This window comes from Engystomops pustulosus, chromosome 4, assembly GCF_040894005.1.
Source record: "Engystomops pustulosus chromosome 4, aEngPut4.maternal, whole genome shotgun sequence".
Classification (NCBI taxonomy): domain Eukaryota; kingdom Metazoa; phylum Chordata; class Amphibia; order Anura; family Leptodactylidae; genus Engystomops; species Engystomops pustulosus.
The window spans coordinates 2338063-2482241 of record NC_092414.1 but is presented as its reverse complement, the minus strand read 5'-3'; the positions used below and the strand labels follow the sequence as shown (position 1 = coordinate 2482241).

General features: G+C 48.4%; 2 protein-coding genes across 12 annotated transcripts; both read right to left on the bottom strand.

Annotated features, from left to right (window-relative positions):
- Positions 1-23034: 23034 nt before the first annotated feature.
- On the bottom strand, positions 23035-133615 carry LOC140125902 (epidermal growth factor receptor kinase substrate 8-like). 11 transcript variants are annotated; one of them, XM_072144794.1, is made up of 24 exons: positions 133520-133614; positions 121594-121692; positions 99097-99168; positions 98542-98606; positions 94447-94514; positions 94097-94258; positions 92738-92887; positions 90370-90452; positions 87765-87886; positions 76051-76124; positions 75727-75847; positions 73542-73630; positions 71054-71128; positions 60495-60643; positions 60240-60417; positions 58992-59026; positions 50430-50532; positions 47619-47765; positions 41235-41270; positions 40206-40229; positions 37096-37306; positions 35638-35818; positions 23731-23860; positions 23035-23434 (listed from the first exon to the last, which is right to left on the bottom strand). In XM_072144794.1, exons 3-24 carry the CDS (start codon positions 99156-99158, stop codon positions 23321-23323), a joined length of 2379 nt encoding a protein of 792 aa, XP_072000895.1. In that variant the 5' UTR covers positions 99159-99168; positions 121594-121692; positions 133520-133614; the 3' UTR covers positions 23035-23320. The 11 variants fall into 11 exon arrangements, with proteins under 11 accessions (XP_072000895.1, XP_072000896.1, XP_072000890.1 ...); XM_072144795.1 differs by lacking the exon at positions 133520-133614 and adding an exon at positions 128503-128529; XM_072144789.1 differs by lacking the exon at positions 121594-121692 and having other exon boundaries at positions 133520-133615.
- On the bottom strand, positions 37313-38816 carry LOC140125834 (uncharacterized; the record flags this gene model as incomplete). Its single annotated transcript, XM_072144709.1, has 1 exon — positions 37313-38816. A coding segment is annotated over one exon (1362 nt), but the record flags the coding sequence as incomplete, so codon positions are not given.
- Positions 133616-144179: the final 10564 nt, after the last annotated feature.

The window sequence follows — 144179 nt, the reverse complement described above, 5'->3', positions numbered from 1 at the left end:
ACTGTGAGATGGAAGGGGCATGACTGAGGGAGGAAAGTATTTTATATTATATTGAGCTGTACACTGTGAGATGGAAGGGGCACGGCTGAGGAAGGAAAGTATTTTATATTACACCGAGCTGTATACTGTGAGATGGAAGGAGGCACGGCTGAGGGAGGAAAGTATTTTATGTTATTCTGAGCTGTATACTGTGAGATGAAAGGGGCACGGCTGAGGGAGGAAAGTATTTTATATTATACTGAGCTGTATACTGTGAGATGGAAGGGGCACAGCTGAGGGAGGAAAGTATTTTATATTATACTGAGCTGTATACTGTGAGATGGAAGGGGCACGACTGACTGAGGAAAGTATTTTATATTACACCGAGCTGTATACTGTGAGATGGAAGTAGCACGGCTGACTGAGGAAAGTATTTCCATATTACACGGAGCTGTATACTGTGAGATGAAAGGGGCACGGCTGATGTAGGAAAGTATTTCTATATTACACGGAGCTGTATACTGTGAGATGGAAGGGGCATGGCTGAAGGAGGAAAGTATTTCTATATTACACTGAGCTGTATACTGTGAGATGGAAGGGGCACAGCTGAGGGAGGAAAGTATTTTATATTACACCACGCTGTATACTGTGAGATGGAAGGGGCACGGCTGAGGGAGGAAAGTATTTTATATTATACGGAGCTGTACACTATGAGATGGAAGGGGCACGGCTGAGGGAGGAAAGTATTTCTATATTACACTGAGCTGTATACTGTGAGATGGAAGGGGCACAGCTGAGGGAAGAAAGTATTTTATATTACAGCGCGCTGTATACTGTGAGATGGAAGTAGCACGGCTGAAGGAGGAAAGTATTTTATATTACACGCAGCTGTATACTGTGAGATGGAAGGGGCACGGCTGATGGATGAAAGTATTTCTATATTACACTTAGTTATATACTGTGAGATGATAGGGGCACGACTGAGGAAGGAAAATATTTCTATATTACATTAAGCTGTATCCTGTGAGATGGAAGTAGCACGGCTGATGGAGGAAAGTATTCTATATTACACTGAGATTATACTGTAAGATGGAAGGAGGCACGGCTAAGAGAGGAAAGTATTTTATATTACTCTGAGCTGTATACTGTGAGATGGAAGTAGCACGGCTGAAGGAGGAAAGTATTTTATATTACACTGAGCTGTATACTGTGAGATGGAAGGGGCACAGCTGATGGATGAAAGTATTTCTATATTACACTGAGCTGTATACTGTGAGATGCAAGGGGCACGGCTGATGGATGGAAGTATTTCTATATTACACTTAGTTATATACTGTGAGATGAAAAGGGCATGACTGAGGAAGGAAAATAATTCTATATTACATTGAGTTGTATACTGTGAGATGGAAGTAGCACAGCTGATGGAGGAAAGTATTTCTATATTACATGGAGCTGTATATTGTGAGATGGAAGGGGCACGGCTGAAGGAGGAAAGTATTTTATATTACACGGAGCTGTATACTGTGAGATGGAAGGGGCACGGCTGAGGAAGGAAATATTTCTATATTACACTGAGCTGTTTACTGTGAGATGGAAGGAGGCACAGCTGAGGGAGGAAAGTATTTTATATTACACGCAGCTGTATACTGTGAGATGGAAGGGGCACGGCTGAGGAAGGAAAGTATTTTATATTACACCGAGCTGTATACTGTGAGATGGAAGGAGGCACGGCTGAGGGAGGAAAGTATTTTATGTTATACTGAGCTGTACACTGTGAGATGAAAGGGGCACGGCTGAGGGAGGAAAGTATTTTATATTATACTGAGCTGTATACTGTGAGATGGAAGGGGCACGGCTGAGGGAGGAAAGTATTTTATGTTATACTGAGCTGTATACTGTGAGATGAAAGGGGCACGGCTATGGGAGGAAAGTATTTTATATTATACTGAGCTGTATACTGTGAGATGGAAGGGGCACGACTGAGGGAGGAAAGTATTTCTATATTACACGGAACTGTATACTGTGAGATGGAAGTAGCACGGCTGAAGGAGGAATGTATTTTATATTACACTGAGCTGTATACTGTGAGATGGAAGGGGGGACGGCTGAAGGAGTAAAGTATTTTATATCACACAGAGCTGTATACGGTGAGATGGAAGGGGCACGGCTGAGGGAGGAAAGTATTTTATATTACACCGAGCTGTATACTGTGAGATAGAAGTGGCACAGCTGAGGGAGGAAAGTATTACTATATTACACTAAACTGTATACTGTGAGATGAAAGTAGCACGGCTGACTGAGGAAAGTATTTCCATATTACATGGAGCTGTATACTGTGAGATGGAAGGGGCACGGCTGAGGAAGGAAAGTATTTTATATTACACCGTGCTGTATACTGTGAGATGAAAGGGGCACGGCTGAGGGAGGAATGTATTTTATATTATACTGAGTTGTATACTGTGAGATGGAAAGGGCACAGCTGAGGGAGGAAAGTATTTTATATTACACTGAGCTGTATACTGTGAGATGGAAGGGGCACAGCTGAGGGAGGAAAGTATTTCTATATTACACTTAGTTATATACTGTGAGATGAAAGGGGCACGAATGAGGAAGGAAAATCTTTCTATATTACATTGAACTGTATACTGTGAGATGGAAGGGGCATGACTGAGGGAGGAAAGTATTTTATATTATACTGAGCTGTACACTGTGAGATGGAAGGGGCACGGCTGAGGAAGGAAAGTATTTTATATTACACCGAGCTGTATACTGTGAGATGGAAGGAGGCACGGCTGAGGGAGGAAAGTATTTTATATTATACTGAGCTGTATACTGTGAGATGGAAGGGGCACAGCTGAGGGAGGAAAGTATTTTATATTACACCGAGCTGTATACTGTGAGATGGAAGTAGCACGGCTGACTGAGGAAAGTATTTCCATATTACACGGAGCTGTATACTGTGAGATCGAAGGGGCACGGCTGAGGAAGGAAAGTATTTTATATTACACCGTGCTGTGTACTGTGAGATGGAAGGGGCACGGCTGAGGGAGGAATGTATTTTATATTATACTGAGCTGTATACTGTGAGATGGAAGGGGCACGACTGAGGAAGGAAAATATTTCTATATTACACGGAGCTGTATACTGTGAGATAGAAGGGGCACGTCTGAGGGAGGAAAGTATTTCTATATTACACGGAACTGTATACTGTGAGATGGAAGTAGCACAGCTGACTGAGGAAAGTATTTCCATATTACACGGAGCTGTATACTGTGAGATGGAAGGGGCATGGCTGAGGAAGGAAAGTATTTTATATTACACCGTGCTGTATACTGTGAGATGAAAGGGGCACGACTGAGGAAGGAAAATCTTTCTATATTACATTGAGCTGTATACTGTGAGATGGAAGGGGGGACGGCTGAAGGAGGAAAGTATTTCTATATTACACGGAGCTGTATACTGTGAGATGGAAGGGGCACGGCTGATGGAGGAAAGTATTCTATATTACACTGAGCTGTATACTGTGAGATGGAAGGAGGCACGGCTATAGGAGGAAAGTATTTTATATTACACTGCGCTGTATACTGTGAGATGGAAGGGGCACAGCTGAGGGAGGAAAGTATTTCCATATTACACTAAGCTGTATACTGTGAGATGGAAGGGGCATGGCTGAAGGAGGAAAGTATTTCTATATTACACTGAGCTGTATACTGTGAGATGGAAGGGGGCATAGCTGAGGGAGGAAAGTATTTTATATTACACCGAGCTGTATACTGTGAGATGGAAGGGGCACAGCTGAGGGAGGAAAGTATTTTATAATGCACCTCGCTGTATACTGTGAGATGGAAGGGGCACGGCTGAGGGAGGAATGTATTTTATATTATACTGAGCTGTACACTATGAGATGGAAGGAGGCACGGCTGAGGGAGGAAAGTATTTTATATTACACTGAGCTGTATACTGTGAGATGGAAGGGGCACGGCTGAGGGAGGAAAGTATTTCTATATTACACTTAGTTATATACTGTGAGATGAAAGGGGCATGACTGAGGAAGGAAAATCTTTCTATATTACATTGATTTGTATACTGTGAGATGGAAGGGGCACGACTGAGGGAGGAAAGTATTTTATGTTATACTGAGTTGTACACTGTGAGATGGAAGGGGCACGGCTGAGGGAGGAAAGTATTTCTATATTACACTGAGCTGTATACTGTGAGATGGAAGGGGCACGGCTGAGGAAGGAAAGTATTTTATATTACACCTTGCTGTATAGTGTGAGATGGAAGGAGGCACGGCTGAGGGAGGAAAGTATTTTATGTTATACTGAGCTGTATACTGTGAGATGAAAGGGGCACGCTGAGGGCGGAAAGTATTTTATATTATACTGAGCTGTATACTGTGAGATGGAAGGGGCACAGCTGAGGGAGGAAAGTATTTTATATTACACCGAGCTGTATACTGTGAGATGGAAGTAGCACGGCTGACTGAGGAAAGTATTTCCATATTACACGGAGCTGTATACTGTGAGATGGAAGGGGCACGGCTGAGGAAGGAAAGTATTTTATATTACACCGTGCTGTGTACTGTGAGATGGAAGGGGCACGGCTGAGGGAGGAATGTATTTTATATTATACTGAGCTGTATATTGTGAGATGAAAGGGGCACGACTTAGGAAGGAAAATCTTTCCATATTACATTGAGCTGTATACTGTGAGATGGAAGGGGGGACGGCTGAAGGAGGAAAGTATTTCTATATTACACAGAGCTGTATACTGTGAGATGGAAGGGGCACGGCTGATGGAGGAAAGTATTCTATATTACACTGAGCTGTATACTGTGAGATGGAAGGAGGCACGGCTATGGGAGGAAAGTATTTTATATTACACTGCGCTGTATACTGTGAGATGGAAGGGGCACAGCTGAGGGAGGAAAGTATTTCCATATTACACTAAGCTGTATACTGTGAGATGGAAGGGGCATGGCTGAAGGAGGAAAGTATTTCTATATTACACTGAGCTGTATACTGTGAGATGGAAGGGGGCATAGCTGAGGGAGGAAAGTATTTTATATTACACCGAGCTGTATACTGTGAGATGGAAGGGGCACAGCTGAGGGAGGAAAGTATTTTATATTGCACCGCGCTGTATACTGTGAGATGGAAGGGGCACGGCTGAGGGAGGAATGTATTTTTTATTATACTGAGCTGTACACTATGAGATGGAATGAGGCACGGCTGAGGGAGGAAAGTACTTTATATTACACTGAGCTGTATACTGTGAGATGGAAGGGGCACAGCTGAGGGAGGAAAGTATTTCTATATTACACTTAGTTATATACTGTGAGATGAAAGGGGCATGACTGAGGAAGGAAAATCTTTCTATATTACATTGAACTGTATACTGTGAGATGGAAGGGGCACGACTGAGGGAGGAAAGTATTTTATGTTATACTGAGTTGTACACTGTGAGATGGAAGGGGCACGGCTGAGGGAGGAAAGTATTTCTATATTACACTGAGCTGTATACTGTGAGATGGAAGGGGCACGGCTGAGGAAGGAAAGTATTTTATATTACACCTTGCTGTATACTGTGAGATGGAAGGAGGCACGGCTGAGGGAGGAAAGTATTTTATGTTATACTGAGCTGTATACTGTGAGATGAAAGGGGCACGCTGAGGGAGGAAAGTATTTTATATTATACTGAGCTGTATACTGTGAGATGGAAGGGGCACAGCTGAGGGAGGAAAGTTTTTTATATTACACCGAGCTGTATACTGTGAGATGGAAGTAGCACGGCTGACTGAGGAAAGTATTTCCATATTACACGGAGCTGTATACTGTGAGATGGAAGGGGCACGGCTGAGGAAGGAAAGTATTTTATATTACACCGTGCTGTGTACTGTGAGATGGAAGGGGCACGGCTGAGGGAGGAATGTATTTTATATTATACTAAGCTGTATACTGTGAGATGGAAGGGGCACGACTGAGGAAGGAAAATATTTCTATATTACACGGAGCTGTATACTGTGAGATGGAAGGGGCACGTTTGACTGAGGAAAGTATTTCTATATTACACGGAACTGTATACTGTGAGATGGAAGTAGCACGGCTGACTGAGGAAAGTATTTCCATATTACACGGAGCTGTATACTGTGAGATGGAAGGGGCATGGCTGAGGAAGGAAAGTATTTTATATTACACCGTGCTGTATACTGTGAGATGGAAGCGCCATGGCTGAGGGAGGAATGTATTTTATATTATACTGAGCTGTATATTGTGAGATGAAAGGGGCACGACTTAGGAAGGAAAATCTTTCTATATTACATTGAGCTGTATACTGTGAGATGGAAGGGGGGACGGCTGAAGGAGGAAAGTATTTCTATATTACACAGAGCTGTATACTGTGAGATGGAAGGGGCACGGCTGATGGAGGAAAGTATTCTATATTACACTGAGCTGTATACTGTAAGATGGAAGGAGGCACAGCTAAGGGAGGAAAGTATTTAATATTACTCTGAGCTGTATATTGTGAGATGGAAGGGGCACAGCTGATGGAGGAAAGTAATCTATATTACACTGAGCTGTATACTGTGAGATGGAAGGAGGCACGGCTATGGGAGGAAAGTATTTTATATTACACCGAGCTGTATACTGTGAGATGGAAGGGGCACAGCTGAGGGAGGAAAGTATTTCCATATTACACTGAGCTGTATACTGTGAGATGGAAGCGGCATGGCTGAAGGAGGAAAGTATTTCTATATTACACTGAGCTGTATACTGTGAGATGGAAGGGGGCATAGCTGAGGGAGGAAAGTATTTTATATTGCACCCAGCTGTATACTGTGAGATGAAAGGGGCACGGCTGAGGGAGGAATGTATTTTATATTATACTGAGCTGTATACTGTGAGATGGAAGGGGCACAGCTGAGGGAGGAAAGTATTTTATATTACACTGAGCTGTATACTGTGAGATGGAAGGGGCACAGCTGAGGGAATAAAGTATTTCTATATTACACTTAGTTATATACTGTGAGATGAAAGGGGCACGACTGAGGAAGGAACATCTTTCTATATTACATTGAACTGTATACTGTGTGATGGAAGGGGCACGACTGAGGGAGGAAAGTATTTTATATTATACTGAGCTGTACACTGTGAGATGGAAGGGGCACGACTGAGGGAGGAAAGTATTTCTATATTACACTGAGCTGTATACTGTGAGATGGAAGGGGCACGGCTGAGGAAGGAATGTATTTTATATTACACCTTGCTGTATACTGTGAGATGGAAGGAGGCACGGCTGAGGGAGGAAAGTATTTTATGTTATACTGAGCTGTATACTGTGAGATGAAAGGGGCACGGCTGAGGGAGGAAAGTATTTTATATTATACTGAGCTGTATACTGTGAGATGGAAGGGGCACAGCTGATGGAGGAAAGTAATTTATATTACACTGAGCTGTATACTGTGAGATGGAAGGAGGCACGGCTGAAGGAGGAAAGTATTTTATATTACACCGAGCTGTATACTGTGAGATGGAAGGGGCACAGCTGAGGGAGGAAAGTATTTCCATATTACACTGAGCTGTATACTGTGAGATGGAAGGGGCATGGCTGAAGGAGGAAAGTATTTCTATATTACACTGAGCTGTATACTGTGAGATGGAAGGGGCACGGCTGAGGGAGGAATGTATTTTATATTATACTGAGCTGTATACTGTGAGATGGAAGGGGCACAACTGAGGGAGGAAAGTATTTTATATTACACTGAGCTGTATACTGTGAGATGGAAGGGGCACGGCTGATGGAGGAAAGTATTCTATATTACACTGAGCTGTATACTGTGAGATGAAAGGGGCACGACTGAGGAAGAAAAATCTTTCTATATTATATTGAGCTGTATACTGTGAGATGGAAGGGGCACGGCTGAGGGAGGAAAGTATTTTATATTATACTAAACTGTACACTGTGAGATGGAAGGGGCACGGCTGAGGGAGGAAAGTATTTCTATATTACACTGAGCTGTATACTGTGAGATGGAAGGTGCACGGCTGAGGAAGGAAAGTATTTTATATTACACTGAGCTGTATACTGTGAGATGGAAGGAGGCACCGCTGAGGGAGGAAAGTATTTTATGTTATACTGAGCTGTATACTGTGAGATAAAAGGGGCACGGCTGAGGGAGGAAAGTATTTTATATTACTCTGAGCTGTATACTGTGAGATGGAAGGGGCACGTCTGAGGGAGGAAAGTATTTCTATATTACACGGAACTGTATACTGTGAGATGGAAGTAGCACGGCTGAGGGAGGAAAGTATTTTATATTACACGGAGCTGTATACTGTGAGATGGAAGGGGCACGGCTGAGGAAGGAAAGTATTTTATATTACACCGTGCTGTATACTGTGAGATGGGAGGGGCACGGCTGAGGGAGAAATGTATTTTATATTACACGGAGCTGTATACTGTGAGATGAAAGGGGCATGACTGAGGAAGAAAAATCTTTCTATATTACATTGAGCTGTATACTGTGAGATAGAAGGGGGGACGGCTGAAGGAGGAAAGTATTTCTATATTACACAGAGCTGTATACTGTAAGATTGAAGGAGGCACGGCTAAGGGAGGAAAGTATTTAATATTACTCTGAGCTGTATACTGTGAGATGGAAGGGGCACAGCTGATGGAGGAAAGTAATCTATATTACACTGAGCTGTATGCTGTGAGATGGAAGGAGGCACGGCTATGGGAGGAAAGTATTTTATATTACACCGAGCTGTATACTGTGAGATGGAAGGGGCACAGCTGAGGGAGGAAAGCATTTCCATATTACACTGAGCTGTATACTGTGAGATGGAAGGGGCATGGCTGAAGGAGGAAAGTATTTCTATATTACACCGAGCTGTATACTGTGAGACGGAAGGGGGCATAGCTGAGGGAGGAAAGTATTTTAGATTACACCGAGCTGTATACTGTTAGATGCAAGGGGCACAGCTGAGGGAGGAAAGTATTTTATATTATTCTGAGCTGTACACTGTGAGATGGAAGGGGCACGGCTGAGGGAGGAAAGAAATTTCTATATTACACGGAGCTGTATACTGTGAGATGGAAGTAGCACGGCTGAAGGAGGAAAGTCTTTTATATTACACCAAGCTGTATACTGTGAGGTGGAAGGGGCACAGCTGAGGCAGGAAAGTATTTTATATTACAATGAGCTGTATACTGTGAGATGAAAGGGGCACGACTGAGGAAGGAAAATATTTCTATATTACAGGGAGCTATATACTGTGAGATGGAAGGGGCACGTCTGAGGGAGGAAAGTATTTCTATATTACACGGAACTGTATACTGTGAGATGGAAGTAGCACGGCTGAAGGAGTTATGTATTTTATATTACACTGAGCTGTATACTGTGAGATGGAAGGGGGGACGGCTGAAGGAGGAAAGTATTTTATATCACACGGAGCTGTATACGGTGAGATGGAAGGGGCACGGCTGAGGGAGGAAAGTATTTTATATTACACCGAGCTGTATACTGTGAGATAGAAGTGGCACAGCTGAGGGAGGAAAGCATTACTATTTTACACTAAACTGTATACTGTGAGATGAAAGTAGCACGGCTGACTGAGGAAAGTATTTCCATATTACACTGAGCTGTATACTGTGAGATGGAAGGGGCATGGCTGAGGGAGGAATGTATTTTATATTATACTGAGCTGTATACTGTGAGATGGAAGGGGCACGACTGAGGAAGGAAAATATTTCTATATTACAGGGAGCTGTATACTGTGAGATGGAAGTAGCACGGCTGAAGAAGGAATGTATTTTATATTACTATGAGCTGTATACTGTGAGATGGAAGGAACACAGCTCAGGGAGGAATGTATTTCTATATTACACTGAGCTGTATACTGTGAGATGGAAGGGGCAAGGCTGAGGGAGGAATGTATTTTATATTATACTGAGCTGTATACTGTGAGATGAAAGGGGCACGACTGAGGAAGGAAAATCTTTCTATATTACATTGAGCTGTATACTGTGAGATGGAAGGGGGGGTGGCTGAAGGAGGAAAGTATTTCTATATTACACAGAGCTGTATACTGTGAGATGGAAGGGGCAAGGCTGAGGGAGGAATGTATTTTATATTATACTGAGCTGTATACTGTGAGATGAAAGGGGCACGACTGAGGAAGGAAAATCTTTCTATATTACATTGAGCTGTATACTGTGAGATGGAAGGGGCACGGCTGATGGAGGAAAGTATTCTATATTACACTGAGCTGTATACTGTAAGATGGAAGGAGGCACGGCTAAGGGAGGAGAGTATTTAATATTACTCTGAGCTGTATTCTGTGAGATGGAAGGGGCACAGCTGATGGAGGAAAGTAATCTATATTACACTGAGCTGTATACTGTGAGATGGAAGGAGGCACGGCTATGGGAGGAAAGTATTTCCATATTACACTGAGCTGTATACTGTGAGATTTTAGGGGCATGGCTGAAGGAGGAAAGTATTTCTATATTACACCGAGCTGTATACTGTGAGATGGAAGGGGCACAGCTGAGGGAGGAAAGTATTTTATTTTGCACCGCGCTGTATACTGTGAGATGGAAGGGACACGCCTGAGGGAGGAAAGTATTTTATATTATACTGAGATGTACACTGTGAGATGGAAGGGGCACGGCTGAGGGAGGAAAGCATTTCTATATTACACTGAGCTGTATACTGTGAGATGGAAGTAGCACGGCTGAAGGAGGAAAGTATTTTATATTACACGCAGCTGTATACTGTGAGATGGAAGGGGCACAGCTGAGGGAGGAAAGTATTTTATATTACACCGAGCTGTATACTGTGAGATGGAAGGGGCACAGCTGAGGGAGGAAAGTATTTTATATTACACCGAGCTGTATACTGTGAGATGGAAGGGGCACAGCTGTGGGAGGAAAGTATTTTATATTACACCGAGCTGTATACTGTGAGATGGAAGTAGCACGGCTGAAGGAGGAAAGTATTTTATATTACACTGAGCTTTATACTGTGAGATGGAAGGGGGGAAAGCTGAAGGAGGAAAGTATTTTATATTACACGGAGTTGTATACTGTGAGATGGAAGGGGAACGGCTGAGGGAGGAAAGTATTTCTATATTACACTGAGCTGTATACTGTGAGATGAAAGGAGGCATGGCTGAGGAAGGAAAGTATTTTATATTACACCGAGCTGTATACTGTGAGATGGAAGGGGGCATGGCTGAGGAAGGAAAGTATTTTATATTACACTGAGCTGTATTCTGTGAGATGGAAGGGGCATGTCTGATAGAGGAAAGTATTTCTATATTACACTTAGTTATATACTGTGAGATGAAAGGGGCACGGCTGAGGAAGGAAAGTATTTTATATTACACCGAGCTGTATACTGTGAGATGGAAGGGGCACGGCTGAGAAACGAAAGTATTTTATATTATACTGAGCTGTATACTGTGAGATGGAAGGGGCACGTCTGAGGGAGGAAAGTATTTCTATATTACACGGAGCTGTATACCGTGAGATAGAAGGGGCACGGCTGAAGGAGGAAAGTATTTTGTATTACATGGAGCTGTATACTGTGAGATGGAAGGGGCATGGCTGATGGATGAAAGTATTGTATATTACTCTGAGCTGTATACTGTGAGATGGAAGGGGCACAGCTGACTGAGGAAAGTATTTTATATTATACTGAGCTGCATACTGTGAGATGAAAGGGGCACGACTGAGGAAGGAAAATCTTTCTATATTACATTGAGCTGTATACTGTGAGATGAAAGGGGGGTGACGGCTGAAGGAGGAAAGTATTTCTATATTGCACGGAGCTGTATACTGTGAGATGGAAGGGGCACGGCTGATGGAGGAAAGTATTCTATATTACACTAAGCTGTATACTGTAAGATGGAAGGATGCACGGCTAAGGGAGGAAAGTATTTAATATTACTCTGAGCTGTATACTGTGAGATGAAAGGGGCACGGCTGATGGAGGAAAGTAATCTATATTACACTGAGCTGTATACTGTGAGATGGAAGGAGGCACGGCTATGGGAGGAAAGTATTTTATATTACACCGAGCTGTATACTGTGAGATGGAAGGGGCACGGCTGAGGGAGGAAAGTATTTCCACATTACACTGAGCTGTATACTGTGAGATGGAAGGGGCATGGCTGAAGTAGGAAAGTATTTCCATATTACACTGAGCTGTATACTGTGAGATGGAAGGGGCACGGCTGACTGAGGAAAGTATTTTATATTACACCGAGCTGTATACTGAGAGATGGAAGGGGCACAGCTGAGGGAGAAAAGTATTTTATATTACACCGAGCTGAATACTGTGAGATGGAAGGGGCACGGCTGAGGAAGGAAAGTATTTTATATTACACCGAGCTGTATACTGTGAGATGGAAGGGGCACGGCTGAGGGAGGAATATATTTTATATTATACTGAGCTGTATACTGTGAGATGGAAAGGGCACAGCTGAGGGAGGAAAGTATTTTATAATACACCGAGCTGTATAATGTGAGATGGAAGGAGGCACAGCTGAGGGAGGAAAGTATTTTATATTACACCGAGCTTTATACTGTGAGATGGAAGGAGGCACAGCTGAGGGAGGAAAGTATTTCCATATTACACTGAGCTGTATACTGTGAGATGGAAGGGGCACGACTGAGGAAGAAAAATATTTCTATATTACACTGAGCTGTATACTGTGAGATGGAAGGAGGCACAGCTGAGGGAGGAAAGTATTTCTATATTACACAGAGCTGTATACTGTGAGATGGAAGGGGGGACGGCTGAAGGAGGAAAGTATTTTATATTACACGGAGCTGTATATGGTGAGATGGAAGGGGCATGGCTGAGGGAGGAAAGTATTTCTATATTACACCGAGCTGTATACTGTGAGATGGAAGTTGCACGGCTGAAGGAGGAATGTATTTTATATTACACTGAGCTATATACCGTGAGATGGAAGGGGGGACGGCTGAGGGAGGAAAGTATTTTATATTATACTGAGCTATATACTATGAGATGGAAGGGGCATGGCTGAGGGAGGAAAGTATTTCTATGTTACACCGAGCTGTATACTGTGAGATGGAAGGGGGGACGGCTGAAGGAGGAAAGTATTTTATATTACACGGAGCTGTATTCTGTGAGATGGAAGGGGGCACAGCTGAGGGAGGAAAGTATTTCTATATTACACGGAGCTGTATACTGTGAGGTGGAAGTAGCACGGCTGAAGGAGGAAAGTATTTTATATTACACAGAGCTGTATACTGTGAGATGGAAGGGGCACGGCTGAAGAAGGAAAATATTTCTATATTACATTGAGCTGTATACTGTGAGATGGAAGGAGGCACAGCTGAAGGAGGAAAGTATTCTATATTACACGGAGCTGTATACTGTGAGATAGAAGTATCATGGCTGAAGGAGGAAAGTATTTCTATATTACACGGAGCTGTATACTGTGAGATGAAAGGGGCATGGCTGAGGGAGGAAAGTATTTTATATTACACTGAGCTGTATACTGTGAGATGAAAGGGGCACGACTGAGGAAGGAAAATAATTCTATATTACACGGAGCTGTATACTGTGAGATGGAAGTAGCATGGCTGAAGGAGGAAAGTATTTCCATATTACACTGAGCTGTATACTGTGAGATGGAAGGGGCACGGCTGAGGAAGGAAAATATTTCTATATTACATTGAGCTATATACTGTGAGATGGAAGTAGCACAACTGATGGAGGAAAGTATTCTATATTACACTGAGCTGTATACTGTGAGATGGGAGGAGGTACAGCTGAAGGAGGAAAGTATTCTATATTACACGGAGCTGTATACTGTGAGATGGAAGTAGCATGGCTGAGGGAGGAAAGTATTTTATTTTACACTGAGCTGTATACTGTGAGATGGAAGGGGCACGGCTGAGGAAGTAAAGTATTTTATATTACACCGTGCTGTATACTGTGAGATGGAAGGGGCATGGCTTAGGAAGGAAAATATTTCTATATTACATTGAGCTGTATACTGTAAGATGGAAGGGGGCACAGCTGAAGGAGGAAAATATTTCTATATTACACAGAGCTGTATACTGTGAGATGGAAGGGGCATGGCTGATGGAGGAAAGTATTCTATATTACACTGAGCTGTATACTCTACGATGGAAGGAGGCACGGCTAAGGGAGGAAAGTATTTTATATTACACCGAGCTGTATACTGTGAGATGGAAGGGGGCACGTCTGAGGGAGGAAAGTATTCTATATTACACTGAGCTGTATACTGTGAGGTGGAAGTAGCACGGCTGAAGGAGGAAAGTATTTTATATTACACAGAGCTGTATACTGTGAGATGGAAGGGGCACGGCTGAAGAAGGAAAATATTTCTATATTCCATTGAGCTGTATACTGTGAGATGGAAGGAGGCACAGCTGAAGGAGGAAAGTATTCTATATTACACGGAGCTGTATACTGTGAGATAGAAGTATCATGGCTGAAGGAGGAAAGTATTTCTATATTACACGGAGCTGTATACTGTGAGATGAAAGGGGCATGGCTGAGGGAGGAAAGTATTTTATATTACACGGAGCTGTATACTGTGAGATGGAAGTAGCACGGCTGAAGGAGGAAAGTATTTCTATATTACACTTAGTTATATACTGTGAGATGAAAGGGGCACGACTGAGGAAGGAAAATAATTCTATATTACACGGAGCTGTATACTGTGAGATGGAAGTAGCATGGCTGAAGGAGGAAAGTATTTCCATATTGCACTGAGCTGTATACTGTGAGATGGAAGGGGCACGGCTGAGGAAGGAAAATATTTCTATATTACATTGAGCTGTATACTGTGAGATGGAAGTAGCACAACTGATGGAGGAAAGTATTCTATATTACACTGAGCTGTATACTGTGAGATGGAAGGAGGTACAGCTGAAGGAGGAAAGTATTCTATATTACACGGAGCTGTATACTGTGAGATGGAAGTAGCATGGCTGAGGGAGGAAAGTATTTTATTTTACACTGAGCTGTATACTGTGAGATGGAAGGGGCACGGCTGAGGAAGTAAAGTATTTTATATTACACCGTGCTGTATACTGTGAGATGGAAGGGGCATGGCTGAGGAAGGAAAATATTTCTATATTACATTGAGCTGTATACTGTGAGATGGAAGGGGCACGGCTGAGGAAGTAAAGTATTTTATATTACACCGTGCTGTATACTGTGAGATGGAAGGGGCATGGCTGAGGGAGGAAAGTATTTCTATATTACATTGAGCTGTATACTGTAAGATGGAAGGGGGCACAGCTGAAGGAGGAAAGTATTTCTATATTACACAGAGCTGTATACTGTGAGATGGAAGGGGCACGGCTGATGGAGGAAAGTATTCTATATTACACTGAGCTGTATACTCTACGATGGAAGGAGGCACGGCTAAGGGAGGAAAGTATTTTATATTACACCGAGCTGTATACTGTGAGATGGAAGGGGGCACGTCTGAGGGAGGAAAGTATTCTATATTACACTGAGCTGTATACTGTGAGATGGAAGGAGCCACGGCTATGGGAGGAAAGTATTTTATATTACACCGAGCTGTATACTATGAGATGGAAGGGGGCACGTCTGAGGGAGGAAAGTATTTCTATATTACACAGAGCAGTATACTGTGAGATGGAAGGGGCATGGCTGATGGAGGAAAGTATTTTATATTACACTGAGCTATATACTGTGAAATGGAAGGGGCACGGCTGAGGGGGGAAAGTATTTCTATATTACACAGAGCTGTATACTGTGAGATGGAAGGGGCACGGCTGAAGGAGGAAAGTATTTTATATTACTCTGAGCTGTATACTGTGAGATGGAAGTTGCACGGCTATGGGAGGAAAGTATTTTATATTACACCGAGCTGTATACTGTGAGATGGAAGGGGCACGGCTGAGGGAGGAAAGTATTTCCATATTACACCGAGCTAAATACTGTGAGATGGAAGGGGCACGGCTGAGGAGGGAAAGTATTTTATATTACACTGAGCTGTATACTGTGAGATGGAAGGGCAACGGCTGAGGAAGGAAAGTATTTTATATTACACCGAGCTGCATACTGTGAGATGGAAGGGGCACAGCTGAGGGAGGAAAGTATTTAATATTACACCGAGCTGTATACTGTGAGATGGAAGGGGCACAGCTGAGGGAGGAAAGTATTTGATAATACACCGAGCTGTATACTGTGAGATGGAAGGGGGGACGGCTGAAGGAGGAAAGTATTTTATATTACACGGAGCTGTATTCTGTGAGATGGAAGGGGGCACAGCTGAGGGAGGAAAGTATTTCTATATTACACGCAGCTGTATACTGTGAGGTGGAAGTAGCACGGCTGAAGGAGGAAAGTATTTTATATTACACAGAGCTGTATACTGTGAGATGGAAGGGGCACAGCTGAGGGAGGAAAGTATTCTATATTACACGGAGCTGTATACTGTGAGATAGAAGTATCATGGCTGAAGGAGGAAAGTATTTCTATATTACACGGAGCTGTATACTGTGAGATGAAAGGGGCATGGCTGAGGGAGGAAAGTATTTTATATTACACGGAGCTGTATACTATGAGATGGAAGTAGCACGGCTGAAGGAGGAAAGTATTTCTATATTACACTTAGTTATATACTGTTAGATGAAAGGGGCACGACTGAGGAAGGAAAATAATTCTGTATTACACTGAGCTGTATACTGTGAGATGGAAGGAGGCACAGCTGAAGGAGGAAAGTATTCTATATTACACGGAGCTGTATACTGTGAGATGGAAGTAGCATGGCTGAAGGAGGAAAGTATTTCCATATTACACTGAGCTGTATACTGTGAGATGGAAGGGGTACGGCTGAGGAAGGAAAATATTTCTATATTACATTGAGCTGTATACTGTGAGATGGAAGTAGCACAACTGATGGAGGAAAGTATTCTATATTACACTGAGCTGTATACTGTGAGATGGAAGGAGGTACAGCTGAAGGAGGAAAGTATTCTATATTACACGGAGCTGTATACTGTGAGATGGAAGGGGACAGCTGAAGGAGGAAAGTATTTTATATTACACCGAGCTGTATACTGTGAGATGGAAGGGGCACGGCTGAGGAAGTAAAGTATTTTATATTACACCGTGCTGTATACTGTGAGATGGAAGGGGCATGGCTTAAGAAGGAAAATATTTCTATATTACATTGAGCTGTATACTGTAAGATGGAAGGGGGCACAGCTGAAGGAGGAAAGTATTTCTATATTACACAGAGCTGTATACTGTGAGATGGAAGGGGCACGGCTGATGGAGGAAAGTATTCTATATTACACTGAGCTGTATACTCTACGATGGAAGGGGCATGGCTGAGGAAGGAAAGTATTTTATATTACACCGAGCTGTATACTGTGAGATGGAAGGGGGCACGTCTGAGGGAGGAAAGTATTCTATATTACACTGAGCTGTATACTGTGAGATGGAAGGAGCCACGGCTATGGGAGGAAAGTATTTTATATTACACCGAGCTGTATACTATGAGATGGAAGGGGGCAAGTCTGAGGGAGGAAAGTATTTCTATATTACACAGAGCAGTATACTGTGAGATGTAAGGGGCACAGCTGATGGAGGAAAGTATTTTATATTACACTGAGCTATATACTGTGAAATGGAAGGGGCACGGCTGAGGGGGGAAAGTATTTCTATATTACACAGAGCTGTATACTGTGAGATGGAAGGGGCACGGCTGAAGGAGGAAAGTATTTTATATTACTCTGAGCTGTATACTGTGAGATGGAAGTAGTACGGCTGGAGGAGGAAAGTATTTTATATTACACTGGACTGTATACTGTGAGATGGAAGTAGCACGGCTATGGGAGGAAAGTATTTTATATTACACCGAGCTGTATACTGTGAGATGGAAGGAAGCACAGCCAAGGGAGGAAAGTATTTTATATTATACTGAGCTGTATACTGTGAGATGGAAGGGGCACGGCTGAGGGAGGAAAGTATTTTATATTACACCGAGCTGTACACTGTGAGATGGAAGGGGCACGGCTGAGGGAGGAAAGCATTTCCATATTACACCGAGCTAAATACTGTGAGATGGAAGGGGCACGGCTGAGGAGGGAAAGTATTTTATATTACACTGAGCTGTATACTGTGAGATGGAAGGGGCACAGCTGAGGGAGGAAAGTATTTGATAATACACCGAGCTGTATACTGTGAGATGGAAGGGGCACAGCTGAGGGAGGAAAGTATTTTATATTACACCGAGCTTTATACTGTGAGATGGAAGGTGGCACGTCTGAGGGAGGAAAGTATTTCTATATTACACAGAGCTGTATACTGTGAGATGGAAGGGGCACGGCTGATGGAGGAAAGTATTTTATATTACACTGTGCTGTATACTGTGAGATGGAAGGAGCCACGGCTATGGGAGGAAAGTATTTTATATTACACCGAGCTGTATACTGTGAGATGGAAGGGGGCACGTCTGAGGGAGGAAAGTATTTCTATATTACACAGAGCTGTATACTGTGAGATGGAAGGGGCACGGCTGATGGAGGAAAGTATTTTATATTACACTGAGCTATATACTGTGAAATGGAAGGGGCACGGCTGAAGGAGGAAAGTATTTTATATTACTCTGAGCTGTATACTGTGAGATGGAAGTAGTACGGCTGGAGGAGGAAAGTATTTTATATTACACGGAGCTGTATACTGTGAGATGGAAGTAGCACGGCTATGGGAGGAAAGTATTTTATAATACACCGAGCTGTATACTGTGAGATGGAAGGAAGCACAGCTAAGGGAGGAAAGTATTTTATATTATACTGAGCTGTATACTGTGAGATGGAAGGGGCACGGCTGAGGGAGGAAAGTATTTTATATTACACCGAGCTGTATACTGTGAGATGGAAGGGGCACGGCTGAGGGAGGAAAGTATTTCTATATTACACCGAGCTAAATACTGTGAGATGGAAGGGGCACGGCTGAGGAAGGAAAGTATTTTATATTACACTGAGCTGTATACTGTGAGATGGAAGGGGCACGGCTGAGGAAGGAAAGTATTTTATATTACACCGAGCTGTATACTGTGAGATGGAAGGGGCACAGCTGAGGGAGGAAAGTATTTGATAATACACCGAGCTGTATACTGTGAGATGGAAGGAGGCACAGCTGAGGGAGGAAAGTATTTTATATTATACCGAGCTTTATACTGTGAGATTGAAGGAGGCACGGCTGAGGGAGGAAAGTATTTCCATATAACACTGAGCTGTATACTATGAGATGGAAGGAGGCACGGCTGAGGGAGGAAAGTATTTTATATTATACTGAGCTGTATACTGTGAGATGGAAGGGCAACGGCTGAGGGAGGAAAGTATTTTATATTATACCGAGCTGTATACTGTGAGATGGAAGGGGGCACATCTGAGGGAGGAAAGTGTTTTATATTACCCCGAGCTGTATACTGTGAGATGGAAGGGGCACGACTGAGGAAGGAAAATATTTCTATATTACATTGAGCTGTATACTGTGAGATGGAAGTAGCACGTCTGAGGGAGGAAAGTATTTCTATATTACACGGAGCTGTATACTGTGAGGTAGAAGTAGCACGGCTGAAGGAGGAAAGTATTTTAAATTACTCTGAGCTGTATACTGTAAGATTGAAGGGGGGACGGCTGAAGGAGGAAAGTATTTTGTATTACACGGAGCTGTATACGGTGAGATGGAAGGGGCATGGCTGAGGGAGGAAAGTATTTCTATATTACACCGAGCTGTATACTGTGAGATGGAAGTTGCACGGCTGAAGGAGGAATGTATTTTATAATACACTGAGCTGTATACTGTGAGATGGAAGGGGGGACGGCTGAGGGAGGAAAGTATTTTATATTATACTGAGCTGTATACTGTGAGATGGAAGGGGCATGGCTGAGGGAGGAAAGTATTTTATATTACACGGAGCTGTATACTGTGAGATGGAAGGGGGCACAGCTGAGGGAGGAAAGTATTTCTATTTTACACGGAGCTGTATACTGTTAGATGGAAGTAGCACGTCTGAGGGAGGAAAGTATTTCCATATTACACTGTGCTGTATACTGTGAGATGGAAGTAGCACGGCTGAAGGAGGAAAGTATTTTATATTACACAGAGCTGTATACTGTGAGATGGAAGGGGCACGACTGAAGGAGGAATGTATTTTATATTACACTGAGCTGTATACTGTGAGAAGGAAGGAAGCACAGCTAAGGGAGGAAAGTATTTTATATTATACTGAGCTGTATACTGTGAGATGGAAGGGGCACGGCTGAGGGAGGAAAGTATTTTATATTACACCGAGCTGTATACTGTGAGATGGAAGGGGCACGGCTGAGGAAGGAAAGTATTTTATATTACACCGAGCTGTATACTGTGAGGTGGAAGGGGCACAGCTGAGGGAGGAAAGTTTTTTATATTACACCGAGCTGTATACTGTGAGATGGAAGGGGCACAGCTGAGGGAGGAAAGTATTTGATAATACACCGAGCTGTATACTGTGAGATGGAAGGAGGCACAGCTGAGGGAGGAAAGTATTTTATATTACACCGAGCTTTATACTTTGAGATGGAAGGAGGCACGGCTGAGGGAGGAAAGTATTTCCATATTACACTGAGCTGTATACTATGAGATGGAAGGAGGCACGGCTGAGGGAGGAAAGTATTTTATATTATACTGAGCTGTATACTGTGAGATGGAAGGGCAACGGCTGAGGGAGGAAAGTATTTTATATTATACCGAGCTGTATACTGTGAGATGGAAGGGGGCACATCTGAGGAAGGAAAGTTTTTTATATTACCCCGAGCTGTATACTGTGAGATGGAAGGGGCACGACTGAGGAAGGAAAATATTTCTATATTACATTGAGCTGTATACTGTGAGATGGAAGTAGCACGTCTGAGGGAGGAAAGTATTTCTATATTACACGGAGCTGTATACTGTGAGGTGGAAGTTGCACGGCTGAAGGAGGAAAGTATTTTATATTACTCTGAGCTGTATACTGTGAGATGGAAGTAGCACGGCTGAGGGAGGAAAGTATTCTATATTACACGGAACTGTATACTGTGAGATCGAAGTTGCACGGCTGAAGGAGGAATGTATTTTATATTACACTGAGCTGTATACTGTAAGATTGAAGGGGGGACGGCTGAAGGAGGAAAGTATTTTATATTACACGGAGCTGTATACGGTGAGATGGAAGGGGCATTGCTGAGGGAGGAAACTATTCCTATATTACACCGAGCTGTATACTGTGAGATGGAAGTTGCACGGCTGAAGGAGGAATGTATTTTATAATACACTGAGCTGTATACTGTGAGATGGAAGGGGGGACGGCTGAGGGAGGAAAGTATTTTATATTACACTGAGCTGTATACTGTGAGATGGAAGTAGCACGGCTGAGGGAGGAAAGTATTTTATATTACACTGAGCTTTATACTGTGAGATGGAAGGGGCACGGTTGAGGGAGGAAAGTATTTTTATATTACACTGAGCTGTATACTGTGAGATGGAAGGGGCACGGCTATGGGTGGAAAGTATTTTATATTATACTGAGCTGTATACTGTAAGATGGAAGGAGGCACGGCTAAGGGAGGAAAGTATTTTATATTACACTGAGCTGTATACTGTAAGATGGAAGGAGGCACGGCTAAGGGAGGAAAGTATTTTATATTACACCGAGCTGTATACTGTGAGATGGAAGGGGCACGGCTGAGGGCGGAAAGTATTTTATATTACACGGAGCTGTATACTGTGAGATGGAAGGGGCACGGCTGATGGAGGAAAGTATTTTATATTACACTGTGCTGTATACTGTGAGATAAAAGGGGCACGGTTGATGGATGAAAGTATTTCTATATTACACTGAGTTGTATACTGTAAGATGGAAGGAGGCACGGCTAAGGGAGGAAAGTATTTTATATTACACCGAGCTGTATACTGTGAGATGGAAGGGGGCACAGCTGAGGGAGGAAAGTATTTTATATTACACTGAGCTGTATACTGTGAGATAAAAGGGGCACGGTTGATGGATGAAAGTATTTCTATATTACACCGAGCTGTATACTGTAAGATGGAAGGGGCATGTCAGAGGGAGGAAAGTATTTTATATAACACTGAGCTGTATACTGTGAGATAAAATGGGCACGACTGAGGAAGGAAAATATTTCTATATTGCACTGAGCTGTATACTGTGAGATGGAAGGGGGGACGGCTGAGGGAGGAAAGTATTTTGTATAACACTGAGCTGTATACTGTGAGATGGAAGGGGCACGGCTAATAAAGCCAAGGAGTAAGATCACTTACCAACCCTTTATACCCCTCTGTGACCATCGCCTCTCCTCTATACCCCCCCCCCCCGCCAGCTCCCACATCTTCACCTCACGTTTTGTCTGGTGATTTAACATAAAACACACAAAGATCAGTTCAGTAAAAACACTTTACTCATCAAAAACTTCAGAAAAATAATTTATATATTTATCATTTACTCAATATCCATCTAAACTTTCATTCATATGAGACAAATATACAAGAAATACAAACAAGGCTCCAGCTTTCCAGACTTTCCCCCTTTTCAACCAAGGATGATGGGAGAGCAACTAATACTGCGGCAGACACAGGAGAGGAAGGAACTGCAGAGATGGGTCATCGCTAAAGGGGCAGTGATTTCACAGGGCAAGATATGAGTTCAACAGAATGCCCCCCTTGTAAGACAGGATGTGCCCCCCTAAACACCCCCTATCCCCCTCAGAGGTCTGAACGCACCCACTCCCCCCCCATATAGGGTAGAACGCACCCACATCCCCCCATATAGGGCAGAACTCACCCACTCCCCCCATCTATAGGGCAGAACGCACCCAGTTCCCCATATAGGGCAGAACGCACCCACTTCCCCATATAGGGCAGAACGCACCCACTTCCCCATATAGGGCAGAACGCACCCACTCCCCCCCCATATAGGGCAGAATGCACCCACTTCCCCCCCATATAGGGCAGAACGCACCCACTCCCCCCCCCCCATATAGGGCAGAATGCACCCAGTTTGCCCCTATAGGGCAGAACGCACCCAGTTCCCCATATAGGGCAGAACGTAATCACTTCCCCCCTATAGGGCACAATGCACCAAGTTCCGCCATATAGGGCAGAACGTAATAATTTCACCCCTATGGGGCAGGTGCGTCACTTTGCTGTTATAGATCTTCCTCCTGGAGTCACACAAGGAAACGTGACCAAGAAACAAGCCCAGGAAATAAATTGGCAAAATGACGGAAATCAGAGAACACAAAGTCAGTGATTGTTTCCTTCATCAAAAGACTCGACCCCGGAATCGCTGGCGGCGGCGCTGATCTTCTCCTGCCGCTTCCTCATGATCTCCTGCAGCTCCGAGCTCCCACTCATCTTCTGAAAGAGAAGGGATCGGTATTATCCACAACCCCAGGCATAGGGGAAGTAGGTAAGTGGTCACCTACAGACTGGGAGAACGGGGGAGGGTCACCCTCTTATCTCATCATTTGTAAACATGAGGTGAAGTTTATGGCCCAACACTGAGGCAACTCCCTGCAGCCACATCCCCACCTTCCACGGCCATGGCGGCCAATCACCTCGGGGATGACCACGAGGCCCGACCACATCCCTGCCTAATTACCAGACGCAACTTCTGTAGTAACGAGGCAACACCTCCCAGACACGGAAATTACCTCCAGAGCCGCCTTCTGCACCGCGACCTGATTGTAGACTCTCGGCCCCTCCGGACAGACCGTCCTTAACTCGTCCTTTGTGAGGGAGAAGAGCTGCGCCCCGGTTAAGACCCCCAGACAATCGATGGTTCTGGAGAGGAATGATGGGGGATACAGTCACTAAAGGCACTAAGCACCAGGTCCCTGCGGGTCCATCCATATAAGACCAGCTGCAGTACTGGACTCGGCCACTACACATAGAATGGAGTTGTGACTTCCATCGTCAGAGCCAGCACTAAGCGTAGGGGCCCATAAGCTGCTAATAAATTCTTTCAAAATCAGACAATGAGATTTTCTGGATTTGTTTTCACATTTTGTCTCTTTTAGTTGAGGTTCTACCAATTACAGGAATCTCTCAGCTTTCTAAGAGGGACAATTTGTACAATTGGGGGCTGACTAAATATTTTTTTGCCCCACTATATATGATATATGTGGGAGCACAGTGTGGTCAGTTGTGGTGTGAGGGGTATATATGATATATGTGGGGGCACAGTGTGGTCAGTTGTGGTGTGAGGGGCATATATGATATATGTGGGGGTACAGTGTGGTCAGTTGTGGTGTGAGGGGTATATCTGATATATGTAGGGGTACAGTGTGGTCAGTTGTGGTGTGAGGGGTATATATGATATATGTGTGGGGCACAGTGTGGTCAGTTGTAGTGTGAGTGGTATATATGATATATGTGGGGGTACAGTGGGGTTAGTTGTGGTGCGAGGGGTATATATGATATATGTGGGGGTACAGTGTGGTCAGTTGTGGTGCGAGGGGTATATATGATATATGTGGGGGTATAGTGTGGTCAGTTGTGGTGTGAGGGGTATATATGATGTATGTGGGGGCACAGTGTGGTCAGTTGTGGTGTGAGGGGTATATATGATGTATGTGGGGGCACAGTGTGGTCAGTTGTGGTGTGACGGATATATATGATATATGAGGGGTACAGTGTGGTCAGTTGTGGTGTGACGGATATATATGATGTATGTGGGGGTACAGTGTGGTCAGTTGTGGTGTGAGGGGCATATATGATATATGTGGGGGCACAGTGTGGTCAGTTGTGGTGTGAGGAGTATATATGATATATGTGGGGGCACAGTGTGGTCAGTTGTGGTGTGAGGGGTATATATGATATATGTGGGGGCACAGTGTGGTCAGTTGTGGTGTGAGGAGTATATATGATATATTTGGGGGCACAGTGTGGTCAGTTGTGGTGCAAGCTGTATATATGCTATATGTGGGGGTAAAGGGTGGTCAGTTGTGGTGCGAGGGGTATATATGATATATGTGGGTGTACAGTGTGGTCAGTTGTAGTGTGAGGGGTATATATGATATATGTGGGGGCACAGTGTGGTTAGTTTTGGTGTGAGTGGTATATATGATATATGTGGGGTTACAGTGTGGTCAGTTGTGTGAGGGGTATATATGATATATGTGGGGGGCACAGTGTGGTCAGTTGTGGTGTGAGGGGTATATATGATATATGTGGGAGCGCAGTGTCATCAGTTGTGGTGTGAGGGGTATATATGATATATGTGGGAGCACAGTGTGGTCAGTTGTGGTGTGAGGGGTATATATGATATATGTGGGGGCACAGTGTGGTCAGTTGTGGTGTGAGGGGTAAATATGATATATGTGGGGGCACAGTGTGGTCAGTTGTGGTGTGAGGGGTATATATGATATATGTGGGGGTACAGTGTGGTCAGTTGTGGTGTGAGGGGTATATATGATATATGTGTTGTGCACAGTGTGGTCAGTTGTGGTGTGAGGGGTATATGTGATATATGTGTTGTGCACAGTGTGGTCAGTTGTGATGTGAGGGGTATATATGATATATGTGTGGGCACAGTGTAGTCAGTTGTGGTGTGAGGGGTATATGTGATATATGTGGGGGCACAGTGTGGTCAGTTGTGGTGTGAGGGGTATATATGATATATGTGGGAGTACAGTGTGGTCAGTTGTGGTGTGAGGGGTATATATGATATATGTGGGGTTACAGTGTGGTCAGTTGTGGTGTGAGGGATATATATGATATATGTGGCGGTACAGTGTGGTCAGTTGTGATGTGAGGGGTATATATGATATATGTGGGGGCACAGTGTGGTCAGTTGTGGTGTGGGGGGTATATATGATATATATTGGGGCACAGTGCAGTTAGTTGTGGTGTGAGGGGTATATATAATATATGTGGGTGCACAGTGTGGTCAGTTGTGGTGTGAGGGTTATATATGATATATGTGGGGGCACAGTGTGGTCAGTTGTGGTGTGAGGGGTATATATGATATATGTGGGAGTACAGTGTGGTCAGTTATGGTGTGAGGGGTATATATGATATATGTGGGGGTACAGTGATGTCAGTTGTGGTGTGAGGGGTATATATGATATATGTGGGGGCACAGTGTGTACAGTTGTGGTGTGAGGGGTATATATGATATATGTGGGGCACAGTGTGGTTAGTTGTGGTGTGAGGGGTATATATGATATATGTGGGGTACAGTGTGGTCAGTTATGGTGTGAGGGGCATATACGATATATGTCGGGGTACAGTGTGGTCAGTTGTGGTGTGAGGGGCATATATGATATATGTCGGGGTACAGTGTGGTCAGTTGTGGTGTGGGGGGTATATATGATATATGTGGGGTTACAGTGTGGACAGTTGTGGTGTGAGGGGTATATATGATATATGTGGGGGTACAGTGTGGTCAGTTGTGGTGTGAGGGTATATATGATATATGTGGGGGTACAGTGTGGTCAGTTGTGGTGTGAGGGGTATATATGATATATGTGGGGGTACAGTGTGGTCAGTTGTGGTGTGAGGGGTATATATGATACATGTGGAGGCACAGTGTGGTCAGTTGTGGTGTGAGGGTTATATATAATATATGTGGGGTACAGTGTGGTCAGTTGTGGTGTGAGGGGTATATATGATATATGTGGGGCACAGTGTGGTTAGTTGTGGTGTGAGGGGTATATATGATATATGTGGGGGTACAGTGTGGTCAGTTGTGGTGTGATGTGTATATACTTACATTATAATGTTGCCTTGATAACAACCTATGTCACACAATATGCTCCTAAGTAATAGGTACCCTCAAATCACATTTGACCACACAGCTTCCCCATATTTCATATATGCTCTTCACACAACTGACCATATATGATATATGGTATATATGATATGTGTGGGGACACAGTGTGGTCAGTTGTGGTGTGAGGGGTATATATGATATATGTGGGGATACAGTGTGGTCACTTGTGGTGTTAGGGATATATATGATATATGTGGGGGTACCGTGTGGTCAGTTGTGGTGTGGGGGGTATATATGATATATGTGGGGTACAGTGTGGTCAATTGTGGTGTGAGGGGTATATATGATATATGTAGGGGTACAGTGTGGTCAGTTGTGGTGTGAGGGGTATATATGATATATGTAGGGGTACAGTGTGGTCAGTTAATAATAAAAATATGATATATGTGGGGGTACAGTGTGATCAGTTGTGGTGTGAAAGGTATATATGATATGTGGGGGCACAGTGTGGTCAGTTGTGGTGTGAGGGATATATATGATATATGTGGGGGCACAGTTTGGTCAGTTGTGGTGTCAGGGGCATATATGATTTATGTGGGGGTACAGTGTGGTCAGTTGTGGTGTGAGGGATATATATGATATGTGTGGGGGTACAGTGTGGTCAGTTGTGGTGTGGGGAGTATATATGATATATGTGGGGGTACAGTGTGGTCAGTTGTGGTGTGAGGGGTATATATGATATATGTGGGTGGCACAGTGTGGTCAGTTGTGGTGTGAAAGGTATATATGATATGTGTGGGGGCACAGTGTGGTCAGTTGTGGTGTGAAAGGTATATATGATATGTGTGGGGGGTACAGTGTGGTCAGTTGTGGTGTGAGGGATATATATGATATATGTGTGGGTACAGTGTGGTCACTTGTGTTAGGGATATATATGATATATGTGGGGGCACAGTGTGGTCAGTTGTGGTGTGGGGGGTATATATGATATATGTGGGGTACAGTGTGGTCAATTGTGGTGTGAGGGGTATATATGATATATGTAGGGGCACAGTGTGGTCAGTTAATAATAATAATATGATATATGTGGGGGTACAGTGTGATCAGTTGTGGTGTGAAAGGTATATATGATATGTGGGGGCACAGTGTGGTCAGTTGTGGTGTGAAAGGTATATATGATATGTGGGGGCACAGTGTGGTCAGTTGTGGTGTGAGGGATATATATGATATATGTGGGGGTACAGTGTGATCAGTTGTGGTGTGAGGGATATATATGATATATGTGGGGGGCACAGTGTGGTCAGTTGTGGTGTGAGGGATATATATGATATATGTCGGGGTACAGTGTGATCAGTTGTGGTGTGAGGGGTATATATGATATATGTGGGGGGCACAGTGTGGTCAGTTGTGGTGCAAGCTGTATATATGATATACACTCACCGGCCACTTTATTAGGTCCACCATGCTAGTCACGGGTTGGACCCCCTTTTGCCTTCAGAACTGCCTCAATTCTTCGTGGCATAGATACAACAAGGTGCTGGAAGCTCCTCAGAGACTTTGCTCCATATTGACATGATGGCATCACACAGTTGCCGCAGATTTGTCGGCTGCACATCCATGATGCGAATCTCCCGTTCCACCACATCCCAAAGATGCTCTATTGGATTGAGATCTGGTGACTGTGGAGCCATTTGTGTCCAGTGACCTCATTGTCATGTTCAAGAAACCAGTCTGAGATGATTCCAGCTTTATGACATGGCGCATTATCCTGCTGAAAGTAGCCATCAGATGTTACAGGGTACATTGTGCTCATAAAGGGATGGACATGGGCAGCAACAACACCATGACACCAGCACCACCAGCCTGACCCGCTGATACAAGGCAGGATGGTTCCATGACACCACCACCACCAGCCTGACCCGCTGATACAAGGCAGGATGGATCCATGACACCAGCACCACCAGCCTGAGCCGCTGATACAAGGCAGGATGGATCCATGACACCAGCACCACCAGCCTGAGCCGCTGATACAAGGCAGGATGGATCCATGACACCAGCACCACCAGCCTGACCCGCTGATACAAGGCAGGATGGATCCATGACACCACCACCACCAGCCTGAGCCGCTGATACAAGGCAGGATGGTTCCATGACACCAGCACCACCAGCCTGACCCGCTGATACAAGGCAGGATGGTTCCATGACACCAGCACCACCAGCCTGACCCGCTGATACAAGGCAGGATGGTTCCATGACACCACCACCACCAGCCTGACCCGCTGATACAAGGCAGGATGGATCCATGACACCAGCACCACCAGCCTGACCCGCTGATACAAGGCAGGATGGATCCATGACACCACCACCACCAGCCTGAGCCGCTGATACAAGGCAGGATGGATCCATGACACCACCACCACCAGCCTGACCCGCTGATACAAGGCAGGATGGATCCATGACACCACCACCACCAGCCTGACCCGCTGATACAAGGCAGGATGGATCCATGACACCACCACCACCAGCCTGACCCGCTGATACAAGGCAGGATGGATCCATGACACCACCACCACCAGCCTGACCCGCTGATACAAGGCAGGATGGATCCATGACACCAGCACCACCAGCCTGAGCCGCTGATACAAGGCAGGATGGATCCATGACACCAGCACCACCAGCCTGACCCGCTGATACAAGGCAGGATGGATCCATGACACCAGCACCAGCCTGAGCCGCTGATACAAGGCAGGATGGATCCATGACACCAGCACCAGCCTGACCCGCTGATACAAGGCAGGATGGATCCATGACACCACCACCACCAGCCTGACCCGCTGATACAAGGCAGGATGGATCCATGACACCACCACCACCAGCCTGACCCGCTGATACAAGGCAGGATGGATCCATGACACCAGCACCACCAGCCTGACCCGCTGATACAAGGCAGGATGGATCCATGACACCAGCACCACCAGCCTGAGCCGCTGATACAAGGCAGGATGGATCCATGACACCACCAGCACCAGCCTGACCCGCTGATACAAGGCAGGATGGATCCATGACACCAGCACCACCAGCCTGAGCCGCTGATACAAGGCAGGATGGATCCATGACACCACCAGCACCAGCCTGACCCGCTGATACAAGGCAGGATGGATCCATGACACCAGCACCACCAGCCTGACCCGCTGATACAAGGCAGGATGGATCCATGACACCACCACCACCAGCCTGAGCCGCTGATACAAGGCAGGATGGATCCATGACACCCCCACCACCAGCCTGAGCCGCTGATACAAGGCAGGATGGATCCATGACACCAGCACCACCAGCCTGAACCGCTGATACAAGGCAGGATGGATCCATGACACCAGCACCACCAGCCTGAGCCGCTGATACAAGGCAGGATGGATCCATGACACCACCACCACCAGCCTGAGCCACTGATACAAGGCAGGATGGATCCATGACACCACCACCACCAGCCTGAGCCGCTGATACAAGGCAGGATGGATCCATGACACCAGCACCACCAGCCTGAGCCGCTGATACAAGGCAGGATGGATCCATGACACCACCACCACCAGCCTGAGCCGCTGATACAAGGCAGGATGGATCCATGACACCACCACCACCAGCCTGAGCCGCTGATACAAGGCAGGATGGATCCATGACACCACCAGCCTGAGCCGCTGATACAAGGCAGGATGGATCCATGACACCAGCACCACCAGCCTGACCCGCTGATACAAGGCAGGATGGATCCATGACACCACCACCACGAGCCTGAGCCGCTGATACAAGGCAGGATGGATCCATGACACCACCACCACCAGCCTGAGCCGCTGATACAAGGCAGGATGGATCCATGACACCACCACCACCAGCCTGAGCCGCTGATACAAGGCAGGATGGATCCATGACACCACCACCACCAGCCTGAGCCGCTGATACAAGGCAGGATGGATCCATGACACCACCACCACCAGCCTGAGCCGCTGATACAAGGCAGGATGGATCCATGACACCACCACCACCAGCCTGAGCCGCTGATACAAGGCAGGATGGATCCATGACACCACCACCACCAGCCTGACCCGCTGATACAAGGCAGGATGGATCCATGACACCACCAGCCTGACCCGCTGATACAAGGCAGGATGGATCCATGACACCACCAGCCTGAGCCGCTGATACAAGGCAGGATGGATCCATGACACCACCACCAGCCTGACCCGCTGATACAAGGCAGGATGGATCCATGACACCACCACCAGCCTGACCCGCTGATACAAGGCAGGATGGATCCATGACACCACCACCACCAGCCTGAGCCACTGATACAAGGCAGGATGGATCCATGACACCACCACCACCAGCCTGACCCGCTGATACAAGGCAGGATGGATCCATGACACCACCACCACCAGCCTGACCCGCTGATACAAGGCAGGATGGATCCATGACACCACCACTATCAGCCTGAGCCGCTGATACAAGGCAGGATGGATCCATGACACCACCACCACCAGCCTGACCCGCTGATACAAGGCAGGATGGATCCATGACACCACCACCACCAGTCTGACCCGCTGATACAAGGCAGGATGGATCCATGCTTTCATGTTGTTGTACCATATTCTGACCCTACCATCCGAATGTCGCAGCAGAAATCGAGACTCATCAGCCCAGGCAACGTTTTTCCAATCTTCTACTGTCCAATTTCGATGAGCTTGTGCAAATTGTAGCCTCAGTTTCCTGTTCTTAGCTGAAAGGAGTGGCACCCGGTGTGGTCTTCTGCTGCTGTAGCCCATCTGCCTCAAAGTTCGACGTACTGTGTGTTCAGAGATGCTCTTCTGCGTACCTTGGTTGTAACGGGTGGCGATTTGAATCACTGTTGCCTTTCTATCAGCTCGAACCAGTCTGCCCATTCTCCTCTGACCTCTGGCATCAACAAGGCATTTCCGCCCACAGAACTGCCGCTTACTGGATGTTTTTTCTTTTTCGGACCATTCTCTGTAAACCCTAGAGATGGTTGTGCGTGAAAATCCCAGTAGATCAGCAGTTTCTGAAATACTCAGACCAGCCCTTCTGGCACCAACAACCATGCCACGTTCACAGGCCACAAATCACCTTTCTTCCCCATACTGATGCTCGGGAGAACTGCAGGAGATTGTCTTGACCATGTCTACATGCCTAAATGCACTGCCGCCATGTGATTGGCTGATTAGAAATTAAGTGTTAACGAGCAGTTGGACAGGTGTACCTAATAATGTGGCCGGTGAGTGTATGTGGGGGTACAGGGTGGTCAGTTGTGGTGTTAGGGATATATATGATATATGTGGGGGTACAGTGTGGTCAGTTGTGGTGTCAGGGGCATATATGATGTATGTGGGGGTACAGTGTGGTCAGTTGTGGTGTGAGGGGCATATATGATATATGTCGGGGTACAGTGTGGTCAGTTGTGGTGTGAGGGGTATATATGATATATGTGGGGGCACAGTGTGGTTAGTTGTGGTGTGAGAGGTATATATGATATATGTGGGGGTACAGTGTTGTCACTTGTGGTGTTAGGGATATATATGATATGTGTGGGGGTACAGTGTGGTCAGTTGTGGTGTGGGGAGTATATATGATATATGTGGGGTACAGTGTGGTCAGTTGTGGTGTGAGGGGTATATCTGATATATGTAGGGGTACAGTGTGGTCAGTTGTGGTGTCAGGGGCATATATGATATATGTGGGGGTACAGTGTGGTCAGTTGTGGTGTGAGGGGTATATATTATATATGTGGGGGTACAGTGTGGTCAGTTGTGGTGTGAGGGATATATATGATATATGTGGGGGTACAGTGTGGTCAGTTGTGGTGTGAGGGGTATATATGATATATGAAGGGGCACAGTGTGGTCAGTTGTGGTGTCAGGGGCATATATGATATATGTGGGGGTACAGTGTGGTCAGTTGTGGTGTGAGGGGTATATATGATATATGTGGGGGTACAGTGTGGTCAGTTGTGGTGTGGGGAGTATATATGATATATGTGGGGTACAGTGTGGTCAGTTGTGGTGTGAGGGGTATATCTGATATATGTAGGGGTACAGTGTGGTCAGTTGTGGTGTCAGGGGCATATATGATATATGTGGGGGTACAGTGTGGTCAGTTGTGGTGTCAGGGGCATATATGATATATGTGGGGGCACAGTGTGGTCAGTTGTGGTGTGAGAGGTATATATGATGTATGTGGGGGTACAGTGTGGTCAATTGTGATGTGAGGGTACCTATTACTTAGGAGCATATTGTGTGACATAGGTTGTTATCAAGGCAACATTATAATCTAAGTAACTGTTGTAATTTTAGTTGCACAGTGTGGGGAAGACATCTGAGCATGAATACAACAGTGGCAAGTCATCATCAGTCCAGAACATGCTACTTGTCTGCTACTGTGTCTGATGAGTACTGTAGTCACTGACTTACCTACTAACGTGCATCGCATTGATAACTAGGGAGACATATGGTCTAGGTCGTCTGTAATGTGTGCACTGTGATTGAAAGCCCTACATGCTCCACTCCAGGCAGAGTACCCTACATGCTCCACTCCAGGCAGAGTACTCTACATGCTCCACTCCAGGCAGAGTACCCTACATGCTCCACTCCAGGCAGAGTACCCTACATGCTCCACTCCAGGCAGAGTACCCTACATGCTCCACTCCAGGCAGAGTACCCTACATGCTCCACTCCAGGCAGAGCACTCTACATGCTCCACTCCAGGCAGAGCACTCTACATGCTCCACTCCAGGCAGAGTACCCTACATGCTCCACTCCAGGCAGAGCACTCTACATGCTCCACTCCAGGCAGAGCACCCTACATGCTCCACTCCAGGCAGAGTACCCTACATGCTCCACTCCAGGCAGAGTACCCTACATGCTCCACTCCAGGCAGAGTACTCTACATGCTCCACTCCAGGCAGAGTACTCTACATGCTCCACTCCAGGCAGAGTACTCTACATGCTCCACTCCAGGCAGAGCACTCTACATGCTCCACTCCAGGCAGAGCACCCTACATGCTCCACTCCAGGCAGAGTACTCTACATGCTCCACTCCAGGCAGAGTACCCTACATGCTCCACTCCAGGCAGAGTACCCTACATGCTCCACTCCAGGCAGAGTACCCTACATGCTCCACTCCAGGCAGAGTACCCTACATGCTCCACTCCAGGCAGAGTACCCTACATGCTCCACTCCAGGCAGAGTACCCTACATGCTCCACTCCAGGCAGAGTACCCTACATGCTCCACTCCAGGCAGAGTACCCTACATGCTCCACTCCAGGCAGAGTACCCTACATGCTCCACTCCAGGCAGAGTACCCTACATGCTCCACTCCAGGCAGAGTACCCTACATGCTCCACTCCAGGCAGAGTACCCTACATGCTCCACTCCAGGCAGAGTACCCTACATGCTCCACTCCAGGCAGAGTACCCTACATGCTCCACTCCAGGCAGAGTACCCTACATGCTCCACTCCAGGCAGAGTACTCTACATGCTCCACTCCAGGCAGAGCACTCTACATGCTCCACTCCAGGCAGAGCACCCTACATGCTCCACTCCAGGCAGAGTACTCTACATGCTCCACTCCAGGCAGAGTACCCTACATGCTCCACTCCAGGCAGAGTACCCTACATGCTCCACTCCAGGCAGAGTACCCTACATGCTCCACTCCAGGCAGAGTACTCTACATGCTCCACTCCAGGCAGAGTACTTTACATGCTCCACTCCAGGCAGAGCACTCTACATGCTCCACTCCAGGCAGAGCACTCTACATGCTCCACTCCAGGCAGAGCACCCTACATGCTCCACTCCAGGCAGAGCACCCTACATGCTCCACTCCAGGCAGAGCACCCTACATGCTCCACTCCAGGCAGAGCACCCTACATGCTCCACTCCAGGCAGAGCACCCTACATGCTCCACTCCAGGCAGAGCACCCTACATGCTCCACTCCAGGCAGAGCACCCTACATGCTCCACTCCAGGCAGAGCACCCTACATGCTCCACTCCAGGCAGAGCACTCTACATGCTCCACTCCAGGCAGAGCACTCTACATGCTCCACTCCAGGCAGAGCACTCTACATGCTCCACTCCAGGCAGAGCACTCTACATGCTCCACTCCAGGCAGAGTACCCTACATGCTCCACTCCAGGCAGAGTACCCTACATGCTCCACTCCAGGCAGAGTACTCTACATGCTCCACTCCAGGCAGAGTACTCTACATGCTCCACTCCGGGCAGAGTACTCTACATGCTCCACTCCGGGCAGAGTACTCTACATGCTCCACTCCGGGCAGAGTACTCTACATGCTCCACTCCGGGCAGAGTACCCTACATGCTCCACTCCGGGCAGAGTACCCTACATGCTCCACTCCGGGCAGAGTACCCTACATGCTCCACTCCGGGCAGAGTACCCTACATGCTCCACTCCGGGCAGAGTACCCTACATGCTCCACTCCGGGCAGAGTACCCTACATGCTCCACTCCGGGCAGAGTACCCTACATGCTCCACTCCGGGCAGAGTACCCTACATGCTCCACTCCGGGCAGAGTACCCTACATGCTCCACTCCGGGCAGAGTACCCTACATGCTCCACTCCAGGCAGAGTACCCTACATGCTCCACTCCAGGCAGAGTACCCTACATGCTCCACTCCAGGCAGAGTACTCTACATGCTCCACTCCAGGCAGAGTACTCTACATGCTCCACTCCAGGCAGAGTACTCTACATGCTCCACTCCAGGCAGAGTACTCTACATGCTCCACTCCAGGCAGAGTACTCTACAAGTAACGGGGACGTACACAGAATTGAAGCCCTTTGCCAGCAGCCAGGACTTCACGTCCTCTGCAGATGAACCGAAGGAGATGTTGATCACTGGAGCATTTTGTCGGGGGAAGGTGAATTTTCTCTGAGCTGCGTTGCGTCCGATGGTCAGTCTGTGAACCAATTCATCCTGAACTTCTTCCATTTGAGATTTCCTCCCTAGAAAACAATCCAAGACATTAGCAGGTCCCCTCCCAGAAGCTGAGATGGACAGCTCTCAGTTATCTGAAGACTCGAGTGATGACCAGAGTCGCCTCCTGTAGGGGGTGGAGAAGGGCGACAAGAAGGTGGGGTGGACTCAATCTCAGCTTGGTCAACCAACAAACTGCCCTCCTGTGCAGGGGCGGCCATATTAAAGATAGAGTCATAAAAAAGAAACTGTCCAACCTCTTTGAACTTTAGGACTTTTACATTTTTGGGCATAATTCTTAATTCGGGACAAAACATCTGCTTGAAAGTCATCTGGGCAGGGTACAAGGACATCTCCAAATAACCCAATGCCCATCTTTCTACAGGAAAAGGATTAAGCACAAGTGGAGAAGGTTCTTGACGTTTCCCCCATGTCCCAGCCAATAGGGTCCATCCAGCAGCGAGAGCTTGGTCCAACTAATCTAGGACCAAACCCAGTTGGATCCAACTAACCCAGTTGGATCCAACTAACCCAGTTGGATCCAACTAACCCAGTTGGATCCAACTAACCCAGTTGGATCCAACTAACCCAGTTGGATCCAACTAACCCAGTTGGATCCAACTAACCCAGTTGGATCCAACTAACCCAGTTGGATCCAACTAACCCAGTTGGATCCAACTAACCCAGTTGGATCCAACTAACCCAGTTGGATCCAACTAACCCAGTTGGATCCAACTAGATTAGTTCGATCCAACTAGATTAGTTCGATCCAACTAGATTAGTTCGATCCAACTAGATTAGTTCGATCCTGGATTAGCTCGATCCTGGTTTAGTTCGATCCTGGTTTAGTTCGATCCTAATCTAGGACCAAACTAAACCGGGACCAAACTAAACCGGGACCAAACTAAACCGGGACCAAACTAAACCGGGACCAAACTAAACCGGGACCAAACTAAACCGGGACCAAACTAAACCGGGACCAAACTAATCCGGGACCAAACTAATCCGGGACCAAACTAATCCGGGACCAAACTAATCCGGGACCAAACTAATCCGTGACCAAACTAATCTGGGACCAAACTAATCTGGGACCAAACTAATCTAGGACCAAACTAATCTAGGACCAAACTAATCTAGGACCAAACTAATATGGGACCAAACTAATATGGGACCAAACTAATCTGGGATCCCACTAATCTTGGACCCCACTAATCTAGACCATGTATGAAGCAAATGAATATTACGTCGGATTCTTTCTCGTGACTGTACAATATATATAGAGATACGGGAGTCAATGGTGACTTACGATCCAATGCCTTGGCCCCTTGTGGATCTCTCCCCGCGCTGCCGCCACCGTCACTGGAGGTGCTGCTTTGCCGGCTGACGAGATTTCCTGATAGATAAGAGCGTGAGGCTGGTGTGGAGATTCCTGGAGGGGCAGGACCTGGAGTTGGAGGGGGGCTGGGTGCCGTCACGTTTGGCTCTATCTGTCGTGCAATAAATTCCGACTTTTGTTTCTAGGAAGATATGAATAGAAGGTTAGGCACGGATCTACACGGATCTCCAGCAGACCAGGACCCAGTACAGGCCCGGGGGGCAGCAGAGCACCCGCAAACTGGAAGGGTTGAAATCCTCATAATCATTTTCAAAATCCATGTCATGTCATCACCTCCCCACATCCTCTCTCTCATCATCATCATCATCATCCTCCCTCTCATCATCATCATCATCATCCTCCCTCTCATCATCATCATCATCCTCCCTCTCATCATCATCATCATCATCCTCCCTCTCATCATCATCATCATCATCCTCCCTCTCATCATCATCATCATCATCCTCCCTCTCATCATCATCATCATCATCCTCCCTCTCATCATCATCATCATCATCCTCCTCTCTCTCATCATCATCATCCTCCCTCTCATCATCATCATCATCATCCTCCTCCCTCTCATCATCATCATCATCATCCTCCTCCCTCTCATCATCATCATCATCATCCTCCTCCCTCTCATCATCATCATCATCATCCTCCTCTCTGTCATCATCATCATCATCATCCTCCTCTCTGTCATCATCGTCATCCTCCTCTCTGTCATCATCGTCATCCTCCTCTCTGTCATCATCGTCATCCTCCTCTCTGTCATCATCGTCATCCTCCTCTCTGTCATCATCGTCATCCTCCTCTCTGTCATCATCGTCATCCTCCTCTCTGTCATCATCGTCATCCTCCTCTCTGTCATCATCGTCATCCTCCTCTCTGTCATCATCGTCATCCTCCTCTCTGTCATCATCGTCATCCTCCTCTCTGTCATCATCGTCATCCTCCTCTCTGTCATCATCGTCATCCTCCTCTCTGTCATCATCGTCATCCTCCTCTCTGTCATCATCGTCATCCTCCTCTCTGTCATCATCGTCATCCTCCCTCTCATCATCGTCATCCTCCCTCTCATCATCGTCATCCTCCCTCTCATCATCGTCCTCCTCCCTCTCATCATCGTCCTCCTCCCTCTCATCATCGTCCTCCTCACTCTCATCATCGTCCTCCTCACTCTCATCATCGTCCTCCTCACTCTCATCATCGTCCTCCTCACTCTCATCATCGTCCTCCTCACTCTCATCATCGTCCTCCTCACTCTCATCATCGTCCTCCTCACTCTCATCATCGTCCTCCTCACTCTCAACATCGTCCTCCTCACTCTCAACATCGTCCTCCTCACTCTCAACATCGTCCTCCTCACTCTCAACATCGTCCTCCTCACTCTCAACATCGTCCTCCTCACTCTCAACATCGTCCTCCTCCCTCTCAACATCGTCCTCCTCACTCTCAACATCATCCTCCTCACTCTCAACATCATCCTCCTCACTCTCAACATCATCCTCCTCACTCTCAACATCATCCTCCTCACTCTCAACATCATCCTTCTCACTCTCAACATCATCCTCCTCACTCTCAACATCATCCTCCTCACTCTCAACATCATCCTCCTTACATAAAACACTTGTTGACCTGTTTGAGTCAATTCATATCAATTCAGCATTTTCTCAGGCACATGACAATGTGTCAGCAGGTCATTGCATGGTCCTTGGGACGCATCCTGGGCCAAGGGGCAACGGTCCCCGGGATACATCCTGGGCCAAGGGGCAACGGTCCCCTGGACACATCCTGGGCCAAGGGGCAACGGTCCCCGGGACACATCCTGGGCCAAGGGGCAACGGTTCCCGGGACACATCCTGGGCCAAGGGCAACGGTCCCCGGGACACATCCTGGGCCAAGGGGCAACGGTCCCCGGGACACATCCTGGGCCGAGAGCCAACGGTCCCCGGGACACATCCTGGGCCGAGAGCCAACGGTCCCCGGGACACATCCTGGGCCGAGGGGCAACGGTCCCCGGGACACATCCTGGGCCAAGGGGCAACGGTCCCCGGGACACATCCTGGGCCAAGGGGCAACGGTCCCCGGGACACATCCTGGGCCAAGGGGCAACGGTCCCCGGGACACATCCTGGGCCGAGAGCCAACGGTCCCCGGGACACATCCTGGGCCAAGGGGCAACGGTCCGCGTTATACAACCCTGACAAAAGGAGCAATGTCTTCAGTACATTTTTGGGCGAGAAGCGGTTGTCCTCTGTACTTGTTATTGGTGTTCTGGATGAAAGAAGTGACGTCTTCACTACGTGTTGTTGGTGGTCCTTGTACATGTTCTGGGGAGAAGTGATATCTTTAGTCCATGTTAAGGGTGACAGAAGCAATGTCCTTGGTGTAGGGGACGTCACTCCTAATCATGTTCTGGGTAAGTAATGATGTTCTGAGTTTGGAAAGAAGTTATTCTGCAGATGATCTGGTCGGGAGAAGTGAACATCTACCGAGATTAAAACTCAAGAACCTCCCTTTTTACACAGACTATCGAGAACCTAAGCGTGAAGCAGGACTCTACTAAGGACCTACCACATACAATATCTCCTGACGATATCACTCCCCTCATACAGTGAATCTACCAAGAGATTTCATTCTTCCAACTTTTACTCCAGTCACAGTCAACAAGTCCCAACCAGAACATCTTCACTTCTTTCAATGAGAGGAGCTCAACTTTACTGACAAGTAAAACCTGAAACAGAGATGGTGCTACCCGAGCCCCGAAACTTGTACCAATGGTTTCCCAAGGTGTAATATAATAGGGGAAATGGAGTCACCAACCGGAAAATAATGGAAGGGACTATTACACGTTGTTGTGATAACCCAAGAATATAGAGCACTGGCAATCCCTCCATAGAGGAGAAGCGCCATCAAGCGACTTGGAGTCGGCTCATGTCAAAGTCGCTGGGAATACGGTCAGTGCACAGACCTACAGGTCACAATCATCACTCAACACAAATGAAAGGAGCGAGGAGAAGACAAGACGCCAGCGGTTACCTCAGACAGTTCTCCCAGTAATTGCTGCCAATGAAGAGAGAGAGAATCTGCAGTTATATACAATCCAAGAGTCCGAGGGTCACACCACACACAGCAGATCCACAAGAGAGATCCGAGGGTCACGCCACACACAGCAGATCCACAAGGGAGATCTGAGGGTCACACCACACACAGCAGATCAACGAGAGAGATCCGAGGGTCACACCACACACAGCAGATCCATGAGAGAGATCCGAGGGTCACGCCACACACAGCAGATCCACGAGGGAGATCCGAGGGTCACACCACACACAGCAGATCAACGAGAGAGATCCGAGGGTCACACCACACACAGCAGATCAACGAGAGAGATCCGAGGGTCACACCACACACAGCAGATCCATGAGAGATCCGAGGGTCACGCCACACACAGCAGATCCACGAGAGAGATCCGAGGGTCACGCCACACACAGCAGATCCACGAGGGAGATCCGAGGGTCACCCCACACACAGCAGATCCACGAGAGAGATCCGAGGGTCACCCCACACGCAGCAGATCCACGAGAGATCCGAGGGTCACACCACACGCAGCAGATCCACGAGAGATCCGAGGGTCACACCACACGCAGCAGATCCACGAGGGAAATCCGAGGGTCACGCCACACACAGCAGATCCACGAGAGATCCATGGATCCACCCGCAGCAGCTCTACCACCCTCCCGCAGCAGCTCTACCACCCTCCCGCAGCAGCTCTACCACCCTCCCGCAGCAGCTCTACCACCCTCCCGCAGCAGCTCTACCACCCTCCCGCAGCAGCTCTACCACCCTCCCGCAGCAGCTCTACCACCCTCCCGCAGCAGCTCTCCCACCTCCCGCAGCAGCTCTCCCACCTCCCGCAGCAGCTCTCCCACCTTCAATCTACTGAGTATATTACTATAGGGAGAAGGTGGGTGCTCACAGATTGCACCGAGCAGAAGATCAGGTCCAGGAAGCAGAAGGAGAAAAGCCTAATCTATAGGGATCATGCAGGGGCACACGCTGGGGTCATACCTTGAAGATCTCAAATTCCTTCTTTGGCATCAAAAGCTTTTACCAGAGAATAACCAACGACAATGGTCAGAACCGGAACCAATCAAAACACACAGATTGTGGATCACATGTAAAACGTGGAGGAAAATCTATTGTACAGGAAATCCGTAATCACTAAAATCCTATAACGTGATATAGTAGATCACAAATATATAAAAGGTACTTACTGTATATAGGAGATCCTAACCCTAAATGACCTACTGCACACAATAACTACCTGGGATCTCACTGATCTACTATACACAATAACTACCTGGGATCTTAGTGATCTACTATACACAATAACTATCTGGGATCTCACTGATCTACTATACACAATAACTACCTGGGATCTCACTGATCTACTATACACAATAACTACCTGGGATCTCACTGATCTCCTATACACAATAACTACCTGGGATCTCAGTGATCTACTATACACAGTGACTACCTGGGATCTCACTGATCTACTATACACAATAACTACCTGGGATCTCAGTGATCTACTATACACAATAACTACCTGGGATCTCAGTGATCTACTATACACAGTGACTACCTGGGATCTCACTGATCTACTATACACAATAACTACCTGGGATCTCAGTGATCTACTATACACAATAACTACCTGGGATCTCAGTGATCTACTATACACAGTGACTCCCTGGGATCTCACTGATCTACTATACACAGTGACTACCTGGGATCTCACTGATCTACTATACACAATAACTACCTGGGATCTCAGTGATCTACTATACACAATAACTACCTGGGATCTTAGTGATCTACTATACACAATAACTACCTGGGATCTCACTGATCTACTATACACAATAACTACCTGGGATCTCACTGATCTACTATACACAATAACTACCTGGGATCTCAGTGATCTACTATACACAGTGACTCCCTGGGATCTCACTGATCTACTATACACAGTGACTACCTGGGATCTCAGTGATCTACTACACACAATAACTACCTGGGATCTCAGTGATCTACTATACACAGTGACTACCTGGGATCTCACTGATCTACTATACACAATAACTACCTGGGATCTCAGTGATCTACTATACACAATAACTACCTGGGATCTCACTGATCTACTATACACAATAACTACCTGGGATCTCAGTGATCTACTATACACAATAACTACCTGGGATCTCACTGATCTACTATACACAGCGACTACCTGGGATCTCACTGATCTCCTATACACAATAACTACCTGGGATCTCACTGATCTACTATACACAATAACTACCTGGGATCTCAGTGATCTACTATATACAATAACTACCTGGGATCTCACTGATCTCCTATACACAATAACTACCTGGGATCTCACTGATCTCCTATACACAATAACTACCTGGGATCTCACTGATCTCCTATACACAATAACTACCTGGGATCTCACTGATCTCCTATACACAATAACTACCTGGGATCTCACTGATCTACTATACACAATAACTACCTGGGATCTCAGTGATCTACTATATACAATAACTACCTGGGATCTCACTGATCTACTATACACAATATCTACCTGGGATCTCACTGATCTACTATACACAATAACTACCTGGGATCTCACTGATCTACTATATACAATAACTACCTGGGATCTCACTGATCTACTATATACAATAACTACCTGGGATCTCACTGATCTCCTATACACAATAACTACCTGGGATCTCACTGATCTCCTATACACAATAACTACCTGGGATCTCACTGATCTACTATACACAATAACTACCTGGGATCTCACTGATCTACTATACACAATAACTACCTGGGATCTCAGTGATCTACTATACACAATAACTACCTGGGATCTCAGTGATCTACTATACACAATAACTACCTGGGATCTCACTGATCTACTATACACAATAACTACCTGGGATCTCACTGATCTACTATACACAATAACTACCTGGGATCTCAGTGATCTACTATACACAGTGACTACCTGGGATCTCACTGATCTACTATACACAATAACTACCTGGGATCTCAGTGATCTACTATACACAATAACTACCTGGGATCTCACTGATCTACTATACACAATAACTACCTGGGATCTCACTGATCTACTATATACAATAACTACCTGGGATCTCACTGATCTACTATACACAATAACTACCTGGGATCTCACTGATCTACTATACACAATAACTACCTGGGATCTCACTGATCTACTATACACAATAACTACCTGGGATCTCACTGATCTACTATACACAATAACTACCTGGGATCTCACTGATCTACTATACACAATAACTACCTGGGATCTCACTGATCTACTATACACAATAACTACCTGGGATCTCAGTGATCTACTATACACAGTGACTACCTGGGATCTCACTGATCTACTATACACAATAACTACCTGGGATCTCAGTGATCTACTATACACAATAACTACCTGGGATCTCACTGATCTACTATACACAATAACTACCTGGGATCTCACTGATCTACTATATACAATAACTACCTGGGATCTCACTGATCTACTATACACAATAACTACCTGGGATCTCACTGATCTACTATATACAATAACTACCTGGGATCTCACTGATCTACTATATACAATAACTACCTGGGATCTCACTGATCTCCTATACACAATAACTACCTGGGATCTCACTGATCTACTATATACAATAACTACCTGGGATCTCACTGATCTACTATACACAATAACTACCTGGGATCTCACTGATCTCCTATACACAATAACTACCTGGGATCTCACTGATCTACTATACACAATAACTACCTGGGATCTCACTGATCTACTATACACAATAACTACCTGGGATCTCACTGATCTCCTATACACAATAACTACCTGGGATCTCAGTGATCTACTATACACAATAACTACCTGGGATCTCACTGATCTACTATACACAATAACTACCTGGGATCTCACTGATCTACTATACACAATAACTACCTGGGATCTCACTGATCTACTATACACAATAACTACCTGGGATCTCACTGATCTCCTATACACAATAACTACCTGGGATCTCACTGATCTACTATACACAATAACTACCTGGGATCTCAGTGATCTACTATACACAATAACTACCTGGGATCTCACTGATCTCCTATACACAATAACTACCTGGGATCTCACTGATCTCCTATACACAATAACTACCTGGGATCTCAGTGATCTACTATACACAATAACTACCTGGGATCTCAGTGATCTCCTATACACAATAACTACCTGGGATCTCACTGATCTACTATACACAATAACTACCTGGGATCTTAGTGATCTACTATACACAATAACTACCTGGGATCTCACTGATCTACTATACACAATAACTACCTGGGATCTTAGTGATCTACTATACACAATAACTATCTGGGATCTCACTGATCTACTATACACAATAACTACCTGGGATCTCACTGATCTACTATACACAATAACTACCTGGGATCTCACTGATCTACTATACACAATAACTACCTGGGATCTCACGGATCTACTATACACAATAACTACCTGGGATCTCACTGATCTCCTATACACAATAACTACCTGGGATCTCACTGATCTCCTATACACAATAACTACCTGGGATCTCACTGATCTACTATACACAATAACTACCTGGGATCTCACTGATCTCCTATACACAATAACTACCTGGGATCTCAGTGATCTACTATACACAATAACTACCTGGGATCTCACTGATCTACTATACACAATAACTACCTGGGATCTCACTGATCTCCTATACACAATAACTACCTGGGATCTCACTGATCTACTATACACAATAACTACCTGGGATCTCACTGATCTACTATACACAATAACTACCTGGGATCTCACTGATCTCCTATACACAATAACTACCTGGGATCTCACTGATCTCCTATACACAATAACTACCTGGGATCTCACTGATCTACTATACACAATTTCTACCTGGGATCTCACTGATCTACTATACACAATAACTACCTGGGATCTCACTGATCTACTATACACAATAACTACCTGGGATCTCACTGATCTACTATACACAATAACTACCTGGGATCTCAGTGATCTACTATATACAATAACTACCTGGGATCTCAGTGATCTACTATACACAATAACTACCTGGGATCTCACTGATCTACTATACACAATAACTACCTGGGATCTCACTGATCTACTATATACAATAACTACCTGGGATCTCACTGATCTACTATACACAATAACTACCTGGGATCTCACTGATCTCCTATACACAATAACTACCTGGGATCTCAGTGATCTACTATACACAATAACTACCTGGGATCTCACTGATCTACTATACACAATAACTACCTGGGATCTCACTGATCTCCTATACACAATAACTACCTGGGATCTCACTGATCTACTATACACAATAACTACCTGGGATCTCACTGATCTCCTATACACAATAACTACCTGGGATCTCACTGATCTACTATACACAATAACTACCTGGGATCTCACTGATCTCCTATACACAATAACTACCTGGGATCTCACTGATCTCCTATACACAATAACTACCTGGGATCTCACTGATCTACTATATACAATAACTACCTGGGATCTCACTGATCTACTATACACAATAACTACCTGGGATCTCACTGATCTACTATACACAATAACTACCTGGGATCTCACTGATCTACTATACACAATAACTACCTGGGATCTCAGTGATCTACTATACACAATAACTACCTGGGATCTCACTGATCTACTATACACAATAACTACCTGGGATCTCACTGATCTCCTATACACAATAACTACCTGGGATCTCAGTGATCTACTATACACAATAACTACCTGGGATCTCTGTGATCTCCTATACACAATAACTACCTGGGATCTCACTGATCTCCTATACACAATAACTACCTGGGATCTCACTGATCTCCTATACACAATAACTACCTGGGATCTCACTGATCTCCTATACACAATAACTACCTGGGATCTCAGTGATCTACTATACACAATAACTACCTGGGATCTCAGTGATCTACTATACACAATAACTACCTGGGATCTCAGTGATCTCCTATACACAATAACTACCTGGGATCTCAGTGATCTCCTATACACAATAACTACCTGGGATCTCAGTGATCTACTATACACAATAACTACCTGGGATCTCACTGATCTCCTATACACAATAACTACCTGGGATCTCACTGATCTACTATACACAATAACTACCTGGGATCTCACTGATCTCCTATACACAATAACTACCTGGGATCTCACTGATCTCCTATACACAATAACTACCTGGGATCTCAGTGATCTACTACACACAATAACTACCTGGGATCTCACTGATCTCCTATACACAATAACTACCTGGGATCTCACTGATCTACTATATACAATAACTACCTGGGATCTCACTGATCTACTATACACAATAACTACCTGGGATCTCACTGATCTCCTATACACAATAACTACCTGGGATCTCAGTGATCTACTATACACAATAACTACCTGGGATCTCACTGATCTACTATACACAATAACTACCTGGGATCTCACTGATCTCCTATACACAATAACTACCTGGGATCTCACTGATCTACTATACACAATAACTACCTGGGATCTCACTGATCTACTATACACAATAACTACCTGGGATCTCACTGATCTACTATACACAATAACTACCTGGGATCTCACTGATCTACTATACACAATAACTACCTGGGATCTGACTGATCTACTATACACAATAACTACCTGGGATCTCACTGATCTCCTATACACAATAACTACCTGGGATCTCAGTGATCTCCTATACACAATAACTACCTGGGATCTCACTGATCTACTATACACAATAACTACCTGGGATCTCACTGATCTACTATACACAATAACTACCTGGGATCTGACTGATCTACTATACACAATAACTACCTGGGATCTGACTGATCTCCTATACACAATAACTACCTGGGATCTCACTGATCTACTATACACAATAACTACCTGGGATCTCACTGATCTACTATACACACTGCTCATGATGTCTGTGATCTACTATATATAGTCCTATCCAATAACTGGCCAATCATGGGGCCACCCCAAGAAGCTGTGAGAAGTATATAGTATCTACATGCACATTATATACAGTCACTATATGTGAAGAGACTATGGCCTCCTTCTTCCCTGTACATTATCGGCAGCAGGAAGGAAAGCAGTAACCCTGATCCCCAGAAATCCTAGGGGTACAGAAGGCTGTGGGGTACCTGGATTGTCTGGCTGTAGACCGGCTCTGAACGCCCCAATTGTGATGGCTCCTCGGGTTTCATTACTCCCAGGATGTTGTTTGGCACAAATCCAGAAGAACCGCTGGAATTTCTCACCTTCCACCACTGCTTTCTATCATCCATGACCTGAAACGTAAGGTGAGAAGCTGCTGGAAGCCGGGAACCATGCACCCGCTGCATCAGAGGGGTCATCACCCTGAGCCTTATTCGCGTCATAGACAATAGGCAAAGACCTTGCGAGGGCCCACCCTCGGCTCCACTGACCTCGCGAGGGCAACTGACTGGATAATACAATACTTAACCTCCCAGGCAGAGACTTACAGCTGCATTAACCAAGTTTCTCATGCTGGAGACCTCCTCCCTCTGCATCGGCAGAGGTGTTGCATTTGCGGGAGGGGTGGATCTTGCATAGGCGGCCACCATCAATGACTGCAGTGCCATCGGACCGCTGAAAGCGCCTTCTGGTACCCAATAGTGTATTTACAGTGGAGTAGCAAAGTGAACAATGATTCAACTGTTTGCCGCTGCCCTAAAGGCCCAAACATCTGCCGCCTGAGGCGAGATGAGAATGGCAGAGGCAGCCCTGCCCATGCATATGCAACACCCCAGCCAACGCATAGGCAAGGTGGTAGTTACAAATGGCACCCTCTCCATATTACGATCAATCTGGTGAGCCTGTGCAACTCATCCAGAAGATAATTCTAGGAGAATTTTGTGTAATTGCAGCTGTTTATTCTACCTGGCAAGGCAACAGTTAACTGGTGTATGTAATTATCTAATGAGGTTTCTGGAAGGTGATTGGAGAGGTGCTACCACCTGACCAGGGGAGTATACAGTCATGGCCAAAAGTTCTGAGAATGATACAAATGTAAAATTTTACAAAGTCTCCTGCATCAGGTGTTATAATGGTAATTTGCATATTCTCCAGAATGTTATAAAGAGGGATCAGCTTAACAGCAATTCATTGCAAAGTCAATATTTGCCTAGAAAATGAACTTTTCCCCCCAAAACACATTTCCCCTTCATTGCAGGCGCCTTAGGCGGAGCAGCTGCCATGGTGTCAGTGATGTCTCCAGTAACACAGCTGCGGGGGCTGATGAGGACAGGGCTGGAGATCAGTCTGTCAGGATTAGGTAACAATCACACCCCTGGACACTTTTCAAGGAGGCTGGTGCTTGGCATCATTGTTTCTCTTCTGTTACCCATGGTTATCTCTAAAGAAACATGTGCAGTCATCATTGCACTGCACAAAACTGGCCGAACAGGGAAGAGTATCGCAGCGAGAAAGATTGCACCTCAGTCACCGATCTATCGCATCATCAAGGAATTCAAGGAGAGAGGCTCCATTGTTACCAAAAAGGCTCCAGGAGCCCAAGAAGGACCAGCAAGCGCCAGGAGCGTCTCTTACAAGTGTCTCAGCTTGGGGGTGGGGCTCCCAGCATCGCAGAGCTCAGGAATGGCAGCAGCAGGTGTGAGGCATCTGCAGGCACTGTGACACTGCGGAGACTCCTGGAGCAAGGCCTGGTGTCCAGGAGGGCAGCACAGAAGCCGCTTCTCTCCAGAAACCATCAGGGACAGACTGATATTCTGCAGGAGCTGCAGGGAGTGGACGCTGAGGACTGGGGGTAAGTTATTTCTCTGATGAATCCCCTTTCCGATTGTTGGGAGAAGACAAGGTGAGCGATGCCCCCAGTCCTGTCTCCTGCACCTGTAAAGCTCCTGCAGCCATTCATGTGTGGGGGGGGGGCGGCTTCTCAGCCAAGGGAATCGCCCTAAAAACACCTCCATGAATAAAGAATGGACTAGAATGTCCTCCAGGAGCCCCTTCTCCCAACCCTCCCGGAGCAGATGGTGATGAGCAATGCCTTCTCCAGCATGATGGAGCACCTGCCATAAAGGGGAGAACTAAATGGCTCCGGGAACAGAACACAGAGATTCTGGGTCCATGGCCCGGAAACTCCCCGGATCTTATCCCATTGAGAACTTGTGGTCAATCATCAAGACTTGCTGCAGTAACTCCTTCTCACTGACAATAAAAGCTTCTGTTCCCCATAATATGATTGCACTTGTATTTCTGTATGTGATAAACATCTGACAGACCAGAGGGACACATCATGTGACAATAGAAGATTTGTGTCATTCTCAAAACTTATGGCCATGACTGTATAAACCCTTGCTGAGTGAGAGACTCCATCTTGGAGTCAGACTGAAGAGTCAAGAGAGAGTGCGAGTGAGCAGCACACCTTCAGTGCTGCCACAGACATTAATCCCAGGAACTTCTAGTGCCTCAGGCCTACTGCCTGGCACCCAGGGAAAGTCTAAAGACTTAAGCCCAGAACTGCAGCTTCCACCACTTGGACTCCATCTGAACCAGCCTCCAGGCCACCAAAAAAAGGCTAGGCCCCAGTGGGGGATGTTGCACATATATATCTGATCAATGAAATCACAGCATGTCTGCATGGAGAAAACTAGAAGTCCATGGGGGCTGCTGTGATTTCATTGATCAGATATACCTGCATGGGGTACAGTTTGCTAATGTTAAGAGGTTTAAGGACCTGTGATGATGCCAGCCCGAGGAGGCCACGTCCCCATCATCTCGCTATAGATATCCCTGGATACCAGGTAAAATTATAAAGTTGAATTTATGGGGATCTGAGGGAAACAATATTTAGCTAAAAGAAGGTTGTCAACTAGTTACCAGGGCTGTATGGGAACCTGCCACTAGCTGTAAAAAATGTGGTGACAGGTTCTCTTTAATCATTTCTTCAATCATTGGGGAGCGGTTGTTACCTCCACAATGTCATCCTTCAGCACGGAGAGCTCATTCAGGTTTCTGGCCACAAAGTCGTATCTGCAAATAGCAAACTTCATGGAGAGCGCTGCCGCCTGCTTCCTGTTGTCAAAGAAAGGTTACAAAATGATAACCAGGATCCCAGGGGTTAATGAAACCTGCTAGATTGAGAATTAACAAAGGCCTTAAGAGGGTCTCCACCACCTGACTGAGCCCCCAATGTTCTACCTCAGTTCTTCACGCAGGACACATGTCCAGGTCACATGAACATTCCCCATGCACAGATAGATTCCACCATCCAGTGTATAATATACTGGTGTCCCCATCGTGGCCTCCTCCATCCAGTGTGTGATATACTGGTGTCCCCATCGTGGTCGCCTCCATCCAGTGTGTGATATACTGGTGTCCCCATCGTGGTCTCCTCCATCCAGTGTGTAATATACTGGTGTCCCCATCGTGGTCTCCTCCTTCCAGTGTATAATATACTGGTGTCCCCATCATGGCCTCCTCTATCCAGTGTATAATATACTGGTGTCCTCATCGTGGCCTCCTCCAACCAGTGTGTGATATACTGGTGTCCCCATGGTGGCCTCCTCCATCCAGTGTGTGATATACTGGTGTCCCCATCGTGGTCTCCTCCATCCGGTGTGATATACTGGTGTCCCCATCGTGGTCTCCTCCATCCAGTGTGTGATATACTGGTGAACCCATCGTGGCCTCCTCCATCCACTGTGTAATATGCTGGTGTCCCCATCATGGCCTCCTCCATCCAGTGTATAATATACTGGTGTCCCCATCGTGGCCTCCTCCATCCAGTGTATAATATACGGATGTCCCCATCGTGGCCTCCTCCATCCAGTGTATAATAAACTGGTGTCCCCATCGTGGTCTCCTCCATCCAGTGTATAATATACTGGTGTCCCCATCGTGGTCTTCACCATCCAGTGTATAATATACTGGTGTCCCCATCATGGCCTTGTCCATCGAGTGTATAATATACTGGTGTCCCCATCGTGGTCTTCACCATCCAGTGTGTAATATACTGGTGTCCCCATCGTTGTCTCCTCCATCCAGTGTATAATACACTGGTGTCCCCATCGTGGTCTTCACCATCCAGTGTATAATATACTGGTGTCCCCATTGTGGCCTCCTCCATCCTGTGTATAATATACTGGTGTCCCCATCATGGCCTCCTCCATCCAGTATGTGATATGCTGGTGTCCCAATTGTGGCCTCCTCCATCCTGTGTATAATATACTGGTGTCCCCATCGTGGTCTCCTCCATCCAGTGTGTGATATGCTGGTGTCCCCATCGTAGCCTCCTCCATCCAGTGTGTGATATACTGGTGTCCCCATCGTGGTCTCCTCCATCCAGTGTGTGATATGCTGGTGTCCCCATCGTAGCCTCCTCCATCCAGTGTATAATATACTGGTGTCCCCATCGTGTGATGCTGCTCCCTGCTCACTCGCGCGAGAGGAGGGGGAGGTCATGTGACACTGCCCCCTGTATATTCGGGCGGGAGGATGGGGAAGCCATGTGATGCTGCCCCCTGCACACTCGGGCGGGAGGAGGGGGGCTGGTCATGTGGCGCTGCCCCCTTCACACTCGGGCGGGTGGAGGGGGAGGCCATGTGACACTGCCCCCTGCACACTCGGGCGGGAGGTCATGTGACGCTGCCCCCTGCACACTCGGGCGGGAGGAGGGGGAGGCCATGTGACGCCTCGTCCATCCAGTGTGTGATATACTGGTGTCCCCATCGTGGTCTCCTCCATCCAGTGTGTGATATACTGGTGTCCCCATCGTGGCCTCCTCCATCCAGTGTGTGATATACTGGTGTCCACATCGTGGCCTCCTCCATCCAGTGTGTGATATACTGGTGTCCCCATCATGGTCTCCTCCATCCAGTGTATAATGTACTGGAGTCCCCATCGTGGCCTCCTCCATCCAGTGTGTGATATACTGGTGTCCCCATCGTGGCCTCCTCCATCCAGTGTGTAATATACTGGTGTCCCCATCGTGGTCTCCTCCATCCAGTGTGTAATATACTGGTGTCCCCATTGTGTGATGCTGCTCCCTGCTCACTCGGGCGGGAGGTCATGTGACGCTGCCCCTGCACACTCGGGCGGGAGGAGAGGGGAGGTCATGTGACGCTGCCCCTGCACACTCAGGCGGGTGGAGGGGGAGGCCATGTGACATTGCCACCTGCACACTCGGGTGGGAGGTCATGTGACGCTGCCCCTTGCACACTCGGGCAGGAGGCCATGTGACGCCTCGTCCATCCAGTGCGTGATATAATGGTGTCCCCATCATGGTCTCCTCCATCCAGTGTGTGATATACTGGTGTCCCCATCGTGGCCTCGTCCATCCAGTGTGTGATATACTGGTGTCCCCATCGTGGCCTCCTCCATCGAGTGTATAATATACCGGTGTCCCCATCGTGGTCTCCACATCCAGTGTGTGATATACTGGTGTCCCCATCGTGGTCTCCACATCCAGTGTGTGATATACTGGTGTCCCCATCGTGGTCTCCTCCATCAAATGTGTGATATACTGGTGTCCCCATCGTGGTCTCCACCATCCAGTGTGAGATATACTGGTGTCCCCATCGCGGTCTCCTCCATCCTGTGTGTGAGATATACTGGTGTCGCCATGGTGGCCTCCTCCATCCAGTGTGTGATATACTGGTGTCCCCATCCTGGTCTCCTCCATCCAGTGTATAATATACTGGTTTCCCCATCCTGGTCTTCTCCATCCAGTGTGTGATATACTGGTGTCCCCATCGTGGCCTCCTCCATCCAGTGTGTAATATACTGGTGTCCCCATCGTGGTCTCCTCCATCCAGTGTGTAATATACTGGTGTCCCCATTGTGTGATGCTGCTCCCTGCTCACTCGGGCGGGAGGTCATGTGACGCTGCCCCTGCACACTCGGGCGGGAGGAGAGGGGAGGTCATGTGACGCTGCCCCTGCACACTCAGGCGGGTGGAGGGGGAGGCCATGTGACATTGCCACCTGCACACTCGGGTGGGAGGTCATGTGACGCTGCCCCTTGCACACTCGGGCAGGAGGCCATGTGACGCCTCGTCCATCCAGTGCGTGATATAATGGTGTCCCCATCATGGTCTCCTCCATCCAGTGTGTGATATACTGGTGTCCCCATCGTGGCCTCGTCCATCCAGTGTGTGATATACTGGTGTCCCCATCGTGGCCTCCTCCATCGAGTGTATAATATACCGGTGTCCCCATCGTGGTCTCCACATCCAGTGTGTGATATACTGGTGTCCCCATCGTGGTCTCCACATCCAGTGTGTGATATACTGGTGTCCCCATCGTGGTCTCCTCCATCAAATGTGTGATATACTGGTGTCCCCATCGTGGTCTCCACCATCCAGTGTGAGATATACTGGTGTCCCCATCGCGGTCTCCTCCATCCTGTGTGTGAGATATACTGGTGTCGCCATGGTGGCCTCCTCCATCCAGTGTGTGATATACTGGTGTCCCCATCCTGGTCTCCTCCATCCAGTGTATAATATACTGGTTTCCCCATCCTGGTCTTCTCCATCCAGTGTATAATATACTGGTGTCCCCATCGTGGTCTCCTCCCTCCAGTGTGTGATATACTGGTGTCCCCATCGTGGTCTCCTCCATCCAGTGTGTGATATACTGGTGTCCCCATCGTGGTCTCCTCCATCCAGTGTGTGATATACTGGTTTCCCCATCCTGGTCTCCTCCCTCCAGTGTATAATATACTGGTGTCCCCATCGTGGTCTCCTCCATCCAGTGTGTGATATACTGGTGTCCCCATCGTGGTCTCCTCCCTCCAGTGTATAATATACTGGTGTCCCCATCGTGGTCTCCTCCATCCAGTGTGTGATATACTGGTGTCCCCATCGTGGTCTTCACCATCCAGTGTATAATATACTGGTGTCCCCATCGTGGCCTTGTCCATCCAGTGTATAATATACAGGTGTCCCCATCGTGGTCTCCTCCATCCAGTGTATAATATACCGGTGTCCCCATCGTGGTCTCCTCCATCCAGTGTGTGATATACTGGTGTCTCCATCGTGACCTCCTCCATCCAGTGTGTGATATACTGGTGTCCCCATCGTGGTCTTCACCATCCAGTGTATAATATACTGGTGTCCCCATCGTGGCCTTGTCCATCCAGTGTATAATATACAGGTGTCCCCATCGTGGTCTCCTCCATCCAGTGTATAATATACCGGTGTCCCCATCGTGGCCTCCTCCATCCCGTGTGTAATATACTGGTGTCCCCATCGTGGTCTCCTCCATCCAGTGTGTGATATACTGGTGTCCCCATCGTGGCCTCCTCCATCCCGTGTGTAATATACTGGTGTCCCCATCGTGACCTCCTCCATCTAGTGTGTGATATACTAGTGTCCCCATCGTGGCCTCCTCCAACCAGTGTGTGATATACTGGTGTCCCCATCGTGGCCTCCTCCATCCCGTGTGTAATATACTGGTGTCCCCATCGTGGTCTCCTCCATCCAGTGTGTGATATACTGGTGTCCCCATCGTGGCCTCCTCCATCCCGTGTGTAATATACTGGTGTCCCCATCGTGACCTCCTCCATCTAGTGTGTGATATACTAGTGTCCCCATCGTGGCCTCCTCCATCCAGTGTGTAATATACCGGTGTCCCCATCGTGGCCTCCTCCATCCCGTGTGTAATATACTGGTGTCCCCATCGTGACCTCCTCCATCTTGTGTGTGATATACTAGTGTCCCCATCGTGGCCTCCTCCATCCAGTGTGTGATATACTGGTGTCCCCATCGTGTGATGATCCTTCCCTGCTCACTCGGTCGGGCGGGAGGATGGGGAGGCCATGTGACGCTACCCCTGCACACTCAGTGGGAAGAGGGGGAGGACGTGTGACGCTGCCCCCTGCACACTCGGGAGGGAGGTCATGTGACGCTACCCCTGCACACTCAGGATGGAGGAGGGGAAGGCCATGTGACGCTGCCCCCTGCACTCTCAGGCAGGAGGAGGGGGAGGCCATGTGACGCTGCCCCCTGCACACGCAGTGGGAAAATGGGGAGGTCATGTGACGCTGCCCCCTGCACACTCGGGAGGGAGGAGGGGAAGGTCATGTGACGCTGCCCCCTGCACACTCGGGAGGGAGGTCATGTGACGCTACCCCTGCACACTCGGGAGGGAGGTCATGTGACGCTACCCCTGCACACTGCCCCCTGCACACTCGGGAGGGAGGTCATGTGACGCTACCCCTGCACACTCGGGAGGGAGGAGGGGAAGGTCATGTGACGCTGCCCCCTGCACACTCGGGAGGGAGGTCATGTGACGCTACTCCTGCACACTCGGGAGGGAGGTCATGTGACGCTACCCCTGCACACTCGGGAGGGAGGAGGGGAAGGTCATGTGACGCTGCCCCCTGCACACTCGGGAGGGAGGAGGCCATGTGACGCTGCCCCCTGCACACTCGGGAGGGAGGAGGGGGAGGCCATGTGACGCTGCCCCCTGCACACTCAGCGGGAACAGGGGAAGGTCATGTGACGCTGCCCCCTGCACACTCGGGGGGAAGAGGGGGAGGCCATGTGACGCTGCCCTCTGCACACTCCGTGGGAAGAGGGGGAGGTCATGTGACGCTGCCCCCTGCACACTCGGGAGGGAGGAGGGGAAGGTCATGTGACGCTGCGTACAGTCTTATACACCTGCATGTAGCTATAAGAGTTTTATGTACTGTGTTGAATATATAGCACAGGGGTCAGGTGTCATTTTGGGTTATGTTCTGGCTAATTTTCACCCCTTGGTCAGACTAGATGGAACCCAAATTTTATAAGTGAGATTTGATGTTACGCTGCGTCCTGGCCCCGTGTGCTGTATACATGTAGCTGCAGGGCCCCCGTGTGCTGTATACATGTAGCTGCAGGGCCCCCGTGTGCTGTATACATGTAGCTGTATGGTTCCGTTTACTGTATACATGTAGCTGTAGGGCCCCGTGTGCTGTATACATGTAGCTGCAGGGCCCCCGTGTGCTGTATACATGTAGCTGCAGGGCCCCTTGTGCTGTATACATGTAGCTGCAGGGCCCCTTGTGCTGTATACATGTAGCTGTAGGGTCCCGTGTGCTGTATACATGTAGCTGCAGGGCCCCGTGTGCTGTATACATGTAGCTGTAGGGCCCCGTGTACTGTATACATGTAGCTGTAGGGCCCCGTGTGCTGTATACATGTAGCTGCAGGGTCCCGTGTGCTGTATACATGTAGCTGTAGGGCCCCGTGTGCTGTATACATGTAGCTGTAGGGTCCCGTGTGCTGTATACATGTAGCTGAAGGGCCCCTTGTGCTGTATACATGTAGCTGTAGGGCCCCGTGTGCTGTATACATGTAGCTGTAGGGCCCCGTGTGCTGTATACATGTAGCTGCAGGGCCCCGTGTGCTGTATACATGTAGCTGCAGGGCCCCGTGTGCTGTATACATGTAGCTGTAGGGTCCCGTGTGCTGTATACATGTAGCTGTAGGGCCCCGTGTGCTGTATACATGTAGCTGCAGGGCCCCGTGTGCTGTATACATGTAGCTGTAGGGCCCCGTGTGCTGTAAACATGTAGCTGCAGGGCCCCCGTGTGCTGTATACATGTAGCTGTAGGGTCCCGTGTGCTGTATACATGTAGCTGCAGGGCCCCGTGTGCTGTATACATGTAGCTGTAGGGTCCCGTGTGCTGTATACATGTAGCTGTAGGGCCCCGTGTACTGTATACATGTAGCTGTAGGGTCCCGTGTGCTGTATACATGTAGCTGTAGGGCCCCGTGTACTCCACGTTGCACTGATCTTTTTCGGGTCCAATAATGGATAATACAGAAGCGTCTCGTTTATTAATGTAATAATAATATTTACAGCTCGTGGATTTGATTTGATTGTTATACAGCGGGGGAGGGGGATAAATCACTGGGAGAAAATCAATTCTCCTCATCCACTGACCCCCAGTCCCACGGAGGAGACCCCACAGGTCGTGGATGAGAAGAAGAGGAGCATGGGTCATGTGATCAGACAATCTCTTAGGATTTAGGATGAGATTAGGGTAAGTGATTGGAGGGAGGGGTAATTATTATATACAGCAATGATTATTGGATGGTACAGGGAATCTCAGGACTCGGCTGCCTGATCCCATGTTCTTCGGAGAACTGGCGACTATTGCACGCAGTCCGGGGGACCTCGGGTTAGTAATTATAGAAATAATAATTCCTGTGACAAGAACAGAAGTAAATGAGTCAGTGATGGATATGGAAAAAAATGAAGCATCACAGCAGGAGAGTGGGGGAGCCACGGCAGATGTCCACCTAACCGGGGACCTCGGCAGATGTCCCCCTAACCCGGGACCTCGGCAGATGTCCCCCTAACCCGGGACCTCGGCAGATGTCCACCTAACCCGGGGGCCTCGGCAGATGGCCACATAACCCGGGACCTCGGCAGATGGCCACCTAACCCGGGGGCCTCGGCAGATGTCCCCCTAACCCGGGACCTCGGCAGATGTCCACCTAACCCGGGGGCCTCGGCAGATGTCCACATAACCCGGGGGCCTCGGCAGATGTCCACATAACCCGGGGGCCTCGGCAGATGTCCACATAACCCGGGGGCCTCGGCAGATGTCCACATAACCCGGGGGCCTCGGCAGATGTCCACATAACCCGGGGGCCTCGGCAGATGTCCACATAACCCGGGGGCCTCGGCAGATGTCCACATAACCCGGGGGCCTCGGCAGATGTCCACATAACCCGGGGGCCTCGGCAGATGTCCACATAACCCGGGGGCCTCGGCAGATGTCCACATAACCCGGGGGCCTCGGCAGATGTCCACATAACCCGGGGGCCTCGGCAGATGTCCACATAACCCGGGGGCCTCGGCAGATGTCCACATAACCCGGGGGCCTCGGCAGATGTCCACATAACCCGGGGGCCTCGGCAGATGTCCACATAACCCGGGGGCCTCGGCAGATGTCCACATAACCCGGGGGCCTCGGCAGATGTCCACCTAACCCGGGAGCCTCGGCAGATGGCCACCTAACCTGGGAGCCTCGGCAGATGGCCACCTAACCCGGGACCTCGGCAGATGGCCACCTAACCCAGGACCTCGGCAGATGGCCACCTAACCCGGGAGCCTCGGCAGATGGCCACCTAACCTGGGGGCCTCGGCAGATGGCCACCTAACCTGGGGGCCTCGGCAGATGGCCACCTAACCTGGGGGCCTCGGCAGATGGCCACCTAACCTGGGGGCCTCGGAAGATGGCCACCTAACCCGGGACCTCGGCAGATGGCCACCTAACCCGGGACCTCGGCAGATGGCCACCTAACCCGGGACCTCGGCAGATGGCCACATAACCCGGGGGCCTCGGCAGATGGCCACCTAACCCGGGACCTCGGCAGATGGCCACCTAACCCGGGACCTCGGCAGATGGCCACCTAACCCGGGACCTCGGCAGATGTTCACATAACCCGGAACCTCGGCAGATGTCCACATAACCCGGAACCTCGGCAGATGTCCACATAACCCTAATATACTAAAAGTACAGATTTCTATTCCACTTACCCGTCTGGTGGAGCTGGATCCCGGACACTGGAATACTGCAAATTCAAAACATGGACGCTCTTATTACATAACAGGTGAGGATTACCAAAACTTTACCCTAATGTATTAGGGTAATACTAATAATAATAAGAAGAATAATAATCCTCTCCATAATAATAATAATAAAAAAAAAATTCTCTCGGTTTGGGATTTCAACTACTCTACATGTAATAGAGACAGAGCCGCCCTCCACTAGGCTATCGGCTTCGTGGTTATCAACGGGAGACAGTGACACAGGCTCCATGCACTGCTATGTAGAGACACATCTTCTCAGATTACTATTGTCATTATTGAGACGGCTATTATTATTATTTTTATTATTTTCATGGAGACCACCATCATCTCAATACTAATAATCTCAATAATCATCTCTGAGAAGATCCCTCTCTATGTATCAGTGTGTCACTCTTCGTTACACTCCTCCTCTCCCTGACATCCCATGAGCTTACAGCTTAGTGGGTAGAGGCTCCTGTCTCTATAACAGAGGGTCTGGGGTTCGAATCCCGGGCTGGCGCCGCGGCAGGAGAGGGGGGACAGCGCCACGGCCGGCAGGAGAGGGGGGACGGCACCGCGGCCGGCAGGAGAGGGGGGTCGGCGCCGCGGCCGGCAGGAGAGGGGGGACGGCACCGCGGCCGGCAGGAGAGGGGGGACGGCACCGCGGCCGGCAGGAGAGGGGGGTCGGCGCCGCGGCCGGCAGGAGAGGGGGGACGGCGCCGCGGCCGGCAGGAGAGGGGGGACGGCGCCGCGGCCGGCAGGAGAGGGGGGACGGCGCCGCGGCCGGCAGGAGAGGGGGGACGGCGCCGCGGCCGGCAGGAGAGGGGGGACGGCGCCGCGGCCGGCAGGAGAGGGGGGACGGCGCCGCGGCCGGCAGGAGAGGGGGGACGGCGCCGCGGCCGGCAGGAGAGGGGGGACCGGCGCCGCGGCCGGCAGGAGAGGGGGGACGGCGCCTCGGCCGGCAGGAGAGGGGTGACGGCGCCGCGGCCGGCAGGAGAGGGGGGCCGCCGGCAGGTGTTGCTTATGTTGGAGGGAATAGAAGGAATTATTCTGCAGTGTAAGATGAGGTTCTGGTGGTCTAGGGGCGGGATGGAGAAGAAAGAAAGGTCTACAATGAGAAGAATTAGCGATTGACTTATGCTTTTTTTGGATGTTGCTCATACATCCCCCCTCCCCAATGTCCTCGGACCCCAGCATCACACAGACGTCTCATACCTCTGAGGGAAAACTTCGGGATTCTTGCTGTGGTTCTGGCGGTTTTGATGGCAACTCAAACATCTGATTTCTTTCTGGTTCTTTGGGAACGTTTCCAAAGTTTAAGATGGGAGGTTCCCAGCCATTCCTGAAGCGCGGGATGTACGGGGGGATGAACTGATCTTTAGGCCACTCCATCCTAGGGATAGAAGTCAGGGAGTGAGGACTGATCCGGAGCTGAGGGATTGTGCTGGAGCCATCACAAGTGACCATTACCTGGATTTACTCCACGTATCACCCAGAGACAGCCACAGCTTCTTCTCCTCCTCGTTCAGCACAAAGTTTAGGAAATCAATGGCGTCCTTCATCAGGAGCGGGCTCAGGACGCTGTGGGCAAGCTCCGCCCCTCCGGTGGCTTCCACCATCTGTAGGACAAGGGACCATCAAATACTGCAGCAAACATGGTAACAAGGTACATACATTATTTACAAAAAAGGTCCAAGCGACTTCACGGAGACCCATCAGTCAATTCACTAATAAAACAACATGAAAAATAAGAGAATAATAGAACTCGCCGAAAAGTTTTCAACACACAATAAAAAATTATCTGGTCTATGGGGAGATCTCTGCGTCATATGTTACAGCTGTGGGGTAGTTACCTGTATGAGTGTACAGCACGATCAGTGTATATTGTATATCAGGTGTCGCTGCTGGTTAGTGATACAATGTTACAGCCGTGGGGTAGTTACCTGTATGAGTGTACAGCACGGTCAGTGTATATTGTATATCAGGTGTCGCTGCTGGATAGTGATACAATGTTACAGCTGTGGGGTAGTTACCTGTATGAGTGTACAGCACGGTCAGTGTATATTGTATATCAGGTGTCGCTGCTGGTTAGTGATACAATGTTACAGCCGTGGGGTAGTTACCTGTATGAGTGTACAGCACGGTCAGTGTATATTGTATATCAGGTGTCGCTGCTGGTTAGTGATACAATGTTACAGCTGTGGGGTAGTTACCTGTATGAGTGTACAGCACAGTCAGTGTATATTGTATATCAGGTGTCGCTGCTGGTTAGTGATACAATGTTACAGCTGTGGGGTAGTTACCTGTATGAGTGTACAGCACGATCAGTGTATATTGTATATCAGGTGTCGCTGCTGGTTAGTGATACAATGTTACAGCCGTGGGGTAGTTACCTGTATGAGTGTACAGCACGGTCAGTGTATATTGTATATCAGGTGTCGCTGCTGGATAGTGATACAATGTTACAGCCGTGGGGTAGTTACCTGTATGAATGTACAGCAGGGTCAGTGTATATTGTATATCAGGTGTCGCTGCTGGTTAGTGATACAATGTTACAGCCGTGGGGTAGTTACCTGTATGAATGTACAGCACGGTCAGTGTATATTGTATATCAGGTGTCGCTGCTGGTTAGTGATACAATGTTACAGCCGTGGGGTAGTTACCTGTATGAGTGTAAAGCACGGTCAGTGTATATTGTATATCAGGTGTCGCTGCTGGTTAGTTATACAATGTTACAGCCGTGGGGTAGTTACCTGTATGAGTGTACAGCACGGTCAGTGTATATTGTATATCAGGTGTCACTGCTGGTTAGTGATACAATGTTACAGCTGTGGGGTAGTTACTTGTATGAGTGTACAGCACGGTCAGTGTATACTGTATATCAGGTGTCGCTGCTGGTTAGGGATACAATGTTACAGCTGTGGGGTAGTTACTTGTATGAGTGTACAGCACGGTCAGTGTATACTGTATATCAGGTGTCGCTGCTGGTTAGGGATACAATGTTACAGCTGTGGGGTAGTTACTTGTATGAGTGTACAGCACGGTCAGTGTATACTGTATATCAGGTGTCGCTGCTGGTTAGGGATACAATGTTACAGCTGTGGGGTAGTTACTTGTATGAGTGTACAGCACGGTCAGTGTATATTGTATATCAGGTGTCACTGCTGGTTAGTGATACAAATGTTATAGCCGTGGGGTAGTTACTTGTATGAGTGTACAGCACGGTCAGTGTATATAGTATATCAGGTGTCGCTGCTGGTTAGTGATACAATGTTACAGCCGTGGGGTAGTTACCTGTATGAGTGTACAGCACGGTCAGTGTATATTGTATATCAGGTGTCACTGCTGGTTAGTGATACAAATGTTACAGCCGTGGGGTAGTTACCTGTATGAGTGTACAGCACGGTCAGTGTATATTGTATATCAGGTGTCGCTGCTGGTTAGTGATACAATGTTACAGCTGTGGGGTAGTTACTTGTATGAGTGTACAGCACGGTCAGTGTATATTGTATATCAGGTGTCGCTGCTGGTTAGTGATACAATGTTACAGCTGTGGGGTAGTTACCTGTATGAGTGTACAGCACGGTCAGTATATATTGCATATCAGGTGTCGCTGCTGGTTAGTGATACAATGTTACAGCTGTGGGGTAGTTACCTGTATGAGTGTACAGCGCGGTCAGTGTATATTGTATATCAGGTGTCGCTGCTGGTTAGGGATACAATGTTACAGCCATGGGGTAGTTACTTGTATGAGTGTACAGCACGGTCAGTGTATACTGTATATCAGGTGTCGCTGCTGGTTAGGGATACAATGTTACAGCTGTGGGGTAGTTACCTGTATGAGTGTACAGCACGGTCAGTGTATATTGTATATCAGGTGTCGCTGCTGGTTAGTGATACAATGTTACAGCTGTGGGGTAGTTACTTGTATGAGTGTACAGCACGGTCAGTGTATTTTGTATATCAGGTGTCGCTGCTGGTTAGTGATACAATGTTACAGCCGTGGGGTAGTTACCTTTATGAGTGTACAGCACGGTCAGTGTATATTGTATATCAGGTGTCGCTGCTGGTTAGTGATACAATGTTACAGCTGTGGGGTAGTTACTTGTATGAGTGTACAGCACGGTCAGTGTATATTGTATATCAGGTGTCGCTGCTGCTAAGTGATACAATGATACAGCCGTGCTGTGCACTCCTAGAGGTAACTACCCCACGGCTTTAACGTGTTATCACTATACAATATACACTGACCACACTGCACACTCAGAGGTACATACCTCACAGCTGTAACATTTTATCACTATACAACATACATTGACCGTGCTGCACACTCCCAGAGGTACCTACCTTGCGGCTGTAATTTTGTATCAATATATAATAGACACTCACCGCTCAGTAGACTCCTAGAGGTAACTACCCCACGGCTGTAACGTTGTATCACTATATAATATACACTGACCGCTCAGTAGACTCCTAGAGGTAACTACCCCACGGCTGTAACGTTGTATCACTATATAATATACACTCACCGCTCTGTACACTCCTAGAGGTAAGTACCCCATGGCTGTAACGTTATATCACTATATAATATACACTGACCACTCTGTACACTCCTAGAGGTAACTACCCCACGGCTGTAACGTTATATATCACTATATAATATACACTGACCGCTCTGTACACTCCTAGAGGTAACTACCCCACGGCTGTAACGTTATATCACTATATAATATACACTCACCGCGCTGCACACTCCTAGAAGTAACTACCCCACGGCTGTAACATTGTATCACTATATAATATACACTCACCGCTCTATACACTCCTAGAGGTAACTACCCCATGGCTGTAACGTTATATATCACTATATAATATACACTCACCGCTCTGTACACTCCTAGAGGTAACTACCCCATGGCTGTAACGTTATATATCACTATATAATATACACTGACCGCGCTGTACACTCCTAGAGGTAACTACCCCACGGCTGTAACGTTGTATCACTATACAATATACGATGACCGCGCTGCACACTCCTAGAGGTAACTACCCCATGGCTGTAACGTTGTATCACTATATAATATACACTCACCGCTCTGTACACTCCTAGAGGTAACTACCCCATGGCTGTAACGTTGCATCACTATATAATTTACACTGTCCGCTCTGTACACTCCTAGAGGTAACTACCCCATGGCTGTAACGTTGCATCACTATATAATTTACACTGTCCGCTATGTACACTCCTAGAGGTAACTACCCCACGGCTGTAACGTTATATCACTATATAATATACACTGACCGCTCTGTACACTCCTAGAGGTAACTACCCCATGGCTGTAATGTTATATCACTATATAATAAACACTCACCGCTCTGTACACTCCTAGAGGTAACTACCCCACGGCGGTAACGTTGTAGCACTATACACGGACCGCACTGCACACTCCTAGAGGTAACTACCCCACGGCTGTAACGTTATATCACTATATAATATACACTCACCGCTCTGTACACTCCTAGAGGTAACTACCCCACGGCTGTAACGTTATATCACTAAACAATATACACTGACCGCGCTGAACACTCCTAGAGGTAACTACCCCACGGCTGTAACGTTATATCACTATATAATATACAATGACCGTGCTGTACACTCCTTGAGGTAACTACCCCACGGCTGTAACGTTATATCACTATATAATATACACTGACCGCTCTGTACACTCCTAGAGGTAACTACCCCATGGCTGTAACGTTATATATCACTATATAATATACACTGACCGCGCTGTACACTCCTAGAGGTAACTACCCCACGGCTGTAACGTTGTATCACTATACAATATACGATGACCGCGCTGCACACTCATAGAGGTAACTACCCCACGGCGGTAACGTTGCAGCACTATACACGGACCGCACTGCACACTCCTAGAGGTAACTACCCCATGGCTGTAACGTTTTATCACTATATAATTTACACTGTCCGCTCTGTACACTCCTAGAGGTAACTACCCCATGGCTGTAACGTTGTATCACTATATAATTTACACTGTCCGCTATGTACACTCCTAGAGGTAACTACCCCACGGCTGTAACGTTATATCACTATATAATATACACTGACCGCTCTGTACACTCCTAGAGGTAACTACCCCATGGCTGTAACGTTATATCACTATATAATATACACTCACCTCTCTGTACACTCCTAGAGGTAACTACCCCACGGCTGTAACGTTATATCACTATATAATATACACTGACCGCTCTGTACACTCCTAGAGGTAACTACCCCATGGCTGTAATGTTATATCACTATATAATATACACTCACCGCTCTGTACACTCCTAGAGGTAACTACCCCACGGCTGTAACGTTATATCACTAAACAATATACACTGACCGCGCTGAACACTCCTAGAGGTAACTACCCCACGGCTGTAACGTTATATCACTATATAATATACAATGACCGTGCTGTACACTCCTAGAGGTAACTACCCCACTGCTGTAACGTTATATAACTATATAATATACACTGACCGCTCTGTACACTCCTAGAGCTAACTACCCCACGGCTGTAACGTTATATCCCTATATAATATACACTCACCGCTCTGTACACTCCTAGAGGTAACTACCCCATGGCTGTAACGTTATATATCACTATATAATTTACACTGTCCGGACTGCACACTCCTAGAGGTAACTACCCCATGGCTGTAACGTTATATTGCTAAATAATATACACTCACCGCTCTGTACACTCCTAGAGGTAACTACCCTATGGCTGTAACGTTATATATCACTATATAATTTACACTGACCGCTCTGTACACTCCTAGAGGTAAGTACCCCATGGCTGTAACGTTATATTACTATATAATATACACTGACCGCTCTGTACACTCCTAGAGGTAACTACCCCATGGCTGTAACGTTATATATCACTATATAATATACACTCACAGCGCTGCACACTCCTAGAGGTAACTACCCCATGGCTGTAACAATATATATCACTATATAATATACACTCACAGCGCTGCACACTCCTAGAGGTAACTACCCCATGGCTGTAACGGTATATCACTATATAATATACACTCACCGCTCTGTAGACTCCTAGAGGTAACTACCCCATGGCTGTAACAATATATATCACTATATAATATACACTCACCGCTCTGTACACTCCTAGAGGTAAGTACCCCATGGCTGTAACGTTGTATCACTATATAATATACACTGACCGCGCTGTATACTCCTAGAGGTATCTACCCAAGGGCTGTAACGCTATATCACTATACAATATACACTGACCGCTCTGTACACTCCTAGAGGTAACTACCCCATGGCTGTAACGTTATATCACTATATAATATACACTCACCGCTCTGTACACTCCTAGAGGTAACTACCCCACGGCTGTAACGTTATATTACTAAATAATATACACTCACCACTCTGTACACTCCTAGAGGTAACTACCCCACGGCTGTAACGTTATATCACTATATAATTTACACTGTCCGCTATGTACACTCCTAGAGGTAACTACCCCACGGCTGTAACGTTATATCACTATATAATTTACACTGTCCGCTCTGTACACTCCTAGAGGTAACTACCCCACGGCTGTAACGTTATATCACTATATAATATACACTGACCGTGCTGTACACTCCTAGAGGTAACTACCCCATGGCTGTAACGTTATATCACTATATAATATACACTGACTGCTCAGTACACTCCTAGAGGTAACTACCCCACGGCTGTAACGTTATATCACTATATAATATACACTCACCGCGCTGCACACTCCTAGAGGTAACTACCCCACGGCTGTAACGTTATATCACTATATAATTTACACTGTCCGCTCTGTACACTCCTAGAGGTAACTACCCCACGGCTGTAACGTTATATCACTATATAATATACACTGACCGTGCTGTACACTCCTAGAGGTAACTACCCCATGGCTGTAACGTTATATCACTATATAATATACACTGACCGCTCAGTACACTCCTAGAGGTAACTATCCCATGGCTGTAACGTTATATCACTATATAATATACACTCACCGCTCTGTACACTCCTAGAGGTAACTACCCCATGGCTGTAACGTTATATCACTATATAATATACACTGACCGCTCAGTACACTCCTAGAGGTAACTATCCCACGGCTGTAACATTGTATCACTATATAATATACACTCACCGCTCTGTACACTCCTAGAGGTAACTACCCCACGGCTGTAACGTTGTATCACTATATAATATACACTGACCGCGCTGTACACTCCTAGAGGTAACTACCCCACGGCTGTAACGTTGTATCACTATATAATATACACTGACCACGCTGTACACTCCTAGAGGTAACTACCCCATGGCTGTAACATTGTATCACTATATAATATACACTCACCGCTCTGTACACTCCTAGAGGTAACTACCCCATGGCTGTAACGTTGTATCACTATATAATATACACTGACCACGCTGTACACTCCTAGAGGTAACTACCCCACGGCTGTAACGTTATATCACTATATAATTTACACTGTTCGCTCTGTACACTCCTAGAGGTAACTACCCCACGGCGGTAACGTTGTAGCACTATACACGGACCGCACTGCACACTCCTAGAGGTAACTACCCCATGGCTGTAACGTTGTGTCACTATATAATTTACACTGTCCGCTCTGTACACTCCTAGAGGTAACTACCCCACGGCTGTAACGTTATATCACTATATAATTTACACTGACCGCTCTGTATACTCCTAGAGGTAACTACCCAAGGGCTGTAACATTGTATCACTATATAATATACACTGACCGTGCTGTACACTCCTAGAGGTAACTACCCCATGGCTGTAATGTTATATTACTAAATAATATACACTCACCGCTCTATACACTCCTAGAGGTAACTACCCCACGGCTGTAACGTTGTATCACTATATAATATACACTGACCACGCTGTACACTCCTAGAGGTAACTACCCCATGGCTGTAACGTTATATCACTATATAATATACACTCACCGCTCTGTACACTCCTAGAGGTAACTACCCCACGGCTGTAACGTTATATATCACTATATAATTTACACCTACCGCTCTGTACACTCCTAGAGGTAACTACCCCACGGCTGTAACGTTATATCACTATATAATATACACTGACCGCTCTGTACACTCCTAGAGGTAACTACCCCACGGCTGTAACGTTATATCACTATATAATTTACACTGTCCGCTCTGTACACTCCTAGAGGTAACTACCCCACGGCTGTAACGTTATATATCACTATATAATTTACACCTACCGCTCTGTACACTCCTAGAGGTAACTACCCCACGGCTGTAACGTTATATCACTATATAATGTACACTGACCGCTCTGTACACTCCTAGAGGTAACTACCCCACGGCTGTAACGTTATATCACTATATAATATACACTGACCGCTCTGTACACTCCTAGAGGTAACTACCCCACGGCTGTAACGTTATATCACTATATAATTTACACTGACCGCTCTGTACACTCCTAGAGGTAACTACCCCACGGCTGTAACGTTATATCACTATATAATATACACTCACCGCGCTGCACACTCCTAGAGGTAACTACCCCATGGCTGTAACGTTATATCACTATATAATATACACTGACCGCTCTGTACACTCCTAGAGGTAACTACCCCATGGCTGTAACGTTATATCACTATATAATATACACTCACCGCGCTGCACACTCCTAGAGGTAACTACCCCATGGCTGTAACGTTATATCACTATATAATATACACTGACCGCGCTGCACACTCCTAGAGGTAACTACCCCATGGCTGTAACGCTATATCACTATACAATATACACTTACCGCTCTGTACACTCCTAGAGGTAACTACCCCATGGCTGTAACGTTATATCACTATATAATATACACTCACCGATCTGTACACTCCTAGAGGTAACTACCCCATGGCTGTAACGTTGTATCACTATATAATATACACTGACCGCGCTGTATACTCCTAGAGGTAACTACCCAAGGGCTGTAACATTGTATCACTATATAATATACACTGACCGCGCTGCACACTCCTAGAGGTAACTACCCCATGGCTGTAACGTTATATTACTAAATAATATACACTCACCACTCTGTACACTCCTAGAGGTAACTACCCCATGGCTGTAACGTTATATTACTATATAATATACACTCACCGCTCTGTACACTCCTAGAGGTAACTACCCCACGGCTGTAACGTTATATAAATATATAATATACACTGACCGCGCTGCACACTCCTAGAGGTAACTACCCCACGGCTGTAACGTTATATCACTATATAATATACACTCACCGCTCTGTACACTCCTAGAGGTAACTACCCCATGGCTGTAACGTTGTATCACTATATAATATACACTGACCGCGCTGTATACTCCTAGAGGTAACTACCCAAGGGCTGTAACATTGTATCACTATATAATATACACTGACCGTGCTGTACACTCCTAGAGGTAACTACCCCATGGCTGTAACGTTATATTACTAAATAATATACACTCACCACTCTGTACACTCCTAGAGGTAACTACCCCATGGCTGTAACGTTATATTACTATATAATATACACTCACCGCTCTGTACACTCCTAGAGGTAACTACCCCACGGCTGTAACGTTATATCAATATATAATATACACTGACCGCGCTGCACACTCCTAGAGGTAACTACCCCACGGCTGTAACGTTATATCACTATATAATATACACTGACCGCTCTGTACACTCCTAGAGGTAACTACCCCACGGCTGTAACGTTATATCACTATATAATATACACTGACCGCTCTGTACACTCCTAGAGGTAACTACCCCACGGCTGTAACGTTATATCACTATATAATTTACACTGACCGCTCTGTACACTCTTAGAGGTAACTACCCCACGGCTGTAACGTTATATCACTATATAATATACACTCACCGCGCTGCACACTCCTAGAGGTAACTACCCCATGGCTGTAACGTTATATCACTATATAATATACACTGACCGCTCTGTACACTCCTAGAGGTAACTACCCCATGGCTGTAACGTTATATCACTATATAATATACACTCACCGCGCTGCACACTCCTAGAGGTAACTACCCCATGGCTGTAACGTTATATCACTATATAATATACACTGACCGCGCTGCACACTCCTAGAGGTAACTACCCCATGGCTGTAACGCTATATCACTATACAATATACACTGACCGCTCTGTACACTCCTAGAGGTAACTACCCCATGGCTGTAACGTTATATCACTATATAATATACACTCACCGATCTGTACACTCCTAGAGGTAACTACCCCATGGCTGTAACGTTGTATCACTATATAATATACACTGACCGCGCTGTATACTCCTAGAGGTAACTACCCAAGGGCTGTAACATTGTATCACTATATAATATACACTGACCGTGCTGTACACTCCTAGAGGTAACTACCCCATGGCTGTAACGTTATATCACTATATAATATACACTGACCGCTCTGTACACTCCTAGAGGTAACTACCCCATGGCTGTAACGTTATATCACTATATAATATACACTCACCGCTCTGTACACTCCTAGAGGTAACTACCCCATGGCTGTAACGTTATATTACTATATAATATACACTCACCGCTCTGTACACTCCTAGAGGTAACTACCCCACGGCTGTAACGTTATATCACTATATAATATACACTGACCGCGCTGCACACTCCTAGAGGTAACTACCCCACGGCTGTAACGTTATATCACTATATAATATACACTCACCGCTCTGTACACTCCTAGAGGTAACTACCCCATGGCTGTAACGTTGTATCACTATATTACCCGGGGGGTCAGTGAGGTCCTCAGACCTTTGTATAAATGTGTAAGGACCCAGTCATGTATTTTCGGGACGTGACCCGCGTCCCCCTTACCATGCTGAGCGGGGTGAAGAGGAAATGAACCAACTCTGCTGCACTCGGGTTCTGGATATGGGACTTCAACTTGGCCTGAAAAACTCAAAATCCATCAATCCCGCAAAACCCTCCATATAATATACAGGGGGGGGGGACCTACCACAGGGTCTGTAAGTCACCCTCCATATAATATACAGGGGGCGGAACCTACCACATGGACTGAAAGTCATCCTCCATATAATATACAGGGGGGATCTACCACAGGGACTGTAAGTCACCCTCCATATAATATACAGGGGGGGGGACCTACCACAGGGACTGTAAGTCACCCTCCATATAATATACAGTGTAATGGGGGGGGGGGGGTACGTACTACAGAGATTGTAAGTCACCCTCCATATAATATACAGGGGGGGGACCTACCACAGGGACTGTAAGGCACCCTCCATATAATATACAGGGGGGAGGCAGGGACCTACCACAGGGACTGTAAGTCGACCTCCATATAATATACAGTGTAATGGGGGGGGGGTACGTACTACAGAGATTGTAAGTCACCCTCCATATAATATACAGGGGGGGGACCTACCACAGGGACTGTAAGACACCCTCCATATAATATACAGGGGGGGGGACCTACCACAGGGACTGTAAGTCACCCTCCATATAATATACAGGGGGGGGGGACCTACCACAGGGACTGTAAGTCATCCTCCATATAATATACAGTGTAATGGGGGGGGGGAGGCAGGGACCTACCACAGGGACTGTAAGTCATCCTCCATATAATATACAGTGTAATGGGGGGGGGGGGTACGTACTACAGGGACTGTAAGTCACCCTCCATATAATATACAGGGGGGGGGGACCTACCACAGGGACTGTAAGTCACCCTCCATATAATATACAGTGAAATGTCGGGGGGGGGGGGGGGCAGGGACCTACCACAGGGACTGTAAGTCACCCTCCATATAATATACAGTGAAATGTCGGGGGGGGGGGGCAGGGACTGTAAGTCACCCTCCATATAATATACAGTGAAATGTCGGGGGGGGGGGGCAGGGACCGTAAGTCACCCTCCATATAATATACAGTGAAATGTAGGGGGGGGACCTACCACATGGACTGAAAGTCACCCTCCATATAATATACAGGGGGGGGGACCTACCACAGGGACTGTAAGTCACCCTCCATATAATATACAGGGGGGGGGGACCTACCACATGGACTGAAAGTCACCCTCCATATAATATACAGGGGGGGGGACCTACCACAGGGACTGTAAGTCACCCTCCATATAATATACAGGGGGGGGGGGACCTACCACAGGGACTGTAAGTCACCCTCCATATAATATACAGTGTAATGGGGGGGGGGGGTTACGTACTACAGGGACTGTAAGTCACCCTCCATATAATATACAGGGGGGAGGCAGGGACCTACCACAGGGACTGTAAGTCACCCTCCGTATAATATACAGGGGGGAGGCAGGGACCTACCACAGGGACTGTAAGTCACCCTCCATATAATATACAGTGAAATGTCGGGGGGGGCAGGGACCTACCACAGGGACTGTAAGTCACCCTCCATATAATATACAGAGGGAGGCAGGGACCTACCACAGGGACTGCAAGTCATTCTCCATATAATATACAGTGAAATGTCGGGGGGGGCAGGGACCTACCACAGGGACTGTAAGTCACCCTCCATATAATATACAGGGGGGAGGCAGGGACCTACCACATGGACTGTAAGTCACCCTCCATATAATATACAGTGTAATGCTGGGGGGGGGGGGGCAGGGACCTACCACAGGGACTGTAAGTCACCCTCCATATAATATACAGGGGGGAGGCAGGGACCTACCACAAGGACTGTAAGTCACCCTCCATATAATATACAGGGGGGAGGCAGGGACCTACCACAGGGACTGTAAGTCACCCTCCATATAATATACAGGGGGGAGGCAGGGACCTACCACATGGACTGTAAGTCACCCTCCATATAATATACAGTGTAATGCTGGGGGGGGGGCAGGGACCTACCACAAGGACTGTAAGTCACCCTCCATATAATATACAGGGGGGAGGCAGGGACCTACCACAAGGACTGTAAGTCACCCTCCATATAATATACAGGGGGGAGGCAGGGACCTACCACAGGGACTGTAATCACCCTCCATATAATATACAGGGGGGAAGGCAGGGACCTACCACAGGGACTGTAAGTCACCCTCCATATAATATACAGTGAAATGTCGGGGGGGGGGCAGGGACCTACCACAGGGACTGTAAGTCACCCTCCATATAATATACAGGGGGGGAGGCAGGGACCTACCACAGGGACTGTAAGTCACCCTCCATATAATATACAGGGGGGGGAGGCAGGGACCTACCACAGGGACTGTAAGTCACCCTCCATATAATATACAGGGGGGGGAGGCAGGGACCTACCACAGGGACTGTAAGTCACCCTCCATATAATATACAGGGGGGGAGGGTCTCACCAGGAGGTTGAAGCCGAGTTTAAACTTCTGAAAAGTGTCCACAAATTCTTCCTGAGGCGGAGGCTTCGCCCGGAGAGTGAGAACCCCCTCTGCAACACAGGAGACGGAACCTCATACCTCATGGCACCTCAATGTCCTTACCCCATGATCACACCTCATGGCACCTCAATGTCCTTACCCCATGATCACACCCCATGGCACCTCAATGTCCTTACCCCATGATCACACCTCATGGCACCTCAATGTCCTTACCCCATGATCACACCCCATGGCACCTCAATGTCCTTACCCCATGATCACACCCCATGGTACCTCAATGTCCTTACCCCATGATCACACCTCATGGTACCTCAATGTCCTTACCCCATGATCACACCCCACCCATGGCACCTCAATGTCCTTACCCCATGCTCATACCTCATGGCACCTCAATGTCCTTACCCCATGCTCATACCTCATGGCACCTCAATGTCCTTACCCCATGATCACACCCCATGGCACCTCAATGTCCTTACCCCATGATCACACCCCATGGTACCTCAATGTCCTTACCCCATGATCACACCTCATGGCACCTCAATGTCCTTACCCCATGATCACACCTCATGGTACCTCAATGTCCTTACCCCATGATCACACCTCATGGTACCTCAATGTCCTTACCCCATGATCACACCTCATGGCACCTCAATGTCCTTACCCCATGATCACACCCCATGGCACCTCAATGTCCTTACCCCATGATCACACCTCATGGCACCTCAATGTCCTTACCCCATGATCACACCTCATGGCACCTCAATGTCCTTACCCCATGATCACACCCCATGGCACCTCAATGTCCTTACCCCATGATCACACCCCATGGTACCTCAATGTCCTTACCCCATGATCACACCTCATGGCACCTCAATGTCCTTACCCCATGATCACACCCCATGGCACCTCAATGTCCTTACCCCATGATCACACCCCATGGCACCTCAATGTCCTTACCCCATGATCACACCCCATGGCACCTCAATGTCCTTACCCCATGATCACACCCCATGGCACCTCAATGTCCTTACCCCATGATCACACCCCATGGTACCTCAATGTCCTTACCCCATGATCACACCTCATGGCACCTCAATGTCCTTACCCCATGATCACACCTCATGGTACCTCAATGCCCTTACCCCATGATCACACCTCATGGTACCTCAATGTCCTTACCCCATGATCACACCTCATGGCACCTCAATGTCCTTACCCCATGATCACACCCCATGGCACCTCAATGTCCTTACCTCCATGATCACACCCCATGGCACCTCAATGTCCTTACCCCATGATCACACCTCATGGCACCTCAATGTCCTTACCCCATGATCACACCTCATGGCACCTCAATGTCCTTACCCCATGATCACACCTCATGGCACCTCAATGTTCTTACCCCATGCTCATACCTCATGGCACCTCAATGTCCTTACCCCATGATCACACCCCATGGCACCTCAATGTCCTTACCTCCATGATCACACCCCATGGCACCTCAATGTCCTTACCCCATGATCACACCCCATGGTACCTCAATGTCCTTACCCCATGATCACACCCCATGGCACCTCAATGTCCTTACCTCCATGATCACACCCCATGGCACCTCAATGTCCTTACCCCATGATCACACCCCATGGCACCTCAATGTCCTTACCTCCATGATCACACCTCATGGCACCTCAATGTCCTTACCCCATGATCATACCTCATGGCACCTCAATGTCCTTACCCCATGATCACACCCCATGGCACCTCAATGTCCTTACCCCATGATCACACCTCATGGCACCTCAATGTCCTTACCCCATGATCACACCCCATGGCACCTCAATGTCCTTACCTCCATGATCACACCCCATGGCACCTCAATGTCCTTACCCCATGATCATACCTCATGGCACCTCAATGTCCTTACCCCATGATCACACCCCATGGCACCTCAATGTCCTTACCCCATGATCACACCTCATGGCACCTCAATGTCCTTACCCCACGATCACACCCCATGGCACCTCAATGTCCTTACCCCATGATCATACCTCATGGCACCTCAATGTCCTTACCCCATGATCACACCCCATGGCACCTCAATGTCCTTACCCCATGATCACACCTCATGGCACCTCAATGTTCTTACCTCCGGGACCCTTTTTCTTTTTGGACTTTTTCCTCTTGGAGAGCTCGGTGAAGGCCTCCGCCGCCTTCTGAAGTTTCATAATAAAGAACTCAATGTCGTCGAGGATGTGGTTAAGAATTTGCTGCAAAACAAGAGACAGAAAGAAGGTCGGATCCTGAGAAGTATTTGTCTCCCACTGTCTGATGTCACATTCATTGACAGCAAGCGGAGAGGCTCCATTACCCCACATCACGGAGACCCCCACGATCAGCAGGGGGGGCCTAATCCTGCGGACAGTGGGAAGCCCCTACAAGATTTTCATCCACATGAAAGGTGAGCACTTACCACATCCCTGTCTATCCTCGCTTCGGCCATCTGCGGGGTCTCCACCACATCGGGGGTCTGCAGGTAGCGGTCATCTGCATCACACAAAACTAAATTACTGCGAAATGCGGAAACAAGATGGCGGCACAAAAACCTCACAAATAAGAAAACACAGCGACAACAAGCATCTCCCCCCACACACTACACACATACACACTGCCCCCCATACGCTACACACATACACGCTGCCCCCCACACGCTACACACATACACACTGCCCCCCATACGCTACAGACATACACACTGCCCCCCATACACTGCACACATACATACACACTGTCCCCCATACACTACACACATACATACACACTGCCCCCCATACACTACACACATACACGCTGCCCCCCACACACTACACACATACACGCTGCCCCCCATACGCTACACACATACACGCTGCCCCCCACACACTACACACATACACGCTGCCCCCCACACACTACACACATACACGCTGCCCCCCACACACTACACACATACACACTGCCCCCCATACGCTACACACATACACACTGCCCCCCATACGCTACACACATACACACTGCCCCCCATACGCTACACACATACACACTGCCCCCCACACACTACACACATACACGCTGGCCTCCACACACATACATACACACTGTCCCCCATACACTACACACATACATACACACTGCCCCCCCACACGCTACACACATACATACATACACACTGTCCCCCACACACTACACACATACACGCTGCCCCCCACACACTACACACACTACACACATACACGCTGCCCCCCACACACTACACACACACATACATACACACTGCCCCCCACACACTACACACATACATACACACTGCCCCCCACACACTACACACATACACGCTGCCCCCCACACACTACACACATACACGCTGCCCCCCACACACTACACACATACACGCTGCCCCCCACACACTACACACATACACGCTGCCCCCCACACACTACACACATACACGCTGTCCCCCATACACTACACACATACATACACACTGTCCCCCATACACTGCACACATACATACACACTGTCCCCCATACACTACACACATACATACACACTGTCCCCCATACACTACACACATACATACACACTGCCCCCCCACACGCTACACACATACATACACACTGCCCCCCCACACGCTACACACATACATACATACACACTGTCCCCCATACACTACACACATACATACACACTGTCCCCCATACACTACACACATACATACACACTGTCCCCCATACACTACACACATACATACACACTGCCCCCCATACACTACACACATACATACACACTGCCCCCCATACACTACACACATACATACACACTGTCCCCCATACACTACACACATACACGCTGTCCCCCATACACTACACACATACATACACACTGTCCCCCATACACTACACACATACATACACACTGTCCCCCATACACTGCACACATACATACACACTGTCCCCCATACACTACACACATACATACACACTGCCCCCCCACACGCTACACACATACATACATACACACTGTCCCCCATACACTACACACATACATACACACTGTCCCCCATACACTACACACATACATACACACTGTCCCCCATACACTACACACATACATACACACTGTCCCCCATACACTACACACATACATACACACTGTCCCCCATACACTACACACATACATACACACTGTCCCCCATACACTACACACATACATACACACTGTCCCCCATACACTACACACATACACGCTGTCCCCCATACACTACACACATACATACACACTGCCCCCCCATACACTACACACATACATACATACACACTGCCCCCCCACACGCTACACACATACATACATACACACTGCCCCCCACACGCTACACACATACATACATACATACACACTGCCCCCCATACACTACATACATACACACTGCCCCCCCACACGCTACACACATACATACATACATACACACTGCCCCCCATACACTACACACATACACACTGTCCCCCACACACTACACACATACACGCTGCCCCCCACACACTACACACATACATACACACTGCCCCCCATACACTACACACATACATACACACTGCCCCCCACACACTACACACATACACGCTGCCCCCCACACACTACACACATACACGCTGCCCCCCACACACTACACACATACACGCTGCCCCCCACACACTACACACATACACGCTGCCCCCCACACACTACACACATACACGCTGCCCCCCACACACTACACACATACACGCTGCCCCCCACACACTACACACATACACGCTGTCCCCCATACACTACACACATACATACACACTGTCCCCCATACACTACACACATACATACACACTGTCCCCCATACACTGCACACATACATACACACTGTCCCCCATACACTACACACATACATACACACTGCCCCCCACACACTACACACATACATACACACTGCCCCCCACACACTACACACATACATACACGCTGCCCCCCACACACTACACACACACATACACACTGCCCCCCATACACTACACACATACATACACACTGCCCCCCATACACTACACACATACATACATACACACTGCCCCCCATACACTACACACATACATACACACTGTCCCCCATACACTACACACATACACGCTGCCCCCCATACGCTACACACATACACGCTGCCCCCCACACATTAGCCTATAGCCCCGATCCCCCTGAGGACGCCACGGCATGTGGCGAAACATGTCGGGGGGGCTATTAGGCAGTTTTTAATTCAGAGGCAGTGGATAGCTAGATAGAAAACTATAAGACAATATATCAGTAACTTAGTTACTTAACTGCAGCAGAGCCAATCTAGACCGATCTATAGGAGTTACTGGCAGCAGAAAAGTTTAATTCAGACCAGTTCATAGGGATTACTGACAATGACCGCAAAATACCGTGGGGCCCCAATACTAACCTAACGTGGGGCGTCCCCACCGCGGTTATAGCGGGTATACCTCCCTATTTGAGGACTGTTCCAATATCAGTCCCCCTCCTTGCGGGTCATAGTGGCCACAAGCTGCCTGATAAATCCTGTCCACCCAACCGAAATATAAATTCTAGCATCTACACTCTGTAAACTTTTAAACATTTTGGACGGAGCATATTCATCTTTTAATATACACTAATAAAAGTTAAATTTTACGTGACAAATAGGTTTATGTGTCCACGTAGGACAACTTTTTTCTGCTATGTTGAATCCAAACCCAGTCACAATGTGGTCCTAGTGAAAAAACTTTTTTTGGCAACTGTAACCCCAACACATTACACACATACACGCTGCCCCCCACACACTACACACATACACACTTCCCCTCACACACTATACACTTACACGCTGCCCCCCACACACTACACACATACACGCTGCCCCCCACACACTACACACTTACACGCTGCCCCCCACACACTACACACATACACGCTGCCCCCCATACACTATACACATACACACTGCCCCCCATACACTACACACATACACACTTCCCCTCACACACTATACACTTACACGCTGCCCCCCACACACTACACACATACACGCTGCCCCCCACACACTACACACTTACACGCTGCCCCCCACACACTACACACATACACGCTGCCCCCCATACACTATACACATACACACTGCCCCCCATACACTACACACATACACACTGCCCCCCACACACTACACACATACATTATATTACTCCCCCCCATACACTACACACATACATACACACTGCCCCCCCACACGCTACACACATACATACACACTGCCCCCCACACACTACACACATACATTATATTACTCCCCCCCATACACTACACACATACATTATATTACTGCCCCCCATACACTACACACATACATTATATTACTCCCCCCCCATACACTACACACATACATTATATTACTCCCCCCCCATACACTACACACATACATTATATTACTCCCCCCATACACTACACACATACATTATATTACTGCCCCCATACACTACACACATACATTATATTACTGCCCCCCATACACTACACACATACATTATATTACTCCCCCCATACACTACACACATACATTATATTACTACCCCCCCATACACTACACACATACATTATATTACTCCCCCCATACACTACACACATACATTATATTACTCCCCCCATACACTACACACATACATTATATTACTCCCCCCATACACTACACACATACATTATATTACTACCCCCCCATACACTACACACATACATTATATTACTCCCCCCATACACTACACACATACATTATATTACTACCCCCCCCATACACTACACACATACATTATATTACTCCCCCCCATACACTACACACATACATTATATTACTACCCCCCCATACACTACACACATACATTATATTACTCCCCCCCATACACTACACACATACATTATATTACTACCCCCCCATACACTACACACATACATTATATTACTCCCCCCATACACTACACACATACATTATATTACTCCCCCCATACACTACACACATACATTATATTACTCCCCCCATACACTACACACATACATTATATTACTACCCCCCCATACACTACACACATACATTATATTACTACCCCCCCCATACACTACACACATACATTATATTACTGCCCCCCATACACTACACACATACATTATATTACTCCCCCCATACACTACACACATACATTATATTACTGCCCCCCATACACTACACACATACATTATATTACTGCCCCCCATACACTACACACATACATTATATTACTCCCCCCATACACTACACACATACATTATATTACTGCCCCCCATACACTACACACATACATTATATTACTACCCCCCCATACACTACACACATACATTATATTACTCCCCCCATACACTACACACATACATTATATTACTCCCCCCACACACTACACACATACATTATATTACTGCCCCCCCATACACTACACACATACATTATATTACTGCGCCCCATACACTACACACATCTATTATATTACTGCCCCCCATACACTACACACATACATTATATTACTACCCCCCCATACACTACACACATACATTATATTACTGCCCCCATACACTACACACATACATTATATTACTGCCCCCCCATACACTACACACATACATTATATTACTGCCCCCCATACACTACACACATACATTATATTACTACCCCCCCATACACTACATACATACATTATATTACTACCCCCCATATACTACACACATACATTATATTACTACCCCCCCATACACTACACACATACATTATATTACTACCCCCCCATACACTACACACATACATTATATTACCCCCCCATACACTACACACATACATTATATTACTCCCCCCATACACTACACACATACATTATATTACTCCCCCCATACACTACACACATACATTATATTACTCCCCCCATACACTACACACATACATTATATTACTACCCCCCCATACACTACACACATACATTATATTACTACCCCCCCATACACTACACACATACATTATATTACTGCCCCCCATACACTACACACATACATTATATTACTGCCCCCCCATACACTACACACATACATTATATTACCCCCCCCCCATACACTACACACATACATTAAATTACTGCCCCCCCATACACTACACACATACATTATATTACCCCCCCATATACTACACACATACATTATATTACCCCCCCATACACTACACACATACATTATATTACTCCCCCCATACACTACACACATACATTATATTACTGCCCCCCCATACACTACACACATACATTATATTACTGCCCCCCCATACACTACATACATACATTATATTACTACCCCCCATATACTACACACATACATTATATTACTCCCCCCATACACTACACACATACATTATATTACTGCCCCCCCATACACTACACACATACATTATATTACCCCCCCACCATACACTACACACATACATTATATTACTACCCCCCATACACTACACACATACATTATATTACTACCCCCCATACACTACACACATACATTATATTACTGCCCCCCCATACACTACACACATACATTATATTACTACTCCCCATACACTACACACATACATTATATTACTACCCCCCATACACTACACACATACATTATATTACTCCCCATACACTACACACATACATACACACTGTCCCCCATACACTACACACATACATACACACTGTCCCCCATACACTACACACATACACGCTGTCCCCCATACACTACACACATACATACACACTGCCCCCCCATACACTACACACATACATACATACACACTGCCCCCCCACACGCTACACACATACATACATACACACTGCCCCCCCACACGCTACACACATACATACATACATACATACATACACACTGCCCCCCATACACTACATACATACACACTGCCCCCCCACACGCTACACACATACATACATACATACATACACACTGCCCCCCATACACTACACACATACACACTGTCCCCCACACACTACACACATACACGCTGCCCCCCACACACTACACACACACATACATACACACTGCCCCCCATACACTACACACATACATACACACTGCCCCCCACACACTACACACATACACGCTGCCCCCCACACACTACACACATACACGCTGCCCCCCACACACTACACACATACACGCTGCCCCCCACACACTACACACATACACGCTGCCCCCCACACACTACACACATACACGCTGCCCCCCACACACTACACACATACACGCTGCCCCCCACACACTACACACATACACGCTGTCCCCCATACACTACACACATACATACACACTGTCCCCCATACACTACACACATACATACACACTGTCCCCCATACACTGCACACATACATACACACTGTCCCCCATACACTACACACATACATACACACTGCCCCCCACACACTACACACATACATACACACTGCCCCCCACACACTACACACATACATACACGCTGCCCCCCACACACTACACACACACATACACACTGCCCCCCATACACTACACACATACATACACACTGCCCCCCATACACTACACACATACATACATACACACTGCCCCCCATACACTACACACATACATACACACTGTCCCCCATACACTACACACATACACGCTGCCCCCCATACGCTACACACATACACGCTGCCCCCCACACATTAGCCTATAGCCCCGATCCCCCTGAGGACGCCACGGCATGTGGCGAAACATGTCGGGGGGGCTATTAGGCAGTTTTTAATTCAGAGGCAGTGGATAGCTAGATAGAAAACTATAAGACAATATATCAGTAACTTAGTTACTTAACTGCAGCAGAGCCAATCTAGACCGATCTATAGGAGTTACTGGCAGCAGAAAAGTTTAATTCAGACCAGTTCATAGGGATTACTGACAATGACCGCAAAATACCGTGGGGCCCCAATACTAACCTAACGTGGGGCGTCCCCACCGCGGTTATAGCGGGTATACCTCCCTATTTGAGGACTGTTCCAATATCAGTCCCCCTCCTTGCGGGTCATAGTGGCCACAAGCTGCCTGATAAATCCTGTCCACCCAACCGAAATATAAATTCTAGCATCTACACTCTGTAAACTTTTAAACATTTTGGACGGAGCATATTCATCTTTTAATATACACTAATAAAAGTTAAATTTTACGTGACAAATAGGTTTATGTGTCCACGTAGGACAACTTTTTTCTGCTATGTTGAATCCAAACCCAGTCACAATGTGGTCCTAGTGAAAAAACTTTTTTTGGCAACTGTAACCCCAACACATTACACACATACACGCTGCCCCCCACACACTACACACATACACACTTCCCCTCACACACTATACACTTACACGCTGCCCCCCACACACTACACACATACACGCTGCCCCCCACACACTACACACTTACACGCTGCCCCCCACACACTACACACATACACGCTGCCCCCCATACACTATACACATACACACTGCCCCCCATACACTACACACATACACACTTCCCCTCACACACTATACACTTACACGCTGCCCCCCACACACTACACACATACACGCTGCCCCCCACACACTACACACTTACACGCTGCCCCCCACACACTACACACATACACGCTGCCCCCCATACACTATACACATACACACTGCCCCCCATACACTACACACATACACACTGCCCCCCACACACTACACACATACATTATATTACTCCCCCCCATACACTACACACATACATACACACTGCCCCCCCACACGCTACACACATACATACACACTGCCCCCCACACACTACACACATACATTATATTACTCCCCCCCCATACACTACACACATACATTATATTACTGCCCCCCATACACTACACACATACATTATATTACTCCCCCCCCATACACTACACACATACATTATATTACTCCCCCCCATACACTACACACATACATTATATTACTCCCCCCATACACTACACACATACATTATATTACTGCCCCCATACACTACACACATACATTATATTACTGCCCCCCATACACTACACACATACATTATATTACTCCCCCCATACACTACACACATACATTATATTACTACCCCCCCATACACTACACACATACATTATATTACTCCCCCCATACACTACACACATACATTATATTACTCCCCCCATACACTACACACATACATTATATTACTCCCCCCATACACTACACACATACATTATATTACTACCCCCCCCATACACTACACACATACATTATATTACTCCCCCCCATACACTACACACATACATTATATTACTACCCCCCCATACACTACACACATACATTATATTACTCCCCCCCATACACTACACACATACATTCTATTACTACCCCCCCATACACTACACACATACATTATATTACTCCCCCCATACACTACACACATACATTATATTACTCCCCCCATACACTACACACATACATTATATTACTCCCCCCATACACTACACACATACATTATATTACTACCCCCCCATACACTACACACATACATTATATTACTCCCCCCATACACTACACACATACATTATATTACTACCCCCCCCATACACTACACACATACATTATATTACTGCCCCCCATACACTACACACATACATTATATTACTCCCCCCATACACTACACACATACATTATATTACTGCCCCCCATACACTACACACATACATTATATTACTGCCCCCCATACACTACACACATACATTATATTACTCCCCCCATACACTACACACATACATTATATTACTGCCCCCCATACACTACACACATACATTATATTACTACCCCCCCATACACTACACACATACATTATATTACTACCCCCCATACACTACACACATACATTATATTACTACCCCCCCATACACTACACACATACATTATATTACTACCCCCCCATACACTACACACATACATTATATTACCCCCCCATACACTACACGCATACATTATATTACCCCCCATACACTACACACATACATTATATTCCCCCCCCCATACACTACACACATACATTATATTCCCCCCCCCATACACTACACACATACATTATATTACTGCCCCCATACACTACACACATACATTATATTACTACCCCCCCATACACTACACACATACATTATATTACCCCCCCATACACTACACACATACATTATATTACTGCCCCCCATACACTACACACATACATTATATTACTGACCCCCATACACTACACACATACATTATATTACTGCGCCCCATACACTACACACATACATTATATTACTCCCCCCCATACACTACACACATAAATTATATTACTCCCCCCCATACACTACACACATACATTATATTACTCCCCCCATACACTACACACATACATTATATTACTCCCCCCATACACTACACACATACATTATATTACTGCCCCCCCCATACACTACACACATACATTATATTACTGCCCCCCCATACACTACACACATACATTATATTACTACCCCCCCATACACTACACACATACATTATATTACTACCCCCCCATACACTACACACATACATTATATTACTCCCCCCCATACACTACACACATACATTATATTACTCCCCCCCATACACTACACACATACATTATATTACTCCCCCCATACACTACACACATACATTATATTACTCCCCCCATACACTACACACATACATTATATTACTGCCCCCCCCCATACACTACACACATACATTATATTACTGCCCCCCATACACTACACACATACATTATATTACTACCCCCCCATACACTACACACATACATTATATTACTGCCCCCCCATACACTACACACATACATTATATTACTGCCCCCATACACTACACACATACATTATATTACTACCCCCCCATACACTACACACATACATTATATTACTGCCCCCCCCATACACTACACACATACATTATATTACTACCCCCCCATACACTACACACATACATTATATTACTGCCCCCCCCATACACTACACACATACATTATATTTCCCCCCCCCATACACTACACACATACATTATATTTCCCCCCCCCCATACACTACACACATACATTATATTTCCCCCCCCCCCATACACTACACACATACATTATATTACTACCCCCCCATACACTACACACATACATTATATTTCCCCCCCCCCCATACACTACACACATACATTATATTACTACCCCCCCATACACTACACACATACATTATATTACTGCCCCCATACACTACACACATACATTATATTACCCCCCCCATACACTACACACATACATTATATTACCCCCCCCATACACTACACACATACATTATATTACTGCCCCCATACACTACACACATACATTATATTACCCCCCCATACACTACACACATACATTATATTACTACCCCCCCATACACTACACACATACATTATATTACTCCCCCCCATACACTACACACATACATTATATTACTACCCCCCCATACACTACACACATACATTATATTACTGCCCTCCATACACTACACACATACATTATATTACTGCCCTCCATACACTACACACATACATTATATTACTGCCCCCCATACACTACACACATACATTATATTACTGCCCCCATACACTACACACATACATTATATTACTGCCCCCATACACTACACACATACATTATATTACTGCCCCCCCATACACTACACACATACATTATATTACCCCCCCCCCATACACTACACACATACATTATATTACTACCCCCCCATACACTACACACATACATTATATTACTACCCCCCCATACACTACACACATACATTATATTACTCCCCCCATACACTACACACATACATTATATTACTCCCCCCACACACTACACACATACATTATATTACCCCCCCCCATACACTACACACATACATTATATTACTGCCCCCCCATACACTACACACATACATTATATTACCCCCCCCCCCCCCCATACACTTACAGTCGCCATACTCTGCGGCCCAGGCTGCCACGCGGCTTCGCGCATCCACCTGAGTGCCCGGGAGTTGGGGGGCTGGAGCCTGCGGAGGTGGGGGGACCCTGCTGTCACTTGTGTTGATTTCCCTATGATAGAATAAATGTCATTACAGGGGGTAATAGCCCTCACCTACCCCTGTACCCCACACCTAGGGGGCGCCCTTGTAACAAACGAGACATGTACCCCACACCTAGGGGGCGCCCTTGTAACATCTGAGACATGTACCCCACACCTAGGGGCCCCCCTGTGTATCTGAGACATGTACCCCACACCTAGGGGCCCCCCCTGTGTATCTGAGACATGTACCCCACACCTAGGGGGCGCCCTTGTAACATCTGAGACATGTACCCCACACCTAGGGGGCCCCCCTGTGTATCTGAGACATGTACCCCACACCTAGAGGCCCCCTGTGTATCTGAGACATGTACCCCACACCTAGGGGCCCCCTGTGTATCTGAGACATGTACCCCACACCTAGGGGCCCCCCTGTGTATCTGAGACATGTACCCCACACCTAGGGGGCGCCCTTGTAACATCTGAGACATGTACCCCACACCTAGGGGCCCCCCTGTGTATCTGAGACATGTACCCCACACCTAGGGGGCGCCCTTGTAACATCTGAGACATGTACCCCACACCTAGAGGCCCCCTGTGTATCTGCGACATGTACCCCACACCTAGGGGCCCCCCTGTGTATCTGAGACATGTACCCCACACCTAGAGGCCCCCTGTGTATCTGAGACATGTACCCCATACCTAGGGCCCCCCTGTGTATCTGAGACATGTACCCCACACCTAGGGGGCCCCCTGTGTATCTGAGACATGTACCCCACACCTAGGGCCCCCCTGTGTATCTGAGACATGTACCCCACACCTAGGGGGCCCCCTGTGTATCTGAGACATGTACCCCACACCTAGGGGCCCCCCCCTGTGTATCTGAGACATGTACCCCACACCTAGGGGGCCCCCTGTGTATCTGAGACATGTACCCCACACCTAGGGGGCCCCCCTGTGTATCTGAGACATGTAACCCACACCTAGGGGGCCCCCCTGTGTATCTGAGACATGTACCCCACACCTAGGGGGCCCCCCTGTGTATCTGAGACATGTACCCCATACCTAGGGGCCCCCCCTGTGTATCTGAGACATGTACCCCACACCTAGGGGCCCCCCCTGTGTATCTGAGACATGTACCCCACACCTAGGCGGCCCCCCTGTGTATCTGAGACATGTACCCCACACCTAGGGGGCCCCCTGTGTATCTGAGACATGTACCCCACACCTAGGGGCCCCCCTGTGTATCTGAGACATGTACCCCACACCTAGGGGCCCCCCCTGTGTATCTGAGACATGTACCCCACACCTAGGGGCCCCCCCTGTGTATCTGAGACATGTACCCCACACCTAGGGGGCCCCCCTGTGTATCTGAGACATGTACCCCACACCTAGGGGGCCCCCCTGTGTATCTGAGACATGTACCCCACACCTAGGGGCCCCCCTGTGTATCTGAGACATGTACCCCACACCTAGGGGCCCCCCCTGTGTATCTGAGACATGTACCCCACACCTAGGGGCCCCCCCTGTGTATCTGAGACATGTACCCCACACCTAGGGGCCCCCCTGTGTATCTGAGACATGTACCCCACACCTAGGGGGCCCCCCTGTGTATCTGAGACATGTACCCCACACCTAGGGGGCCCCCTGTGTATCTGAGACATGTACCCCACACCTAGGGGGCCCCCCTGTGTATCTGAGACATGTACCCCATACCTAGGGGCCCCCCTGTGTATCTGAGACATGTACCCCACACCTAGGGGGCCCCCCTGTGTATCTGAGACATGTACCCCACACCTAGGGGGCCCCCCTGTGTATCTGAGACATGTACCCCACACCTAGGGGCCCCCCTGTGTATCTGAGACATGTACCCCACACCTAGGGGCACCCCCTGTGTATCTGAGACATGTACCCCACACCTAGGGGGCCCCCTGTGTATCTGAGACATGTACCCCACACCTAGGGGGCCCCCCTGTGTATCTGAGACATGTACCCCATACCTAGGGGCCCCCCTGTGTATCTGAGACATGTACCTCACACCTAGGGCCCCCCCTGTACCATCTGAGACATGTACCCCACACCTAGGGGGCCCCCCCTGTGTATCTGAGACATGTACCCCACACCTAGGGTCCCCCTGTGTATGTGAGACATGTACCCCACACCTAGGGTCCCCCTGTGTATCTGAGACATGTACCCCACACCTAGGGGGCCCCCCTGTGTATCTGAGACATGTACCCCACACCTAGGGGGCCCCCCCTGTGTATCTGAGACATGTACCCCACACCTAGGGCCCCCCCTGTGTATCTGAGACATGTACCCCACACCTAGGGGCCCCCCTGTGTATCTGAGACATGTACCCCACACCTAGGGGCCCCCTGTGTATCTGAGACATGTACCCCACACCTAGGGGCCCCCCTGTGTATCTGAGACATGTACCCCATACCTAGGGGCCCCCCTGTGTATCTGAGACATGTACCCCACACCTAGGGGCACAATAAGGGGGGGCTGGGGTTACCTCAGTGTTTCCGGTCGTGTCCGGGGTTTTCCTCCTCTTCCGTCAATCATTGAGCTGTAAATGTCTTGATGGATGGTGGAAGCCTGAGGGGAGCACAAGCACAATGAGACAGGAGCCCCCCACAACCACACGTCCAGAACCCCAATACACCCCACTGCACAACACTATAGAGGTCAGAAGAGGGGGTGCAGGTCACTATAGAGGGGTGAGAAGAGGGGGTGCAGGTCACTATAAAGGGGTGAGAAGAGGGGGTGCAGGTCACTATAGAGGGGTGAGAAGAGGGGGTGCAGGTCACTATAGAGGGGTGAGAAGAGGGGGTGCAGGTCACTATAGAGGGGTGAGAAGAGGGGGTGCAGGTCACTATAGAGGGGTGAGAAGAGGGGGTGCAGGTCACTATAGAGGGGTGAGAAGAGGGGGTGCAGGTCACTATAGAGGGGTGAGAAGAGGGGGTGCAGGTCACTATAGAGGGGTGAGAAGAGGGGGTTCAGGTCATTATGTAGACGCTATAGAGGGGTGAGAAGAGGGGGTGCAGGTCACTATAGAGGGGTGAGAAGAGGGGGTGCAGGTCATTATGTAGCTGCTATAGAGAGGTGAGAAGAGGGGGTGCAGGTCACTATAGAGGGGTGAGAAGAGGGGGTGCAGGTCATTATGTAGTCACTATAGAGAGGTGAGAAGAGGGGGTGCAGGTCACTATGTAGACGCTATAGAGGGGTGAGAAGAGGGGGTGCAGGTCACTATGTAGACACTATAGAGGGGTGAGAAGAGGGGGTGCAGGTCACTATAGAGGGGTGAGAAGAGGGGGTGCAGGTCATTATGTAGACGCAGTAGAGGGGTGCAAAGAGGGGGTGCAGGTCATTATGTAAACACTATAGAGGGGTGAGAAGAGGGGGTGCAGGTCACTATAGAGGGGTGAGAAGAGGGGGTGCAGGTCACTATAGAGGGGTGAGAAGAGGGGGTGCAGGTCACTATAGAGGGGTGAGAAGGGGGGGTGCAGGTCACTATAGAGGGGTGAGAAGAGGGGGTGCAGGTCACTATATAGGGGTGAGAAGAGGGGGTGCAGGTCACTATAGAGGGGCGAGAAGAGGGGGTGCAGGTCATTATGTAGACGCTATAGAGGGGTGAGAAGAGGGGGTGCAGGTCACTATGTAGACACTATAGAGGGGTGAGAAGAGGGGGTGCAGGTCACTATAGAGGGGTGAGAAGAGGGGGTGCAGGTCACTATAGAGGGGTGAGAAGGGGGGGTGCAGGTCACTATAGAGGGGTGAGAAGGGGGGGTGCAGGTCACTATAGAGGGGCGAGAAGAGGGGGTGCAGGTCACTATAGAGGGGTGAGAAGAGGGGGTGCATGTCATTATGTAGACGCTATAGAGGGGTGAGAAGAGGGGGTGCAGGTCACGATAGAGGGGTGAGAAGAGGGGGTGCAGGTCACTATAGAGGGGTGAGAAGAGGGGGTGCAGGTCATTATGTAGACGCAGTAGAGGGGTGAGAAGAGGGGGTGCAGGTCATTATGTAGACGCAGTAGAGGGGTGAGAAGAGGGGGTGCAGGTCACTATAGAGGGGTGAAAAGAGGGGATGCAGGTCACTATAGAGGGGTGAGAAGGGGGGGTGCAGGTCACTATAGAGGGGTGAGAAGGGGGGGTGCAGGTCACTATAGAGGGGTGAGACGAGGGGGTGCAGGTCACTATAGAGGGGTGAGAATGGGGGGTGCAGGTCATTATGTAGACGCTATAGAGGGGTGAGAAGAGGGGGTGCAGGTCACTATAGAGGGGTGAGAAGAGGGGGTGCAGGTCACTATAGAGGGGTGAGAAGAGGGGGTGCAGGTCACTATAGAGGGGTGAGAAGGGGGGTGCAGGTCATTATGTAGACGCTATAGAGGGGTGAGAAGAGGGGGTGCAGGTCACTATAGAGGGGTGAGAAGAGGGGGTGCAGGTCACTATAGAGGGGTGAGGTCATTATGTAGACGCTGTGGTGAGGTCCTCTCCATCAGTTCTCCCGTTGGTCTCTCCACCTCTTGGCGCCATTGTTTGTGCGGTGGTCGGGTCCATGTTGTATACTGTAGGGGGAGGATGTTATGTGTGAGGGGGTCACAATGAGTCTCTGTAATGGAGAGGATGTTTCTGGAATCCTCCATGACCCTTTCCTGTTTCCAATTCTTCTCATGAAGCGACTTCTCCCCAGAGTTCAGGAGGTGGATGTTCCTCCAGGCCATGGTGGGCTTAGTGGTTGCCCCATGACCTGAAGCATGACAGCCATTGACACAACAGCCCCCCACATAGCATGCAGCGAGTCCATGCCACCTCCACACACACTGGAACACCGTGCAGGACAGAGGGTGGGAGCACGGGGTGGGGGCACACGTCTGGCCTTACCTTGACCTCATCACACTGGAAGAGGTGCAGATCAGCTTTACTCTGCGTTGGCTCTTTGCACACAAGGGCCAGAATGGAGTCGTATCTGCAAGTGTTCATCACAGCTTTACAGAGCTGGATGCTGCTGACTGGGAAATGCTCTAATTCAGTCTGTGCAGAAACGAAAGGACAAACATTGTGCCGCTCTGTACACTGCAACCTATGGTGAGAGGATCAGCATGCATGGACAACCGCCAACCAAGGGGGGCCCTCATGCACACAACCACCCTCTTCCCACTTAGGGTTGCTGGGTCCTACAAACCTTCTACTTCACCCACAGCTCTCATGTTAAAGGAGAAGAGGAAGCCGAAGACTAGATTGTGAAGATGTCCATGACCACCAACAATGGTCTTCAATTCATTTCCAGTTAAGGGATCACCAAAAGTATAAAGTGACCATCAAACATTGAGAAGATAAAAATCACCATGTCCTACCAGCGCATAATCTGCTGCATTAAAGTCTCAACATCTGTAAATATTATACAATCAGCTCCACGAGGCCTCAACCAACATCTCTCAGGGCTTCGACAAACATCTCCATCCTGGGGCCATCACCATCCACAAGGCCTCAACCAACATCATTGTGCCCAGAGCTACCAACATTACCAGGTCAAGGCCTCGATACCACCAGCTATGACCAACATCACTCAGGGCTTTGACAAACATCTCCATCCTGGGGCCATCACCATCCACGAGGCCTCAACCAACATCATTGTGCCCAGAGCTACCAACATTACCAGCTCAAGGTCTCGATACCACCAGCTATGACCAACATCACTTACTCAGGGCTTCGACAAACATCACCATCCACAAGGCCTCAACCAACATCACAGTGCCCAGAGCTACCAACATTACCATTCAAGGCCTTGATATCACCAGCTATGACCAACATCACTCAGGGCTTCGACAAACCTCTCCATCCTGGGGCCATCACCATCCACGAGGTGTCAACCAACATCATTGTGCCCAGAGCTACCAACATTACCATTCAAGGCCTCGATATCACCAGCTATGACCAACATCACTTACTCAGGGCTTCGACAAACATCTCCATCCTGGGGCCAGGACCAGCATTACTAAGGGCTTCAACTAGCATCACCATCCCAGGGCCATGTCCCCAATGTTTAGAGCTATGACCAACATCACTCAGGGCATCGACTAGCATCATTATTCAAAGACCATGTCCGCCATGCCAAAGCTCCAACCACCAACACTCAATCAGGACTTCTAGATATACGCAGAGCCCAGCGCCAAGCCCAACATTACTCACTAGGCTTGGACTCCCCATGGGAGCTCTCCCGTATCATACATGGGACGTTACCTTGGTCTCTATATCATACAGACTAACTGCTTTGTCATCCACTTGGAGGTGCATGTCCTGTGTCCACACTTTTCCCTTTGCATCCAGTAACTTTAACTTGCGGATTCCATCGTCTACGGTGAGCACTGCGTCCTTACGATCCATGATGAACGTAGTGAGGTGCTGCAGTACATTGTAGGAGCAGGTTCACATGTCAACAGGCCATGAGGAGTGGAAAGATTTAGGAAATTTTGCTAGTTTACAGGCACAAACTAAATAACTGAGAGACTACAGACGGATTTACCCCAATATAAACACCGGTCCCTACACCACCACTGTCCACATCACCAGAGAGAAGGACTAGACTTTACCTCAACATGATACTGGGAGGTCTCCGACACCACGCTGACGCTGTCCCGGGCGTAGCTCTTTCTTTGCTCTGTGAAGAGACATTCACAAGGTTGGAGGGTACTGCCACTGGTATGGCCTGGTGCTGGGATCCTAACGGGGTCAGTGGTCACTGCCACCCAGGGAAGAGAAAGCCTGGTGCATGGTGGTACAGGAGCTGAGAACCCTGGCCAACGCATCCACTAGTATTCATGTCACTTTATTAGGATCCATGATGTGATCCAATCAAAATACCTGCACCTCAGGTGGGAGGACTGAGCATTCTGCATTTTCCACAGTTGGTCATCTCGCAGCTGGGTCTTCTTTATCCCCAGGGGTCACCATGTAGTTGGGGCTTCTTTATCCCCAGGGGCACCATGTAGTTGGGGTTTCTTTATCCCCAGGGGGTCACCATGTAGTTGGGGCTTCCTTATCCCCAGGGGGTCACCATGTAGTTGGGGCTTCCTTATCCCCAGGGGGTCACCATGTAGTTGGGGCTTCCTTATCCCCAGGGGGTCACCATGTAGTTGGGGCTTCCTTATCCCCAGGGGGTCACCATGTAGTTGGGGCTTCCTTATCCCCAGGGGGTCACCAAGTAGTTGGGGCTTCTTTATCCCGAGAGGGTAACCTAGTAGTTGGGGCTTCTTTATCCCCGGGGGGCCACCATGTAGTTGGGGCTTCCTTATCCCCAGGGGGTCACCATGTAGTTGGGGCTTCCTTATCCCTAGGGGGTCACCTAGTAGTTGGGGCTTCTTTATCCCTAGGGGGTCACCATGTAGTTGGGGCTTCCTTATCCCCAGGGGGTCACCATTTAGTTGGGGCTTCCTTATCCCCAGGGGGTCACCAAGTAGTTGGGGCTTCCTTATCCCGAGAGGGTAACCTAGTAGTTGGGGCTTCTTTATCCCCAGGGGCCACCATGTAGTTGGGGCTTCTTTATCCCCAGGGGGTCACCATGTAGTTGGGGCTTCCTTTTCCCTAGGGGTCACCTAGTAGTTGGGGCATCTTTATCCCCAGGGGGTCACCATGTAGTTGGGGCTTCTTTATCCCTAGGGGGTCACCATGTAGTTGGGGCTTCCTTATCCCCAGGGGGTCACCATTTAGTTGGGGCTTCCTTATCCCCAGGGGGTCACCAAGTAGTTGGGGCTTCCTTATCCCGAGAGGGTAACCTAGTAGTTGGGGCTTCTTTATCCCCAGGGGCCACCATGTAGTTGGGGCTTCTTTATCCCCAGGGGGTCACCATGTAGTTGGGGCTTCCTTTTCCCTAGGGGTCACCTAGTAGTTGGGGCATCTTTATCCCCAGGGGGTCACCATGTAGTTGGGGCTTCCTTATCCCTAGGGGGTCACCATGTAGTTGGGGCTTCCTTATCCCCAGGGGGTCACCAAGTAGTTGGGGCTTCCTTATCCCCAGGGGGTCACCAAGTAGTTAGGGCTTCCTTATCCCTAGGGGGTCACCATGTAGTTGGGGGCTTCCTTATCCCTAGGGGGTCACCATGTAGTTGGGGCTTTCTTATCCCCAGGGGGTCACCATGTAGTTGGGGCTTCCTTATCCCCAGGGGGTCACCAAGTAGTTGGGGCTTCTTTATCCCCAGGTGGTCACCATGTAGTTGGGGCTTCCTTATCCCCAGGGGGTCACCATGTAGTTGGGGCTTCCTTATCCCCAGGGGGTCAGCAAGTAGTTGGGGCTTCCTTATCCCCAGGGGGTCACCAAGTAGTTGGGGCTTCCTTATCCCCAGGGGGTCACCAAGTAGTTGGGGCTTCCTTATCCCCAGGGGGTCACCTAGTAGTGGGGGCTTCCTTATCTCCAGGGGGTCACCTAGTAGTTGGGGCTTCCTTATCTCCAGGGGGTCACCAAGTAGTTGGGGCTTCCTTATCCCCAGGGGATCACCATGTAGTTGGGGCTTCCTTATCCCCAGGGGGTCACCAAGTAGTTGGGGCTTCTTTATCCCGAGAGGGTAACCTAGTAGTTGGGGCTTCCTTATTCCTAGGGGGTTACCATGTAGTTGGGGCTTCCTTATCCCCAGGGGGTCACCAAGTAGTTGGGGCTTCCTTATCCCTAGGGGGGTCACCATGTAGTTGCGGCTTCCTTATCCCTAGGGGGTCACCATGTAGTTGTGGCTTCCTTATGCCGAGAGGGTCACCAAGTAGTTGGGGCTTCCTTATCCCCAGGGGGTCACCAAGTAGTTGGGGCTTCCTTATCCCTAGGGGGGTCACCATGTAGTTGCGGCTTCCTTATCCCTAGGGGGTCACCATGTAGTTGGGGCTTCCTTATGCCGAGAGGGTCACCTAGTAGTTGGGGCTTCCTTATCCCCAGGGGGTCACCAAGTAGTTGGGGCTTCCTTATCCCCAGGGGGTCACCATGTAGTTGGGGCTTCCTTATCCCCAGGGGGTCACCATGTAGTTGGGGCTTCTTTATCCCCAGGGGGTCACCATGTAGTTGGGGCTTCCTTATCCCCAGGGGGTCACCATGTAGTTGGGGCTTCCTTATCCCTAGGGGGTCACCTAGTAGTTGGGGCTTCTTTATCCCCAGGGGGTCACCATGTAGTTGGGGCTTCCTTATCCCCAGGGGGTCACCAAGTAGTTGGAGCTTCCATATCCCCAGAAGGTCATCTAGAAATTTGGGCTTCCTTTCACCCTTAGTGCAACCTTGAAATTGGGGCTCTTTATGGGGTTACCTCATTCATAAAGGGTCATCTAGTAGTTGAGGCTTTTTTATCCCCAGAGGGTCATCGAGTAGTTGGGGCTTTCTTATCCCCAGAAGGTCACCTGTTAGCTAGGGCTTCCTCATTCCTAGAGGGTGACCTAGTAGTTGGGGTTTCTTTATCCCCAGAGGGTCACTCAGTAGTTGGGGCTACCTTGTCCCCAGAGGGTCATCTAGAAGTTGGGGATTCCTTATCCCTGGAGGGTCACCAAGTAAATAATGTTTCCTTATCCCCAGATGGTCACCGAGTCCTTGGGACTTCCTTATCCCCAGTGGGTCCCCCTGATGGCCAGGCATCTACAAGGGTCTTTGTGAGTACCCCAGGCCTTGGCATTCGGATCACATGATATGGTACTTACCAAAACGTTCATACTGAAGCAGTGACTATTAGTAGATCGCTTCTGTGCCTGCACAAATTCCACAAAGTAACACAGCACACCCCAAGATAAGTGACCCCCACACAAAATGTTGAGTTATATATTGTTATGTGGGGATGTATAAATCTAATGTTTAGGGGTCTACAAAATGAAGAGCACCACCCTTATTCTAGGAGCAATGGCTGGTAACGTTATCTCCACCGCCCCTGAAGCTCACGGAGATCACGTCACTAATGGGGTGCAGGATATAGAATAACACGGAGGGATAAACCACACCTCAGCACACAACAAACGGGCGCAGCTCTACCTTTCTTTTTATGTTTGGATGAAGACCGCAAGAAGTAAATCCCATCCCCTGCGATCCAAATGGAGAATAACAGGAAGGTAGAAGGTGATGAGGTAGATGTCTGTCCATCATAGCCCTAGATGTCCGTCACCAGGCGCTCGCACCTCCGTCACCAGGCGCTCGCACCTCCGTCACCAGGCGCTCGCTCGCACCTCCGTCACCAGGCGCTCGCTCGCACCTCCGTCACCAGGCGCTCGCTCGCACCTCCGTCACCAGGCGCTCGCTCGCACCTCCGTCACCAGGCGCTCGCTCGCACCTCCGTCACCAGGCGCTCGCTCGCACCTCCGTCACCAGGCGCTCGCTCGCACCTCCGTCACCAGGCGCTCGCTCGCACCTCCGTCACCAGGCGCTCGCACCTCCGTCACCAGGCGCTCGCACCTCCGTCACCAGGCGCTCGCTGACACCTCCGTCACCAGGCGCTCGCTGACACCTCCGTCACCAGGCGCTCGCTCACACCTCCGTCACCAGGCGCTCGCTCACACCTCCGTCACCAGGCGCTCGCTCACACCTCCGTCACCAGGCGCTCGCACCTCCGTCACCAGGCGCACACGTCCGTCACCCTTAGCCTGTCACCAGGTACACGTCTGTCTATTATGATCCCTCGGTATTATATACAGGTCGGCACCGGTCAGGGCCCAGAACAATAAAACTTCTTTACCATAAAGACTCTTGGCGCTTGTTCTTCCAGTTTTCTCAGATTTAACAGAGGAAAGGTCATAATTACTAGAGGAAAGAAAGGAGAGAGGCATCAGGGACACCAGAGATGTACATGCTGTGTGTGTATGTGATGTGTATATATGCACTGTATGTGTGTATATATGCTGTGTGTGTATGTGATGTGTATATATGCACTGTATGTGTGTATATATGCTGTGTGTGTATGTGATGTGTATATATGCACTGTATGTGTGTATATATGCTGTGTGTGTGTATGTGATGTGTGTATATATACTGTATGTGTGTATATATGCTGTTTGTGTGCACGCATCTCTATATGGCTCTGTATGTGTGTATATGTGATGTGTATATGCTCTATATTTGTGCATATGTGCGTAATATGTATGTATTAAGTGGGAGAAGGGGCCCCATTCAGAAGTCTGCTATGGGACCCTGCCTCTCCTAGGTACGCCCTGGCTCTAACACCAACCCAGACACAACCTGCAAACATGGCGAGACCTGGCTGTGAAGGTGGCGGAGTCATGGGAGCACTTACCTGGGTTCCGGGGAGGCATTTCCTAACCCTCCCTGGTAGTAACTGGAGAAATGTCCATTCATGATGGGCGGCCTGTGAGAAAGGACAACATTATAGACATAAAACAGAACCAGCACCAGAGCCACAAATACAAAACTATAGAGAAGAAACCAATGTTATGTGGAAATAAACAAAATAGACACAAACCGCTCCATCCTGCGTGTAATGGCCCCTGGTGCGTTCCCGCACCCGCGTCGCCTCACAGCTTCCCCTCCCGCACCCGCGTCGCCTCACAGCTTCCCCTCCCGCACCCGCGTCGCCTCCCCGCTTCCCCTCCCGCACCCGCGTCGCCTCCCTGCTTCCCCACCCGCACCCGCGTCGCCTCCCCGCTTCCCCACCCGCGTCGCCTCCCCGCTTCCCCTCCCGCACCCGCGTCGCCTCCCCGCTTCCCCTCCCGCACCCGCGTCGCCTCCCCGCTTCCCCTCCCGCACCCGCGTCGCCTCCCCGCTTCCCCTCCCGCACCCGCGTCGCCTCCCCGCTTCCCCTCCCGCACCCGCGTCGCCTCCCCGCTTCCCCTCCCGCACCCGCGTCGCCTCCCCGCTTCCCCTCCCGCACCCGCGTCGCCTCCCCGCTTCCCCTCCCGCACCCGCGTCGCCTCCCCGCTTCCCGTCCAGCCTGGAGGGATTCAGAGGGATGTGGCACCCACATCTACAACTTTGAGATCTTCCTATTTTTTCACAAGTGTCTTTTACTAGCGCTTACACAATTTAGGAAATTGGGTGTTCCGGGAATGTGAACGTCTGATACAAAACCCTACAATGCTATAAATAAATGAATACAACAAAACTCAACATCATTAGTCACAAAGTGGAGCTGAAATGGTTTGATTTTATGATTCACTAAATGTTATGGCCACTCTAATATATGTGGAGTTTATACCAAGATGGCTGCCACTGGAAACTACAAGTCCCATGATCCTGTACTTCTCAGTAACCCCTCCTCCCTCTTATGCTCCACCCCTAGTGATGATGTAACAGACTGTCCAGTTACCATAGTAACGATGTGTAGCTGCCATCACCACACCCCGGCCATACTGGATGCACTGCAACCAACCCACTACAGCCAAACTGATCACATGACCAGGCAGCTGCAGGACATGTGATGTGGACATGTGACCAGCAGCATCTTCTGTCCTGCATCCGCTCCACAGCATTTTCTGCTAAGTAAATACCAACTAATTCCATATTTACCCATTTGTACAAGAATTATGCCCATTCCTGGAATACCCCTTTAACCCCTTAACAACCTTGGAGTTACATGTACTTGCAGGTCCCTGATGTCAGCAGTGCGGGGGCCTGGGACCCCTGTGTAACAGCTGAGATTGCCATAGCTGCGATCCCGCTTGTTTAACCCTTGAGGCACCGCAGTGGCTATAATGCTCCTAGACTCCTCCCCGCCATGATTGGCCCTGCTGTGCCAGTTTCGGGGGCGTCTCGTCCCACGGTCCGGACAATGACCCCAGGTCCTGCATCTCCATAGGCCGACATCATACATCAGGGGAAAAAAACAAAAGTTTAAAAAATATTTATAAACAAGATAAAGTAAATATCTTTAACCCTTTCAGGACCTGGCCCTTTTTTGTTTTTTCATTTTTCACTCCCCATGATCAAAAATCCATAACTTTTTTATTTTCCCATGTACAGAGCTGTGTGACAGCTTATTTTCTGCGTAACAAATTGCACTTCGTAGAGATGGTATTTATTATTCCATGCCGTGTACTGGGAAGCGGGAAAAAAATTCCAAATGCAGTGAAATTGGTAAAAAAAACGCATTTGTGCCGTTTTCTTGTGGGCTTGGATCTTACGGATTTCACCGTCTGCTCCAAATGACATGTCTACTTTATTCTTTGGGTCGGTGCGATTGCGGGGATAACAAATTTGTATAGGTTTTAGAATGTTTTCATACATTTAAAAAAATTAAAACCTCCTGTACAAAAATTTTTTGGGGGATTTTGCCATCTTCTGGCGCTAATAACTTTCTTATACTTTGGTGTGCAGAGCTGTGGGTGGTATCGTTTTTGCAGATTTTGATGACCTTTACAATGTTATCATTTTTAGGACTGTACGACCTTGTGATCACTTTTTATAGAATTTGTAATTTTTTTTTAAATGACAAAAAAGTGCCATTTTCGACTTTGGGCGCAATTTTCTTTTACAGGATTAAACACAGTGAAAAAACCGTTATCATATTTTGATAGATCGGGAATTTTCGGACGCGGCAATACCTAATGTGTTTATGATTTTTACTGTTTATTTATATCAGTTCTAGGGAAAGGGGGGTGATTTGAATTTTTAGGTTTTTTTATTAGAATTTTTTTTTTTTAACTTTTTTTTATTTTTACTATTTTTCAGACTCCCTATGGTACTTTAACCCTAGGTTGTCTGTACGATCCTATCATATACTGCCATACTACAGTATGGCAGTATATGGGGATTTTACTACTCATACATTACAATGTGCTGATAGCACATTGTAATGCATGGGTTAACCCGAAGTAGCCTCGGGTCTTCCTGAGACCGGGGCTACCATGGCGATGGATCGCCGCTCCCCGATGACGTCACGGGGAGCGGCGATCCTCAAAATTATGGCGGCGCCCATGCGGCGCCATCCTTTTGAAGCCGCCGGCGGCAATCAGCGGGAAGACACCCGCGAGCGGTGCTGGCACCGATCGCGGGTGTTGCCGGTAAACCTTTGCTGCAATATGCAGCAAAGACTTACCGGCTATAGAGAGGGCTCAGCGCGTGAGCCCTCTCCATGCACCCGCGGCCGACCGGTGACGTGCTATTGCGTCACGGGTCGTGAAAGGGTTAACGTCAGGGGATCACAGTTTCCTAATTCCCGAGGCTCTGGCATCCTTGGGTCCAGAGATAAATATCTCGGAATGGGACCATAGCAAATGGGTCAGGTTTAGCATCAATGCCATCCAGGGATTCACCCAGATCCAATTGCAACGTCCCTGCCAATGCGCATGGCAGAGGAATTGTGAATAAGATCTTTTACTACTCAGTGTATACAGGCGGTCCCCTACTTAAGGACACCCGACTTACAGACAACCCATAGTTACAGACAGACCCCTCTGCCCACTGTGACCTCCGGTGAAGCTCTCTGGATGCTTTAAAATAGTCCCAGACTGCAATAATCAGCTTAAAATTGTCTGCAATGAAGCTTTATTGATAATTCTTGGTCCCATTACAGCAAAAAAATTTGAAACTCCAATTGTCACTGGGGCAAAAAAAAAAAATTGTCGGGAACTACAATGATAAAATATACAGTTTCGACTTACATACAAATTCAACTTAAGAACAAACCTACAGTCCCTATCTTGTATGTAACCCGGGGACTGCCTGTATATAGGTAATTGAGCAGCGGTAGATCCTGCCTGGATAGGCAAGGGTTAAAGCAATGCTATGTTATCATCCAATGATGTTCTACTGTTTGTAACTGGAGTGTGACTGGAGGAGGAGACGACCTGACTGGGGAGGAACTAAACCCTAAGGGGAGGAGTCAGTCAGAGCTGAGAGAGAGTTCTAGAAACTTCCGAGAGCAAATCTCTCAGGCCCAGCTCTCACCACAGGAGAAGCTCCTAGGCCTCAGCTCATCAACCTGACACAGAGTGACACCGAACCACAAACAGGACAAAGCTCCATCCCAGCCTGCCCCTGCATCCAGGCTGGTGACCCAACTCCTGAGGATCCTCTCCAAGATCACTCCAGTACTGCACTTGTATCTACCAGGGACACACACTACAGACACTAAGGACTGCCCCATCCATCTACCAGGGACACACACTACAGACTCTAAGGACTGCCCCATCTATCTACCAGGGACACACACTACAGGCACTAAGGGCTGCCCCATCTATCTACCAGGGACACACACTACAGACTCTAAGAGCTGCCCCATCCATCTACCAGGGACACACACTACAGACTCTAAGAGCTGCCCCATCCATCTACCAGGGACACACACTACAGACTCTAAGAGCTGCCCCATCCATCTACCAGGGACACACACTACATACACTAAGGGCTGCTCCATCTACCTACCAGGGACACACACTACAGACTCTAAGAGCTGCCCTATCCATCTACCAGGGACACACACTACAGACACTAAGGGCTGCCCCATCTATCTACCAGGGACACACACTACAGACACTAAGGGCTGCCCCTATATATCTACCAGGGACACATACTACAGACACTAAGGGCTGCCCCATCCATCTACCAGGGACACACACTACAGACACTAAGGGCTGCTCCATCTATCTACCAGGGACACACACTACAGACACTAAGGGCTGCCCCATCCATGTACCAGGGACACACACTACAGACACTAAGGGCTGCTCCATCTATCTACCAGGGACACACACTACAGACACTAAGGGCTGCCCCATCTATCTACCAGGGACACACACTACAGACACTAAGGGCTGCCCCATCCATCTACCAGGGACACACACTACAGACACTAAGGGCTGCCCCATCTATCTACCAGGGACACACACTACAGACTCTAAGGGCTGCCCCATCTATCTACCAGGGACACACACTACAGACACTAAGGGCTGCCCCATCTATCTACCAGGGACACACACTACAGACACTAAGGGCTGCCCCTTCCATCTACCAGGGACACACACTACAGACTCTAAGGGCTGCCCCATCTATCTACCAGGGACACACACTACAGACACTAAGGGCTGCCCCATCCATCTACCAGGGACACACACTACAGACACTAAGGGCTGCCCTATCCATCTACCAGGGACACACACTACAGACACTAAGGGCTGCCCCATCTATCTACCAGGGACACATACTACAGACACTAAGGGCTGCCCCATCCATCTACCAGGGACACACACTACAGACACTAAGGGCTGCCCCATCCATCTACCAGGGACACACACTACAGACACTAAGGGCTGCCCCATCTATCTACCAGGGACACACACTACAGACACTAAGGGCTGCCCCATCCATCTACCAGGGACACACACTACAGACACTAAGGGCTGCCCCATCTATCTACCAGGGACACACACTACAGACACTAAGGGCTGCTCCATCTATCTACCAGGGACACATACTACAGACACTAAGGGCTGCTCCATCTATCTACCAGGGACACACACTACAGACACTAAGGGCGCCCCATCCATCTACCAGGGACACACACTACAGACACCAAGGGCTGCCCCATCTATCTACCAGGGACACACACTACAGACACTAAGGGCTGCTCCATCCATCTACCAGGGACACACACTACAGACACTAAGGGCTGCCCCATCCATCTACCAGGGACACATATTACAGACTCTAAGGGCTGCCCCATCCATTTACCAGGGACACACACTACAGACACTAAGGGCTGCCCCATCCATCTACCAGGGACACACACTACAGACACTAAGGGCTGCCCCATCCATCTACCAGGGACACACACTACAGACTGTAAGGGCTGCCCCATCTATCTACCAGGGACACACACTACAGACACTAAGGGCTGCCCCATCTATCTACCAGGGACACACACTACAGACACTAAGGGCTGCCCCATCTATCTACCAGGGACACACACTACAGACACTAAGGGCTGCCCCATCTATCTACCAGGGACACATACTACAGACTCTAAGGGCTGCCCCATCCATCTACCAGGGACACACACTACAGACACTAAGGGCTGCCCTATCCATCTACCAGGGACACACACTACAGACACTAAGGGCTGCCCCATCTATCTACCAGGGACACATACTACAGACACTAAGGGCTGCCCCATCCATCTACCAGGGACACACACTACAGACACTAAGGGCTGCCCCATCTATCTACCAGGGACACACACTACAGACACTAAGGGCTGCCCCATCCATCTACCAGGGACACACACTAAAGACTCTAAGGGCTGCTCCATCTACCTACCAGGGACACACACTACAGACTCTAAGGACTGCCCCATCCATCTACCAGGGACACACACTACAGAGTGTAAGGGCTGCCCCATCTACCTACCAGGGACACACACTACAGACACTAAGGTCTGCCCCATCTATCTACCAGGGACACACACTACAGACTCTAAGGGCTGCCCCATCTATCTACCAGGGACACACACTACAGACTCTAAGGACTGCCCCATCCATCTACCAGGGACACACACTACAGAGTGTAAGGGCTGCCCCATCTACCTACCAGGGACACACACTACAGACACTAAGGACTGCCCCATCTATCTACCAGGGACACACACTACAGACACTAAGGGCTGCCCCATCTATCTACCAGGGACACACACTACAGACTCTAAGGACTGCCCCATCCATCTACCAGGGACACACACTACAGACACTAAGGGCTGCCCCATCTATCTACCAGGGACACACACTACAGACACTAAGGGCTGCTCCATCCATCTACCAAGGACACATACTACAGACACTAAGGGCTGCCCCATCCATCTACCAGGGACACATACTACAGACACTAAGGGCTGCCCCATCTATCTACCAGGGACACACACTACAGACTCTAAGGGCTGCCCCATCTATCTACCAGGGACACACATTACAGACTCTAAGGGCTGCCCCATCCATCTACCCGGGACACACACTACAGACACTAAGGGCTGCCCCATCTATCTACCAGGGACACACACTACAGAGTGTAAGGACTGCCCCATCTACCTACCAGGGACACACACTACAGACACTAAGGGCTGCCCCATCTATCTACCAGGGACACACACTACAGGCACTAAGGGCTGCCCCATCTATCTACCAGGGACACACACTACAGACACTAAGGGCTGCTCCATCCATCTACCAAGGACACATACTACAGACACTAAGGGCTGCCCCATCCATCTACCAGGGACACATACTACAGACACTAAGGGCTGCCCCATCTATCTACCAGGGACACACACTACAGACTCTAAGGACTGACCCATCTATCTACCAGGGACACACACTACAGACACTAAGGGCTGCCCTATCCATATACCAGGGACACACACTACAGACTCTAAGGACTGACCCATCCATCTACCAGGGACACACACTACAGAGTGTAAGGGCTGCCCCATCTACCTACCAGGGACACACACTACAGACTCTAAGGACTGCCCCATCCATCTACCAGGGACACACACTACAGACACTAAGGGCTGCCCCATCTATCTACCAGGGACACACACTACAGACACTAAGGGCTGCTCCATCCATCTACCAGGGACACACACTACAGACACTAAGGGCTGCCCCATCCATCTACCAAGGACACATACTACAGACACTAAGGGCTGCCCCATCCATCTACCAGGGACACATACTACAGACTCTAAGGGCTGCCCCATCTATCTACCAGGGACACACACTACAGACTCTAAGGGCTGCTCCATCCATCTACCAGGGACACACACTACAGACACTAAGGGCTGCCCCATCTATCTACCAGGGACACACACTACAGAGTGTAAGGGCTGCCCCATCTACCTACCAGGGACACACACTACAGACTCTAAGGACTGCCCCATCCATCTACCAGGGACACACACTACAGACACTAAGGGCTGCCCCATCTATCTACCAGGGACACACACTACAGACTCTAAGGACTGACCCATCCATCTACCAGGGACACACACTACAGAGTGTAAGGGCTGCCCCATCTACCTACCAGGGACACACACTACAGACTCTAAGGACTGACCCATCCATCTACCAGGGACACACACTACAGACACTAAGGGCTGCCCCATCTATCTACCAGGGACACACACTACAGACTCTAAGGACTGCCCCATCCATCTACCAGGGACACACACTACAGACACTAAGGGCTGCTCCATCTATCTACCAGGGACACACACTACAGACACTAAGGGCTGCCCCATCCATCTACCAGGGACACACACTACAGACACTAAGGGCTGCCCCCATCTATCTACCAGGGACACACACTACAGACTCTAAGGACTGACCCATCTATCTACCAGGGACACACACTACAGACACTAAGGGCTGCCCCTATATATCTACCAGGGACACACACTACAGACACTAAGGACTGCCCCATCCATCTACCAGGGACACACACTACAGACACTAAGGGCTGCCCCATCTACCTACCAGGGACACACACTACAGACACTAAGGGCTGCCCCATCTATCTACCAGGGACACACACTACAGACACTAAGGGCTGCCCCATCTATCTACCAGGGACACATACTACAGACACTAAGGGCTGCCCCATATATCTACCAGGGACACACACTACAGACTAAGGGCTGCCCCATCCATCTACCAGGGACACCCACTACAGACACTAAGGGCTGCCCCATCTATCTACCAGGGACACATACTACAGACACTAAGGACTGCCCCATCTATCTACCAGGGACACACACTACAGACTGTAAGGGTTGCCCCCGGGAGAACCAGTACATCAGCCTCACCCTCCATATTTCTTGTACACACCACCTGCTGGAGAGCTGCCAGACTGCAGGACAGCCCTCCGGTTCCCATACCAAGCACCGTGACACTAGTGTGCCTCGGCCGTAACCGCCAGCCACTCAGGTATTCTGGGCCCCGGCGGCCTCCAGGCCCCAAGGAAAGGCCCCGGTGGGGGATGTTGCACAATGATGCCAGAACTCTGACCCTTCGAGAAGCTGTGACTTCTCCACGGTACTGGAAGCGATACCCAGTAGGAGGGACCCATGACCCCTGCGGGGGGTGGACAGGGGGGCGGTGTCCGCACCTCATATAATCAGACATCTCTGGGATCCCATTTACCATCAAGTGCAGAGGGAGATCTTAAGGTGTGGACTATCAGGTCCCATTAGGCCACACACAAGGTAAGGAGCTTACTGAACTGCTGGTACTTGTAGTTCCACCTGTGTAACTGTATATATAACTATTGTGTGTCCTGCGCCTTCAGGAAATTAAATATAAAACTTCACCTGTGTCGCCCTTTTATCTCAATCCACGAATCCCCGTCCGAGTCTCGCTTATATACACGTTACCGGGTCGGTTCCTCACTCTATAGGATCCTGTTACGGTCGGGGCAAATATTGACACCTTCCCGCACCAGGACGAGGAGTGTATAGAGAGCTCACGGGCTGAACGCTCTCCATACACAGCGGGTGTCCGCTGCATGATACAGCTGACACCCGCCTGTTACTGCCCTGGTAAGTTACCTTACCTTTACACTGGAGCCGTCATTCTGGATGCTCGATCGGCGCCACCCATGACGTCATCGGAGGGCAACCATGGTTTGCCATGACAGCCTATAGCAGTGGTGGTGAACCTATGGCACGGGTGCCAGAGGTGGCACTCAGAGCCCTCTATATGGGCACTCTTGCCTTCACCACAGGGCAGAGTTCGCCAGACAGGACTCAAGGCCTATTGCAGTCCCAGGCAGTCCACGACTCCAGAAGGAAGCTACAATGATGATCCAAACTTCTTCTCCTTCTTTCTACTGTATTGGTGTCCTCAGGTGCCTATACAATGTAATCCTGTGACAGAGCAGGGAGTAATAAGTTACTGCTTAAATTGTCGCATTGGCACTTTGCAAAAAATACATGGGTTTTGGTCGTAATTTGGGCACTCGGTGTCTAAAAGGTTTGCCATCACTGGCCTATAGTCTCATTGAGAGTCATAGGCTGCCATGTGTAATGATCTCTAATAGCCAGCAGATGGCAGCGATTAGAGATCAGCAGTAATAGTGCTATATACTGCAATCAGACCCTGCAGGGCTAAAGTAACCTGGAGGGTCTTAACCCCTTTGTGTCTGAGCCATTTTATATAACTGTGTTTTTATTAGGTTTTTTCATTTTTTCCATGCTTATACAACAGTAGAGAATGTTACATAGTCTACAATTGGGATACATTATTAATACATCTGTTTTCAAACATAGTAATGAGAGTAGGTCTTGCCAACCTACCAAGATTCATTTATACAGTAAAGGGGGGAATCCCCAGGAACCATAACATTAGGAGAACATAAGAAACAACTCCCTAAAGAGAGAACAGAGTAAATTAACCAATGGGGGAATTTGACACAAGACAAGACACAAGGTGGAGAGAGGTGAGGTTTGATATCCGAACTAGCTGAGTGGTGGGTGCTTCCTGCATGGAAGCTGTTTCCTAGCAAACATTCCTCCCCGTCCAATAGTCATCCCACGGAGCCCAGATGCCATTAAAGGTATCTATCTTATTCTGCAGGAGTGAAGTGAGATATTCCATAGTTCGAGTCTCTTGTATACGAGTACAGAGCTCCACTCTAGAAGGTGCTGTGGGTTTTTTCCACTTCGCGGAAATTAGGCATTTTGCTGCAGTGAGGAGGTGCAGTAGCAGCCTAGTTGAGTGTTTACGCAGTCCTGCCGGGTAGAGATTCAGTAAACATACACTGGGGTCCGTGGGTATCTGATATTTGAGAACCGAGGATAAAATACTCGTAACGGTGGACCAGTAAGGTTGTATAACTGGACATAGCCAAAATATATGTGGCACATCAGCCCCCCCTGCCCCACACCGCCAGCAAGTATCAGGTGAATCAGGGTAAACTCGGTGTAGTAGTGCCGGTGTGTGGTACCATAACATTAGTAACTTATACTGACTTTCCTTGTACTGGACGCACTGTGACGTCTTCGCTGCTCTATCCCATACTTGTTGCCATGTTTCCAATGGCAGTTCTCTGCCCAGGAAAGATTCCCATTTCCTCATATAGGTATGTTTCGGTATTTCTGTTGGATTGGGGTTTATTAGTATTCTGTAGATTGTGGAGATGAGCCCTGCTGTGGATGTGTTCAACTTACAAAGTCGCTCAAAGTCTGTGGGTATAGATACTGTCAATGAACCATACAGGGAGGAGAGAAAGGATTTAATTTGTAGGTAACTAAACATAGCTTGAGACGGTAAACTAAATCTGTCTACCAGATCTGGGAACTCCAAGATCATCTTGGACCCTGCATCAATAATATCCGCAAAGCGAAACAAGCCCTTTTGGTGCCATGGCCTAGACATAGGGCCCGTGAGGCTCGATGGGAGGAGTGGATTATATAAGAAGGAAGTCATAGGGGAGTGGGTGGATTCCAGGGGAAAAAGTTTTCTGCATTTCAACCATATGGATCTGGTATGGTTCATGGGACCCAGGAGTGCAACCTCTGGTTGAGCTGAGGCAGTTGCCCAAAGATAAGCGTTCGGGTGTGTTGGAGCACACCACAGTTTTTCTATCTCCATCCATTTGGAGTACGCGAGGAGAGTGGACCAGGCTGGAATTCTACGCAGATGTGCTGCCCAATAATACTTAAGCAGGTCCGGCACACCTAGTCCCCCCCTATCCCTTGGTTGAACCATTAATGTACGCGCTAGTCTATGGCGCTTGTGGGCCCATATAAAGTGCATTAGTGAAGCTTGTATTTTCCTGAGAGTTGTTAGGGGGACCGGGATCGGTAGGGTTTCGAAATGGTACATAAATTTTGGAAGGATAGTCATTTTAATTGCCGTGATTCTACCGAAAAAAGAGATCGGTAGTGAGTTCCATTTGTGCAATAGAGTCTTTACCGATTCAATCAGGGGGGGGTAGTTTTGAGTGTATAATGTTTTGTAAGTAGGGGTGAGACGGATGCCCAGGTATTTTAAGGATAATGTCTGCCATCTATAATTGTAATTCGCTTTCAATAAGGTAAGTGTAGGCTGAGGTAAATTGAGAGGCAAGGCTTCTGTTTTACTAATGTTAACCTTATAGCCGGATAGTCTACCGTAATTGTCTAGTAATCTGTGCAGATTTGGGAGCGTAGTGTGAGGGTGGGTGAGGGTCAGTAGGATATCGTCCGCAAAGAGCGAGAGCTTAAACTCCCTATCTCTTACTAGCACTCCCCTGACATCTACAGATCGCCGGATGGTTGCCGCTAGCGGTTCTATACATAGGATGTATAGAAGAGGGGATAGTGGGCAGCCCTGACGCGTCCCATTACGTATTGGGAACCTGGAAGACGTAATGTGGGGTAGTTTGATTGAGGCAGAGGGGAAAAGATACAAATTCTTAATAGCCTCTAGAAAAGGACCATGAAGGCCATATGCCCTCATGGTCCGTAGCATAAAAGACCATCCCAAGCGGTCAAAGGCCTTCTCTGCATCGAGGCTCAAAAGGAGGGCCTCACTTTTAGTTTTATTGACTACCTCAATCAAATCAATGGTTCTCCTCGTATTATCCCCCCCTTGCCGACACGGGACAAATCCAACTTGGTCCTTGTGAATTAGCTGGGGGATCCATTGCAGGAGCCTATTAGCCAATATTTTTGTAAAAATCTTATAGTCCGCATTTAGTAATGCGATGGGCCGATAGTTGGAGCTGTCCAGTGGGTCTTTGTCAGGTTTGGGTATTAGGGTAATATACGAGTATGACATTTCTTGTGGGATGTGCGTCCCCTGGAGGAAGGCGTTATACAGTTTAAGTAGATGGGGGGAAAGAATGGAGTGATATGTTTGATAATATAGGTATGTGAATCCGTCTGGGCCTGGGGATTTGCCCGATGGGAGGGATTTTACGACCTCTGCTAGTTCTTCCGCCTCAATAGGGGTGTTGAGGGACATCAATGCTTCAGGGGAGAGGCGGGGGAGGTCGCATGACTGCAGGTATGAGTCGATTTGGGAGTCGCGCAGGGTAGGGTCTGAAGGCAATGCGTTCGGCAGATCATACAGCTTTGAGAAATATGTTTGAAAAATATCTGATATTTCCCGAGGATCATAGGATATGGATCCATCTGGGCGCCGAAGGGAGTGGGCTGTCGATCTACCAGATTTTTCTGACAGTTGTCTCGCTAGTAGAGTATGGGCTTTGTTGCCTCTCTCATAGTATTTTTGTTTAGAATAAAGCAGGAGTTTCTCTATGTGTGTGATAGTAAGTTCCTTTAATTTGGCTCTGATTTCCACTACTTTTTTAAGGAGAGGTCTGGATGGATGTAGTAAGAGGGCATCCTCTAGAGAGCGAAGTTGGGTCTGCAATTCTATTTTGGTTTTATTTTGTTCTTTTTTTGCCGCGGCCGCCAGCGAGATACATTTTCCCCTCACCATCATTTTGTGTGCTTCCCAGCACATTGGCAATGACATAGAATCTGCTGTGCTCTGGAAGTGTTTAGTGATTACCTCGGTCAATGCATCCCGCTGGAGGGGCTTTTTCAGAAGAGATTCGTTAAGTCTCCAATGACATGCTCTTACACACGGGTTGGAGGCATTTAATTCTAGTATTAGGGGGGCATGATCCGACCATGTTATGGGGCCTAAGTTTGACTTTTTCATAATCCGTAGAAATTGTATGGAACCAAAGAAATAATCTATCCTAGTGTGTGTTCCATGTGGTGGGGAGTAGAAGGAGAAGGAGCGATCTTTTGGGTTGTCTATCCTCCACAAGTCATAGAGCCCTTGCTGTCTGAGAAGCATCCGAAATTCCCTTGTGAGTCTAATGAGGGTGGGGGATGGAGGTGCATTTTGTTCCGCTAAGCGGTCCATATGTGCCGAAAAAGGCAGGTTAAAGTCGCCCCCCCATGAGTAACATTGCTGGTGAGAATCTAGATAGGCGCTTAAAGACTTTTCTAAGGAATCTCAATTGGCCCGTATTGGGTGCATAAACGTTACATAGAGTGACAGGTATCCCCTTGAGGGACCCGTGTATAATGATATATCTTCCCTTTGGGTCCAATATTGTCTCAGTAACCTGAAGTGGACATGAAGCCGCTATTAACACAGCTACTCCTCCCCGCCTTCTTTCACCCACAGCCATGTACGACAGGGGGTACATGCCTTTCGCAAAGGCGCATGATCCTGAGGCATCAAAATGAGTTTCCTGCAAAAACACTATCTCTGCCCCCTGTGCCCGCATTTCTAATAAGGTTATGCGTCTTTTCGCGTTGGAGTTCAACCCTTTAACATTTAGTGACAGAATCTTAACCATGATGCTGGCGGCGAGGACAGAGGGCGCATATGGTACCTTACATCCCCGGTGAGGTGAGTGACGTTGCAGTTCAACGATCGTGTGTTGCCAGGGAGGGGCCACGTTTGTTTGGCTAGTAGCAGATACCTAAATAGAGACACAAGAGGAGAGGTGGGGGGGAAAGGGGGACAATAACAAAATAACACTTTGAGTGTTAGACATAACCAATCAACGTCTGTACAGACTAATTTTGGTATGAGTGTTTTTAAAGGTGGTCTGTGGGGGCAGCGGAAAATCCACAGTCCCCCCCAGGCCAACCCCAGACACCCTACAAAAGAAAGGGGCATACCATAAATTTAACAATTAATACTTAACGTGTAGAAAGTAGTGAAAAGTAGGAGGTTACTCGCCGGTCCCTCCGATCACCAAAGCTTCCTGGGGGAGCCAGGAGCGTCCATGGTCAAAGTTGAGGAAAAGGATTGTCTTCCGGTGGCATAAATCAGGTGTTTGAGTCCTTCAAGTGGCGCCGGGGTGATGGACGATTTCTTTTCCTTTGTACCTGGGACCATTCCGGGGGTAGAGCTGCCGGGGGTGGTGATATGTCCCAATCTTGAATTTCCGGGATATCCATTCCCAATGTATGACAGAAGGACTGTAAATCAGCGTGGGACTGTAGCAAAGCCGTCTGGCCGTTTTTGGTTGCCATGAGTGCAAATGGGAATCCCCAACGATAAGGGATCTCGTTGTCCCGTAGTTTAAGTAATAGAGGCTTCAGTTGACGACGCTTGTGCAATGTTATCCAAGAGAGATCTGCGAAGACTTGTACTTGGACTCCGTCAAAGATGAGGGGATTGGTTTTTCTAGCTTTCAGCATTATTTGCTCCTTGAGCTCGTAGTCCGTTACGCAGCACACTATATCTCTTGGCCTAGTCGCTGACCCTCGTGGGCCCAAAGCTCTGTGAGCTCTGTCAAACTTGATCTTATGAGCTGGGGGTTGGTCTAGGATTTGGTTGAATAAAGCTTCCAAGAGACTTTTAACATTTTCAGCCCCTCGTGGTTCCGGTACCCCCCGGACTCGGATGTTATTGCGGCGCCCTCGGTTGTCAAGGTCTTCGATGTGTCGGTTCATGTCTCTTATGACCGTTGCTTGAGTGGCCACATTCTCTTGTAGCTGTGAGATATATACTCTGGTATCATCATGAGATTTCTCAATGCCGTCCACCCTGTCAACTAGAGAGCGCAAATCTTGTCTGACTGAGCTTAGTTCTTTGCGGAAGGTGTCTTTAACATCTTCAATTAACCCCTTAAAGTCTGCTTTCGTTGGTAAGCTTTGAAGCAGGGCCTGCAGGTCAGGTGGAAAGGGGTACGAGAGTTTAGCAGGTGAGCCTTCTGTAGACTCCGGACTGTGTGGTGATTGCCAGGGGTCCGGTCTGGCAAGCAGCCCAGTAAGTGAAGGTGTAGCACTCAGATCATTCTCTTGTGAGTCAGCCCAACTCACTCCGGTGGGAGAGCCTGTAGTAGCCACTGTGTGGTCTCTTTGATCACATCGGGATGGACAGCCCAGCATAATCTCTGGGGATTGTCGTCTGCCTTGGAGCAGTGGGCTTCTCCTAGGGTCTATTGCAGGCCTGGGTTCTTGGTTTGGCTCAGCCGTCATCATGGGGGGCTCCCACCCAGGCGGCTCTCCACCCTCCTGATGGTTGCGTAAGGGGGAGGCCGCCGTATGAGGTACCAGGGAGTGTAGCTTCTCTGGCTTGTGTTGGAGAGGGGGGAACTCTGCCAGGCCGGGGAATCCCGTGGAATCAAGCTGGGGGGGCCCCAGTGTCTCAACAGCCCCTCCTGATGCAGCACGACCTCTACCCTCCTGATGACTGTGTAAGGGTGAGGCCGCGCTGTGAGTCCCTGAGGGACCTGGAGACTCACACCTGGAGGTGCCGGAGTGTCCCAAAGCTGCAATCTGGGGGGGCCCTGTATTCGGCTCCGTTGCAGCACAACCTCCACCCTCCTGATGGATGTGTAAGGGGGAGGCTGCGCTGTTTCCCGCTGCTAAAGTGGCCCAAGATGGCGGCGGAGGGGAGCTGCTCTCATGCTCCTGGGCTAATGGTGTCTGGCCCGTGAGCGGTTTCCCTACCGCAGCTTGTGGCGGCGCTCGCCTGCGGTCCGGGGGAGCCTGGTTGCTGGTACCTGAGGTCTGCGGGGAGACTTGCAGGAGGCTGGTGGCTGCCGCTCTGTTCGCGCCAGTCCGCGCACGTGGAGGAAGAGGCCGCGTCCCCGCTGCTGGCCTGGTTCCAGATCCCGATGTGCCGGTAAGGTAGCGATCCATCGTTGGGTCCGGGTTCGTAGGGGGTCCCGAGGTGGTTTGGCCCCGCTTGGGACCTTTTCTGGTCTGCCCTGCCAGGTTTGCGCTGCTAATTAAGCTTGTGTTCGGTGATCGGGCACGGGAGCTGCGGAGCACACGTCCTACTCCATCAAGCTCTAGGACACGCCGTTGTCTGAGCCATTTTAGACCTTTAGGACCAGGCCTGAATTTTAACAGTTGTAATTTTTCTGCTTTTCAGGCAGATGGCGACGGCACCCGGGTGACTTTATCACTAACATTTCCCGCATGTCCTGCTTTGTATCGGCGGAGGGTTTTTTGCCTCCTCGCTCTTTTTTAGGTTGTCGGGAGGTGCAGAATTGTGGGCGCAATTTTTCTCATTTTTATGAAAATTATTTAGAGGTTTATGTGACTGTGAGAGGCCTAAACAGCAGGAAAACCCCATGAATTAGGTTATTATAGAAACTGCACCCCTCAAATTTAAGAAGTGTTAACCCTTTAGATGTTTCTCAGGGGTTAAAACAAAATGGAGGTGTCATTTACAAGCTGTTATTTTTTTTAGACAATATATTAATTGCCGAAAAGTATTAAATGCCGAAAAACTCCACAAACTTTGAAAGCCAATTTCTCCCGAGTATGAGGACCAGCCAGGCATAGAATGGGAGGAGCATAGATCAGGGGGAGGGGCATAGAACGGAAGGAGCATAGATCAGGGGGAGGGACATAGAACGGGAGGAGCATAGATCAGGGAGAGGGGCATAGAACGGGAGGAGCATAGATCAGGGAGAGGGGCATAGAACGGGAGGAGCATAGATCAGGGGGAGAGGCGTAGAACGGGAGGAGCATTGATCAGGGGGAGAGGCGTAGAACGGGAGGAGCATAGATCAGGGGGAGAGGGGCATAGAACGGGAGGAGCATAGATCAGGGGGAGAGGCGTAGAACGGGAGGAGCATAGATCAGGGGGAGAGGCGTAGAACGGGAGGAGCATAGATCAGGGAGAGGGGCATAGAACGGGAGGAGCATAGATCAGGGGGAGAGGCGTAGAACGGGAGGAGCATAGATCAGGGAGAGGGGCATAGAACGGGAGGAGCATAGATCCGGGAGAGAGGCGTAGAACGGGAGGAGCATAGATCAGGGAGAGGGGCGTAGAACGGGAGGAGCATAGATCAGGGAGAGAGGCGTAGAACGGGAGGAGCATAGATCAGGGAGAGGGGCGTAGAACGGGAGGAGCATAGATCAGGGAGAGGGGCGTAGAACGGGAGGAGCATAGATCAGGGGGAGAGGCGTAGAACGGGAGGAGCATAGATCAGGGGGAGAGGCGTAGAACGGGAGGAGCATAGATCAGGGGGAGAGGCGTAGAACGGGAGGAGCATAGATCAGGGGGAGAGGCGTAGAACGGGAGGAGCATAGATCAGGGAGAGGGGCATAGAACGGGAGGAGCATAGATCAGGGAGAGGGGCATAGAACAGGAGGAGCATAGATCAGGGGGAGAGGCGTAGAACGGGAGGAGCATAGATCAGGGAGAGGGGCGTAGAACGGGAGGAGCATAGATCAGGGAGAGGGGCGTAGAACGGGAGGAGCATAGATCAGGGGGAGAGGCGTAGAACGGGAGGAGCATAGATCAGGGAGAGGGGCATAGAACGGGAGGAGCATAGATCCGGGAGAGAGGCGTAGAACGGGAGGAGCATAGATCCGGGGGAGAGGCGTAGAACGGGAGGAGCATAGATCAGGGGGAAAGGCGTAGAACGGGAGGAGCATAGATCAGGGGGAGGGGCATAGAACGGGAGGAGCATAGATCAGGGGGAGAGGCGTAGAACGGGAGGAGCATAGATCAGGGAGAGGGGCATAGAACGGGAGGAGCATAGATCAGGGAGAGGGGCATAGAACGGGAGGAGCATAGATCAGGGAGAGGGGCATAGAACGGGAGGAGCATAGATCAGGGAGAGGGGCATAGAACGGGAGGAGCATAGATCAGGGAGAGGGGCATAGAACGGGAGGAGCATAGATCAGGGAGAGGGGCATAGATCAGGGAGAGGCGTAGAACGGGAGGAGCATAGATCAGGGAGAGGGGCATAGAACGGGAGGAGCATAGATCAGGGAGAGGGCCAAAGAACGGGAGGAGCATAGATCAGGGGGAGAGGCGTAGAACGGGAGGAGCATTGATCAGGGAGAGGGGCATAGAACGGGAGGAGCATAGATCAGGGGGAGAGGCGTAGAACGGGAGGAGCATTGATCAGGGAGAGGGGCATAGAACGGGAGGAGCATAGATCCGGGGGAGGGGCATTTTTTGTGGAGGAGATCAACTTTTACGGGGGGGTTCAATAGCGAATAATCAGATTTTATTAACTCTTTAATGGTGGTGTTTGAAAAAATCATTAATTCTTGTTTATGGTTTTTAGCACCATTCACCGCACCATTAAAATAACGTGTTCTCTTTATTCTGTGGGTCATCACGATTACGGCTTTTTTATGGCAACTTGTTTTGCAGAACATAAAAGTCATTTTGTGAGAGATTTGCAGCTAACAATGGGCAGAACATTGATATATTTTTGTGTACAGCGCTGGTTTAGAGCTTAGTTTTTGCGGGACAAGCTGTACTTTTACTTTGTATCATGTTGGGGTAAACTTTACTTTTTGATCACTTTTTATGTGGTCAGATGTGAAAAGTTTTAAGAGTTTTTTTGTGTGTTTTTTTACGGCGTTCACTGTCCGGGTTATTGACAATTTTATTTTATTGTACGGGTTGTTATGGAAGTGGCAATATCCAATATGTTGTGGGTTTTTTAGTACTTTTCACTTTTTTATGTTTATGTATTTGATTACTGCATGGGATGGGACTTCAGGGGACTTTTATTCTTTTTTTTTTATATTTTTTTTTAAATTTCACTTTTTTTTACTGTTTTATTTTGTCGCAGGGTGAGACATGAACCAGTGATCATTTGATCATACTAATGTATTGCAGCATATTACAGTCAGCCAATTCTGCACGATCCTAACAGGCTGTTACTAAAGGCAGCCTTGGGGTCCTTATCGGACCTCAGGGTTGCCATGGTAACTATCGGCACCTCCGTGCCCTCTAAAGGGTTAAACTGCCAGGATTGCGACTATCGCGTACCGCTGGGATCCCCCGGCGATCGCCATGATGTGATTCTACGTCAAGGTGCGGAAACGACCCACATTCTATGACATAGAATCACGTCAAGGTGCGGGAAGGGGTTAAATAATGGGAAAAAAAATGTAACAATGTTTTTAAAAAATATGAAAAAATTGTAAAAAAAAGTAAAAGTTGAAGTCACCCGCCCCCCTCCTTTCCTTAGATCATATAAAAGTAAATAAACCGTAGGAATCAAACATGTTCGGTATCATCGCGTCCCAAAATGTCCGATATAAAATATAATAACAAATTTTCCTGGCGTTTATCCCCGTAACGGAAAGTAGCGCCCAAAGTCAAATGTGACACTTTTTTGCTTTTTGAAAAATATAAAAAAATTCTATAAAAAGTGATCAAAAAGCTGAACAGTCCTCAAAATAGTAGCAATAAAAATGTAATCCAAATTTACAAAAAAATGACCCCACCCACAGCTCCGGGCACCGAAGTATGAAAAAGTTATGAGCGCCAGAAGACGGCAAAATGAAGATTTTTTTTAGTCCTGTCATCCGGGGCGCAAAGCAAAAGCCTAAAAATCCACAAGAAAACGGCATAAATGTGTTCTTTCACCAATTTCACAGCATTTGGAATTTTTTCCCGCTTCCCAGTACAGGACATGGAATATTAAATACCATTTTGAAGTGGAATTTGTTACGGAGAGAACAAGCCGCCACACAGATACGTGTAAAAATAAAAAAGTTATAGATTTTTGAATGTGGGGAGTGAAAAATGAAAAATGCAAAAACTAAAAAGGGCCTTAACCCCTTCCCGCCACGGCCCTTTTTCGATTTTGCGTTTTCATTTTTCACTCCCCACATTCAAAAATCTAACTTTTTTATTTTTCCATGTACAGAGCTGTGTGATGGCTTATTTTCTGCGTAACAAATTACACTTCAAAATGGTGGTATTTAATATTTCATGCCGTGTACCGGGAAAAAAAATTCCAAATGCAGTGAAATTGGTAAAAAAACGCATTTGTGCCTTATTCTTCTGGGCTTGGATTTTACGGATTTCACTGTGCACCCCAAATGACAGGGATACTTTATTCTTTGGGTCGGTGCGATTGCGGGGATACCAAATTTGTATAGGTTTTATAATGTTTTCATACATGTAAAAAAATTTAAAACCTCCTGTACAAAATTTTTTGGGGGGATTTTGCCATCTTCTGGCGCTAATAACTTTTTCATACTTTGGTGTGCAGAGCTGTGGGTGGTATCGTTTTTTGCAGATTTTGATGATGTTTTCAATTAAATCATTTTTAGGACTGTACGACCTTGTGATCACTTTTTAAAGAATTTTTAAATTTTTTTTAAATGGCAAAAAAGTGCCATTTTCGACTTTGGACGCGATTTTCCGTTACGGGGTTAAATGCAGTTAAAAACCGTTATCATATTTTGATAGATCGGGCATTTTCGGACGCGGCAATACCTAATGTGTTTATGATTTTTACTGTTTATTTATATCAGTTCTAGGGAAAGGGGGGTGATTTGAATTTTTAGGGTTTTTTATTATAATTTTTTAATTTTAACTTTTTTTTATTTTTATGTTTACTATTTTTCAGGTACTTTAACCCTAGGGTGTCTGTACGATCCTATCATATACTGCCATACTACAGTATGGCAGTATATGGGGATTTTACTACTCATACATTACAATGTGCTGACAGCACATTGTAATGAATGGGTTAACCCGAAGTAGCCTCGGGTCTTCGTGAGACCCGAAGCTACCATGGCGACGGATCGCCGTTCCCCCACGGGGAGCGACGATCCATGGAAAGATGCCGGCGCCCACGCACTGCCGTCGGCGATTAACGGTAAAACACCCGCGATCGGTGCCGGCAATATGCAGCAAAGACTTACCGGCTATGGAGAGGGCTCGGCCTGCGAGGCCCTCTCCATGTACCGGGATCCGACATGGGACGTACTATTACGTCACATGTCAGTAAGGGGTTAAAGGAGAAATGGTGGCAGCTTGAATTGGGTTGATAAGGTTCTGTTTCCTTGAGGCTGGTGAGAGGGTCTCAGTCATTCAGGGCTGGGAGTGATTGTTGTGCGGACCACTATAAATCCCTTCCTGCGCCTCTCAGCACCCGCGCGTTCTGGGAGAGTCTATAAAAGGAGAACTAAGTGACCGCGCGTAATCTTCAGGGGTCCGGGACGTCACAATCAGTATCAAAATACATTTATTGTAGCATTCCCTCCCAAACATAATAACCAATGGGATATAGCCACTCCCAATAGCGTTACTACACTCCTTAGGGGTGACTTTTTGGGGGTTTCTCTTGTTCTCAGCGCCCCCTCCCTTACATCCACATTTTTGGGGACATTTTTTCGTATAGAACCTCAATTTTGTTTTACTTTATATTCGAAGCTTAAATGGTTAACAATCTTACGTCAACATAAAGCAGACACATGGTTAACCCCTTACAGCACCATGACGTTCCCCTGTCCGTACAATCCATGCAGGAGGCCGTCTCTATGTGACGCAATCCTGGGCGTTTAATTCTTTAGGCACCGCAGCACCTAAAGGGTCACCCACCTCTCCACCCAGCCATCAGAACCACAGCGCTAGGTACAGGGGTGCCAATCGTCTCCTCTGCTCCCGTATCTAGGCGGTGTTCCTGGTTCTGTATCTAGGCGGTGTTCCTGGTTCTGTATCTAGGCGGTGTTCCTGGTTCTGTATCTAGGCGGTGTTCCTGGTTCTGTATCTAGGCGGTGTTCCTGGTTCTGTATCTAGGCGGTGTTCCTGGTTCTGTATCTAGGCGGTGTTCCTGGTTCTGTATCTAGGCGGTGTTCCTGGTTCTGTATCTAGGCGGTGTTCCTGGTTCTGTATCTAGGCGGTGTTCCTGGTTCTGTATCTAGGCGGTGTTCCTGGTTCTGTATCTAGGCGGTGTTCCTGGTTCTGTATCTAGGCGGTGTTCCTGGTTCTGTTACTGTATCTAGGTGGTGTCCCTATTGCTGATACAGTCCCAGTCTGGACACCCGGACATTTCAGCCCCACAATACGACGGGTCATGAAGTGGATTATTGCCCTGGGGCACTTACTGCTCATCACTGGTGACTCCACCTTGTAGAAGGGACCTCCTGGTGTCAGGATGTCACAGATATTGCCATCTCCTCCTCTTCAGGCCTGAAGACTCCAGACTGTGGAGAGAAGAGAGGAGATAACTGACTGGGATGATGAGGATCACTGGCAGGATGATGGGAGTTGTCACCTGTGCTACAGCGCTCACAGTGAATGAGACTAAATAAACAGAGAAGACAATGGTTTCCATTGTCCTCCGTGCAGTCCCAGAAGTAGTCACAATATCCCACGATGCACCTCCCCCCCCCCCTCCGCGAGGTCAGGAAGAAGCCGTTCAACCTATAGAGATTGTAGAGGAGCGCAGCCCCACATCTGGGCACGCCTGGTACTGCAGCTGAAGTGGACACAGCATGGAGAGCGCTGGGGTCATCCCAAAGAACCCCCCCAAGAACTGAGGAGATGCAGCAGGACCCCCTGCCAGTGAGGAGCCACTCATGAGGAGCAGCAGGACCCCCTGCCAGTGAGGAGCCACCCATGAGGAGCAGCAGGACCCCCTGCCACTGAGGAGCCACACATGAGGAGCAGCAGGATCCCCTGCCACTGAGGAGCCACCCATGAGGAGCAGCAGGATCCCCTGCCACTGAGGAGCCACCCATGAGGAGCAGCAGGACCCCCTGCCAGTGAGGAGCCACCCATGAGGAGCAGCAGGACCCCCTGCCAGTGAGGAGCCACCCATGAGGAGCAGCAGGACCCCCTGCCAGTGAGGAGCCACCCATGAGGAGCAGCAGGACCCCCTGCCAGTGAGGAGCAACACATGAGGAGCAGCAGGACCCCCTGCCAGTGAGGAGCCACACATGAGGAGCAACACATGAGGAGCAGCAGAACCCCCTGCCAGTGAGGAGCCACACATGAGGAGCAGCAGAACCCCCTGCCAGTGAGGAGCCACCCATGAGGAGCAGCAGGACCCCCTGCCACTGAGGAGCCACACATGAGAAGCAGCAGGACCCCCTGCCACTGAGGAGCCACACATGAGAAGCAGCAGGACCCCCTGCCACTGAGGAGCCACACATGAGAAGCAGCAGGACCCCCTGCCACTGAGGAGCCACACATGAGAAGCAGCAGGACCCCCTGCCACTGAGGAGCCACACATGAGGAGCAGCAGGACCCCTGCCACTGAGGAGCCACACATGAGGAGCAGCAGGACCCCCTGCCACTGAGGAGCCACACATGAGGAGCAGCGGGACCCCCTGCCACTGAGGAGCCACCCATGAGGAGCAGCGGGACCCCCTGCCACTGAGGAGCCACCCATGAGGAGCAGCAGGACCCCCTGCCACTGAGGAGCCACACATGAGGAGCAGCGGGACCCCCTGACACTGAGGAGCCACACATGAGGAGCAGCGGGACCCCCTGCCACTGAGGAGCCACACATGAGGAGCAGCAGGATCCCCTGTCAGAGAGGAGCCACTCATGAGGAGCAGCAGGACCCCCTGTCAGAGAGGAGCCACCCATGAGGAGCAGCAGGACCCCCTGCCAGAGAGGAGCCACACATAAGGAGCAGCATGAGCCACACATGAGGAGCAGCAGGATCCCCTGTCAGAGAGGAGCCACCCATGAGGAGCAGCAGGACCCCCTGCCAGTGAGGAGCCACCCATGAGGAGCAGCAGGACCCCCTGCCAGAGAGGAGCCACCCATAAGGAGCAGCATGAGCCACACATGAGGAGCAGCAGGACCCCCTGCCACTGAGGAGCCACACATGAGGAGCAGAAGGACCCCCTGCCAGTGAGGAGCCACACATGAGGAGCAGAAGGACCCCATATCATGTGTAATAAGATTTCAGGTGTCCTCCGGGTCACCTTTGTCTTTAGAAAAGCTTCTTACACGTCTTATTCTGGTTTATTTAATGTCTGATGACAATGTCCTATTTATCTATATGGACGAGGAAGAAGAAAGGAGAAAGGAGAGTGTCGCCTGTCAGGAGGATCCTAGGGTGTCATGGCGAGACATCGGGTCTACTATAGGGCCCATACCTTCCTCACACTAAAGATGCCTATGCACAGAAGACAAAACATATATGGGGTGGGTGACTATCTCCCTAATAGAACCCATGGTGCAGCCCATTTTCCACCAGGTTATCACCCTGCAGCACCTATAATAAGTAAGTGTGCAGCATCCCCCGGCGGCCCCTATAATAATGCCGCAGCATCCCCCGGCGGCCCCTATAATAATGCCGCAGCATCCCCCGGCGGCCCCTATAATAAATGCCGCAGCATCCCACGGCGGCCCCTATAATAAATGCCGCAGCATCCCCCGGCGGCCCCTATAATAATGCCGCAGCATCCCCCGGCGGCCCCTATAATAATGCCGCAGCATCCCCCGGCGGCCCCTATAATAATGCCGCAGCATCCCCCGGCGGCCCCTATAATAAATGCCGCAGCATCCCCCGGCGGCCCCTATAATAATGCCACAGCATCCCCCGGCAGCCCCTATAATAAATGGGGCAGCATCCCCCGGCGGCCCCTATAATAATGCCACAGCATCCCCCGGCAGCCCCTATAATAAATGGGGCAGCATCCCCCGGCGGCCCCTATAATAATGCCGCAGCATCCCCTGGCGGCCCCTATAATAATGCTGCAGCATCCCCTGGCGGCCCCTATAATAATGCCGCAGCATCCCCTGGTGGCCCCTATAGTAATGCTGCTGCATCTCCTGGCGGCCCCTATAATAATGCCGCAGCATCCCCTGGCGGCCCCTATAATAATGCTGCAGCATCCCCCGGCGGCCCCTATAATAATGCCGCAGCATCCCCTGGTGGCCCCTATAATAATGCTGCAGCATCCCCTGGCGGCCCCTATAATAATGCCGCAGCATCCCCTGGTGGCCCCTATAATAATGCTGCAGCATCCCCCGGCGACCCCTATAATAATGCTGCAGCATCCCCCGGCGACCCCTATAATAATGCCGCAGCATCCCCCGGCAGCCCCTATAATAATGCTGCAGCATCCCCCGGCGACCCCTATAATAATGCTGTACCATTCCCGCCACCATATAATACTGTATTATCCTCCGCTGTCACATTGTAATATTGTATAATACCTCCTCCAACTGTATAATAATAATAACACCGCCATCATCTGCTCCACAGCAAACATCATTTGTAAATCAAATTTATGCCCAGACTTTACATATGAAGAAACAGTGACTCCTACCTACAGGAGCATCATGTCCATCAGCCCCCCCCGCCCAAAGAAAGATCGAGGAGAGCCCCAATCAGGCTGCGGGAGCCCAGGTAGTGGCATCCTCTGCATCCAGAGAGTATGGGGCTACATGATGTAGGAGACTCCCTCCAGGTGGTTGTGGGAGCCCAGGTAGTGGCATCCTCTGCATCCAGAGAGTATGGGGCCACATGATGTAGGAGACTCCCTCCAGGTGGTTGTGGGACCCCAGGTAGTGGCATCCTCTGCATCCAGAGAGTATGGGGCCACGTGATGTAGGAAACTCCCTCCAGGTGGTTGTGGGAGCCCAGGTAGTGGCATCCTCTGCATCCAGAGAGTATGGGGCCACATGATGTAGGAAACTCCCTCCAGGTGGTTGTGGGAGCCCAGGTAGTGGCATCCTCTGCATCCAGAGAGTATGGGGCCACATGATGTAGGAGACTCCCTCCAGGTGGTTGTGGGACCCCAGGTAGTGGCATCCTCTGCATCCAGAGAGTATGGGGCCACATGATGTAGGAGACTCCCTCCAGGTGGTTGTGGGACCCCAGGTAGTGGCATCCTCTGCATCCAGAGAGTATGGGGCCACGTGATGTAGGAGACTCCCTCCAGGTGGTTGTGGGAGCCCAGGTAGTGGCATCCTCTGCATCCAGAGAGTATGGGGCCACATGATGTAGGAGACTCCCTCCAGGTGGTTGTGGGAGTCCAGGTAGTGGCATCCTCTGCATCCAGAGAGTATGGGGCCACATGATGTAGGAGACTCCCTCCAGGTGGTTGTGGGACCCCAGGTAGTGGCATCCTCTGCATCCAGAGAGTATGGGGCCACGTGATGTTGGAAACTCCCTCCAGGTGGTTGTGGGAGCCCAGGTAGTGGCATCCTCTGCATCCAGAGACTATGGGGCCACATGATGTAGGAAACTCCCTCCAGGTGGTTGTGGGAGCCCAGGTAGTGGCATCCTCTGCATCCAGAGAGTATGGGGCCACATGATGTAGGAGACTCCCTCCAGGTGGTTGTGGGAGCCCAGGTAGTGGCATCCTCTGCATCCAGAGAGTATGGGGCCACATGATGTAGGAAACTCCCTCCAGGTGGTTGTGGGAGCCCAGGTAGTGGCATCCTCTGCATCCAGAGAGTATGGGGCCACATGATGTAGGAGACTCCCTCCAGGTGGTTGTGGGAGCCCAGGTAGTGGCATCCTCTGCATCCAGAGACTATGGGGCCACATGATGTAGGAGACTCCCTACAGGTGGTTGTGGGAGCCCAGGTAGTAGCATCCTCTGCATCCAGAGAGTATGAGGCCACATTATGTAGGAGACTCCCTCCAGGTGGTTGTGGGAGCCCAGGTAGTAGCATCCTCTGCATCCAGAGAGTATGGGGCCACATGATGTAGGAAACTCCCTCCAGGTGGTTGTGGGAGCCCAGGTAGTGGCATCCTCTGCATCCAGAGAGTATGGGGCCACATGATGTAGGAAACTCCCTCCAGGTGGTTGTGGGAGCCCAGGTAGTGGCATCCTCTGCATCCAGAGAGTATGGGGCCACATGATGTAGGAGACTCCCTCCAGGTGGTTGTGGGAGCCCAGGTAGTGGCATCCTCTGCATCCAGAGAGTATGGGGCCACGTGATGTAGGAGACTCCCTCCAGGTGGTTGTGGGAGCCCAGGTAGTGGCATCCTCTGCATCCAGAGAGTATGGGGCCACATGATGTAGGAGACTCCCTCCAGGTGGTTGTGGGAGCCCAGGTAGTGGCATCCTCTGCATCCAGAGACTATGGGGCCACATGATGTAGGAGACTCCCTACAGGTGGTTGTGGGAGCCCAGGTAGTAGCATCCTCTGCATCCAGAGAGTATGAGGCCACATGATGTAGGAGACTCCCTCCAGGTGGTTGTGGGAGCCCAGGTAGTGGCATCCTCTGCATCCAGAGAGTATGGGGCCACATGATGTAGGAGACTCCCTCCAGGTGGTTGTGGGAGCCCAGGTAGTGGCATCCTCTGCATCCAGAGAGTATGGGGCCACATGATGTAGGAGACTCCCTCCAGGTGGTTGTGGGAGCCCAGGTAGTGGCATCCTCTGCATCCAGAGAGTATGGGGCCACATGATGTAGGAAACTCCCTCCAGGTGGTTGTGGGAGCCCAGGTAGTGGCATCCTCTGCATCCAGAGACTATGGGGCCACATGATGTAGGAGACTCCCTCCAGGTGGTTGTGGGAGCCCAGGTAGTAGCATCCTCTGCATCCAGATAGTATGGGGCCACGTGATGTAGGAGACTCCCTCCAGGTGGTTGTGGGAGCCCAGGTAGTGGCATCCTCTGCATCCAGAGACTATGGGGCCACGTGATGTAGGAGACTCCCTCCAGGTGGTTGTGGGAGCCCAGGTAGTGGCATCCTCTGCATCCAGAGAGTATGGGGCCAAGTGATGGCGGCCACTTTTCCTCCTTGGATCACCCTATGGTGGGGTCACATGTTGGTGGTCCCTGTAGCCTCCTGCATCATCCCCAGTGTGGTACGTGTCCGCTCTTCACATGACAATCATAGAAGGCCTATGACTGCAGCAAAACTAAGCAGCATCTCCTTCCACACGTTGGAGGCCGGGCTCATCGTACAATTTGAGGACGTAGAGGTCCAGCCTCAGAGACATCAGTGGCACTCGCCACACATACAGGGGGGGGGGGCCCGGCACTCGCCACACATACAGGGGGGGGGGCGGCACTCGCCACACATACAGGGGGGGGGGGCGGCACTCGCCACACATACAGGGGGGGGGGCAGGGCGCTCGCCACACATACAGGGGGGGGGGGCAGGGCGCTCGCCACACATACAGGGGGGGGGGCAGGGCGCTCGCCACACATACAGGGGGGGGGCAGGGCGCTCGCCACACATACAGGGGGGGGGCAGGGCGCTCGCCACACATACAGGGGGGGGGGGCAGGGCGCTCGCCACACATACAGGGGGGGGGCCCGGCACTCGCCACACATACAGGGGGGGGGGCCCGGCACTCGCCACACATACAGGGGGGGGGGGCCCGGCACTCGCCACACATACAGGGGGGGGGGGCCCGGCACTCGCCACACATACAGGGGGGGGGGGCCCGGCACTCGCCACACATACAGGGGGGGGGGGCCCGGCACTCGCCACACATACAGGGGGGGGGGCCCGGCACTCGCCACACATACAGGGGGGGGGGCCCGGCACTCGCCACACATACAGGGGGGGGCCCGGCACTCGCCACACATACAGGGGGGGGGGGCCCGGCACTCGCCACACATACAGGGGGGGGGCCCGGCACTCGCCACACATACAGGGGGGGGGCCCGGCACTCGCCACACATACAGGGGGGGGGCCCGGCACTCGCCACACATACAGGGGGGGGGGCCCGGCACTCGCCACACATACAGGGGAGGGGGCCCGGCACTCGCCACACATACAGGGGGGGGGCCCGGCACTCGCCACACATACAGGGGGGGGGGCCCGGCACTCGCCACACATACAGGGGGGGGGGCCCGGCACTCGCCACACATACAGGGGAGGGGGGGCCCGGCACTCGCCACACATACAGGGGAGGGGGGGCCCGGCACTCGCCACACATACAGGGGGGGGGCCCGGCACTCGCCACACATACAGTACAATACACCCACAGTTTACAACCTCAAGGAGAGACAGCCACCTCAAGGGGGCCCCCAGACATTGTAAAGGGAACAAAATGTTTCGTTAAAATCTAAAACCTCACCTCCCCAGAAGCAGCTGCTTGTAGAGGTAACGCTCGCCCGTCGCGTACTGACTGTAATGTCCCAAGATAAGTAACAAGAAGTGGTAAAAGAGTAACCAAGGAATTTATGACACCTTCCTGCGTCAGAGCCGGGACACCACCCGCACATAAAATCTACTCTACACCCACCAGAGGGTCACACACCAAACGTCCTTCCACACACGTAATGACTTCAGCATGAAGAGACCCCTAGCTGAACCATCACTGGGAAAAGTCCCTCACTAAATCCAGGTACCCAACACCGCGTGGGCCCGAGCACGGCCCGGACACCCCGGGGTGAGAAGTCCCACACAGAGGACCAAGTGAGCACCCCAATAGCCCAAACATGGAAGAAAACAAGAACCAGTGAGTTAGTAATGCCGGGGACCGGGAGCGTCAGGTGCCACCAAGGCCGGGGACCGGGAGCGTCAGGTGCCACCAAGGCCGGGGACCGGGAGCGTCAGGTGCCACCAAGGCCGGGGACCGGGAGCGTCAGGTGCCACCAAGGCCGGGGACCGGGAGCGTCAGGTGCCACCAAGGCCGGGGACCGGGAGCGTCAGGTGCCACCAAGGCCGGGGACCGGGAGCGTCAGGTGCCACCAAGGCCAGGTACTACTAATGCCCAGTACTAGGAGTGTCAGGTGCTTCTAATGCTGGGTACTGGGAGTGACCAGGTAGTAGCTCTGCAAGGTACCAATAAGGCCGGCTACTAATAAGGCCGGCTACTAATAAGGCCGGCTACTAATAAGGCCGGCTACTAGTAAACTTAAGCCAGATACAGGGAAAGTCAGGTACTGGTAATGCCAGGTGGTAGCAATGACAGGTAAGGCACAGAGATCTGTGTGCTGAGAATGCTAGGGGCTGGGAATGGCGCAGTGATCTTTGTACTGGTAATTTCAGGTACTAATAATGCCAGGTGTGGCGCTGTGATATTTGTGCTAGGTGATGCCAGGTACAGGTAACGCCAGGTGAGGTTCAGTGATCACTATACTACTAACGCCAGGTACAGGTAATGCCAGGTGAGGTGTAGTGATCATTATACTACTAACGCCAGGTACAGGTAACGCCAGGTGAGGTGCAGTGATCATTATACTAGTAACGCCAGGTACAGGTAACGCCAGGTGAGGTGCAGTGATCATTATACTAGTAACGCCAGGTACAGGTAACGCCAGGTGAGGTGCAGTGATCATAATACTACTAACGCCAGGTACAGGTAACGCCAGGTGAGGTGCAGTGATCATTATACTAGTAACGCCAGGTACAGGTAACGCCAGGTGAGGTGTAGTGATCATTATACTAGTAACGCCAGGTACAGGTAATGCCAGGTGAGGTGTAGTGATCATTATACTACTAACGCCAGGTACAGGTAACGCCAGGTGAGGTGCAGTGATCATAATACTACTAACGCCAGGTACAGGTAACGCCAGGTGAGGTGCAGTGATCATTATACTAGTAACGCCAGGTACAGGTAACGCCAGGTGAGGTGTAGTGATCATTATACTAGTAACGCCAGGTACAGGTAATGCCAGGTGAGGTGTAGTGATCATTATACTACTAACGCCAGGTACAGGTAACGCCAGGTGAGGTGCAGTGATCATAATACTACTAACGCCAGGTACAGGTAACGCCAGGTGAGGTGCAGTGATCATTATACTAGTAACGCCAGGTACAGGTAACGCCAGGTGAGGTGTAGTGATCATTATACTAGTAACGCCAGGTACAGGTAATGCCAGGTGAGGTGTAGTGATCATTATACTAGTAACGCCAGGTACAGGTAACGCCAGGTGAGGTGCAGTGATCATTATACTACTAACGCCAGGTACAGGTAACGCCAGGTGAGGTGCAGTGATCATTATACTAGTAACGCCAGGTACAGGTAATGCCAGGTGAGGTGTAGTGATCATTATACTAGTAACGCCAGGTACAGGTAACGCCAGGTGAGGTGTAGTGATCATTATACTACTAACACCAGGTACAGGTAACGCCAGGTGAGGTTCAGTGATCACTATACTACTAACGCCAGGTACAGGTAATGCCAGGTGAGGTGTAGTGATCATTATACTACTAACGCCAGGTACAGGTAACGCCAGGTGAGGTGCAGTGATCATTATACTACTAACGCCAGGTACAGGTAACGCCAGGTGAGGTGTAGTGATCATTATACTAGTAACGCCAGGTACAGGTAACGCCAGGTGAGGTGTAGTGATCATTATACTAGTAACGCCAGGTACAGGTAACGCCAGGTGAGGTGCAGTGATCATTATACTAGTAACGCCAGGTACAGGTAACGCCAGGTGAGGTGTAGTGATCATTATACTAGTAACGCCAGGTACAGGTAACGCCAGGTACAAGTAACGCCAGGTACAGGTAACGCCAGGTGAGGTGTAGTGATCATTATACTACTAACACCAGGTACAGGTAACGCCAGGTGAGGTGCAGTGATCATTATACTAGTAACACCATGTACTAGGAATGCTAGGTGGTGCTAACGTCAGGTACTTGTAACGCCAGGTACTGATAATAACAAGTACTTGGAATGCCAGGTGGTGGTAACGCCAGGTGAGGTGCAATGATCATTATACTAGTAACACCAAGTACTGATAATCCCAGGTACTAGTGACGCCAGGTACTGATAATCCCAGGTACTGGTGACGCCAGGTACTGATAATCCCAGGTACTAGTGAAGCCAGGTGAGGCATAGTGATCATCATACTAGTAAAACCAGGTACAGGTAACGCCAGGTACTAGTGACGCCAGGTACTGTTAATCCAAGGCACTAGTGACACCAGGTACTGTTAATCCAAGGTACTAGTGACACCTGGTACAGGTAACGCCAGGTACTGATAATCCCAGGTACAGGTAACACCAGGTACTGATAATCCCAGGTACTAGTGACGCCAGGTGAGGCGCGGTGATCATTGTACTAGTAACGCCAGGTACAGGTAACGCCAGGTACAGGTAACGCCAGGTACAGGTAACGCCAGGTACAGGTAACGCCAGGTGAGGTGTAGTGATCATTATACTAGTAACGCCAGGTACAGGTAACGCCAGGTGAGGTGCAGTGATCATTATACTAGTGACGCCAGGTACTGATAATCCCAGGTACTAGTGACGCCAGGTACTGATAATCCCAGGTACTAGTGAAGCCAGGTGAGGCGTAGTGATCATCATACTAGTAAAACCAGGTACAGGTAACGCCAGGTACTAGTGACGCCAGGTACTGTTAATCCAAGGCACTAGTGACACCAGGTACTGTTAATCCAAGGTACTAGTGACACCAGGTACTGTTAATCCAAGGTACTAGTGACACCAGGTACAGGTAACGCCAGGTACTGATAATCCCAGGTACTAGTGATGCCAGGTACAGGTAACACCAGGTACTGATAATCCCAGGTACTAGTGAAGCCAGGTGAGGCGCGGTGATCATTGTACTATTAACGCCAGGTACAGGTAACGCCAGGTACAGGTAACGCCAGGTGAGGTGCAGTGATCATTATACTAGTAACGCCAGGTACTAGTGACGCTAGGTGAGGCGCGGTGATCATTATACTAGTAACGCCAGGTACTGATAATCCCAGGTACTAGTGACGCTAGGTGAGGCGCGGTGATCATTGTACTAGTAACGCCAGGTACAGGTAACGCCAGGTGAGGTGCAGTGATCATTATACTAGTAACGCCAGGTACAGGTAACGCCAGGTACTAGTGACACCAGGTGAGGCGCAGCGATCATTGTACTAGTAACGCCAGGTACTAGTGACACCAGGTGAGGCGCGGTGATCATTATACTAGTAACGCCAGGTATGATAATCCCAGGTACTAGTGACGCTAGGTGAGGCGCGGTGATCATTGTACTAGTAACGCCAGGTACAGGTAACGCCAGGTGAGGTGCAGTGATCATTATACTAGTAACGCCAGGTACAGGTAACGCCAGGTACTAGTGACACCAGGTGAGGCGCAGCGATCATTGTACTAGTAACGCCAGGTACTAGTGACACCAGGTGAGGCGCGGTGATCATTATACTAGTAACGCCAGGTATGATAATCCCAGGTACTAGTGACGCTAGGTGAGGCGCGGTGATCATTGTACTAGTAACGCCAGGTACAGGTAACGCCAGGTGAGGTGCAGTGATCATTATACTAGTAACACCAAGTACTGATAATCCCAGGTACTAGTGACGCCAGGTACTGATAATCCCAGGTACTAGTGACACCAGGTGAGGCGCGGTGATCATTATACTAGTAACGCCAGGTATGATAATCCCAGGTACTAGTGACACCAGGTGAGGCGCAGCGATCATTGTACTAGTAACGCCAGGTACTAGTGACACCAGGTGAGGCGCGGTGATCATTATACTAGTAACACCAGGTATGATAATCCCAGGTACTAGTGACGCCAGGTGAGGCGCGGTGATCATTATACTAGTAACGCCAGGTACAGGTAACGCCAGGTACAGGTAACGCCAGGTGTGGTACGGTGATCATTATACTAGTAACGCCAGGTACTGATAATCCCAGGTACTAGTGACGCCAGGTACAGGTAATGCCAGGTGAGGCGCGGTGATCATTGTACTAGTAACACCAGGTACAGGTAACGCCAGGTACTAGTGACACCAGGTGAGGCGCAGCGATCATTGTACTAGTAACGCCAGGTACAGGTAACGCCAGGTACTAGTGACGCCAGGTGAGGCGCGGTGATCATTGTACTAGTAACGCCAGGTACAGGTAACGCCAGGTGAGGCGCGGTGATCATTATACTAGTAACACCAGGCAAGGTAACGCCAGGTACTAGTGACACCAGGTGAGGCGCAGCGATCATTGTACTGGTAACATGAAGCACAGAGACGTCTCATGGCGTCAGAGAAGCTGCTGCACAATCCAGGAAATGTTCAGCAGGATCCAGGAATATGGCGGCTTTCCGGAGGAATCCCGGAGCGATCCGGCCACATCCCGGCTCCTGCAGGGGATCACAGCAATAACAAGAATAAGAGCTTTCTACTTACATGGAGCTGATCCCGAGCTGCACAAAGACTGGAGCTGCTCCGGAGAAGTGATTAATCATTAATACAGAACAGGAGTCCGGGGGAGGGGAGAGGAGGCAGCGGATAACCTCTTACTGACTACAACTCCCAACACACAGCAAGCATCATCTACTGAGCAGCACAGCACTCAGAGTTACCCTATCATCACCCCCATCATCTTACACCATCATCACCCCCATCATATTACACCATCATCACCCCCATCATCTTACACCATCATCACCTCCATCATATTACACCCATCATCACCCCCATCATATTACACCATCATCACCCCCATCATATTACACCATCATCACCCCCATCATATTACACCATCATCACCCCCATCATATTACACCATCATCACCCCCATCATATTACACCATCATCACCCCCATCATATACACCATCATCACCTCCATCATATTACACCATCATCACCCCCATCATATTACACCATCATCACCCCCATCATATTACACCATCATCACCCCCATCATATTACACCATCATCACCCCCATCATATTACACCATCATCACCTCCATCATATTACACCATCATCACCCCCATCATATTACACCATCATCACCCCCATCATATTACACCATCATCACCCCCATCATATTACACCATCATCACCCCCATCATATTACGCCATCATCACCCCCATCATATTACACCATCATCACCCCCATCATATTACACCATCATCACCTCCATCATATTACACCATCATCACCCCCATCATATTACACCATCATCACCCCCATCATATTACACCATCATCACCCCCATCATATTACACCATCATCACCCCCATCATATTACACCATCATCACCCCCATCATATTACACCATCATCACCCCCATCATATTACACCATCATCACCCCCATCATATTACACCATCATCACCCCCATCATATTACACCATCATCACCTCCATCATATTACACCCATCACCCCCATCATATTACACCATCATCACCCCCATCATATTACACCCATCATCACCTCCATCATATTACACCCATCATCACCTCCATCATATTACACCCATCACCCCCATCATATTACACCATCATCACCCCCATCATATTACACCATCATCACCCCCATCATATTACACCATCATCACCTCCATCATATTACACCATCATCACCTCCATCATATTACACCATCATCACCCCCATCATATTACACCATCATCACCTCCATCATATTACACCATCATCACCCCCATCATATTACACCATCATCACCCCCATCATATTACACCCATCATCACCCCCATCATATTACACCATCATCACCCCCATCATATTACACCATCATCACCCTCATCATATTACACCATCATCACCCCCATCATATTACACCATCATCACCTCCATCATATTACACCATCATCACCCCCATCATATTACACCATCATCACCCCCATCATATTACACCCATCATCACCCCCATGCATATTACACCATCATCACCCCCATCATATTACACCATCATCACCCTCATCATATTACACCATCATCACCCCCATCATATTACACCATCATCACCCTCATCATATTACACCATCATCACCCCCATCATATTACACCATCATCACCCCCATCATTATTACACCATCATCACCCCCATCATATTACACCATCATCACCCCCATCATATTACACCATCATCACCTCCATCATATTACACCATCATCACCTCCATCATATTACACCCATCACCCCCATCATATTACACCATCATCACCCCCATCATATTACACCCATCATCACCTCCATCATATTACACCCATCATCACCTCCATCATATTACACCCATCACCCCCATCATATTACACCATCATCACCCCCATCATATTACACCATCATCACCCCCATCATATTACACCATCATCACCCCCATCATATTACACCATCATCACCTCCATCATATTACACCCATCACCCCCATCATATTACACCATCATCACCCCCATCATATTACACCCATCATCACCTCCATCATATTACACCCATCATCACCTCCATCATATTACACCCATCACCCCCATCATATTACACCATCACCCCCATCATATTACACCCATCATCACCCCCATCATATTACACCATCATTACCCCCATCATATTACACCATCATCACCCCCATCATATTACACCATCATCACCCCCATCATATTACACCATCATCACCCCCATCATATTACACCATCACCTCCATCATATTACTCCATCATCACCCCCATCATATTACACCATCATCACCTCCATCATATTACACCATCATCACCCCCATCATATTACACCATCATCACCCCCATCAATTACACCATCATCACCCCCATCATATTACACCATCACCTCCATCATATTACACCCATCATCACCCCCATCATATTACACCATCATCACCCCCATCATATTACACCACCATCACCTCCATCATATACACCATCATCACCTCCATCATATTACACCATCATCACCTCCATCATATTACACCCATCATCACCTCCATCATATTACACCATCATCACCCCCATCATATTACACCATCATCACCCCCATCATATTACACCATCATCACCTCCATCATATTACACCATCATCACCCCCATCATATTACACCATCATCACCTCCATCATATTACACCATCATCACCCCCATCATATTACACCATCATTACCCCCATCATCTTACACCATCATCACCCCCATCATATTACACCATCATCACCCCCATCATATTACACCATCATCACCCCCATCATATTACACCATCATTACCCCCATCATATTACACCATCATCACCCCCATCATATTACACCATCATCACCCCCATCATATTACACCCATCATCAACTCCATCATATTACACCATCATCACCCCCATCATATTACACCATCATCACCCCCATCATATTACACCATCATCACCCCAATCATATTACACCATCATCACCCCCATCATATTACACCCATCACCCCCATCATATTACACCATCATCACCCCCATCATCTTACACCATCATCACCCCCATCATATTACACCATCATCACCCCCATCATATTACACCATCATCACCCCCATCATATTACACCATCATCACCCCCATCATATTACACCATCATCACCCCCATCATATTACACCATCATCACCTCCATCATATTACACCATCATCACCCCCATCATATTACACCATCATCACCCCCATCATATTACACCATCATCACCCCCATCATATTACACCCATCACCCCCATCATATTACACCATCATCACCCCCATCATCTTACACCATCATCACCTCCATCATATTCCCCATCATATTACACATCATCACCTCCATCATATTACACCATCATCACCCCCATCATATTACAAGTTGTCGCATCATCACCCCCATCATATTACACCATCATCACCCCCATCATATTACACCATCATCACCCCCATCATATTACACCATCATCACCTCCATCATATTACACCATCATCACCCCCATCATATTACACCATCATCACCCCCATCATATTACACCATCATCACCCCCATCATATTACACCATCATCACCCCATCATATTACACCATCATCACCCCCATCATATTACACCATCATCACCTCCATCATATTACACCATCATCACCCCCATCATATTACACCATCATCACCTCCATCATATTACACCATCATCACCCCCATCATATTACACCATCATCACCTCCATCATATTACACCATCATCACCCCCATCATATTACACCATCATCACCCCCATCATATTACACCATCATCACCCCCATCATATTACACCATCATCACCCCCATCATATTACACCATCATCACCTCCATCATATTACACCATCATCACCCCCATCATATTACACCATCATTACCCCCATCATATTACACCATCATCACCCCCATCATATTACACCATCATCACCCCCATCATATTACACCATCATCACCTCCATCATATTACACCATCATCACCCCCAACATATTACACCATCATCACCCCCATCATATTACACCATCATCACCTCCATCATATTACACCATCATCACCTCCATCATATTACACCATCATCACCCCCATCATATTACACCATCATCACCTCCATCATATTACACCATCATCACCTCCATCATATTACCCATCATCACCCCCATCATATTACACCATCATCACCTCCATCATATTACACCATCATCACCCCATCATATTACACCATCATCACCCCCATCATATTACACCATCATCACCCCCATCATATTACACCATCATCACCTCCATCATATTACACCATCATCACCCCAATCATATTACACCATCATCACCCCCATCATATTACACCATCATCACCCCATCATATTACACCATCATCACCCCCATCATATTACACCATCATCACCCCATCATATACACCATCATCACCCCCATCATATTACACCATCATCACCCCCATCATATTACACCATCATCACCCCCATCATATTACACCATCATCACCTCCATCATATTACACCATCATCACCCCCATCATATTACACCATCATCACCCCCATCATATTACACCATCATCACCCCCATCATATTACACCATCATCACCCCCATCATATTACACCATCATCACCCCAATCATCATATTACACCATCATCACCCCCATCATATTACACCATCATCACCTCCATCATATTACACCATCATCACCCCCATCATATTACACCATCATCACCTCCATCATATTACACCATCATCAACCCCCATCATATTACACCATCATCACCCCCATCATATTACACCATCATCACCTCCATCATATTACACCATCATCACCCCCATCATATTACACCATCATCACCCCCATCATATTACACCATCATCACCCCATCATATTACACCATCATCACCCCCATCATATTACACCATCATCACCCCCATCATATTACACCATCATCACCCCCATCATATTACACCATCATCACCTCCATCATATTACACCATCATCACCCCCATCATATTACACCATCATCACCTCCATCATATTACACCATCATCACCCCCATCATATTACACCATCATCACCCCCATCATATTACACCATCATCACCTCCATCATATTACACCATCATCACCCCCATCATAGTACACCATCATCACCCTCATCATATTACACCATCATCACCCCCATCATATTACACCATCATCACCCCCATCATATTACACCATCATCACCCCCATCATATTACACCCATCATCACCCTCATCATATTACACCATCATCACCCCCATCATATTACACCATCATCACCCCCATCATATTACACCATCATCACCCTCATCATATTACACCATCATCACCCCCATCATATTACACCATCATCACCCCATCATATTACACCATCATCACCTCCATCATATTACACCATCATCACCTCCATCATATTACACCATCATCACCCCCATCATATTACACCATCATCACCTCCATCATATTACACCATCATCACCCCCATCATATTACACCATCATCACCTCCATCATATTACACCATCATCACCCCCATCATATTACACCATCATCACCCCCATCATATTACACCATCATCACCCCCATCATATTACACCATCATCACCCCCATCATATTACACCATCATCACCCCCATCATATTACACCATCATCACCCCCATCATATTACACCATCATCACCCCCATCATATTACACCATCATCACCTCCATCATATTACACCATCATCACCCCCATCATATTACACCATCATCACCTCCACATTACACCATCATCACCCCCATCATATTACACCATCATCACCCCCATCATATTACACCATCATCACCTCCACATTACACCATCATCACCCCCATCATATTACACCATCATCACCCCCATCATATTACACCATCATCACCCCCATCATATTACACCATCATCACCTCCACATTACACCATCATCACCCCCATCATATTACACCATCATCACCCCATCATATTTACACCATCATCACCCCCATCATATTACACCATCATCACCCCCATCATAATACACCATCATCACCCCCATCATATTACACCATCATCACCTCCATCATATTACACCATCATCACCCCCATCATATTACACCATCATCACCTCCATCATATTACACCATCACCTCCATCATATTACACCATCATCACCTCCATCATATTACACCATCATCACCTCCATCATATTACACTGCATCATCACCCCCATGCATATTACACCATCATCACCCCCATCATATTACACCATCATCACCTCCATCATATTACACCATCATCACCTCCCATCATATTACACCATCATCACCTCCATCATATTACACCATCATCACCCCCATCATATTACACCATCATCACCCCCATCATATTACACCATCATCACCCCCATCATATTACACCATCATCACCCCCATCATATTACACCCATCATCACCCCCATCATATTACACCATCATCACCCCCATCATATTACACCATCATCACCTCCATCATATTACACCATCATCACCCCATCGTATTACACCATCATCACCCCCATCATATTACACCATCATCACCCCATCATATTACACCATCATCACCCCATCATATTACACCATCATCACCCCCATCATATTACACCATCATCACCCCATCATATTACACCATCATCACCCCCATCATATTACACCATCATCACCCCCATCATATTACACCATCATCACCCCCATCATATTACACCATCATCACCCCCATCATATTACACCATCATCACCCCCATCATATTACACCATCATCACCCCCATCATATTACACCATCATCACCCCCATCATTTACAACCATCATCACCCCCATCATATTACACCATCATCACCCTCATCATATTACACCATCATCACCCCCATCATATTACACCATCATTACCCCCATCATATTACACCATCATCACCTCCATCATATTACACCATCATCACCCCCATCATATTACACCATCATCACCCCCATCATATTACACCATCATCACCTCCATCATATTACACCATCATCACCCCCATCATATTACACCATCATCACCCCCATCATATTACACCATCATCACCCCCATCATATTACACCATCATCACCCCCATCATATTACACCATCATCACCCCCATCATATTACACCATCATCACCCCCATCATATTACACCATCATCACCCCCATCATATTACACCATCATCACCCCCATCATATTACACCATCATCACCCCCATCATATTACACCATCATCACCCCCATCATATTACACCATCATCACCCCCATCATATTACACCATCATCACCCCCATCATATTACACCATCATCACCCCCATCATATTACACCATCATCACCTCCATCATATGTACACCATCATCACCCCATCATATTACACCATCATCACCTCCATCATATTACACCATCATCACCCCCATCATATTACACCATCATCACCTCCATCATATTACACCATCATCACCCCCATCATATTACACCATCATCACCTCCATCATATTACACCATCATCACCTCCATCATATTACACCATCATCACCTCCATCATATTACACCATCATCACCTCCATCATATTACACCATCATCACCCCCATCATATTACACCATCATCACCTCCATCATATTACACCATCATCACCTCCATCATATTACACCATCATCACCCCCATCATATTACACCATCATCACCCCCATCATATTACACCATCATCACCTCCATCATATTACACCATCATCACCCCCATCATATTACACCATCATCACCCCATCATATTACACCATCATCACCCCCATCATATTACACCATCATCACCCCATCATATTACACCATCATCACCCCCATCATATTACACCATCATCACCCCCATCATATTACACCATCATCACCCTCATCATATTACACCATCATCACCTCCATCATATTACACCATCATCACCTCCATCATATTACACCATCATCACCTCCATCATATTACACCATCATCACCCCCATCATATTACACCATCATCACCCCCATCATATTACACCATCATCACCCCCATCATATTACACCATCATCACCTCCATCATATTACACCATCATCACCTCCATCATATTACACCATCATCACCTCCATCATATTACACCATCATCACCTCCAATTACACCATCATCACCCCCATCATATTACACCATCATCACCCCCATCATATTACACCATCACCCCCATCATATTACACCATCATCACCCCCATCATAATTACACCATCATCACCTCCATCATATTACACCATCATCACCCCCATCATATTACACCATCATTACCCCCATCATATTACACCATCATCACCCCCATCATATTACACCATCATCACCCCCATCATATTACACCATCATTACCCCCATCATATTACACCATCATCACCCCCATCATATTACACCATCATCACCCCCATCATATTACACCATCATCACCCCTCATCATATTACACCCATCATCACCCCCATCATATTACACCATCATCACCCTCATCATATTACACCATCATCACCCTCATCATATTACACCCATCATCACCCCCATCATATTACACCATCATCACCCCCATCATATTACACCATCATCACCTCCATCATATTACACCATCATCACCCCATCCATATTACACCATCATCACCTCCATCATATTACACCATCATCACCCCCATCATATTACACCATCATCACCTCCATCATATTACACCATCATCACCTCCATCATATTACACCCATCATCACCCCCATCATATTACACCATCATCACCCCCATCATATTACACCATCATCACCCCCATCATATTACACCATCATCACCCCCATCATATTACACCATCATCACCCCCATCATATTACACCATCATCACCCCCATCATATTACACCATCATCACCCCATCATATTACACCATCATCACCCCCATCATATTACACCATCATCACCCCCATCATATTACACCATCATCACCCCATCATATTACACAATCATCACCCTCCATCATATTACACCATCATCACCCCCATCATATTACACCATCATCACCCCCATCATATTACACCATCATCACCCCATCATATTACACCATCATCACCCCCATCATATTACACCATCATCATCACCCCATCATATTACACCATCATCACCCCCATCATATTACACCATCATCACCCCCATCATATTACACCATCATCACCCCATCATATTACACCATCATCACCCCCATCATATTACACCATCATCACCCCCATCATATTACACCATCATCACCCCCATCATATTACACCATCATCACCCCCATCATATTACAACCATCATCACCCCCATCATATTACACCATCATCACCCCCATCATATTACACCATCATCACCCCCATCATATTACACCATCATCAACCCCCATCATATTACACCATCATCACCCCCATCATATTACACCATCATCACCCCCATCATATTACACCATCATCACCCCCATCATATTACACCATCATCACCCCCATCATATTACACCATCATCACCCCCATCATATTACACCATCATCACCCCCATCATATTACACCATCATCACCCCCATCATATTACACCATCATCACCTCCATCATATTACACCATCATCACCCCCATCATATTACACCATCATCACCCCCATCATATTACACCATCAACACCCCATCATATTACACCATCATCACCCCCATCATATTACACCATCATCACCCCCATCATATTACACCATCATCACCCCCATCATATTACACCATCATCACCCCCATCATATTACACCATCATCACCCCCATCATATTACACCATCATCACCCCCATCATATTACACCATCATCACCCCATCATATTACACCATCATCACCCCCATCATATTACACCATCATCACCCCCATCATATTACACCATCATCACCCCCATCATATTACACCATCATCACCCCCATCATATTACACCATCATCACCCCCATCATATTACACCATCATCACCCCCATCATATTACACCAATCATCACCCCCATCATATTACACCATCATCACCTCCATCATATTACACCATCATCACCCCCATCATATTACACCATCATCACCCCCATCATATTACACCATCATCACCCCCATCATATTACACCATCATCACCCCCATCATATTACACCATCATCACCCCCATCATATTACACCATCATCACCCCATCATATTACACCATCATCACCCCCATCATATTACACCATCATCACCCCCATCATATTACACCATCATCACCCCCATCATATTACACCATCATCACCCCCATCATATTACACCATCATCACCCCCATCATATTACACCATCATCACCCCCATCATATTACACCATCATCACCCCATCATATTACACCATCATCACCCCCATCATATTACACCTTCATCACCCCCATCAATACACCATCATCACCCCCATCATATTACACCATCATCACCCCCATCATATTACACCATCATCACCCCCATCATATTACACCATCATCACCCCCATCATATTACA

Excerpts from the sequence above, each read along its gene's own strand:
- LOC140125902 (XM_072144789.1), bottom strand. The coding sequence starts at position 133,578 with ATGATTAATCACTTCTCCGGAGCAGCTCCAGTCTTTGTGCAGCTCGGG. Across the intron at positions 60,644-71,053 it reads TCTTCACCCCGCTCAGCATG|ATGGTGGAAGCCACCGGAGG; the intron begins GTAAGGGGGACG and ends CTTGTCCTACAG. Across the intron at positions 59,027-60,239 it reads CCCGAAGTTTTCCCTCAGAG|TATTCCAGTGTCCGGGATCC; the intron begins GTATGAGACGTC and ends TTGAATTTGCAG.